Below are 144,179 nucleotides of genomic sequence, written 5' to 3'. Positions count from 1 at the left end.
ACACTAATTTCAATGGCTCTTTTGTCCCACATGATATATGATCAAATTTAGGAAGGTCTGTTTTCCCCCCTCAGGGTCATTTCTTTTTTTTTTTTTTTCCACAGAGCCAATCTGCATCACTTAAGTTCAAACTATTACATTAGCCAACCTTTTCACTAGACTAGAGAACTTCTTTTTAATTGTCCATATCATGGCCACCATGCATCAAAGGTAGGACCATTATTTTCCACTTATTTTCTCTTCTAGAGAACCAAATTCTTATAGGAAGAGTTTTTAGGGTTGGGAAGAGGAGAGTGTCTGAGACCGGGAGCAGATTCTATCATCAGCAGTCTGATCTGGGTCTGTAAATATGCCAAGCCAGGGACACTTCATACAGTTCTGTATTCGGGTTTCAGTTGGACTTGTTTTCCTTACAGACATAGGGTAGACTCACTGGGACTTGATCCAGAGACGGGCATCCGATGGAAGCTGCCTGAATAATTTTGCATCTTTATTATTAGAGCAGTATGATGCTAGTTTTCTGGGGCACTATGGTCTCGCTTAAAACATGTATAAACTGCTTTATTAGAGATTATAGCACTATTGGGAAAGAAAACAAAAGTGATCATTTATATGATAATGTAAGCTGAGAATTTAGGAATGATTCATTCTCATAAATGCTCCAACACTGCCATGTAAGTTTATTGCTTAGTACGTATGGTGGAACAGAAGTTCTATCCAGAAAGTAAAGCCTTTTATAAAATGATCTTTAATTGATTTTTTTCTCTAAATCGTAGAGTGATATATAAAACTTGGTATGATTTTAGGGTGTAAAGATTGCCACAGCTTCCCTTCCCCCAGTTTCTCTGCTCCATCTCCTCTGCCTCTTCAGACTGGGGCAGCTTCAGGGACCAAGAGGGGATACTGGGAGGGGAACCAAGTTTGGGATGGAGGATTATGACTAGATGAATTCTAAGGTTCCCTCCAACCCTGACTTTCGCCTGCCCTGAGAGAAATAATTTCCAGTTGCAAACACCAGTGGAGATCCCAGTTAAAAAGGAATTTTGTGATATTCCAGTGGACAGTCGGGGCGGGGGGCGGAAAGCAGGAATTGTGGTAACAGGTTAAACAGGGAGTCTGAGGAAGGACTATTTTAGTCAACATTTTATTTCAGCTTAAAATAAATCCTGGGTCTTTAGAAGTCAGTTTTTGAAGGCAGTCTCTTCTATTACAATCTTTCTCAGAAGATGAGAAAGGGGTAGGGGGTGGGAGTTTTTCTAGAAGCATGTGGAAAAAAAAAAAAGATGAAAAAATAATCTCTCCTAATAAAAGAAATAGGACTGATACAATTGTGTGATAAAATTGTGTAGTGATTAAAAACCCTATCATTTTTTTCAGATACATCAATAGCTAAATACAAATACATTCTCACTAAACATTTTTCTTTTCAATGTTTCTCTAGTAGCCCAAGTAATATATGACCACATGCCCTTTGCATTACTTACACAAAAAGTAACCACTACTAACATGTTTTTTAATATTTTTTCTACATTTACATATATTTTATGTCACGGTTTTTATTTTTTTACAGGAAATATACCAATCTTTTTCCTTATGGTTTCCAGGTTTGATGTCAAGATTAAAACAATATTCCTTTATACTTTTTCTAGGATAATAGAGTTTTTTGTGTTTAGAATATTAATCAACCTGGAATTTGTTTTGGATGATATCAGAGGAATATTCTTTTTTATTTTTCTCCAAATGGGCTTAACAGTCTCCTCTTCCTTTCCTGATTTACAATGCCACATTTATCACATAAGCATAGTAGATGGGTTGGAGGGCATGATTTGCACCCTACTCTGCTCCGTTGGTCTATTTATCTATTCCTCTACTAATACCATATGGGTGTTAACTTCTTCAGTTTTTGTACATTTTTCTACAAGGGAAAATCTGCACTTAAAGATTTTTGTTTTAAAGATTTTATGTATTCATTTGAGAGAGAGAAAGAGAGAGAGCACAAGCAGGGGGAGAGGCAGAGGGAGAAAGACTCCCCACTGAGCTGGGAGCCCCACATGGGGGCTCGATCCCAGGACCTGGAGATCATGACCTGAGCTGAAGGCAGACGCTTAACCATCTGAGCCACCCAGGCACCCCATTCATTTAACCATCTTTAATAAATAATTCCTAATAAATTTTCCAATAGAGATGGATTATCCCAGTCTGAGCTAAGGCCGGGGAAGTGCTGGGAAATCCAGGATGGAAGAAAGAAACCCTGGAATCCGAGGATCTTTCTTCCTCAACAAACAGAATTCTGTGGGTTCACTCCACTTTCCAGCGATCTTTCTGTCTGAGGGTCCAGGTGACTCTGCCACTAGGCCATGGCAAGTAACAGAACACCTGAAGAAGCCAAGGAACATAATCTTCACCAAAATCCGGCCCTGCCTTTCAGTCGGTCAGAGCCTAGCAGGAAAAAAAGGCACCCAGATAGAAGAGGGGCTCATTCTAACTTGGAGTTGAATGAGAGGTTCAAATCCCTGCCACTATCACCTGAAGGAAAAGCAGAAGTTTCCTGTGAGTGAATAATTCATTTCACTGATAGGAGAGAGAAAGGATTTTCAGGAAACTTTGAGCAAGGAGATGATAGAAGGTACCTAAACTGTCCCCTAGGAGTGTGTTAACAAACCAGATGAAAGCTTCTTTGTTCACTTCTCACGACATATCCTCTACAGAAGCAAACTGGTCTTTGTAGAAAGGAGACCTCTGTTAAAATAATGATATTTATTAAATGTTTATTATGTACCAGACACACATATGTATGCGTGTATAAATATAATTTTTAATATTTTAATTTATATATAATACAGTTTACATATAATTTATATTTTAATGTGTGTGTGTGTGTGTATCTTAATTTCTTCATGACAAGCACCCTCAAAGGTAGCTATTACGATTTTCATTTCACATTTGAAGACACGGAGGCTGAGCTTCCCCCCAACATCATGGCTGTCGTAGGTATTACTACGCCACTCTCAGCCTCGGGCTCCTCGTGGAGAAAACAGGAGGGTCCTGCAATGGACTACCATGAGTAATTTTTGAGCTAATGGCTATAAAACAGGCAGCGGAGGGCCCGGCTCCTAGAAAGTACTCAACAGCTAATAACCGTTCAGGTCATACAACTAAGTGGCCCAATAGGTCTCTGCATAAAGTGATTCCCCTCAGGCTCAAATCAAACACTAAATACCTATTAGGTTGTTTTGTTTTCAAACCATCTTCTACAGCCTTTAAAAAAGGCCCTTTATAAAAATAAAAGCAAGTTTATCTAAAAAGAAAATGATTTAAAATACAAGCTCATTACAAATAAATATAATAGGTTTTTACTCCAACATTCCAATCACTCAGCTCTCACCTTCCAAGCCTGCCAGTCAGGTCAACAGCAGGTTTCTAGACCCCAGGTTTCTTTTCTTTTTTTTTTTTAAGATTTTATTTATTCATTTGAGACACAGAGATACAGAGAGAGAGAGAGAGCATGAGCAGGGAGAGAGGCAGAGGGAGAAGGAGAAGCAGGCTCCCCACTGAGCCAGGAGCCTGATGCGAGGCTCAATCCCAAGACCCTGGGATCATGACCTGAGCCAAAGGCAGATGCTTAACCATCTGAGCCACCCGGGCACCCCTAGACCCCAGATTTCTGATAAAAGCACTAAAAAGCATTTGGTTTTGCCAGCACACGTGGCTCTGCCTGAGCCCACATTCAAACCCTGAGATTGTGCTGATTCGACTGGAGCCGCTTAAGGAGCCCACAGACAATCCCCTTCCATAATCCCCAGGCAGAAACAGCCTCCACATCACAGGTGGGGACTCAGACCACGGCCTTCATTCAGCGAGCCCAATCAGGGTCCACTCCCATCTGAAAAAGGACTGTGTGAGGCCCTCTGGAAAGGCAGAGACCCATTCAGATCAGTTTTATGACCACGGCCCAGAGTAGCCATTCCATAGATACCTCCTGGTTAATTGACCGAAATGGCAGGGCAAAGTGAAAGCCTGGTCACTGAACTCCCTTCTGCCATTCTCTAAAGCAAGAGGCCTGAAGAAAGTCCTAACATTTTAAATTGTTCATTATGAGCTAGAAACTTTTTAATGATCTTTTTATCTAAACTTATCAAAAGATGAGATCAAGTCAGATCCGCTTCCATATCCATACACTCAAAACAGCCCACAAGTGTGACAGAGAGGAGGGTTGGCCTGAGATTAAAATGCCATCCCCTTAGATTTAAACCTTGGGAACATTTAACCAGAAAAATTGCATGTCACCTTTCTCATTCTTCCTCTTATTCCCACTTCCCTCCCTTGTTTGGTGCCAAAAAGACAGAGACACAAACGGGCAGTTGAGAGGAAAGAAGGGAGAAGGGATATTTTCAAGAAGAGTGGGTGGGACAATTTTACCTGTCCATTCACCTTATTCCTTTTTTCTCCCCTTCATAAACACTATTACATTTAAAAATTAAACATCGGTTTGGTTGACACTGAATTTGGGAAAGGGAGGAGCTTTCAAATTTTTCAATTTTTCAAAAATGGGTGCTTTTTGTTTTATGTTTGTAACTTCAGTTTCTGTCATACCATAACATGTAATTGCATTAAATTATTTTTGGACAATTAAGGGAGAACATCACCCATTGTCCCACCACTCAGAACTAATAATAGCTGACCACTTAATTGAAAACTTTCTATGTGGCAGACACTTCACCAAGAGCTTTGTACATTACCTTGTTTAATCCTATAAACTATAGGATTGTAGTTTATAAAATAACAACACTATAAAATAAGTACTATTATTATCTTCTCTCTGTAGTTGAAATTAAGGCACAGAGTAGTTATTTGCCAGAGTCACACAGCTTATAATTGGTTAAAACAGTACTCAGAGTCTGATTCCAATGCTCATGCCCTCAACCATCCTCCTTTCATCTAATACTTTAATCACTTTTTAAAATAAAGTTGACCTCTAAACAAACCCCCTGTCCTCATGCAGTTGAACATCCACATATACTAATAGCCTACTACTGTTGATCAGAAGCCTTACCAATAACATAAACAATTAACACATATTTTGCATGTCATATGTACCTAAACTGTATTCTTACGATAAAGCTAAAGAAAAGAAACTGTTAAGAAAATCATAAGAGAAAATGCATTTACAGTAGTGTTCTGTATTTGTTGAAAAAAAAAATCTTTGTAGAATTGGACCCACGCAGTTCAAACCCATGTTGTTCAAAGGTTCACTGTAGAGTTAAATCATACCGCACTTATAGTTTTGGAACAGAACTAGTACACTCTTCTTCCCCCAAACAGGGAGATTTCCTGGTCTCTATTTGAAGGGGGAAAAAGGCAAGTCTAGTAACTTCATTTCACTGTGTTGAATGATGTTGCACAAACCACTAAAAAAACCTAAGATTAGTGACTGAAAGCAAATGGCTTCAGGATTTTGCAGAGGAAACTTATAAAACATGGTATGTTCTAGAATGGAGAGGAGGCTGATGTCTCTCAAATCCCCTTCTAAGGGGTCTCTATTTAAAGTGATTCCCCTCTTCTCTGTCAGTCCCACACACCTGAGAACTGCCAGAGGAAAATCTCAGACTTCCCACATACAATCAAGATGCAATGCTAAAATAATAAAAATTCGTTTGAGGTGTCAACATATATACAAGTCTGCCTAAAGGAAGGGCTGACTGTGATGTTTCATACCCCTTGTCTTCGAATTGCAAAGATCACCGGGTTTTCACTGCTTTTTCCTTTTCCAGAGCGCATTCTTGTTGTAGAACCGTAAACTCTACCGAGGGAGCTTCAAGGTATGCATAAACGAGGAGCTTGTGGCTTCTCAGCCTTAGACCTTCCTGGCGGGGAGGTAGCGCTCCTGTCTTCCTTGCTGTAGACCAATTTCCCAGAAGAAACCCAGGGAATTTAGCAGCACTTAGCCAGCCCTTCTTCCGAGTACAAAGAGACTGTCGGGATGAGTTGTTAAAATCTTGCTCCACCCCTTCCTGCTATGGGCAAATCCCTAACTTCTATGGTCAGTTACTGCTCTAAAAAAAGAAGGCATGGACTCAAACAGTGCTCTTCTGTTGAAGCCCTGGGGCTGTGATGTAGGATATCCAGTCCAACAGTCAGCAGCTTGAGAAGATCAGACCAGCCTCTCCCTGCACCCTGGCTTCATTCAGAGCATCTCTGCCTTTATCTTTTTATATTTGGGGGTTCTATATAAAACTTCATTTAAAAAAAAAAAGTCTGCAGTTACAATTTTTTTTTTTTGTAAAAATCACTGGATTGGATGATTCCTAAAGTCTGCTTCAGTTCTATGCAATCTTTTTATATATATATATATATAATAACCCAGTTCAAGCTTGTATATTTCATGTGAAGCCAAAAGAGTACATCCTCCTCACATCTGTAGTATACACTTTTTTCCACAAGCTTTTTTTTTTTTTTTTTTTTGGCGGTGGGGAGGGCTTATTGCTTTTACTGGCAATATTTATGGAAGGTCTGAATTATCTTAATCATACGGGTACCTGCAGATCATGTTCAAGCTACATAATGTGTGATCTTTCACTTAGTCTTCACACAGCATTTTCAAAGGCATAGTTTGACCACATTATTTCAGACTCTGGGAAACCAAGAGTCCTAGGTGGAACACAAAGGTATTACTGATCAGCTTCTGCCTCCCCCAAAGAAGGGATCATATCTAGTTTCCTAAGACACAGGTTCATCGAAGACACTGACATTATTTAATGTTTATCTCACACTCTTAAGGAATGACACATATGTGAAATGCATCAAGAGCTTGATACTCAAATTGTTGGAAAGGGACAGCTGGATTTGCAATTTCATGTTATGTTGGCATCAGCCACAAAGAGTGCTGTGAAGGCCTATATGTATTTTCCGTAAACAGAAGATGTTAGTAGAGAAGAATTTTTTTAGTGTAGTATTGATCAGTCTAGCATCTGGGTAATACTAGAATCCTAGAAGGTCTCTATGTTTTGGTAAATTCATTGTTTGTGCCTGCCTATTTTGTTTCATTTAAGCCACTTTCAAACCGTAGTACACAGGCCATCTGCATTCGCATCATGGCAGGGAAAAGTGAAAATTTCATTTTAGAAAAGTGAAAATTTCTACTGAATCAGAATCTTATAAGAAGGGCCTGTGTTGTTAGCATGTTTTCCAGGGCTTCTAGTGCACACCAGTTCCTTTTATTTTGTGTGTGTGACCGCTTTACCGTAATAGGGCCTTAGAAAACATCATTTGTGTGTTCCGAATCTTTGGCCTCCACAGTTATGAGGTTTGGCAAGTCTCCTTGCTACTGGATTTTTTTCTTTTTAAAGGAAGTAGGGACAGTGGAGTCTCTGGGGTGGGGATGTTGTAGATGATCTCTTAAGTTCCCTGCCAACTCAAACATGCTATTCCTGATGCTATTTGGGTTAACTTAAGCTTAAAGGCCAGAGCAGTTTATCACCTTAGGTACTCTTCAGTTAGAACTAATATCTATTAAATGGCATATATTCAACCTGGAAGAAACAGAAACTTTTAAAATATTTATGTACATATTTATGATGTGTGAAATGGAAAATGATACATCTGGGAACAAGAAATAGAAATGAAAAAAGTGTCCAATAAAATAAGCAAACCAGGAAGAAGTTATATATCACCTGACTCAGTTCCTCCTAGAGGGGCAACTGAATGAGCTTTGTCTTGAAATCCACAATTAAATATACTATAGAGTCTAGCCAGAGAACACGGTTTCAAAAAAAACATGACTTGGTCCTTTATGAGTCTGCTTTTCTGTTGAATTAAGTTAAGGTTCCTAAACTGATTTCTAAGTAGTTTTTTGAGTCGTTGATCTGATTTTTTTTTCCCATTGAGATCTACTCTGAAAACCAGCTGATGACAAACTTTTATTCTATTGGTTTTTGGACAAGGCTTACTTTTTTTGACCTTTGGCTATTTAATGTCTGTAGTTTGTCAAGTTTTACTTCCTGAAATACTGTTGATCATCTTCCATACTCTTGGACATCACATACCAGACCACTCGTTCCCTGGCTCTAAGCCCATATCTTTGTATAGACTCACCCCCCCCCAGAGGCACTGAAATTCCAATCATGCTAAGTTCTTTGAGGACCAAGACTTTGAGGATGCTGTTCTCTTCTTCTGGGATGCTTCCTCCCTCCCTCTTTATGTACCCAATATGTGTGATGTTTGATCCATAGCAGAGAGGCCACTGAGGCAAGAGCAAAGTGATCAGGGAGAAGAATATTAGGAGATATGTAGGAGGCAGAAAATAGGGCAGATCATATAGGACCTTATACTCGAGTTAGATGGAATATAATTGAAAGGATCATAGCAAAGGAGTGGCATGATGTGTTTTGTACCTAACATAGAGCTCACTCTGGCTGCTGTGGTGAGAATGGTCTGTGGGTGCAAGGAAGTGTGAGAAGAATAGAAGCAGAGAGATTAATTAGGAAGAAACTGTCTGAGCAAGAAATTAGTTTGGAAACAGTGGAGATGGTGGAAAGTAGCCAGAGCCTGAATATATTTTGAAACTAGAGTCAATAGGATTTGCTGATGAATTCATGTAGGGTATGACAGAAAGACGAAATCAAGGATGACCTCCAAGTAGGAGGTCAGAGCAACTGGAAAAATGGAGTAGCCATTTATTGAGATATAGCAGAAGAAACACATTTACAGGGGATGGTAGCAAATTAGAAGTTCAGTCTTAGGGATGTTGAATTTGAGATGGTTATTGGACACTAAAGTGGGGATGTACTGTAGGAGGTTGGATTTAGACTTTAAGGGAGAGATTACATCTAGAGAAATTCATTTGTAAGTTGTCAACTGTAGGCATTATTTATAAGTGAATATAAATATAAAAGAGGAATGTTAACATAAAAACACTTTAAAAAGTGAGATAAATGAATAATTGAATTAATTATGCTGATTGAGATACCAATTTGCAGAGTAAAGTAAATAATACAAAAGTCTCATAACAGTATCGTTTAAAAGAAATTTCATTCTTCACTTTATTCTCTTACGGAAAACTTGTTGGCAACTCTCATTTCCAAGAACATACAACTAATGAAGTTATTTATTAGACTATTCATTATAGATATGGTGAATACAATTATCAGCTTAAACATGGAATTACTGAGTCTTCTAATTCTACACCTCAGTGGTCATATATTTGCAAAAAGAAACAAAAATCAATATATCAATATGATGAGGCTGTTGAGTTTTAGATGGATATCACAGCCAAAAGAGGTCTTTGGGCACATTAAAAACTTCTCATATCATCACATGATGGTTTACAGTTTACAATCTTTATCAGTTTGCAGTTACAACAAATGCACGTGCCACTTCTATTTGTCACCTCCCTGAGGAGCCTGAAGTCTGCCCCGGCTTTAGCTGCAGAACAATAAAACTTTCACAGGATGAGAAGCATGAGTCCTTTTCCATTTCATAGTGAAGACTGAAAAAAATAAATGGTCCTTACTGGCTACCAACCAGCAGGTCAGCAGCACTATGTATGTTTTGGATCTGGGTTAAATCTCTAGAAACATCCTCAGGTATGGAAAGCTGGGCCTTCCGAAGCAGCACCATGGAAGAGAAAAATGTGCCTGAGAATGTGTCTGGACTCACCTTCCACTCAACCACCTCACCCTTTTGTCAAACCCTGCCACCTCTGTGCTTGGATTTGTACCTTCAGATGTCAAGGCATATATTTGCTCCCCACTCAGATTTGACATCTCTCCATCATTAGCCTCCCATCTTGGACACCTTCCCTTTATGAACTAAGTTTCTGAGTCCTACTCACAAACTCCCCTGTATCCAGATGCAGATGATCTATTTTAATAACCTCTCCTCAACAACAACAATGCAGAATAAGAACAAAGACCATTGATTTTTATACTTGCTACACACTTGGCCTTTGCCCATGTTATCTAAACTATATAATAATTCTAACCAGAAAGACATTTTCTATTTTACAAATGAGGAAACAAACTCAGAATGACATGACCCAATTCTTATGGTCACATAGCTGCTAGTAACTGGAAGAATTGAGATATGAACCCAAGTCTATATTAATCCAAAGTCCAAACTCTTTCCTTAATTCTGCACTACCACCTCCCCCCCCTCATGACCTTGTCCCACTTTCCATGGGACAACATCAACACAAGTTAAATTATTGTCTGTTCTTTCCCCCCGCTCTGGATGAGGTTAACTGCTTCTTGTTTCTCCCTTAAACGATCCCTCAGAATATTTCATGGTCTTCTCCCGTCCTCTATCCCTTTGCCCACCCCCTGCCCCACTGACGACCACCACCGTGGAGATTGTCAAAACAGTGTTATAACTACTGAACAACAGCCAGATTGAAAAGAACTTCCATGTGTCTAAAAGACAAAAGATCCAATTTTGTATCGGGCTCCAAATCTGTTTCCCAAACAGCTCCCATAAATCTGTACCAAAATCAAAGGATGCAATTTATAAGAGAACTTCTTCCAGTTAACACATCTACTCCATTGTTTGCTTCAAATCAAGGTTTCAATGTGGCTTATGGCTGGAGAGAAGAGAAGAGGGTCAGTGGGGTTTCCATCCTGAGGCTCAGGCTTCACAGGTGTGCCTGCTGTTCTTCTCTACACAGTGCCAGACATCCTGTGGACACTTAACACTCATAAAGGAACAGGGTTAGTCACACAGTCTCGAGCTACCTGCCCTAAACAGGCATCATGGGGAGGAGTTTAGGTCACAAGCTGACATTCTTATGCCTCTTGCCCATAATGGATTTTTATCACATCATAAAGGAGGCTCCTCAGCCAGTTGGAAATCATTGCCTTGCTGAATCAATTATGATTGCAGGGCACTTTGGAATGTTATGTTGATTGTGATGTTAATAGGTACAAAGATACACAATGTGAAGCTCAATAACCATTCCATTAATGTCTAGTTTAAAGTTTGTTTCCAATATCATCATTATGACAGAGAAAATGACCCATAAGGACACAGTACTGGAGAAAGTAAAGCTCACTTATAAGTATTCTAGCATCTAAAAGCCACTTGCCTCTCCCCAGCTTCATTCCTCATGAAATGCACACAACACTGAATTTGCACAGCCAGGCCCACAGAATAATCAAGGGGAAAATTTTGATTGTGATAAAATTGGCATGCAAAGCATGGAAGTGGGGACAAAGTCACATGTCATTTCCATTACTAATGTAGTGATACAACAAACACAGCATTCACCATGAATTGCATTAAGACTCCTGAAGCAGAAATCTTGGAGGTGCTGGAGTACCACCATGTCAGTAATTTCACATTAATGTATTTGAATAATGGGCCATTCACCCTTCATTTTCCAGACTGCCATGGGTACTGTTTTACATGGTTATGGACAAGGCATTTTGGCACTCATTTTCATCTTTCCATCTCTGACCAAGCTACACTAGTAAAAAACTGACCCCATTTATAATCTCCTTGGCTGCAATTCTCTCTTTTGTGTTGGCTCTGCAATATTTCAAATATTAAATTCTGGGAAGAGAAGAAATGGCATGGAAAGCAAATCATGAAGCCTTAATAAGAAATCAGATTCTTAAAATTTTGGAGGAGGTTAGTTTGATGACAAGGAATCTAGAAAAATACAGGACAACAGATGAGGTATACAGACCTTAAGTTTCTCATTAGAGTCTAACACCAGCTCAAAATCTCTACAGAGTACACAGTCATGAGCTCATATTACCCGACCTTTTAGCTATACTCTCTCCATTTGAACCCAGGGAATAGTTCGGTAGGAAAGAGCTTGGTAGGATGAGCTTGGGATTTATAGAGGACCCTGGGTTTGAGTCCAGTCAAGTGATAACTAAACAGGATCACTTTTCTGAGATGCAAATTATAGATAATAAAATTCTGTAAAGCACTACAGAATTTTAATTGGTACATAAAGGTACAGTGATCATACTTTCTGGGAATCTGTTAGATATTCTATTTATTCATTTGTTCATTCATTCATTCATTCATTCTGGTAAGGAAACTTATCCCAGTGATAAACATCAACAATAAGCCAGACAGTTAGTGAGGGAGAGATTAAAAGAAAAAGCTATAGTTGCAGTAGAGCTTGTTCATTGATCAGTTGAGGGAGGGAGAGAGGGAAGGGTAATGGAAGGGAGGAACCAACATGAAATTGGTGATACTTGAACTGTTTTCAAGGTGGAATGCCAATCTGTCAGGGGAAAGAATGGAAAAGGCTAGAGTCAGAGGGAGCAGCCCAAGCAGGAAGAAGGAATTCGAGTGTGCACATGCCCAGGAACCTCATGTGATCCAAGGTGTGCAGGCCCATGTTGACGTTAAGCATAATTGGGGAAAGATCAGATTATCAGGGTCTTGTGAGGCGTGTTAAGGAGTATATATACTTTCTTCTAAGTCAGTTGTTCTAAATTCTGGTTGCACATTACACTTGAGGAGCTTCTGAAATATACTCTGATCCATCCTAAGAGATTCAATTTATTTGGTTTGGGGAAGGTCCTGAAGTGGCAATTTTCAATGCTATCCAGGTACAGCTGGGGCTGAGCACCACACTACAGGGGTGAAGTTATACCAAGAATGTTTGAGCAGAGAAATGTCAAGGTCATTTCTGTGTTAGAAAGATAAGTCTAGCAGATGTGTGGAGAATTGGAGAGAGGTGGAAACCAGGTAAAAACTAACGGTCTATTGGAGCAATAGTGTTCAAACTGTGGTTCACCAAAACTCTAGGGTTTATGGAGTTTTTGCAAAGGTTATAAAACATTTGCCTTCAATTTGTTTTTAAAAACATTTGTTTAATTACTGTTAAAAGAATAATTGACAAAAATTCCAATGTGACATAAATCAAATTTTAGCACATCAACAATGGTTGAATTTATGTTTCAAATTTAATTCAATATTCTCCTGAGATCATTAATTGGTGAATAGCCTGGAATTCTAAGGCAAGTTGTTTTAAAGGGGGATATGGGAGAGTCACCAGTCCACAGGATTTTTTTTTTAATATCATACAAACAAAACAGAACATATGTTGAATATTAAGAAGGAATAGCCACCTAAGACACAAGATTTCAAATATCTGCATTTCTCAAATTCATTCTCATACATTGACTTTTTCTTGTGCATTTACTTTTTTAAAAATTGTGGCAAAATACACATACAATGAAAATTACTATCTTAACCATTTTTAACTGGGCAGTGCAGTAGTGTTGTCTATTCTTTTGTTGTGCAACCAATCTCAGAACTTTTTCATTTTGCAACTGAAACTCTATTTCCATTAAACAATAACTCCCCATTATCCTCTACCCCCAGCTCCTGGTAGCCACCATTCTTTGTTTCTATGAATTTGACTTCTATAGGTACCTCATGTAAGTAGTATCATATAGTATTTTTCTTCTTGTGACTAGCTTATTTCACTTAACCTAATGTCCTCAAGGTTTATCCATGTTGTAGCATGCGGCCTTTTTAAAGCTGAATGATATTCCATTGTATGTACATTCCATATTTTGTTTATCTATTCACCTATTGATGAACATTTGGGTTGCTTCCACCTCTTGGCTACCGTCAATAGTGCTACTGTCAACATGGGTGTGCAAATATCTCTTCAAGACCCTTTCAGTTCTTTGGGATACATGCTCTGAAGTAGGATTGCTGGATCATATGGTAATTCTGTTTTTAATTTTTTGAGGAATACATTGACTTTTAGTAAGTAAAATCTACACACCCTTATAAAAAGCAGCTTCGTTCGTCTAAAAACACAGAATTCTGCTTAAGAATTTAGAAAAGTTAATTGGGGAGGAATCTGCTGCTTTGGGGGGGGGTTGGTGGGCAGACCACAAGGCAGAGATGGTAGGAATAGAGAAGCAGGAGCAGGAAGAGATAAGAGGGGAAGAAGGTGATTGTGTCAAGGTCTCTGGGTGCCCCCCTACTCTTTAATGATTGTGGCCCTGTGGGGAGCCCTGGGTTGAACGAAAATAACACAAAACTCTTTGGATCGCATAAACTTGAGGTCAGCGAATGTCTTTCCACAGCTGACTCAGAAGGAAAGCCGGTATAAAGATTATAGAAGAGCAAAAAACTGCATTATTTTCCTAGCCTCTTCTCAGTAGGCCCTCTATTTAGGTCACAAGGTAAAGAAAATATACATAAAGGGTCCTCATTCTATTTCACCTGGAGGCCTTGTTTCCTCCTCTCATATTCCAAAACTGATAACACCAAGAGTAAATTCTGCACTGTGCTTTGAAAAAGCAAGTTACCTAAACTTTGCACATCAGTAGGAAAGGCTCCTATCAGAAGAAGTGGAGGACTAATAGTGGCGCTCTCAATTTGTTGGGGCCAGAAAAGAACAAAGGCAACAGAAGGAAAGCCATTATGCAAATATCTGGTCAGTAATTGCCTGCCCACCTTGAGTAGCCTTGGCAAAAAATGGAGGAGAGTAGCTGAATTGAAGGGTTTCTGCCAGACTGAATTATTAGATGTCTCTATAATTAATAACAGGGTTCTGCATAATTCTTCCTCAACAGGCTTACTGACGGTCTTCATATGGTTGGGAGGAGGGTTATGTAAGAAGGATAGATCCAGGATAATGCCCTGACCACCAGCTCAGATGCCTTGACTGATATGGCAGAGGCCCGGAATACAGGGTGAAGTGCAGGTTTGGGGAGTTTGAAAAGGTGGCCAATCTGGAATAGCTATAGGGCAGCATGAAGCCACAGAGATACCGGGCTCAAACCAAAATCATTTGTCCAAAAATCTTTTTTGTGGGTCACCTACTATGTGCCTGGAATAATTCTGGTTGCTGGGAGAGCTTCAGTGAATAGAACAAACATGGTCCAAATCCTCAGGGAGTTCCTAGAGGATGTGCCAGGAAAAATCAACAATTATGATAAATGGGGCCATGGAAAAATAGATGTTGCCACAGAGTGCTATGGGATGCTTAAGGCAAGCCCCCAATGGAGCTCTGGGGGAAGCTGCATCTAAGTAGGAACACTGAGACATGAGGAGGACTCAGCCAGGTGAAAAGGAGGAGTGAGTTTCAGGCAGAGGAAGCAGCACATACAAAGGCCCTGTGGCAGGAGAGAGGCTGACATGGTGATGGGTAAGGAGCTCAGTAGGATGATCATGAAGTCAATCAGGCAATGAGGTTGGTAGAGTTCTCACACTTTAGTGAGCACCACAGCCACCAGAAGGGCTAATTAAAGCACAGACAGCTGGGCCCACTCACAGAGTTTCTGATGTTTTAGCTCTAGAGAATTTGAAGTTCAGCTAAATCCCCAGGTGATGCTGATGGCCTCTGGTCTGGGGACCACATTTTGAGAACTAGTAATATAAAAAATATCGTGGAGTTGGCAATTGGAGGGGGCTGGAAGCAAATCTCCCTAGAAAGCGGCTGTGACAGTAAGAAATTAGTAGCAGCCTGGACCAGCGGTACAAGTGGTGATAAGCAGGTATGGAAACGGTAGAATTGACAGTTCTCAGTGACAAACTGTATATCAAGGTCAACAGGGAGTTCAGACTATAGAGTCGGAGGATCATGTTACTCCCTGAGACACGGGAAAAGGAAGAGCTGATATGGGGCAGAAAATGGCATTTGTGTCTTGAGAGTATTGCTTTTGAGTTACGTAAGTAGAAAGCAATAATCGAATGGATGTTGTATCAAAGGTTTGTAAAGTAGGTAGTCAAATGTACATTATTTGAGAGCTAAAAGAAATAGCAAAATAGGCTAGAGATATATGCTAAAGTCCTGGGAAGCTATAGCATAAGCACAGAGATAGAGATTGGAGCTGTAGGCATGGCCCAGAGAGAGCAGGTAGATAAAAAGAGAAGCCCTAGAACAAAATCCTGAAAAAAAGAAATAAAAATGGTGATTTCAGGAATGAGCAAGAGGAAAACAAAAAAGAAAACCAAAATGGTCAGAGAAGCAAACAGAACTGCCCAGGAAATGTACCAAATAGAGAGCATTTCCAGGAGGGAGCGATCGACAAATGCAGAGAGGGCAAACAAGAGAGTGTCACCACATCCACTGGCTTTAGAAACACCAAAGTGTGGTGACCTTGGGGAAAGCGCTTTAGTTGAATGATAAGAGAGGGAACTAGATGCAGCGCCAGCATGATGATAGCGTATTCTGTGCAGTGGAAATCCTCTTGTGGATTGGAAACTCTACTGCAGGTTCTCTTGCTTAAGCACATTAATTCTATGTACAGAGACATTTGAAAATGTCATGTCCATGGCAAAACAAACTCAGAGGCTGGCAAATGAAACTGACATTGCACATATATTGGTCTGAAAGGAAAAGAGTGCCTGCAACACAGCTCAAAGCCTGGGAACAAGAGTTCTCACACCGAGGAGACCCAGCACCATCCCACAGTGACCATGGCAGCCTTTTTCCAGAGTAACCCAGCAGGCTAAACCAACAGCTACAGTTCTGTTCAGTTCTCTCCCTCGTGGGCATCCTGCTTCTGTTTCTCTCATCACATCCTCAGCACGCCCTCCTCCCTGCCACCCCTGCCCAACAGTCTCCCCCTTCTGGGGCACCCAACGGGAGTGCTGTTCCTTAAGTGTAAGCGTCATCATCACTGCTGTGTGGGGACAAGAGCGAGAATTAACCACAGGATGGACAAACAGCTAGAACGGAGTGTGAGGTAGCATGGAGACAAGACAGACAGAATCAGATATGATCAAGAGAAATTATGAAATGCATTCCCAAATACAAAGACTATGCCACAAACAGTTAAATGAATAGCATCCAACCCAGTAGCATGCTGAGAGGCCAGTAAGCCTGGGGAAACACCATGTAAGCCAGAACCATGAATCTTTTGTAGCGTTCGGCCAGCGCTTTGGAGTCTCTGAAATCCCCATTACCTTCTCCTCACAATCTAAGTGTAGCATATTGTTTTAGTTCAAAAACTAGAGTATGATTTTGAATGTTTTATGGATTTTTTTAATGAATGAAGTGTAAATGTAATTCACAAGTTTGGGCTGACAAGATTTGATTTTCAAACTCAGAGTAATCCAGAAAATCTCATTTTAACCAATACCAGGTAGCATTCCCTTTACTAAATCATTCCTTTGATTTGTGAGTGACTAATGATATTTATTTTGAAGTTACTTGGCTTATGTAAAAAAGCCCAGAATCTACCCTGTTGTTGTTTAACTTACTGGACACAAACTAAATCTCTTCATCTATCAATTTCCTAGTAAGTAAAATTACTCAATTGGATTAGATGATTAGATGCTATCTAAGATACGGCTTGCCTAAGAATGCTGTCAACAGGACACGGGATCCTGATGACTCTAATAGAAGAGATTATGACCAGCAGAATCAGCTTGACAAAAGCTTAGACATTATCAAACTCAACCTACTCGTTTTACTTATCTATAAAAAGAGACCCTAAAAGATTTAATACCTTGCCTACTGTCAAGTAGCTTTCTAGGATCAGATCCAAAATCAGATTTAAGACCAGTACTATTCCCACTGCAGTATATGCCCCTCAGTTTATGTATTAAAGAGGGGAAGGACTTTAAGGATTAAACACAGAAACTCAGTGGTGAATCAGGTATAAGGAAAGGGACAGTACAATGTCAAATGGGATGTATCTCCTAGAATAAAGATCTTTGAGTTCTAAAGAACACAAAATGTGTCATCAGCTGAGGGGAAGTGGATAATAAATGGTGAAACCAAAAGACAGGAAGGATTGCAGATTGGGTATGTTGCTGCCTGCTTAAAACCAGTGTGTTTGTTTTTTAAATACCTTTGCATCTCTTCAAACCTCTGCTTACACCAGTCTACTACTTATTCTTCAAGTGTCCAAACTTTGGGACTAAAATTAGAGCTGTGTTTGTTTCTCATTCTCAGCAATGGAGGTATTTTATTATAGTTGAGAATTTATAGATAGGATCACCAGGGTAGAGAATAAAGTAAATGTCATTATTACTTCAGTTCACATTAGTCCTTCAGAGTTCATGCAGAAAATGTGTGTGTTCACATGTTTCAGCTTTGCTAATTGATCTATTAGCAAATACTGAAGACAAAGAAATCATTCATAATTTCCAAGGTCAAACTAGTGAATACCTAACACGAGAAATTTCCTTCTGTGCTCTGGTATCTTGTTAACACATTTTTTTAAAACCAGATTTTCTTTAAAAGCGTTAATGATAGGGTCAATCGATGTGCATGGGACCCATTTTTCTACTCAGCTTGCAGGAATGACATTTCTGTGGTAGCTCTAGGGTTCTCCTTTAAATAAAATTTTAATATGAATATGGTGGGAGACCCAGGGAACACAGAGGGGGTAGGAGAGCTTAAAAATATGGGTCCATATAATGAACCACTTGAAACAAACATGAAAATACACATTGCAGAGAAATAAAATTATAAATAGTCATGGGATATAGAGGATCAGAGAGAGGCAGGAGCAAAATAGAGATAAGAAAATGAAATTTAAACTTCTAAAGGAAAACAACAACATAAATGCTTTGGGAAAAAAACAGGACTTCCCAGAGATTTTTAACCCAAGAAGAAAAGTGAACAAGGATGTATAGGGATTTACAGTTTCACCCACAGGCTGATAAATGTCATTTGACCTGTCTGGACACTTCGTGCAAATTGAAATGCTCAAATTGCCAATTATTAAATTGTTAAAACAGTCCTAAAATATATGTAGGGTTGGTTTTATCACCCCCATTTCATAGATGGAAAAATCAAAGAGAGTACGCTTTCATGATATGCCTACAGATTCATACCAAACCATTTGTGAAAATGGAAAATGGGATCTAGATATCTCATCTTCCAACCCATTCCTTCCTCCCTAGACCAGGCTAGAATGGATGACCAAAGAAATAATTTTCTTCCCTAGAGGAATTTTAGTACTAGACAGACACCTATCCATCTCACTGGGGAAATGTGGCATGGGGCAGGGGAGGCAGACATGTTTTATTTTTTCTCTTTGCTTAGATATTGGCTCTCTTTAAGGTCATCTTTATTGTGTGTTGTTTCTACGTTCCTTTTAGAATGTAACAATTATCCAAATTCCTATGATGCAATTAGTTATTACTAGGATATTAAAATGTTTGCTTCCAATTGTGTTTGTTAGTTTGTATTTAAAAACCATTGTGTTATTCTAAAGAAATGTTATCACCATTTTTTTAAAAAGTTAAATAATTTCAAAAAATACAAGAGTGAAAATTTTAAAGTAACCTGAAAGAAAATAGGTTACTGAGAAGAAAGCATCCTTGACATTAAGAAAACATCATCCTAAGCACATTTCAATGTATACCAATAGAAAAAAAAATGATAGATTTTAATAAAATTACAATAGTTTTATAGGTGGTATTTTTAAAGGTAAATTTAGTTTTATTTCTTATAGTTAATATGTAATCAAAAATTAAAAAAAAAAAAACTTTAACCAGCGTCAAATTATGTTTCCACAAGTTCAAATTCTTACTTTCCTACATTTAAAAAGAAATCACCCCAGCAACACGTAGGTGGTTCAGTCGGTTAAGTGTCTGACTCTTGGTTTCGGCTCAGATCATGATTTCAGAGTCGTGAGATCGAGCCCTGCATCAGTCTGCCTGCTGTGCATGGAGGCTGCTTAAGATTCTCTCTCTCCCTCTCCTTCTGCCCCTCCTACCCCACCCACCCTAAAAAAATAAAAATAATAAAGTGGCAATAAGGTAAGAGATATACAAAATAAAAAGAAATCACCCTAAACTCAAGTTATAAATATTAAATACATATAACTTTTTACATGTCAAATATGTTTCAGTAAAATGGTTTAAGAAAATTAGCAAAACTAACACAATTATTTTTTTACCTGTCTTTGTGGGGCTTTCCTTCCAGCCATCATCATTATCATCAATCACCATCATAAAATTGCTATTGTTTAGGGCTCATCATGTTTCTGATACTGTGCTCAAGTTTTCTTTACATGAATTCTGTTATTTTATCCTCACAACCCATCTGACCATAGATGTGCACTGAACCATCCTCCCAAACGCTTCCCTAACCTTACCTGATTTCAAGAGAAGGACAGACCAAGTATGTCACTACCAGGACAGGCCTAGGGAGCCTCATTCTTGCATTCAGGGGACAAGCATGGAGAGTTTTGACACTTTCTGTACTCCCTTCATGCTTCCTTCTCACTTATGACTCACAAGGGAGAAATAGGAAGGTTAAGAGAAGCTAATCTTTCTGACTGACAAACAAGAACCTATTTTTATAAAATTAAAGTCACTAAAGTAAAAATTGGAAAAAGTGATTGGAAAAAAATCTCAGTGTCCTTGCCATTTTCCAACCTTCCCACTTCTTTTTACAGCCCTTCCCTCACATTTTGCTCTCTCCTAAATTTCATCTTGGAGAGAGGAGAGGTAAAAAGAATTTAAAATTTAAATTGGGATGTCTCCTAAAGGAAAGCGAGTTCTTTGTCTGTGAGTGTACTAAGTGGTGAGCCTGCTCACACATATTATCTCCTTTAGTCATATGGCAAGACAAGAACTATTTTCCCCACTGTTTAGATGAGAAGTTGGGGCAAGGGAAGATAAATGACCTGTCTGGGAACACACAGCCAGCGATGGGTGGAGCTGTCATTAAAACCTAGCTCTGTTAGATCTTAAAGCCTATGTCCTAGAAAGGTTTCTCTACTAAGAGGAGGAAACAACAGTCATCATTAATTCTCTTGGCTCAGACTCATTGTGCAGCTACCATGTATTAGATACAGTTTAGGTTCTGAGGATACAGGGGAGAGCATGACATGGCCTCTGGCTTCAGAGTTTACAGTCTGGTGAAAGAAGAAGAGCAAGGTTCAAGAGCCTCATATACTATCCTCCATCCACTACAGGGATTACTGGTCTACTTAAGATATGGAACTGCTTGTCTCTGCTAAGAATAAAAGGCAGAAATCATATGGATATTGAAATGCAGAAAACAGAAGTATCCTCAAGCAGCCTGCTCAGCTGTGGCTGAAAGAATAGAGACCTAAAGAAACACTCAAAGTACTGAATGTGTAACTTGGTAAAAGATGGCTGCCAGATAGAATTACCAAAGATTCACAGGCTCTAAACACCAGAGGGATGGGATCACTCTTGGACTTGCAATCAAGGGATAAAGTAAGACATTTTATTATGAAGATTTATTAGAGTATCAAACAACTAGGCCCGAAGGTATTTCTGCTTGTAACAATTAAGCTAGAAAAGTCTGAAGTCTAAAATCTACAATTATAGGGACGCCTGAGTGGCTCAGTCAGTTAAGCGTCTGCCTTCGGCTCAGGTCATGATCCCAGGGTCCTGGGATTGAGTCCCACATCGGCTCCTTGCTCAGCAAGGAGCCTGTTTCTCCCTCTGCCTGCCTCTGTCTCTCTCTCTCTGATAAATAAATAAAATCTTAAAAAGAAAAAAAAAGGGGCGCCTGGGTGGCTTAGTCGTTAAGCGTCTGCCTTCGGCTCAGGTCATGATCTCAGGGTCCTGGGATCGAGCCCCGCATCGGGCTCCCTGCTCGGCAGGAGACCTGCTTCTCCCTCTCCCACTCCCCTGCTTGTGTTCCCTCTCTCGCTGTGTCTCTCTCTGTCAAATAAATAAATAAAATCTTTAAAAAAAAAAAAAGATAAAAAAATAAAATCTACAATTATAGGCAGAAATAAGGGTCACAGAAAACATAAGCAAACTTAGTTAATGATACCATCTTCAAACCACATTTTTACTAAAACTTCCAACCTCCTTCCCTGACCCAACAAATTGCTAAAGATACAAACCCGTGCATTTCCTGGATAATTTTTACTGAGTCTAAGAGTGTTTTTCTTGTGAGGGAACTGGAAGCCTTTTGCTTCTCATAGGCAGAACTATGATTTCTTTCAGGGGCAGAGAGAAGTCCCCTCTATGGGAACACTCCCTCCCTCCCCAATATGTGTTCTTTCCCTCAGCTGAGAGCAGATGAATCATAGGGAGATTTTCTGGCAAAATAAAAGGAACAACAATCATTTATTAAGCATCCACCAAGTACTAGGCACTGTTGAGAGGACTTTAATACATGTCTCAATTAATCTTTACTGCAACCTAGGAAATAGGCCTTCTTTTTATGGATAAAGAAACTGAAGTTCCCATCAGGGAATGGTTATGTATATTATGGTATGTTCCTACACTGGAATATTATGCAGCCCTTTAAATAACATTTTGAAAGAATTTTTATGGATGTGATATTATAATGAAAACTATAGAAGAGTTAAGTTCTCAACCTCCACATGTGCAACTAAAAAAAAAAACATGGCAAAATGCCAACAATAGTTAGACTGGGTAATAGAATTATGGATGACTCTTTGTACTTTTCTACATGTAGGTTTTACATTTAAAAAAATGAATTTGTATTTCTGTGAACTTTTTAGAGGAAAAATTATAGCCAGGAAATACAACCAAAAAACTATGGCATCTCAAAGACAAGGGCATAACTTCTGACTGGCATGATGTAGGATGGTTTCATGGGAAAAATAACATTTTTTGCAGACCTGAAACTTCTACAAGTCAAGATGGGAAACAAAGGGGCAAGAGAGATGCATTCCAGGCAGGGAAGAGTAGGGCAAGATTGCTAAGAGTTTGAGGCATGCGAAAGGTAGCTGTGAGAGAGAAGACCCAAAACAGGTAGAAACTAGACTGGAGATGCCTCTGCATGCTTGGTGAAGGAGTCTGGAGTTGATCTGATAGGCAATGGCAAACCTCTGAAGGTTTCTTGGTAGGGCAGTGCCATGATCAAAGGAATGCTTTAGGACCTTCAGCTGCCTTGTATATGCACAATGAATGGAAGATGCAAGAGAATAGAGACAGGAAGAATAATTAGAAAGTCACAAAAATAATTTAGGCCTGAGATAATGGGGTTCACATTAGCCTGATGGCAGTGGGAATGACAAGAGAGGAACAGAGAAGTCCCCCCTCCCACCTCTCTAGCCTAACTTCCCACTCTTGCTTTCTCTTGGCTCCATCTCTTTCAGCCACACTGATCTCCACTGTTTTCCTGGAAGGAACTAACAGCCTTCTTTCCCAGGGTCCTTACACAGGATGCTCGCTCCAATGTTGTACTTCCAACACTTTTGTTCTTATTCCATCCTTTAGGTCTCAGCTTCAGCGTTTCTTCCAAGAGTACTGGCCTGCCCCTCTCAGCCAGTCAAAACTAGGTCTTCCTGTTTTACTTCCTGGAGCGCCCTGCACTTTTACTCCATTGCACTTATCATAATCAACAGCTAAAAACTAACATTTATTGTGCATTTGTGATGTCGGTTATTGTGTTGATTCCTTTACAAGTATTATCTTATCCTCAAAATAACCCCAGGAAGAAGATAGTAGTATTCTCCCCTATTTTCTGACAAAGGAACTAAAGATCACAGTAGTTATCAATGGAATTTGGAAGTGACTGCTCTCACCCACCAGATGTTCCAGATCACATACAGGGGATAGTTTGAAATAGTGATTAGTAGTATCAACATAGAATTTAGGGCCAGACTGAATAAGTTCTTTTCTTGTCTCTACCACTTACTATCTTCGAGACCCCTAAGAATGTTGTTTAATCTCTTGGCCTTGGTTTCCCCATCTGTAAAATGGGATCACATTATTGGCCTCTCTCATAAAGTTATTAGGAGGATTAAATAAGTTAAAGGCTTAGAACAAGACTGGTAATTTATCTCAAAACTATTAGTTGAGTAACAATTTGTTTAAAATATGCCTCCCCATCTATTCTGTAGGGAAGAATCTGTCCATAAGAAGTAGAGGTTGGGGCGCCTGGGTGGCTCAGTCGTTAAGCGTCTGCCTTCGGCTCAGGTCATGATCCCAGGGTCCTGGGATCGAGTCCCACATCGGGCTCCCTGCTCGGCGGGAAGCCTGCTTCTCCCTCTCCCACTCCCCCTGCTTGTGTTCCTGCTCTCGCTCTCTCTCTGTCAAATAAATAAATAAAATCTTTAAAAAAAAAAAAGAAGTAGAGGTTGTAGGTCATCTGGGTGGCTCAGTCAGTTAAGCATCTCTTGATTTCAGCTCAGGTCATGATTTCAGGGTTGTGGGATCGAGCCCTGCATCTGGCTCCACACTCAGCAGAGTCTGCTTCTCCCTTTCCCTCTGCTCCTACCCCTGCTATCTCTCTCTCTCTCTTTCTCTCAAATAAATATATTTTTTTTAAAAAGTAGAGTTTGTAGTTACTACTGTATTGTCTAGTGCCTAGCATAGCACCTAAACACAGTATGCATTTGGTAAATATTTGAATGAACAAATGAAAGGCTGACTTCAGAGAGCTTACTACCTAACACCACCATCCTGCACTGAGCAGTTTAAAACTTATGATGCATATTTCATTATTATTTTAATTCTAACTACAAATTCAAAAGCAGGGAAGGAACTATTACTCCCTACCTTTGAGAATGCTGTAGCTCAGAAAGTTGTTTGCTCATGGACATACAGCTAATAAATGGTAAAGCCAAAAGAAGAACCTAACCCCTGACTGCATGAGGCCGTGGAGTGTCTTAAAGACAACCCAGGTGAAAATTACCACACATGGGGTTAAACCAATCACCGTTGACGATGCTCTCCTGGGTTGTCGCAGGTCTGAGCCCCGTCCATGTCATGACTCCAAAAACCTCTTAACTGCTCCCTCAGCTTTGCTCTGTATCCTCTTCTGAGGCACCTGCTGGTCCCTCCTTGTGCAAGCACCCCTTATTGACCCCACTGCTCGTTTCAAATCTGAGCATAGCATCACAAAGCCTGACCCCAAGAGTGCTTTAATTGTTTCATAACAAGGTAGGACATTTTTTTCTTTCTTGGTTGGAGAGAAGAAATAAATTAATGAATCAACTAAAGAATTAACAGGTTATAAGTCTGGTTAACTGGAAGAATGGTGGCCATGTTAACATGGAGAGCCAATGTAAGAGGAACATAAAATCAGCTCAGCATTAGACATGTCAAGTTTGGAATGCCAGTAAGGACCCTATATGAACAATGGATAGCTAGCAACTGGAAGTGAGATTAGCATTTGGGAAAGATGTCAAGACAGAACTGTAGGAATCATCTATGCCAAAGGAATGCTTGAAGCCAAAGAACCCAAATCCTGCACAATATCATTTAGTGCAGGGCTTTTCAAACCATGTCCCATGGTGTGCTGATATTCCTTAGAGGGGCATCAGAGATCATCCTTCACCTGGGCTTGGGGCCTCAGGGCCTGCTTCAAACAGCACAGAACCACATTTATCTGACTTACATTGACTTTCAGTCTCAGTTTGGGAAGGAAGGGAGGGAGGGAGAAAATCTGTAGCTAAAAGAAAATGTTTGAAGCACTGGTTTAGTAGGTATTCCCTCTCCCCTTTCTACTACCAAGGCATCTCATAGCATCTAGGTCCCCACACAGATAGACACATGGCGGGGAAAAATTGTGAACTTGAATTTTAGTTCTGATAGGATAGTGAACAAGCCCTTGGCACCAGGGACTCTAACTGAATAATATTCAGTGACTCATGTGAAATTTAGATAATATTTTGATGTTCTAATCTGGTTCCAGTTTAATGAATCAGTTACAGGTTCAAACCAGTCCACTGGGGTTTAATAAAAAAAAAAAAGTTTTATCTCTTAGTTCAGTAGAAAATAAAAATAATAATGTTTGGATTTAAGATTCAGCAAGTGTATGTAATTTATTTCAGGTTTTCTCTCATAAGTTTGCCTCTGTGCCAACTCCTGTTTTGCAAAAAAAAAAGCCCTCTAGATGTCTACAAATCAATAATGGTGGACTATATTCAAGACCTCCATTTAAAATGTTATGTCAGAGCCATCCATGATGTCATGGGGGTCAACCCCAGCTAGCCCTTTCCTTGAGTGCTGGGTAAGACATAGGTCTAATCTCATAGGGACAACACCTGCCCAGAAGCTCTCCTGAGACAAGGTCTCACATCATAGGATACCCAAAGGACAATAGCACCACAGGGATGAGAAATTACATCAGACAGAGCTGCTCAATTTAGAGCTTCAAGTTTCATGTAGATTAGTACATACTTGTTATTTCTGTCTGGGCCCAATTCCCAGAGCTGTTAGCTCACCTCATCCATAGGAAACTTGAACCATGCTAGGGCAAATTTAAACTGCCACAAGCATTCAAGTAAAGGCAGATCCCAGCTTTCCTTTAATCAAGCCTCAGAGGAAAAAAAAAAAACAACTATTTCCAGTGTCCCTATTTCTTTTTATCCTTGATTGGTTGACACCCAACCCATGAACAGCTCAGTGTTTTTAAAAATGATTCTCATTATTGCCTTGGATTTTTAAAAACACATAAATTCATTTTCACAGCTGCAAAATGTCTGCACTAAAAGTCTGACTAAAGAAAATAGCTGAATTCCACTGTGGAAAATGTGTAATGTTGCCTAGGGTCAATTTCTCCATTTTAAACATACTCATTGAGACAATAGATCATTTATTCGGTATGATCCATTTGACCTCTATGTTAGTAACTTGCTCTCAGAAGAATCTGAGTAGTTTTCCATCTTCTAACCTATACTAATAGTTCTATCAGGAGAAAAAGAGAACAGAGGTTCCCCCAAAAGAGGTTGTGCATTAGGAGGCCTAGAGCAGTGTGCAAGAGGGGAGAGAAGTGGGGGAGCTAGAGTCAGACAGCCTTGGATTCAAATCCCAACTCTTTACCTACTTCGTGGTGAACTTGGGCAAGTCATTTAGTTTTTCTGAACCAGCTTCCTCTCTGCAAAATGGACTGTCATGAGGATCAAAGGAGATACTGTGCCTACAAACCTGGCACATAGTATATGCTCAATGCACATCTGTTCACTTTTCCACCTTTCTCAGATAAACCAGGGGTCATCTGTGCATATCCCTCAAAATGTATTAACTGACAAAGATAAAACCTTGACATGACGTACCCTACAAAGTGAGATTTGATTTTACCCTAGGATATCACTAAGGAAAGTGGGAAATAGTGGGAAATCCTGTAAACTTCTATTCCTGGCAATATTCACTCAATAAAAGATATTGCAAAAAAAACAACAAAGGAAACCTGGAATCAGAGAGACTTGAATATGAACACTAGTTCCACCACTGATTAAATGTCAGACCTGAACAAGTTATTTAACATTTCTGAGCATTCGTCCCTCATTTATAAGGTGAAAATTATAATAAAGTCTCCCACAAACAGCTGCAGAAAGGATTAAATAATGTGTCTGGCACATGGTAAGCATTCAACAAATGATCATTATTACTATCACTATGCTACCTTACACTGGCCAATGATAAAATCCAAGATTAGAAAAGCAATTTATAAATGCTTAGGTGTCCATTGTAAATTAAGTACTAGTAGTATCATCTTATCGATTGCCTCTCTGAGGTTTAGAGCTTGAGTTAGCTAGATTATTTACAAACTTTGAGATTTGTTTCATTCTCTATTAAAAGCCTAAACTTCTGAGGTGACCCTCAAGAAAAGTTGAAATTCTTTATGTTCATTATCACCCTATCTTTTGGTTATCAGGCAATGTTTTTCCTTAAATGTACAACTACAAAGAAAATACTATAATCAATTTATGCTATGTCATTTCATTAAGCTGGCCTTTGAAACTAGATTGAAGTCAGATTGTGTGACTTTGAATATCTGTTTAGGGAGTTATAATAGAAAATCCTAGGAGGCTATTATTATGTCTGGTCAGGAGCTTCATCACTAGAGAGATGCAGAAACCCAAAACCTTTAGTCCTTTTTAAGGGAACTTTCACATTTGTTCTAAGAGCATCAGAAAAATATCTCATTTTGACTTATTTCACTTTCATAATAACATTCTCCAGGAAACAACTTTCCCCCAAATGTTCAGATACCTCCTCAACTTTATCCCTGAAAACCTTTTGTTAATTTTCTTTCATCAGGTCACAGGTAGAAAAGAACAGACCCACAGCTGCTGATTATGCTGCGCTATCTCCACCTGTATTTCACAAGCCATTTCAACCCTGACTATGCTAACCTGATAACATTGTATTTGAATAGGTGGTTGTTTCTCAAAGACCACGAATGATATTATGGGGATAGTACCCCAGTGCAATCAAATATTCTGCTCATATTTCAGTCACTGATTTTCCAAAGAAAAGCCAGGAATATAAATTTTGACAGAGGAAGAAAAATGAAACTTGAACATCCAGAAAGTGCTAAAGATGCCAGCTATAATTGTGTGGAAGCAGCTAGTGTGAACCTCTGGCCAATGTCCCTGAGTGTAAACTAACCATTTAGCTGGTTTTAATTAAGAAGAAAGCTTAGCCCCAAATTAACTATATAAAATCTTCCTCCATATTTGTAATGTTTTCAAAAATATATTCGAACTCATACTTCTAGCGTGAGTGATTTTAGACCTAGGCTATTATGTGTCTTATATGGAACTCTCCCCTGGCGCTGCCCCCACCCCTCCTCAAGACCCTCCCTCCTTAATTCTCCTCTCTTGGATTCTGTGCCAATGCATAATGCTGAAAGGATTGAATATGGGAAGTAAAGAGCATTTGGCTTTCCTCTGTTAATACTAGACTCTATTCCCAGTTCATCTCGTAAACAAATATTTCTTGAAAAAGGAAACCTGTGAACAAAAAAATGATGATTCTGGTTTCGGTTGATTAAAGTGCATTGATCATTTAACTTTCTGTAACAGAACTCAAATCATAAAATAGATGTGGTCAAATGCTGGAGAAGGTACATTAGCCATCATTTCTAAGATTAGAGAATGAGGTTTGATGATTGTGATCTAGCAATATTCTCAGGGAATTACAATTTAAAACTATAGAGAAAACGAGGAGTCTTTTAAGTGCCCAGTTCAGGGTATGGTTCAAACGAACTGAAGCATCATTATTGGGAGATACAACTGCAATAGACCATGTAGGAGCATGTATAATAGACTCTACCAGGGGATGCTATTTTCTAACTTTTGTATCAAGGAACACCATACGGTCTCCTGGGATCTGGGAAAAAGGAAAAACCATACTAGAGAAAGGGAGATGCTCAAATGCTTAAGTCTTTTGAAGAATTTTAGTTGGGCTTCCCTGGACAGAATACTTCTAACTATGTGTATTTTTTATATTTATATTATATTTATATTTATATCTAAGAAAATACTCCCAGTTTTAAATTGCTCATGGCCCAAAAATAATTATTTCCACCGTAAGATCTTAGTCTACTTAAATACCTTCTCTTAATCCTTATCTCAACAATACAATGTTTACTTTATTAACTGAAGTAAATTTAATTAGTTGCTTTTAATGTATGTAAAGAATATTTTCACTCAGATCACTCTTTTTCTCTAATATTTTAAATGACTTCTAATTATCTACATCATAAGCCTAAATTCCTTACTCGGAGCCCCAGTTAACTCTCCAAACTTCTATTCTTTGGCTCTCTTCCTGTATTTTTGGTACCAGCCATATTGAGTTACTCACTGTTCTCTAGAGATAGTTCTAAATTTTCCTACATTTGTACATCTGTTCACACCACTTTCTCTCTCTGAATTTATCATAAATAGTAGGTTCTGTGGTATAGAGCAAGCAAAGGTGAACTGAAAGCAATTCTGTAGGAAAAATTACCATGGGCAAAATGGCTCATCTCTCTTGGGGAGGAAGATGGTGACAAATACTGTATCAAAATTCTGAGAAGCTGCATCAAATTCAAGAGCAATAAAAGTGTCAGGCCTATCTGTAAGGTTTGATTTAGTTGGGATGAGTATGGGAGTTCAGGAAGCATAAGAAACATTGAAATCACACTGGGACTCTCTGTCATAAATCAGAGAAGTCTAGAACCACATAAACAGGGTCCTGCTCTGAGAAATAAGGCTACCAATAATCTGAGTGCATAGTCATCTTTATACTTTGTTATATAACATTTATTGAGTAACTTCTACATGAACAGCTTTATGACAGACACTGATAGATATACAAAGATCAATAAGAAACTCCTTGACCTCAAAGCAATATGGAATGAACACAAATAATTCAAGAAGTTGGGCTTGTGGAATAGCCAACATGGAATTCCAAATTGAACCTCCTCATTAAGTATGGGTCCGTGTAGAGTAAGGCAAAATGCTCTACATACCTCTGTCCTCTACAAGGGCAGTTCTGAGAAATCTAGAATGAGGAGAGAACATTTAATATACACCCAATGTTACCAGGCATTACCAACAGATTCCCATCTATAGTTATGCCAAGTACAGTTCTGACTCTCCAATGCTGAGAGAAGATCTCACCCTATCCCAGTGTCCACCATATTGTTTCTCTCCTGCTCTTATTTCCATGTGTGATGACCACAATGTCTACTTCTCTGAAGTTGCTTTTAAGAGACTACCTGCTACCATTGAACCATTTGTGTTCATGTGAAGACCATGGCTTGGGTGGGCTTCAGTTACCCCCATCCCTGACAATTTCCAGCAAAATTCTCCTAGAATTCACTGCCAACTAAATCTACAATAAATTAAAATGTGTGTGAACAGGGGTGCCTGGGTGGCTCAGTCGTTAAGCGTCTGCCTTCAGCTCAGGTCATGATCCCAGAGTCCTGGGATCGAGCCTCACATCGGGCTCCCTGCTCGGCAGGAAGCCTGCTTCTCCCTCTCCCACTCTCCTTGCTTGTGTTCCCTCTCTCGCTGTCTCTCTCTCTGTCAAATGGATAAAATCTTTAAAAAAAAAAAATTAAAAAAAAAATGTGTGTGAACATAAAACTCAATTTCCAAAGAAGTGTCCTAGCACTCCAAACAAGATTACCACCCCTAATCTACCTTGTAAAGCCACTACTAATTCCAAGATCATGGACTATTATTAAGCTATATTGATTCCAATCACAGAAAGAACAACCCTTTCCAAACTCTTTGCTACACTTTGTCACCTGGACCCTAATCAAGCTTAGGTTGGGTCTAGAACATCACAAATTCTTTCTTAAAAACAGTTGTGTCCACTTTGGGGTCCTGATAACTAGACTATGAGCTCCAGATATACATTTACATGAAATCCAAGGAAATGGCAGGGTAACAGACACTATGTCATTTCTTCCATTCTTCTCCTTCCTATATCTACCTTCCCAGATACACGACAGAAGCTATTATATGTATCAGTAGATGCAAATTGATGTTGTAGATGGGGGCCTGAAATTCAGAATGCCAAGGAGTATGTTCCATAACATCAGTGGGCTCTGCCCCCTAAGGTCAGAAATGCTAGAATAGTTTTTAGAAAAATTTCCCTGAAAGCCTAACTAGATTTAGTGTTTTAAGAAACAAATTACGATTATCTGAAAAAATAAATTCTTCTTGTTTGGTAATTATTTACAAGCAAAGAAACAAACCAAAAAAAGAAAAAAAAAGAAAAACTTTATAAAACTACACAGCATCCCTAAGACAGAGGAAGTGTTTCCACTGTTTCCTGATAGAAGCTTAACTCTCAAAAGGCTTCAGATGACGAAACTTCAAGAAAGGCAGAGCCTCTGTCTACTCTTCTTATGATTCCTGGAGGTGAAAATTACTTCTCACTCACTACCCAACCCTCTTGGCCATCTTTCCACTTGAGCTTCACTCCTCTCTGGGACTGATAAACGTCTTAGTACCTTCTGAGATTTCTGGTACAGATGTCATTCACAGTGATGCTTCCTGTCTAGCCTGGTCCAAAAAGGGACTGATAATTTATTAGTGTTACCAATCACAGCTACACTGGGAGAAAGGGCTAAGGGACCCAAGCTTCTTAGCCAAAAGAGCCTGTTTGCATTTTATTCCACAACCCACAACAAGCCAACAAAATACCCAGCTTCTGCCTGTCCAGCTGGTGTTCCTTGATTCCCTTTTGTTGCCCATGTTTAGGAACAAATAACACATGGTGGATGCTAGATGGATGAATGGCCCCCTCTGACTGGAGTCAGGGTATTTAAAGAATGAGAAAGGGAAACTCAAATCTCCCATGTACTATCTGTTGCAATTCAAATTGAAGAGTTTGGTGAGAAAAGGTGGGACCAAAGCTATAGACTAAAATTCGACTTATGGATTTCAGCTTCTCTTGCCACTCCATTGGTGAACTAATTCGGATTTTACTAAGGCTTTCTTGTTTTAATGTAATTTTCAATCCATACAAGCATACCCAACATAATGGATCTAGATGTTAACTCTCCTATGGAGAAAAGAGCAATTCTCTCCACTGCTTCATGTCATGCATGGTTTCCAGCTTTGCCTGGAAACGGTTTTTCTTTAAAATAAAAATATGGCCTATTTAGTTTGCATGCACTACAACAGGTTGACAGTGCAACAGGTTTGGGAGCAGTTTAATTGAAATCATAAATTATTCTGCATCATCTGGGAGGCAAGACTCTGTCATTCTAATGCTTTTGTTTCCTTTGGAAACAAAGCAGCAGGATGCCTCAGGAAACGTACACACCTCAAAACAGAGGCTGAAAACACAGGGCCTGCTCTGACTACTGGATGTGTCCCTCTGCCTTTATCTCCATAATAAACAAGAACGTTGCAGTACAAAAAGAGCGTAGATTGAGGGGAAAGGCAGCACACAGAGTAACTCTTAAACCCTGGGTGCCGACTAAGACCCATAGTTCGGTCTAATGCTGTGAAACTCAATGCTAGACTCTTAAGAGGCAAAATGAACAGCTGCCATCTTTCTGATCTGAGGTCCGAGGGAGAAATGTTGAGGCAGGCAGAAGGAGGGGCAATTGAAATTAAATTTATGGAGTGCCTGGGGCTCTGCAAACCTCTATTTGTCTGATCCGTGAACTGCCTTTGAGGTGGCAGATCTTGGTCTCACCAAGCCTGTGCGAAATTAGAGAGATGGAGGCAGTGGAGGATGTGGTGGCACAGTGGAGAGGAAAAGCTTCCCTTCTCCTGCCCCCCATAAAACATATTGAAGCTTTTGGACTCGGGGATCAAAGGCAATGTGTCTCTGTTTTGGTGTGTGATTGTTCAGCTTTGGGACACAGCAGGAGACAGCAGTCTATACAGAGTCGTGCTCTTCTGCGGTGGAAAGCCTGGAGGAAGACCAGCAGGGCCCAGTGGACAAAGACTTGATTGAGCAAGTGCTCACCAGCCCGAGAGAGGGGCCAAAATACCTGGTTAGAGAGGGTACTTTGCCAGTGTGCTTGAACTGGGGAGAGCTAAGAGCCAGCACTATTTGGATACAAAATACTGATTTGTCTTCTCCCTACCAACAGGCTGGTGAAGACTGGGGACAAACAGGTTACTAAGACAAGTCTCCAACAGACCTGGGATTCTGGTTTTCAATCGTTAAAATCTCCCTTACACAGGTGCATACACAACAACATATACAACTTATACCTTATAATACTTCGACTAATATATATATATATATATATATATATATATATATTTTTTTTTTTTTTTTTTTTTTTTTTTTTTACTTTACTAAAATATTTTCAACTTACGATGGGTTTATCAGGACATAACGCCATCTTTAGTAGAAGGAGATTTATACACACACACACACACACCTTCCTCATCATGAGCTCAGTTTTGATACCAGGCAGAGGGAAAGGCAAAAGACAGCTTTAGATGTAGGTGCAGTGGAATAGGTCTGAGGAGTTCCATTTCACAGATTTCTGTAAATTAATAGAGGTATCATTTAGCAACCCACCCAGTCTTCTTTGTCAAATTCCTTCTTCACCCAGGCTGTGTGGTCAAGTCAGAGAGCTGGAAAAACTTGACATCCATATATACATTCTCTATTTCACACGCCAGTCATTCACCCAGAGTCCATATGGCCACATTTAAACATTTATATTTTGGCATAAATTGTTTTTCAGCTTATAATCATTGTAAAGATCACTGCATGGTAAATAAAGTATTGTAATTATAAAAATTCAATACTTCAATTATTGCTCATGACCTAATTCATAGTCTTTAGCACCACAAATAATTGTTACTGCTAGAGTTTTATAATTTTGCTAACATCATTGTTAATGAAGCACAAAAAGGATATTCTACCTGCATACCTTATAGAGTATGTTCATTTTTACCAAACTAAACTAATTTTGGACTTCGGGTTTAAAATTAGACATAATTAATTCATTGAGTATTTGATGTGATTGGAATCCATGACTCTGATATGATAATAAGTATCTTATTTCTTCCTAATTTTTCAACCCCAACCCAGGGATTTACAGCAAATTACTTGCAACACAAAACATCCCTTTGATTTCAATGAATTATGTTTTCCAGAAATACCATTAATAAATGCAGACAGAGGGACCCATGTCCTAAACAGTGAGATTACTTTTTGTTGGGGACTTTTAAAAATACATAATCAGAAAGAGAAAGTGCACTCCCTCAGCCTCTTGCTACCTTGAAACTTCCAGGGTTTTATTCATCTTAATGTGGAACAAATATGCACAACTAGCCTAGTAAGTTGAGCAAGCCACCTGGGGCCTCCTTTTCAAGAACGATCTTCCTCTCTCAGTGGAATCTCTTCTGAGCATTGCTTTTTCTTTTCCTGAAGTCAGGAGTTTCTTGTGACTCAGAGGTGGGCAGAAGTATCTTAGGATACAGGGCAGCTTTGGAGAGAGGTATCTCATGAAACAGCAGAACTCCACTGGCAGAGAAGTGAGCAGATCCATCATTAATACCAAATAACGTTCAGAGACTACTTAATTACATTGATCTTTTGTCTCATCATCCTTACAGTGAAATTATAGAACAAGAACATTTCTGAAGTCTCACACCATCTGATGTTAATATTATATGGGTTGGTGAATGTAAAGGATCTAGCATAAGTAAAATGAAGATCATGCTGGCAGAGACAGTTTATGGAAAAACCACTAACAAACTCACGGAGGGAAGCTGGGGATACTAGTCAGTCACAAGGATGGTAGAAGAAACCCAAAGATCATAATGACCCCTGCATATGGTGTTTATTTTCCATTTCTGATCAACGGGTTCCCCATCTCCGGTCTCCAACACCTTACTGGACGTTCCACCTGGAGGTGCAAGAGGTAAACTTCATCCTCATTATGTCCCCCAGTGTTTCTGTCAATTCCACTTCTCCCACTGTTTGTTTCTATCCAGGATTCCCAGCATTCTCTTAGCCACACAGCCTTGAAATTTATCAGATTCCTCTCAGTCCCTGGAAACTCATCCAAATATGGCTCAGGGCTGCCAGGTCTACTCCCACAATTTACTGCAGATATGTCCTTTCCACCATCAGCACCTTATTTCAGACCTCCTTGTGGATTTTCACAATACCTCATTCACCTCCTCACCTCTTCTCTCTCTCTTGCAGCCCAGCCTGTAATTGGCCACCAGAGTTACTTCCCAAAGGGCAGGTCAGAGCCTATTATTCTTAAACACATTCAATTGTACCCTTTAGCCTGTGCATAAGATTCAAATTCCCAAGACTGCTTTTGATTCCCACAACTCGATTTCAACCAAACTTTTGTTTGTTTCCTTCTAAGCTCTTCAACATACACTTCTCACTTACTGAACTCCATCGTCCTTCCTTTATATTATCCCTGCTTTTATTCCCCTTCACTATTATATCTACATGTCTGAATCTACTCTTGGGTCAAGGCACCAATCAAATGCTACCTTTTCTCTAAAGCTCTTCCACATCTTCCAGCCAGAAGCAATCTTTTCTACCCCTAGACGCCTACAGTATTTAATCTACACTTCTCTTACTGCATTTCTCACTTTTTATGTTAAAATATTTTTTTAAAAACACTCTTGACAAGATTGTAAACTCCTTGTATAACTAATGTAGTAGCTTGTATATATTATGGCTCCAATTCATATATAGATTTGAGGTATTGAATGCCTCATCAGAGGAGACAGAGATGAATAAATTACATTTCAGCCACAAGTATATTGGAAAGAACATATGGATTAGAGGAGCGGTTTAGATGGGCTGTTCTGGTTTAGACTAACAAATTATGGTGAAACTCCTTCCACATAAGCCTCCTAAAATAGCATCAGTCATTTATTTATGGCCCTTCTAAGATTCAAGTTGCTGGTCAGATATTTTTTGATATCTGTGAATCCAATAGCATCTTAAAATATGGTTTATGACAGAAGCAAGGGCATGTTGGAATAATTCTAGCTGACCTGTATCAATCCTTTGTTATGTACAATGTAATACATTAAAAAGTTGTTATTAGTTATCTTGATTCTCACAGCAATCTGATGGGGCATAGGATTTTCACTGTTTTTCAGATGGGGATATTGAGGCACAGAAATGTTGAATAAATTGTCCAAGATTAAATAGCTAATGGAAATTCCAGAAAATGAGCCAAAGTAACTTGACACTAGAATCTACCCACTTAACCATTACACTAACCACCCCTAAAAGAGAAGAAAGAATATTAGCCTTAGAGTTAAACAAGCATATAACTCCACCTCTGCTATTGCTATTAGTTGTGTGATCTTGAAAAAAATTACTTATCCTGTCAGACTCCCTTCATTATCTATAAAATAGTTAAAATAATACCTACATGGCAGAGTTCTTAATAGAAATAAGTAAAATAGGCATGCCTGGTGCCTGGTTAGGCAACTGACTCTTGATTTCTTTCAGATCATGATTTCAGGTTGTGGAATCAAGCCCAGCACCAGGCTCTATGTTGGGCATGGAGTCTGCTTAAGATTCTCTCTCTCCCTCTCCCTCTCCCTCTACTCCTCCTCTCTCCTTCTCAAAAAAAAATAAAATAGAATAGAATAAAGAAAATAATATCTCTAACTTGACCCCTGGCTCCTCACCCTCAGGAGTAACTTTCCCCTTTGGGAAAAAGAGGCTCTTCTCAACCTGATCCTAAGTTGTCCATTCTCCTGCTGCATTTCCTTCCTGTATTTCCACTTTCTGTGAGTCCATTAAGGCCTCCTGGAACATTAAAAAAAAAGGGGGGGGGGACCTACGATAGCACATTTACATCTATATCCACCACTTCATCCTATAGAACATCAGAAAGACCTTTGAAATTAAAAGTTTTCTCTATTTTTTGTCAAATTCTTGATATGTGTGTCCCACAGAACATTCTTCTATTACTTCTGTATGGAATGAGGGATGGAATCAGTGAGTAGCATGAGGATGTACGAACTCCACAGCTAAGAGTGGGAGAGATTTCCTCTTGCAGTTATGTATGTGTCTAGTACAGTGCCTGACACAGAATAGGTGCTCAATAAATACAAGTTGACTTCCCTTGCCTAAGAAAATAGTGCCATGTAATATTGAAATATTAAAAATAAAAAACCCTCACAATCTTATGAACTTTATATATCACCACTTACTACAGTCTAATAAAATGGGCACAAAATGTGACTTCTATTGGTAAGTCTCAAAATCTTGAAAAGTTTCCTCTTTTTGTCTATGCTCAAAAATTCAGTTGGATTAAAAATTTAATATTACAACAAAAAATTGATTTCCAACTCGTAGAGCCAAAGTTCTCACTTTTTAATAAAGACAAACATATTTTTTTTTCATGAATGTGCTTTGATTGTCATAGCTAAAAACTCATCACCAAACCCAAGGTCACCTAGGTTTTCTCCTATGTTTTCTTCTAGAAGTTTTATAGTTTTGTGCATGTAGGTCTATGCTCCATTTTCAGTTAATTTTTGTGAAAGATATAAAATCTGTGTCCAGGTTTGTTTGCATATTAATGTCCAATTGGTCCAACACTATTTGTTGTAAAGACTACTGTTTCTCCATTCTTTTCTCCTTTGTCAAAGATCAGTTGATTGTATTTGTTTAGGCCTATTTCTGGGCTCTCAGTTCTGTTCTATTGATCTATGTATCTATTATTTCACCAATGCCACACTGTCTTGATTAACTTTACAGTCAGTCTTAAAGCCAGGTAATATGAATCCTGTTTTTCTTCAGGAAGAACTTTGCCTTTTCAGATAAACTTCAAAATCAGTTGATCAATATCTACACAGTAGCTTTCTGGGATTTTAACTTAGATTGTGTTAAATCTGTAGATCAGGTTGGGAAGAATTTACATCTTAACAATATTGAGTCTTCTAATCCATGAACATGGAATATCTATTTTTTTTAAATTTCATCAGAGTTTTGTGGTTTTGTACATACAGATACTTTACATATTTTGTTAGATTTATACCTAAGTATTTCTTGGGGGGGGTACAATTTTAAATAGTACTTTTTTCTTTAATTTCAAATTCTATTTGTTCATTGCTGGTATATAAGAAAGCAATTGACTTTTGTATATTAATTTTGTATCTTGTGACCTTGCTATAATCACTTGTTACAGGAAATCTTTTGTCAATTCTTTGGAATTTACTTCATAGACAATCCTATTATCTGTAAACAAAAGACAGTTTTATTTCTTCTTTCCCAAACTGTATACCTTTTATTTTTCTTGTCTTATTACAGTAACTAGGACCTTCAGTATGATATTGATTAGAAGTGATGAAAATTCTTGCCTTGTTCCTGATCTTAGGGAGAAAGCATCCAGTTTCTAACCATTAAGTATGAGGTTAACTGTTGGTTTTCTGTACATGTTCTTTATCAAGTTGAGGAAGTTTCCCTCTATTCCTAGTTTATTGTATTTTTATCATGAATGAAAAGATTTTTAAAGACTCAAATTTTCCTTTTATTTTTCATCACTGTATGTTTCCAAATTGTGCTTGGTTATCCATTTTATTTGTATATGCTTAGTTTTTAAAATGGTATAATTAAGCCATCTGGAGATTTTTATAAGATTTACTAAATAGCTAGGATCTTGCTCCCAGGTAAAATAAATTACTGCAATCATCTGTAATAACATACAGTAGTCTATTCTAAATATCTCTAAGATTTGCTTGGGGAAAATCAAGATAGAGCTTCTGTTTTGGGGGGGGGTTTGTTTTTTTGTTTTTGTTTTTGTTTTTTTTACAAACATGACTTTCAGCAAGTGAATATTGTAGGAATACATACATGGGATATTTTGACATTGAGATTTTGAGAGACAAATGATGAAAATAGTCTCCAAGTAAAAAAGCAAAGATTTCTTGTTTTCTAAAAAGTGTTTGTTTATCCACGAGAAATAGCAGTCTGATAGGATGCATGTGGAATGACGATCCTGACACTTCTGTAGTTTTGTGGTCTCATTTGACAAGTGCAATGACAATAATACTCAGCCCCACCAGTGCTGTGTACTCACCATATACCTCACAATATTAATTCAGGAATAAACAAGATGATAGATGTAGAACTGCCTTTTATAATTTTCAAGCACAATAGAAATGGAAAACATTATTACTATTGGAAGTGTAAGTTAGGGGAAAAAAAGTTCTGACAATCAGATTTTTACACTTAAACTCCATCATCAATGCAATTTCATTCTCTGGGATTTCAAGTTTTAGTCGACCTTCACTGCCAGGGTAAAAATCACATGAGGTTATCAAGACATGAAAGGCTGAATTCAAACATACCACCAATTTCAAATCTGGCCGGAGCACACCACATGTAAATACAGTTGTTTTGTCAGTTTGTCTTATTTAATCCAGTTCTTCATCAGTCAAATGAAGAGATTGGTCATCTAGAGGGACTCATGGTGGTTAATTTGAATCAGCAGGTCATAAGATTTGGCTCTTCTAAATGGTGTAGAAATAACCAACTTCAGCTTCCCCCACTCATGCAAAATATTTGACACAGTAAGTTATCTGCAGAGTCAATTATCCTTTCACATAGCTCATGCTGAGCTACAACCACGTGCCAGGTGCCATGCGGGAAATAGAGAGATAAAAAATAAAGTTCCTATGGTACATACATATCATGGAATACAACTCAGTATTAAAAAGAAAAAAAAAAACTACTATAAACAGCCTAGATGAACCTCAAGGAAATTCTGCTAAGTGAAAAAAGTTGATCTCCAAAGGATATCTACTACCTTATTTTATGTAACATTCATGAAATAAAATAATTATGGAGATGGAAAATGGACTAGTGGTTGGCAGGGGTTAGAGAGAGGAATAGAGTGGACAGAAAGGACTATGAAGAGGTCATGTGAGAGTCTTGTGATGATGGATGTCTTGACTGGAGGAGTGATTACACAGGCTAAACATGTGATAAAGTTGTATAGTACTACATAAACACACACATGAGTGCATGAATCACTGATGACATCTGAATAAGTTCTAGTGATTATACCAATGTCAACTTCTTGGTTTTTTTATATTGTACTATAGTTGTATAAAATGTTAACATTAGGAGAGACTGGTGAAGGGTGCACAGTATTTCCCTGTACATTTCTTTGCAACTTCCTGTGAGTCTATAATTATTTCAGAATGTAAAGTTCAGAAAAGACAAGGACCCCATAGAATATACAACACCAAGAGTGAACCATAATGTAAACTATGGACTTTGAGTAATTACAGTGTGTTAATCTAAGTTCATCAACTGTAATAAAGGTACCACTCCGGTAGGGGATGTTGATAATGGGGATAGCTGTACACGTGTGGAAGTAGGAGGTGTATAAAAAAATCTCTGTATCTTTCCCTCAATTTTGTTGTGCATTGAGCAAGTTCATTTTATCAAGCATTCATTTACCCATCTATAAAAGGGGGATAAGAACATACCACACAGAACTCTAAGTGGAGAAATATATGGGAAAATGCCCTTCACAGATCTTCACCCCTAAAAGATATGCTCTTGGGTTTTGTCATTTTCTTTTTTCTAATGGTAGTACCCCTCTCTTGTTCAGGATCCAAGATTCTCATGTGCTCTCTCACTGCCATTCATATTTGGAATTCTCCTAAGGCAAAGCCTGAAACAATGATTCTAGTGCCAGTCGTTTCTTTGTGAGGAGAAAGAAACACCTACAGGAAGAAGTGAATTAAGACCAGAAATTAAGATCTCCAGCCAGTGAAGGGATGACATAAACCCAGCTACCTCTTCAGGCCACCAATAGGGAATCCCAGCAGGAAAGCCCTAGAAACCAGTGTAGAAGGACATTAGAGAAAGCAGGATTTTTTATTTTTTATCCAGTCTCTAGTTAGGAGTGTTCCCTGGTGGAACACAACCTCATCTCTTAATGGAACTCCTGTCTTGCTGCGCAGACCTGAGAAAACTTGCAGCCAAGATATATAGTTACTTCTGGCAGGCATTTGAGAGTAGCTCACAGAGATGGTGAGGGAGGGAATAAGGCGAAGCACCAAGAATGAAAGGGTCTGGAAACCCACGTGTGTCCACATAACCAATAAGCCTTAGTGTCTATATTTCCCTTTCAACAGAAGGAAAAGTATTAGATATTGAACAACTTTAATAGAATTTCCGGCACCACTTGAGTGGGGAGACAGGTGTTTTACAGGGGTCCTCCCAGAACCACATAAGGAGACACTTATTTATTCCAGGTAGAAGACAGGCTCTCCATTTCTGGCATCCATCTGCATGCACTTCATTGAATTCAAAGTTATTACTTCCAAAAGAGTTTTTGATATGAACACAAGAAAATGTGGTTTGTATCACAAAAGGTGACCATATCTAGAGAAGTTAAGTCTGAGAACATTTGTTTCCTAAAGGCATCCGTCTCCCTACCTAGCTCATAGTCCTAGGGAGACAGTTTCAAGATCACAGGGAAATCACACAGCTGTAGGGCAGAGCCCAAGGCACATTACCACCTGTGCTGGGCCGCAGACTCTATTAAGGCTCTGGAAACAGACAGGCAAGGATCTGGCAATGGCTCACTATCTGTGACACAGGTTGTAATTATAATCAGGCATGTTAATTTGTTTCCTCCCAATTATAAAGCTTGGTTTAACTCCTGGCTTCATTTTGGCCCAGACTTAGCATAATTTAGCTATGCAGGCCGGAAAAAAGTAGGCTAAATCTCTGAGGGGCAAATGGCATCTGTTCTTCTGACTTAAAGATAGATACAAAGGTAAGAGTTGTGAGGCAGTGGATGTCATCAATGCCGTCGCCCAGCAAAGACATGACATTGCCTGGAAAGACGTCAGGATCTACTATTGTGAGCACTGCTGAAGCCGTCCATTCCTTTAGGTCAGCAGATCTGAGAATTGCTCAGATAGGACTGCAGAAGAGAGTGTGGTAGAGGGCTCTCTGTAATCAATCTCCAAAACCACAATTCTGGATAGTAAGTTAATAGTGCGTCATGCTGTTAAGGAACTTGGTCTGGCCACGGTGACAAAGTTCATTATGGAACATTTATCCTCCACTCAAGAAGGAGAAAAATGACTTCAATTAAAACTATGCCAGCACCACAGATATGTTATCTTTATTAAAAAGGCATTTTCAGGAGTAAAAGTTATTACATATTCACATAATTAATCTGGATCCACCTCTTCATATATCTCATTGTTGGATAAATGCTAGTAAGCTCTAAGGAAAACAAATACGATCTTACAGTTATCCTGTAATTGAAAGTAGATATAATAAGGAACTATAACATATGTTTAGATTTTGATCCTGCTGGATTAATTCATAATCTCTCCAGACCAACATTAAGGCCTGGCCCGCCTTCTGGTGAATCATTCTGGGTTGCATGTATAATGATGCAGGTGGAAAAATAAGCCAAAGGGAGAATATTCCTCTTGGGCAGTTTAAGTTTGTTACTTGTGTGCTTTTCCCATGTTTCCCTTTTTATTCTAGAAATACACTCAAGGCAAAATTTGGAGACTAAAATGAATGGGAAAAAGAGCATAGCTATTTTCTATCAGGATCTGGCCATGTCCTGTAACTAAAAGACCTCTGGCATCAAACAACCTGAGTTAAAATCCTAGTGCCATCACTTACAAACAGAGAAAAGTTACCTAAACTCTCTGAACCGAAGTTTTGTCATCTACAAAGCACAAGCAAGAAAGCCTACATCTGAGTGCTCTGAAGATTAAGAATATGCCCTACTTACTATCACATATTAAGTGCTCAAAAACAGATAGCCTGCACTTCATGTTGTTTTTGATAAGCAACTCGGTTTCATTGATTTCTTTTAAAAATCTTTATTGAACACGTATCACGGACCAGTCATAACGTTTTAGGTCCTGGGGATAGAGAAATGAACAATATGGACATTATCTGACTGCCTTAAAATAGGGAAGATAGTCATTAAATAAACATTGATTAACAATTAATGAAGAATAAGGTTCTTGTTTTAAGCCAAATGATAAAAGACATAGTGATTTATTATTATTTTCAAACAGGAGGATCAGTAATGCCCCAATATAAATGTAAAAACCACTCATTCCATTTATAAAGTACATATTTTTCCCTTCCCACCCCCCTTTTTCATTGACTTCAGGTGCACAAAATTGAATTAATCCTATTTCTCAGCTCATGACAGACTCTCATCATGAATGCATGCAAGCCTGTTTTTTTGCCTCTCCTCTACCAATGCTCCCATTCCCCTCCTCATCATAGGCACTGACTCTAATACTGAATGGATGTCCATTCACCCTGCTTCCACACATCCACTTAGAGAGAAAGGTATTCTTGAAATATATATAGTATTGTTGTTCATATGTAATATACATAAAAATACTAGGTTAAAACTAAGTTGTTTCTTTGTCCTCGTAACACTGTTCTTAAGTGAAGTAGTCCTGTTTTCATGTAAACCTAACTTATGTCCAAGCGCTGCTTAGTATTCCATGGTATGCATAGATCACCTTTATCTGTTCTCCTAGCAATAGGCACCTAATTGCTTTACATCCTGCTGCTATAAGCAATTTGACAAATAAACATCATCGCACATGTATCCTTAGGAATCTGTTAAGCAGTTTTTTTTGGTATATATACATACGGAGGCATCAAGTTTTGCATACTTAATTTCATTGACATATTTCTGTACCATTTTTCAATTACCCATATCTCTGCCAAGGCATGACATTATTTGATGTGCTAATATTTGTCATCTGGTTGCTATAAAGTGGTATTTCATTGTTTAAATTTGCATTTCTCTAAATAAATGGTATTGTGATATTCCTCATATCCTGATACAATTATTAGGTTAATTATATCCACATATAGATATCTCATCTTCTAAATAATATTGTCCATTTTTCTATTAGGTTTCCTGCCATTTCTTATTGATTTGTAATTCTATGGTTTAGATGTTATATTCTTTGTTTTATGCTTTGCAAATAACCTCTCAGTTTGTAATTTCTGATAGTTTTACCTATGCTCGCCTTCACTGAATATAATCTATATTCTAATGTAATTAAATCTTTCACCTTTACGCTTTATGTTTTAAGCAATCTGGTCTTGTTCAAGAAATTCTTCCCTATCTAAAAATTACAGATATTCTCAAACATAGCCTTCTATTTTCTTTTTATTTGTACTATTCTCATTCAGAACTTATTTTGGTTACAGATATTTTACATATGATGTGAGGTAGGGATCAACTCCCCTCTCCCCCTCCCCCCCCACATATGAGTAATTCTCCCAATGTCTTCTATAAAATAATCTTTTCTCCACTGGTTTGTGAAGCTATTTATAACATACAACTGCAACCTTGTTAATATGTTTTAAATGTTTAAATTTAATGATGTTATATGTTTAATATTGGGTAGGAAAATTCCCCTTTTCTTTTTTAAAAATTAGCTTATTTCTCAACCTTTAGTTCTCCAGATAGTGTTTAGAGCTAACTTGTCAAGTTTTCTGGTATTTTAATTGAATATACATCAACAGATTAGAGATTAGGCACCTTTACAACAACACCCCATCTATAAACATAGTACTATCACTCCACTTACCCAGGTTTCTTTTATATTTTTAATAGGATTTTACACTTTATCCATAGTGGCTCTATGCATCCTTTTTTAGAGTAATTTCTACATTGGTGATTTATATTCACAGCCTTTGATAATACTACATTTTCTACACTTTTCTATTTGATTTTTGCTAACATAAAAAATACTAAGTTATCCTTATACCCAGTAAATTTGCTAAACATTATTAGTTTTCATAGTTTATGTGTGTATTCTTTTTCATTTTTGATATAAATGATGTCATTTTCAAATAATAAGAGTTCTGTCTAAAAGATTTTTAGGTATCATAAATTTTCACCATTCATTAACGTATTGAATTACATTTATAAATCGTTCATGTCAAATCATCTTTATGGTTCTAGAATTAAACCATGATTATGACTTTTTAATACACAACATTGGATTTGGCTAATATTTCATTTACAGTTTTTACATCAATAATAATCAGTGAAATTGGCCTGTAAGTTTTGTGTGCTGTATGTATCTGTCTTGGGTCTCAGTTTTCTAACTCATGAAATGAGTTAGACAATTTTCCCTTTTTCTGTTTTCTAAAAACTCATAAGATAAAAACTACCTATTTCTTGTAAGTTTGGTTCTCATCTGTGAGACGGGCTGAACTGGAGGTTTTAGGTTATAGAGCTAAACAATTCCCTTTCTTTTTAAGCCAATTTTAACATTTTATTCATTTCCAGAAATGTATCCATTTCATTTAATTCAAATTTGCTAGCATGCAATGATTTACTATATTTTTGTTTTATTGTGTCTATTTTTCTTATTTCATTCTAGACCTCAAGTATACTCATCTTTTATTTTAATTAGTCTTGCCATAGGTTGTTTTTTCCTGTTTGTCTCTTCAAAGAAGCAGCTTTTGGTTTTATTTATGCACACTTAAATACTTCAAACTGAGGGGCAGTAAAAGCATCTTATGTCAACATATGAGAGACATCACTAAAATAGTAGTTATAGGAAAACATATAATCTTGAATATATTTATCACAAAACAAGAAGAACCAAAAATTTCAACTGGGTATTCAACTCAAAGGAGCAATAGAGCAAACCCTCCAAAATAAGAGGAAATAATAAAATTAATGGCAAAAAAAATAGCCAAAATTGGCAATTTTTTAAAGTGCTTTTACATATAGGACTTTAAACTGTAGACCAAAAAACAGTTGTTTGCTTTCAGTGTTGCTTTTACAATGTTGAGACTTTGGTGAGGAAGATCACAGAGGCAACCTGTTTCAATCCACAAAAGGTAAAGTGGAACTTTATTACTGTACTTATTGAAAGATATTGTGGCGTCCTTGTTCCAAGAGTAGCTCTATATTCAATCTGACCTGTTCAGTGTTCGTTAGGCTTTGCCACTTCTTTGCTACATAATCTCACTCAGGCTCTCTAAACCTCCATTTTCTCATTTACAATGTGGGGAGCATAATGGTCTCTACCTCAGAGAGCAGTCATAAGAACGAAACAGGTAAAATAAAGTCTATCATGTGCTTAACATAATGTTCAGTAAATGTTAGCTCTTGGTGTGTGGGTCTTAGTAATCTGTATTATTTTTAAATACCCCCTTCCGTGGAAGAGAAAATCTTGGACAAACTAAGAATGCATGCTTGAGTATTAATTTTAATTCTCCCATAAATGTGATAGCACCATGTAAATAAGAAGATACCCAAACCCAGATTTAAAGTGGTATAAGGCAGCTTCAGACCACGGGTGAGAAATTCAGTGACAAAGATCTGATGCATAATGATCTCTGGGTTTCATCCACACGAAGTAGAAAGTGGAATGGGGAAGAATAATCACAGCCCTAGTCCAGATGGAGTGCTGAGAAATTGAAAGGGGAAAGCTTTTTAGATTAACTGTGAAAGAACCACACGCCTAACCAGGGCAGTAAAGCCCCAACCTTGTTGATTTCCCTGGAGATTTTTCAGCCTCTTCTATAGAGTATTCTCAGGAAAACACAAAACAAGACAGAGAAAATGCAGGGAATGAGACAGCTCCACAGAAGCAGTGATGTACTGCTGCTTACTGATCAAGGAGCGGGGTTTCCAGAGAGGCGGGGAGGGTCCTCCAGGGGTGCCAGCTAAGAATGCCCTGCCAGGCCCTTAGTCCTGGGAGCCACATTTCCAAAGTAGCTGCCTTGGTCCTCCGAGGCTTTCCCCAGAGCCCCACACTGCAAAGTTATTTTTGTAAAGCATGAGAGCTCCCCAGACTTCCTGAATTTCACAACCTGTCATCAGAATTCACTTTTCCCCCCCAGGGAAAACAGGAGGTCTGTATCCCAGCAGCTGTCAGGCCCCTTTAACAGGAGATGGAATGGTAATGAAACCAAGGGGGACTGGTACATTCTCCATAAAGGAGGTCCACAAAAGGCATGTAGTTACCTTTTTGAAAATGGCAGCAATGGTCTCATACCCAGACATGCAAACATGATAAAAGCAGGCTTCAAGTAAACATGACCTAGTTTGCCAACTAAGACCTCAATTATGTTACATTAATATAAATTGGGGATCTGTGTTTAATTTCTTCTGAGAGATCTTCACAGTCTACTAAATGCAAATGGAACTCTATTTCTGACAACTAAATTCCAGCAGGAATAAAAGCCAGGAGCTTCAAGAAATGATTCTCTAGGAACAGTCAAGTTCTTTTCTTTAGTAGGTTAATAAGCATTAATGCTATTGAATGCTGAATTGAAATGATATTCCTATAAAGTGGAAATTATCATCTGAGAATTCATCTTGAATAATGGCATTATAGCATATGTCAGGAATGTGTTAATCGGTCTAACAGGAAAGGTGACAGGGTGTTCTTGCAACCGTCTCAAGGAACGCTGAACTCGTCTCAGCCCATATTCTAAGTCTCATGTGTGAAGTTTAAATAGCATATATCAAAATGATTAAAACGTGCCTTCCTTGGAGTGAAGGAGACACGCAGCAGGCTCAGCCGAAGGAAAAAAAAAAAGGTACTTGGTGAAACCCAAATGTAAAGTGGGCCTCTGAGGTTTCGCACCTACAGTGTGCTGGCCCTCTGCCTGCTAACTGTCCTCCGTGTCTCGGTTGTCACTACATCCCTGCAAAATGCAAAAAATAAGGCTCACAGGGTGGAAGCAATTTGTCCAAGGCCCCAGAGCCAGGGTATGGCGGAGGCATTTACTGATTCCAGAGCCCATACACCTTCCCTCCTGCTAATGTTGCCCCCAAAGGGGCCTACACCACAGAGGACAGGCCTCTGACTTCATTTGTGCAGGCTCATGAAGTTCACACCTAATTGCTCTGCATCTTTTTAGGATGTAAGGGTTTGTCTTTAGTTGCAGGTTCTCAGTCACTCCAGCTTTGCTTCTAGTCTCTTGCTTTCAGCCTAGGGCTTAGACTTTGGAGACGGACTGACCTGGAAACAAATCCCACCCCTGCTGCTCCATGTGACTTTGATCAAGTTATGTCATCTCTCTAAGCCTTGGGTTTTTACCTGTGAAATGGGGTATAGTTACACCTACTTCACAGGAGTCCATTTTAAAATGAGGTAACACCTAGCAAGCTTCCCATCGATGACTGAAGCCTGCTGCCATGGCTGTGGCCTGTCATCAGCGAGATCTGTGGCTCCATAATTAATGTTTTGCTCCACACTCTCCCAAGTTCTTGACCTTGGCCCGGCCCCATTTTATCACTACTTCCATCTTGGAACTGGCACTTTAGAACCCCATCATGTATGGAAAGGGTCCAGGAAAGAGAAATAAGGAAAGCAAGAGAGGAAGAAAAACAAGGGGTTAGGAGGAGACAGCCACCATTGGCTCCAAAACTTAAAATCTTGCCAAAGGGATGCCATTTTCCCCAGCCCATTTCTCAAACTTCCCAAGTGTACACTTTAAGAAACAGGTTTTCCTCATACTGCCAAAAGGCTGGTCCAGTAAGCTGCTAGGCTGCTCATCACTGAGAAATTTAATCAAGACATCCATTCATGAGTGACAAATAGACCTACATCATTGAATCAGGGCAAAGTTACCTTTTTTATAGCCTTCTCCCCTTTCCTCTGGCACCCAACTGGAAAACCTACCTTACCAAATACTCCAAGAACACTTTTCTAGCCTCTGTGCTGATCCTTTTCTTCCATTTTTCTTTCGTCTGAACATCTGTGTCACATTCTCTAGCAGTAGTTTAAAAGCTGAACATCTTTACTGACTACTTGATGTGTGGTTGGTTGCCTCCCAGTCTGGATAGAATACATGCCAACCAATGGGAAAAAAGCCCAGAGGGCCCTTTCTTCTCCTTTTGTTACTTTACCCCCAGCCTCCTGTAGAGTGCCGCATAGTACACATAGTGAATTACTCAGTAATGATGCCCAAAACGATAAACTTAAAGGACCTCTCAGACAACTACACCAAAGCTTATGATATGTCCAGAATATTATCTTCCTGAATTAGGATACCTTCCCTAGGTCTGGTTGGCATGCACAGTACTGACTGAACAGGAATCACACGTCAGGCAGACAGCTCCCACCCCATCATACTACATGAACACCAAATCACTTCTTCAGGCAAATGCCTGAGCTTGGGCCTCAACAGAAATCCCATAGTGAAGTGAAGTGAAGGGGCACTCAAAAGACACACATTTCCTTCCAGCCCCTCCTGCTAAGGGAGCTTTGCAAAGCAATAGACTAAGGATGTTTTTAACATTTCAAATGGCAAAGTCAGTTCATGTGTGAAGCACTCACTCTGGAATTCTGTGCATGTTTCCAGAATGGAGGCCAGATCTGATGTGACAACTGCCAGGTGAAAATCACAGAAGCATAATATTATACAATTTGATTTCAAGGCAGAATGTTCTAAATCCTCAGTTGCCAGCCAGACAAAACATCTGCGAAGAACAAACCCACATTTAGACATGGTCCTTCACCTTTAAATATTTAAATGAATGTTATGAACTCTGGAAGTTAAAACTCTCAGCATGTTCCTAAAAACTCTAATTCTTAAAAGTTCAAATATCTACAAATAATATTAGTCAAGTTTATTGTAAATTTCATAGAACCTTAAAATGTTAGAGCTCAGATATCCACAAAATATTATTTGGTGAAATTCCCTCTGTTTATAGTAAAGAAATTGAGACTTAGAGGGATACATGATTTGTCCAAGCTTACCCCATTAGCTAGTATCAGAACCAAATGTGGCCCCAGAGTTGGTCAATCCCTATGCTCCATGACTCAGTTTATCTGTCCACTCAGATTCATAATGAAAATCACACAGGCTCTGTGAACAAGCTACTCAACTTCTCTTGAAATGAGTAATTCCTAATTCATAGCGAGTTACCTTGATTAAATTAGACATGTGTATGGAGCACATGGCCCATCATAGTACTTAATAAATGGAGCCATTGCTAGGATCATTATTATTACTGTTATTATTATCCAACCTGCTCTCTAAGCTCCACACAATTTCCCACCCTATTAGTCAGGCTGTCTGTGCTTTTAGGAGACCCCTTCTGAGCAGTGAATGAAGCCTAGAACTGATGTTCCCACAATTAACTAGAATTCCAACAGGTCTAAGGTGAGCCCCTGAACACTAATCTTTTACCACGCTGCAGCCTTCCCCTCTAGCTTACAGTATGGAAGCTTCATGGCCAAGTAGAAAGAGCTTTGATATTGAATCAGACAGTTCTGGGTCTTAATGCAGCTCTGCCACTTACTACGTGGTTGGCCTCGGATTAATTACTTAATTACTTCAGTTTTCTACTTTCTTAGGAGAATAGTATCTACATTGCAGAGTTTGTAGAGAAGATTAAATAATGTAGTGATGTCATCAAGATGGCAAAATAGGTCATTCCTGACTTCCCTCTCCCTCACAAGAATAACTAACAACTATTCAAGAACAAGACACCTCTGAGAGAATCCTAGAACATGAGGGTGAGGATGAAGCAAGCCCCACCTCACATATCACAAAGACCAAGAAAGACTGCATTAGAAGGGTAAGAGAAGCAGCTACACATTGACGACATGGCCCCTCCCCCAGGCCAGCACAGTACCAGGAAATGTCTCCCTTGAGCCTCCAGCTCTTCTAGTGAGAAAAAAAGAACCAGGGGAGACTAACAGTTCCCAAGCATTGGGATCTTTTTGTGGGAGCCTCTATTTTGATCTTGCACTACTGGAATTGCAGAGGAATCTGCAAGATGCAACCACTGGGAATCAGAGTGTGAGGGAAGTGGGAAGGGCTTGCAACAACCAGTTTAGGGATCTTGGCAGACCAAGCACAAACCAGCAGAGCCCAAGTAGTGATCCCAACCAGCAGCTCTGCTCATTTGAAGAACCAAGTTGGGGAACCTATCAGGGTACAGATCTACCTAATTTGTATCCTCAATGGGGAGTCTTGCTGGCCCTAGACCAGGTTTGCCCATGCCCAGGGAAGGAGCAGAGTCACAGCCTCACCTGCTGTGGAGAGTATTTTCCAGCCCCATCGGACAAGGAGAACTGGCAACAACTCCTGGAAGCTGTGTGGCCCAGCAACACTGGAGCCAAAAAGTAGGTGGGCAGAGCTGATCACCCCAGAGAAAGCCAGTTATGGGTATGGAGGGTTCCAGTGTTATGCATAAGCAGAGGGATTAATTCATAGCCAAGGCTGAGGGTATCTCCTGCCCCCCACCCCCACACAATTGGAGAGCCAGTTTGGGAAACAGAGTAGTCTGGAGTGGCCCCTCCCCTTCTTGCCCAGGCCTGGAGCTGAAGCCTAGCCTCAACTGCTATGGAAAGTGCCTTCTGGCCCCATCACCAGCCAAGAAGCTTTGCAACTCAGCAATGCTCAACCTTAGAAAAGGGCAGCAGAGCCAATAGTTGGCAGAGCAAAGCCAGTGGCCCTGTTTGGCCAGGGAACTTGGGGTACAGGAACTTGTGTTAAGACAACAAAGAGCTTTACTGGCTTTAGAGCTGCTTCTCCCACTGTGCCCACACAGAGAGTCTAATTCATAGACCTCCTCATTGCTGAATACAGCCTTTAAGGAACCTAACCAGAGCACATGAGAAACCACATAGCCCATCCAATAGCTTTGCTTACAGTGGCACTTGAACAGAGAGTACAGCCCATGGTTCCCCCCATCTACAGAGCAAAACCAATTGCCTCACCTGACTAGGAAATTTAGTACACACTCTGGCCTCAGTTGAGCTTCCAAACAACAAGCTGTGCAGGTCCTGGGTCTAAGCCTGCTACCCTGCCAGGGTAGGAAGCCAATTATAGCCCCATCTACTACTAAATATAGTACCCAGTCCCAACCATCTAGTAAGACTGACCAGCAAATCCAGGCAACTGTGGAACCTATAGCCTCACTTGGGTAGGGAACCAAGTGAGCAGTCCTATCCAACTGTTCCCCCACCCCAACCCCCATCCCTATCCTCAGAGCTCAAACAGTTCCCTTGCCCAAATAGCACATCCACCTCCCCAAAGACATTACCAGCAGACACACCCTGAATGGCATAAACCCTATTGTGGTAATTGTTTCACAATATGTGTCGATCAAACCATCATGCTGTAGGTCTTAAACTTACACAGAGACGTATGTCAATTATTTCTCAATAAAACTGGGGGTAAAAAAGAAAATAATGTGTGCAAAATATTTAGTACACCAACTGACAATGGGAAGTACTCAATAAAATCACCATTGTTTCCTTATCCCTGTAATAAGACTTTGGTCTTGGGTTCTAAACTATTACCACCAGGCCTGGAGTGCTGACATGAAACCCAGCCCAACCACCTGGGGACCAAGCTCTCACCAGGACCCTTTCTCAAAGAGGACTGTGTGGAACCCAGAAATAGCTACCCACTTGACTCTGAGCATCACAAAAGCTTTGAAATTCTGGCAGCCAGTCTCTCACAACCAACAAGACTCTCTCTTCCTGGCCAATGCCATAGGAACAGTGTGTCTTAGTCTCTTCATGCTGCTATAACAAAATAGCACAGACTGGGTAGCTTATCAACAATAGAAAGTTATTTCTCACAGCTCTGGAAACTGGAAGGCTGAGTTCAAGGTGACATAGCATGGTCAGATGAGGATACTTTTCCAGGATTCAGGCTTCTTTTTGTGTTCTCAACATGGTAGAAGGGGCTAAGGAGCACTCTGGAGCCTCATTTATAAGGGCACTAATTCCTAATCACCTCCCAAAGGCCCCACCTTCCTAATATTATCACTTAGGGGTTAGGTTTCAACATAAGAATTTAGGAGGACACATCGACCATAATACAGTTATTACCTACTCGAAAGCAGGTTAAATGTTAAATATCTTTTATATATGATCACTAATTCTCTAATAGAACCCATGAATTGGTTTGATGAATCTCATTCTACAGTTGAGCAAACCAAGGCAAAGAGAGGTTAAAATGACTTGCTCAAGGTCACAGAGGTAGTAACTGGCAGCACCAAGACTCCAGAGCCTGTTCATCTGTCATCCAGCCCTTTTGCATCTTATACACAGTGCCTGACACTCACAGATCAAGTCCCACCTATTCCCAGCATCTGAGGACCCCATGAGACCCATTATAATAACCTGATTCCCCAGACAGATCCTTCCATCTCCCTCAACAGCATTACATTGCCCCCTCAAGGTGTTAGGAACTTACAGTGCTCTATATTAAGGATTGACCATCTTTTTCTGTAAAGTGCCAGATACTGAATATTTTAGGCTTTGTGGGCCATACAGCCTCTGTTGCAACCACCCAACTTTGCCACTGTAGTGTACAAGCAGACATACGCAGTACATAGACAAATGAATATGGCTTGTTCCAGTAAAACTTCATTTATAAAAACAGGCAACTGCTGGATTGGGCCTATGAGCTATAATTTACCAACTCCAGCTTTCTATGCTTGCTACTCAAAGTAAGGTCATGGACCATAAGCACCAGCACCATCTGGGAGCTTACTGAAAAGCAGAATTTCAGATCTCACTCCAAATCTGCTGACTCAGAATCTGATTTTTCAGATGATCTGTAGGTGATTCATGTATGCATTAAAGTGTGAGAAGCTCTGCTCTATATGTCTTCAACTCATTGAACACATCCGATAATCTAAGCACTATTCCAGGCACAAAGCCCATCTATAATCTTTACAACATGGTAAGATGGCTACTATCATTCCATGTTGCAGATGAGGAAACTGAAGTTCAGATATATTAATCAAGAATATAACAGATGGCACTAGATTTAGCCATAAGTTTAAAAAAATCTATTGTTGATATTCATCTCAGAAATGGTATGACCAAAGCCACACAGAATGTTTCAGAGGCATTAACTCTGAATTTGAATAAATATTGTTTTCATCATTATAAGCATAGGTTTTTATTCTAAAGGACTGAAAGTACTGCATGGTCATAGAAATAAATTTCTTTTTTTTTTTAAAGATTATTTATTTATTTATTTGACAGAGAGAGACACAGCGAGAGAGGGAACACAAGCAGGGGGAGTGGGAGAGGGAGAAGCAGGCTTCCCACAGAGCAGGGAGCCCGATGCGGGGCTCGATCCCAGGACCCTGAGATCATGACCTGAGCCGAAGGCAGACGCTTAACGACTGAGCCACCCAGGCGCCCCATAGAAATAAATTTCTACTCTCCTAGATAGTCCTAAAAATAGAAAACCCTTTGCCAAACTGTTTTCTTTCACCTACTGCCCTTTACTCAACTTTATCTAACATTGTAAATTCTTCAAAGGACTACATCATTACTCAGATAGTATTTTTATATTCCTTTTTTAATTCTTCTTCAAAATTTTTTTAAAGATTTATTTATTTATTTTTGAGAGAGACAGAGAGAGAGAGAGTGCACGGGGGGAGAGACAAAGAGAGAGAGAAACTTAAGCAAACTCTGCACTGAGCACGGACACCAGGTAGGGCTCAATCCCACAATCCTGAGCAGAAACCAAGAGTTGGACATTCAACTGACTGCGTCACGCAGGTGTCCCCTCTTCAAAATTTTTAAAAAGAATTTGAGGTAACTTAGAAACACATAAAATACAAGATAAAAAATGAAATAAACACTGAAGTAGATTATTGAGGGCTATAAAATATGCCCAAGGATGAGGACCTTATACAAAATGTACATCATAAAGTCTTATACCTTTTCTGTGGCATTTTACTCAAAAAGTGAAACCAGAGATTTATCATCTGTTACATAATGAAGAGAGGCCAAACTTGGAAAACACTTGCTTGTCAAGTGTGTCATTTAATTTCTATTTGTTCACATATGAAAAGTAGGTGTATCTCAGAAATTGTATCAAATAAGAAATATGAAAACATTGTATTTCATTCCAAACTTTAGTGAAATAAAATTTTAATAGTTTAATTGCTATAATAGTTCTGAAATACAATATTGTCACAACTAATATTTATTAACCACTTATTATAAGTGATTATAAGCTAAGATCTCTGAATGGATTCTCTCATTTGATCTACACAACAACCCTAAGTTACTAAAATTAGCCCCATTTAGAAATGACAAAATGGGTCTAAGAGAATTTAGGTAACTTGGCTTTCCAGTGTATCAGTAGCTACTGCTCCGTACGCTACCCCAAAACATAATGATTTAAGAAAACAATCATTTATTTGTTCCCAATTTTTTTGGTCAGCAATTTGGGCCGTTTAGCTGGGATGATTCATCTCTGCTCCATGTGGTGCTGATTGAGCTCACTTGCATATCTAGAGGGGTTGGGACAGCAGGAATTCTCTGTGTGGTCTCTCATCTTCAAGGAGGCTAGCCCAGATGTCTTCACTTGGTGGCAAAAGGGTTCTTAGTGAGAAGCAACAAAGGGAAAGCCCCAGTGAAGATGTACTCTTCAAGGTTGTTTGTATCACATTGCTAATGTCCCAAACCTAGGGTGAATGTGGGAGAGAACTCCACAAGGATTTGCATATAAGAGGCAAGATTCCTTGAGAGTCATCAATGATAAGCTATCTTACCCAGCACATAAATGAGTGTTCCATGTGTAAACTAAGACGTCATGAATTCAGGTCCCATTCAGGCCTTAACTACTCCACCACACTTGCCTTCAAGAAAACTCCCCCTAATATTTTCTAGGTGGTGTCAGTTTCTCTTTTAATTTTTAAACTGCCACCTCCTAATACAGTGAGGACATTGCTAATCTCATCTCCAGATGATTCCTTTTTGACTTAGAGCTACCGTGGACCTCATTAGAAGGTTAACAAAATACAAATTAAAGACAGATTATTTTTCATTTCTAAAGTCACTCATATTACAAGACTGGACTTTACATAATTGCTCTCTAGGGACCTAGTTGATACCTAAAGTGTCTTCAATGCATAAAAAGATAACACTTATTACCTTACTTTGTAACACACTGGACTTTCCAAAGTGGAAGAGTATTTGGGCTCCCCCTACAGGCATCTGGGAATGCTAGTGATGGAGGAAGAGGGTCAACATTGGAAAGCCACTCTGGAGACAGGGTATGTAGAGCTTCATATACCATACTAAGGCGTTAGGGAATTTAGTGAGGCTAGAGAATGGATAACATGATCCAATTGGCATTTTAGGAAGATCTCTCAGGCCACAGAGGGAAGGTGGATTAGAGGAGCAGAGACAGGTAGGGAGACCAATTGAGAGGCTTTTGCAGCAGTCCGGGTGAAATGCTGTAAAAATCCAAGCCAAGTGACAGACGGGATGGTTCTAAGTCAAACAACCTGGCGATAGACTGACATTTCCTACAGGAGGTTTTTCCCTTTCATCAAGAATGGCTGAATAATAGAATCATGGCAGTGGGGGCAGGGAAGTAAGATATAAAGATTGGTCTATTTGCTCAACTATCAGGGATCCTTTGTACCCAGAGGATTGAGAAAGGGCTTGACATACCCTGAGATTTATTTCCTCTACTGTCCCTAATATAAATCTCCCACGATTAAAAAAAAAAAAAGAAATTGCATTGTCATGTAAACAATAGTGGCTTCCTTCTTGGAGAAAATAATGGAAGAAAATTAACGTAGCATTAGATTAAGCTCTATTAGTATAATTATACAATGGCTGTCCTAAAGAGATATGTCATGCAGACAATCTTCATTGTCACAAAGAACAGTCTATACAAAAGAACAAAGGACATGATTTTAATAAAACATTTTGCCCTGAGCAAGAAATGCGCTCATGTATCATATATGAGAAAGGATAGCTATTTGATATAAAATGGAACTGTGACCTTGCTATAACAGTGTTCATTACTTAATGCCACTGAAAGTAAATTAATGGACTCCTAAAAGGTATAAAATTCGTTCTGCTTTGTGGCATTTGTTTGCTTACAGAAAAGTTTAAGAGGGATCTTCTCATGTGATTATTTAAACAAATTGCTTCAAGGAATTCTCAGCCACCTTTCAGGTTTTGCCAAAGGACATTTCTCATAAAAAGGATTCATCTAAGAGGAAAAGCATACCTTGAAAGGAATTTATTAACAAGGGAAGTGAGGTTCATGTGTCACCCACAAATTCAACAATTTGTGCTTCAACTATAGCTATAGCTGTTTTACTTCGGATTTTTCTAATCAAATTCAACACTTTTTTTTTTTAAGCTGAGTTGTGAGTTGGCAACCCAGCAAATGAACAGATTCCTTTAAAGGTTTGATTTGTACTTCATCAAGTCTGAACTCCTTACGTGACAGTAAAGCTCTTTATTATATAGTGTCTCCTTATCTTGTTTCTTGTCATTCAAAACCACATGCCTTATAGCTGCTTATCTTTACAAGCCACTTTATAGTTTATAAATTGCCTTTACATCTCATTAAGATGTTCTCAATGACCTTGAGGTTAGGTAGAACAAGTATTTTTATTAGACATAGGAGCAATTTTAGCTTCGGAGTATCTAAGTGACTTGCTTAATATCCGAAATGTATCCAATTGCTAGCAGGAGAGCAGCAAACAAAACAGGCAAAGTTCTTACCCTCAGGGAGTCTGTCTCCTAGAGTGAGACTATACATCAAGGTATAAATAAATATGTAATCTAATGTCAAGAGAATAATGGTGAAACTGAGACCACACAAGTCATCTGTCTCAGATCTGAGCTTTTCTTAGCACTTTCCATCAGTACAAGTACTATAGAGTAGTTGTCCTAGGACAGTATTCCCCATTAAGCCTTTCAAGTATGACTCCAGCTAATCCTAATGTCCCATGGAGCAGCTGTGTAGATCTCTATACTTTAGCCCTACTTCCTCTATTCAAGGTAGATGTTCATGTGTCATTGGGGAGCTGCAGACCAGGGAAGTAGATGCCAGTGTTCCAGAAAGGTTACTTAAAAACATGGTTTGTGGACACGAGAGAATGGCAATTACTAGGCACCAGCATGGTTCACTGAGAACAAGTCACACAGATCAGATTGACGTTACTGGCAACTGCAACAAGGTCATAAAAGGGAGAAGTGAAGATGATGCTGGAGACATACTGTGTCTACATTTTAAGAGCCAACTCGAGTCTTTTTATTATTATTATTATTATTTTAGGAATCAGGTAGTGAAAACCCATCAATAAAAATTTCACAAAGACCCTTAGTGAAATAAACATATAAACAAAATATCTTTGTGGAGAAATGTGGCCTGCATGGCAAACTAGTTAGGTGGATTTTACATTAGCTAAATAAACCTACCTAAAAATCATGATCCACTGTTCAAGTCACAGGAAGGCTGCACAAGGGAAGGCCTCAATCTTTGATCATGGCTTTGTTTTTCCTTAAGATATTTATTTATTGGGGCGCCTGGGTGGCTCAGTCATTAAGCGTCTGCCTTTGGCTCAGGTCGTGATCTCAGGGTCCTGGGATCAAGCCCCACATCGGGCTCCCTGCTCCGCGGGAAGCCCGCCTCTCCCTCTCCCATTCCGCCTGCTTGTGTTCCCTCACTCACTGTGACTCTCTCTGTCAAATAAATAAATAAAATCTTTTAAAAAAAAAGATATTTATTTATTTATTTGACAGAGAGAGTGCACAAGCAGGGGGAGCAGCAGAGGAAGAGGAAGAAGCAGGCTCTCACTGAGCAGGGATCCCAAAGCAGAGCTCAATCCCAGGACCCTGGGATCCTGCCCTGAGCCAAAGGCAGACACTTAACCAACTAAGCCACCCAGGCGCCCTTTGATCACGGATCATGGTATTTTCAATGATGATTTAAATGGGAAGGTTAAAAAAAAAAAAATGAGGTCAACAAAATGCTAATAAAATTCATACACGAAAAAGAGGTTGAGGGCGCCTGGGTGGCTCAGATGGTTAAGCGTCTGCCTTCGGCTCAGGTCATGATCCCAGGGTCCTGGGATCGAGTCCCACATCGGGCTCCCTGCTCCTTGGGAGCCTGCTTCTCTCTCTCTCTCTCTCTGTCTCTCATGAATAAATAAATAAAATCTTAAAAAAAAAAAAGAAAAAGAGGTTGAGAGGAAAAGCTCACGTATGTATTGGAGAGACATAATCTGAATCTTATTGCACTTCCAAGTGGAAGCTCCAAAACCTGTACTGAATGCCCACCATGACAATGAAGGCACCGTGACGAATGCCAAGGCAGGGCATCATCCCTGCCTTCCAAGGGTTCCTCTGAAGAGCCACTGATGCCCCCATTACCATCCTCTCATGGGCTGAATTGGATCCCCCCAAAATTCATAGGCCCAAATTCTAACCTCCAGTACTTCAGAATGTGATGGCATTTGGAGACTAGATAATTAATGAGGTGATTAAGTTAAAATAGGTCATTAGAATGGGCCTTAATTCAAGTTGATGGGTGTCCTTATAATAAGAGGAAATTAACACACCTACACACACATAGGGAAAATCATAATGAAGACGCGGGGAGGAGACGGCCATTTACAAGCCAAGGAGAGAGGCCTCAGAAGGAACCAGCCCTGCTGGCATCTTGATTTCTGACTTCTGGCCTCAAAAACTGTGAGAAAATTTCTGTTGTTTAAGCCACTCAGTCTGTGGTACTTTGTTAGGGCAGCTCTAGCAAATTAATATAAACCTCCCTCAGAACCTCTACTATCCCAGGCCTTGGGCTCCCAAAGCCCCACTCCTGAGTATCAACCTTCCCGCCCAACCATCCCTTTCCTGCCCCCTAGGACTGCTGCTCCCCCAGGATGATACAGCAGGAGCCTCAGGGCAATAATTACTGTGAAAATTATTGAGAAAGAGAGTCCTCTTTTGCCACTGAGAGCTTTCAAGGAAGGAAAGGGTGTATATTTTCATATAAAGACAATATTATACATGAATCAGTCATGCTGAGTTAAACTGACTTCTAAATATCCAGAACATAACCCATTCATAAGATACAGATCTTCCTTTGAATTTGCCAACTCAGTTGTCTATTCATTCACTTAACATTTATTTACTGAGCCCTTGCTCTGACCCTGCCCTCTGCTAGTCCTTTTCACATTTATCACTTCATATAAGGAAGAATAGGGGCATGTCAAGAGGAGATGGGGGTGTAGGGACAAGCAGAGCCTTCCAGGAATTGGGAAGCTATTGTTGAGAGGGTCAAAGGCACAGAAGGGTCCACAGTGTCTTCAAAGAAAGGACAGCAGCTTGCCTTGGCTAGAATAAAATGTGTATTGAATACAGGAGTGGGAGAGGAGGTAATGAGATATACAGGAGTGGAGAAAAGACCCTTTCTGCCACACTAAGGAGTTCTGGACCCCATGCTGTACATAGTGGAGAACCGACAGATGTTTTTAAGGAAACAAGACATGTGATTATCTTTAAAATTATAACCCTGGCGGAAGCAAGGTTAGATGGGGGTAGTGAAGGAGAATTGTCAGGGGACTGAGTTCAGAAGTTCTTTAAAGGCCTGAAATAACGAATCTCATTACTCATAAGATCCTGAAGTTATAAATCTGTGCGATCAATAGCATTGCTCCAGTGTGTATATCTGAATCACCATTCCTACACACGTGTGTGTGAACACTGCGTATTTATGAGCTGACCCAAATTTAATTCGTCAGTGCTAAAAATAAAGCTACTATTACCATGTCTTCCAATCTTCAACAGCAAGTGATTAGAACATTAAATGGTTTATATATTACCGCGATAAAAAAGAAATGCTTAAGACTTTATAAAACACCATATTTCCATTACCAAATCACAGGAGCAGAGGTTCATTTTTCCTTTAGTAATGAAGTTCTCATCTTGAGGTCCAATTCATAAAAAGACATTTCCATAGCTTAGTGGGGTTTTTCTCTCTTGCTTCTGCTTTTTTATGAGAAGAGAGAAGGAACCTGGAAGAAATCCAAATCGAATGGAAAATTAAAGCCAAGGCAAAAATAAAGTTAAAATCCTCAATGATTGGAGTAGTGAGTAGGGTAGGTGGTGTGATAGGGAAAAAAGGAAATCCCAAGAGCTTGTAGAAAACACCTCTTTCAAACATAAATGAAGATGGATAGACACGTGACCCACAGGGGACTACAGACCACTTCCTGCTTTATAAATAGCAGCTGCCGCTTTGTGCTGCATTCCTAAAATAGCTTGCACATCGCTAAGGAAAGGAGGGAAGAAGGGGTAACTGTGGAGGTTGTGAAAGTACTAACTAGGAACATTAAAAGAGGAATCCTGTGCAGGCTGAGGGATGTCATGGGCACCTGCAGTGACCAGTGGGAGTGGAGCTTAGTCATGGGGTTGATACTATAATTCAACAACCTTTGGTTGAGCCCTTACTGTGTACAACATAGTGTGCTGAATTCTACACGATTCAGAGAAGAACTAGAAGCAATTCCTGCCTTTGAGGGACTTAACATTTAAGAGATGTGACTAGCAGGAACAGCAACACTTGTAATACCGGGCAGGATAGGAGATGGGTCATGAGAAGTAAATCACCGGGCTCTGGGAGTCAGAGGGACAAAAGAAAATACTTGGAGGATTTAGAAAACCATCATGGAAAAAAAATCACGTTTGAGTCCTTTCCTCCTTAAAGGATGAGTAGGATTTTAATAGGTGTGAAAGATGAGGGGATGTGCAGTAGAGGGACCATGTCCCAAGTGAAGGGTAAAGAGGCAACAAACCATAGAGATAGGGGCAAGAGAGCACAAGTGGATACTGCTGAGAGTTTTATTTGAGGGTGGACAGAGTAGGTTTTTGCTATTCTTCTAGACTTTTTGAGCTTCCCCCCCTAGAAAGTTAAGGACATAAAATGGGTATTACTCCTTCTCCACTCACAAAGAGCCAGAAGCATCACCACAGCCAATATATACACGTATTTGGCAAAGAAAAAGAAAATGCATCTCCAAGAGATTCTCAAAGCAGCCTTTAAACTCCTTCCTGCTCCAGCAACCCTCAAGGGCAGGGTAATTCTTTGTTGGTGGGGAAAAGATATGTCCTGTGCATTATAGGAAGTCTAGCAACATCTCTGGGCTCTACTCATTAGATAAAGGAAATGGGGACTAAAGAAGCAAGGGATGTTAAATAAAAGATAATTTTAAGGTGGAAGTCACCTTAGAGGTATAACAACAACTAACAACTTAATGCTACATGCCAGTGTCTAAGGGCTTTATAATACTGATGTTGGGTAGGTTTAAAATTAGCTGAATAAACCTACCTAAAGATCATGGCCCATTGATTGACTCATGGGAGGGCTGCACCACAGAAGACCTCAATCCTTATAAACTAAGTACAACTATTATCCCCATTTTACAGGTGATAAAATTAAGGACCAAAGTCACATAGTTCTTACGTTTTGAATACAAGATTTGAACCAGGTTATCTGACTCCTAGCCAGAAAGTATAACCACTCTGCTGTATTGCTTCTACTGTAAGGCAGCTAATTTGCTAATTCTGCTAAGAATGAAGTGAGGCTTGAGGAGGTGATGTAATTTTCCCAAAGTCACCCACTCATTGGGTAACTACTCTGTGGCTAAAATCTAGGTCTTCTGACTCACCCTTCAGATGTTTTTCTGCCTAGGGATGTGCGCAAAGGAATAGCTTCCTCCTCCGAGGAGAACTGTATGTAGAAGCAAGTAACAGGTGACAATGGAATCACCTCTGGAATAGAAATCTGTTTAAGATTCAATCTGATGCTTGCATTAAAAGAATAGACTCCTGGGCACCTGGGTGGCTCAGTTGGTTAAGCGACTGCCTTCAGCTCAGGTCATGATCCTGGAGTCCTGGGATCGAGTCCCACATCGGGCTCCCTGCTCGGCAGGGAGTCTGCTTCTCCCTCTGACCCTCCCCCCTCTCATGTGCTCTCTCTCATTCTCTCTCACGCAAATAAATAAATAAAATATTTAAAAAAAAAAAGAATAGACTCCTGAAAGTCACCTCCCTGCCACATCCCACTCTCTCTCACATACCATAGGCACATAGACTACAAAAAAAAAGGGGGGGGGGAACACTTAGTGGGTGTTGGCTTGAACCTGTAGAAATCTAAAGAGATCTAGAGAGTATGTAAAAACATCCATATTGTTTCCCCAAAACTTCTAGATCCACTGAATGAAAACTTTCTTAGAATTCAAGTTTCCAATTCAGGGTAATTCTACTCAAATTCTAACCTCAAAGACAAGAAGAGACACTTTTCAGTTGCTTGAGGATTGACATAAGATGTTTGGACTCTCCCTTAATTGTGCATCCTTGTGGCATTCAGAAAGAGAGAGGGTCCAAATACACCACCACTGCCCAACTTCTAGAGAGGCAGTCTGCGCACACATGACAGGTGCTCCCATCTGCTAGACAGAGAAAATGAGCAGTCTAGACTCATTATCTCAGCCCCCAGTGTCTCAGAGTAGCAAGATCTGAGCTTAGGGAGAAAGAACAGAATACAGACAGAAGGTGAAATTGATGATCCACAGCACAGTTTTCTGGTCAATCATAAGGATGGGAGGCTTAATGAGGAGCAGAAGAAAGGCTACCCTGGCATGAGAAAACATGCATTTTAGCCCATTCACCTTGCTCTGGGTCTGTCCTTGTTTCCCAGAAAACAAAGAGTACAGGAACGTTTCTTTGAGTGTGCCTTTGTGAAATAGTAGTTTCTTTGCTTAAATATGAGCATTCATCATATGTGTGTGCTCTATTTTAGTCAACATGTGATAAAATAATGTAACCACTGACAACACAGAAGCAGGACCACAACACCACTCAGTTCATTGAGTAGCTATGGAAACAGAGCCACTGCATTTCTTGGGTTGTATGTATGGAGAGGTGCACACCTTTGCCAAGAGATCATGAAGTCTGCTCTACTAATAATAAAAAAAAAATTATTCTTTCATCATTTCTCACTAGGCATGTTATCGGATCACTGGACACCAGTCAGCCAGCTTGCTCCCAATACCCTTTTTCTCTGAAGGACTGTAGCTCAGGCTGGCTGGTATGGTGGTGTGCCATTCTGGAAATAACCCAGTCAAACATAAAGTTTTATTGCCTTCATGCATCAGTAGTGAAAGTTCACGAAGCGTATTCTATGCACCAGTACTAGACTGAGCACTTTACACGTAAAGCCTCATCTGATCGACTCTTTACCGCATTCCCTATAAGAGGGTGTTACTGTTGCCCCCATTTTCAGATGAGGAAATGGGCTTAAGTGTCTCTTCCAGGGGTACGTGGCTAATAAGAGGCAACTGGGATTAGAACCCAGTCATGTCAGACTTCAGAATTCTTGTTCTTAACCACCCTATGCTACATAGAATAAATACCTATTGTACACCCCTTGAGCCACTATGCCAGCCTGAGTCTACTACGAGAACTAATATCATCCTTGTCCTTAAGGCGCTTATGGTTGGGCTAGGAAAACTGATATGTAAAAGAATGATTGCAATGTAACTGCTAGCCTAGAGCAACATAAAGATTGCTTAGGGAAATGCAGAGGAGAGCCACCTAACATTCACAAGGGTGTGTGCTAATGTTAGTTGATTTCATATCCCCATAGTGAAATGCCATAGTGAGCAACATAAGATTTGTGCATGCTAAGGAAGAGAATAGTGTGTCTTAAATGAATGTGTTCAGTATCTTTAACCTAGATTTGGGGAATTCTTTAAATTCTTAGCAACTTTAATATTCACATTGATGAGGCTTCCCTTTCAGTTTCTGAAACTCTTTCCCTCCCACAATATGATCCAGCTTCCTGTCTCAGTCACTGATTCCAAGGGTCACACCTACAGGCTTGTCCTTCCCCAAACCTCCAACATGCCTATCATCTAAATTTGAAGCATCCAACTCTCTGACCACCACCTCCCGTCTCCCCAGCTCATTTCCTCTTGTACATTGCCAAAAAACACTGATGACCCCGAGATCAACAAGGCACTGATCATTCTACCTTCTTGTTGTCTCTTGCCTCCTTCATGTCCTTATTTTACCTTCTCTCTTAACCCAGCTTCAAGTCCATAACCAATTATGTTTTTTCTTTTAATCATTCCTTCACATGCTTCCTCAATTCCATTGCCCATCTTCATCACACTTGACAAAACCTCAACCTCAGTTTAACCTTGGTTAAATTTAGCTTTCCTCTTACTCTGCACTTCTACCCATGCAGATGGAAATAGCTGAATACAAACATACAACAATAGAAGATAGTCTCACTTATTCATGACCATAAACCTCAAGTGGGTGTTACGGCAAGCATATTATGTCTCCCTAGTCAATAGTCAAGTGTGATCTTCTTCTATTCCATCTTATTTCTCAAATCTCCAGCCCCTATGGCTGCATCTTCACTCTCTGCTGATGATCTTAATTCCTACTCACTAAAAAAACAGAAGCAACCATAAGAGAACTTCTTCAAGCTCCCACCACTGTACTTACCCATCCCCAACATCTGTGCTCCTAAGTCCTGCCTTCCCTCCTCTTGCTACAGATGAGCTGTTTAGGCTTCTATGAGAGGCTAACCCCTACCCTTGGGCACTAGATTCCATGCCCACCCAGGACAGTGCTCCACCACTGTACCATCAAGTTTTCTTCTCCATGAATCTTTACCGTCAGCCTAAAAGCAGGCTACTCTTCTCCAATCCTTCAAGAACCTTTCTTAAATTGATTTTATTTAGACTTTGCCCACATAACTCCACCAATTGACCCTTGATCTATTTGTTTGATCAAAATATCAGTTCTCAGGCCTCACTTTACCTGTGTGTCAGAAGTATTTGACTGTTGATTTCATCTCTCCCTCCTCCTTTCTTTGCTTACTGAAGAATACCATTCTCTCCTTTTTTCCTCTTTGCCCCACTGGCCACTCTTTCCCCATCTCTTTGGTTTACTCCTCATCTCTCCTGTCTCTCCTTCACTCTTTCTCCACCCACTCCCTGGATGACTTAACCTAATATTGTGGCTTTACACATCTTTCATAAACTCACAGCTCCTTATATTTCTACCCTGGACTCCAGACTCCTAGATCATACTGCTGACTCAGCATCTCCACTTGGTATCTAATATGCATCTTAAACTTAACATTTTAAGATGAATGCCTGATCTTCTCCAAACCTATTTCACCCACACTCATTTCTTCTCAATAACTTGTCAGTTGCTCAAGCCAAAAGTCTAGGAGACATTCTTGACTCTTCTCTCAGTCCCTACATCAAATCCATCAGCAAGTCTGGTTGATCTTACCTAAAAGAAGAGCCAGAATTTGACACCACCATTTCTACCACACTAACCCAAACTGCCTGCATCTCTCACCTCTGTTATTGCAGGGCTCCCAGCTTCTGCCCCACTACAGTCTATTCCCAACAAGATAGTCAGAGTGACCCAGTTAAAAGGCAAGTCAGCTCATGACACTCCTCTTCTCAAAACCCACCTCTCCCAGACTAGAAGCCCAAGTCCCTACATGGTCTCCCAAGCCCTTCACAATCTGTCTGCCACAGCCTAACCTTATCTACTGCTCTCTCCTTACTCAGTCCAATATAGCCACCATGGCTTCCTTGCTATTCCTGGAATAAAGTGGGCATGCTCTGGCCTCAGGGCCTTTCTCACCTTCTGCTCTCCTTGTCAAGAGTGCTCTTCTCCCAGAATTCCACGTGGCTCACCTGTTCTTGGCGAGACCACCACAATTATGACTGCAGGTCCTGCACTTTCTATCCCCCTTTCCTACCTAATGTGTGCCTTGAACAATTATCTTCCAATAATATACATTTCTAATTGTACTGATTATTACAGTAGAAGAGAATCTCTACAAGGGCAGAGATTTTATTGTTTTGAATCCTCAGCACCATGGGTCTGGCATGTGGTAGGTATTCAGCAAGTATTTATTAAATGTTGAATGAAGGATAATATAATTTTAAAATGTGATTTTGTTAGATTTTTAATTCATTCATCATGTCCAATTATAAAATCTATTATTATTTAAAAGCCTAATGAGCCTTTTAATAAGCACTGGTGTATTTAATTTAAATTACTGAGTAGTAAACACCAACCACCATGTTTCTGAGGGCACTCCAAGGAGACCAAGGTGAAGTTAAGTTTAGAAGGATGAACTGCCAGTTTCCCACAGGGATTGATTTCTGTAGATGTCAGAACTTCTACCACACCTGCTCAGGGTAGACTCAGGACAAAACCTGAGTAAGGGCAAGCGTGGGTAAGTATAGACTGCAAGTTAGCATCTAAGCATTTTTTCCTTAGGTTTTTCTTTTTTAAAGTGTTTGCTTTGATAAATATAAGTAATCTTAGATTAGTGCTCACACATTTTCTTAGAAAAGTATATCTAAAAGTGGAACTGTCTGCTCTAGACCACTCCTGGAGACAAGAGAATGGACTCAGTTTCAGGCATACCATGAATAATAGAGGCCAGAGTATAAATTAGAGAGTCCACAGCACTATTACAAAATGAAGACTGATATTGAAAATTTCAGATCCAGTGGTTAGAGAGTCTCTGGCCTCCTGTCAGGCAGGTAGGAGCATGCTGGCTCTCAGAGGCTTCTCCATGTGGAATAACCATAATATTGACCATTTAGTGAACACATATTTTGTGTCAAGTCTATTAGGTTGTGAATTAGCTCACAAATGTTCAAAACACATATATTATCCCCATTCTACAGATAAGAATACTGAGGCTCAGAAAGGATATTCAGCTGCCTAAACTCACCCAGCTACTATGTGATAGGATTAGTATTCAAATTCAAATCTTTTAGGGGTGCCTGGGTGGCTCAGTCGGTTAAGCGGCTGCCTTTGGCTCAGGCCATGATTCCAGGGTCCTGGGATCAAGCCCCGCATCAGGCTCCCCACTCAGCAGAGAGCCTGCTTCTCCCTCTCCCTTTACTGCCCCCGTGCTTATGTTCTCTCTTTCTCTCTCTGCCTCTGTCAAATATATAAATAAAATATTTTAAAAAAAAACTCAAATCTTTTGACCCCAGACTCATGTTAATGCTCCTATACTAGGCTGAAGCAGAGGTTTAGGGAAAGTACTTAGGCCTGGAAAGGGAGCAGGGTAGGGTAAGCAGGCTGGCATCATGGCAGCACTCAGGCCGCAATAAAGAACTGGAAGCCATTCAGGGCATAAGGCCAGCCCAAGAGCCCAGACATACTCAGTGACATGAGTGACAAGACTAGCCCAGTGGGCACATAGGACAAGGACTTCACACCAGGCTTAGGGCTGCAGTCCAATTTTGGGCAGACAGAGAGGTGGACAGACCACGGAGACAGACACACACAGAGAGGGGTAAAGTTAGGGCTGAGACTGATAGCAGGACTACTTCATTGCTCTACTTTCTCCTGAACATCCAAATTCTGCCTTCACATCCTCCTCACCCTCCCATTTTTTTTCCTCTAACCCCCACCATTCTCTCCAAGCTCACCGTTTTGTCTCTTCAAAAGGAAAGTCCTGGCATATGGTTCTTGATTGCACCAACTCCCTCCTCCTAAGACCTCTTCCCCTGATCCCATCTTATATCCTACCCTAGGCCCCAAGTTTTTCATTGGCGCCCAGGTAACAATAACCTATAAAGAGAAAGAATATAACCCACTTGAGAGTAAAGTAACCTCTCACGGCAAATGCCCCTAAGGCAGTCCGTGAGGCCTGACACAGATGCTGGGTAGCAGAGTCAATATGCTTACACTCTAGTCACTATTCTCGTGGTCTGCCTGACACTCTTATTCCTGACCTTCCCATGCCAGGGAAAAATAATGCCTCCCATTTGTCTGGCATGTTACAAAACATTCCAGCGGCATTACCTCACTGAATTCTCCCAAGAGCGATGGAGGCATTTCCTCCCACATCAGATGAAGAAATGGAGGTTCAGAGAAGGTAAGTGGCCTGCCCTGGGCCACAGAGCTGGTCAGCATCAGGCAATGGCCAGAGTCAACTGCCCCCTTCACTACAGCCAAAAGAGAATAACTCAGCCTGTCAGAGGAGAGTAGGCTTCTTTAGCCTAATTTTCATTTCCTCATGATAGAACCTTTGCTCCCATTAATATAAGTAAAACCAAATTAAACAAAACCATTTATTTCCCACTCCCCGAGTTCTGGCAAACTCTCCATGCTGACATCAATCCACAGAGGGCCCCTTGGCTCAGAGATTTCTTTCCATCCTCCATTTATTTGTAGTTTTATGAATGATAGCACTTTTCTTATGAAAAACACTGGAAGACATTAAGAAGAACATTTACATAAAGGACAACTTTAGACTTTGAACAATGAAGGAAATCGGAAGAATGTGGACAATGGGATGGACAGGGGACAAGGAATGGGAAGGGGCTCCCACACAGAAACCCTGGCCCTGCAGGGAAGCTGGGCCATGACTTGGCCTGCTCTTTGTAGGCAGCCTCTTTGTTGGCCCAGATGAAGCACCACAGCCCCCAGTCTTCTCCCCAGCCCATGGCCCCATGTGTTTGGTCTTCCCACCAGCATCTCCGTGCTTCACTTCCCAGCCTCTTCCTGACAATCCTAGCCTATAATCTGTACACCATGTAGAGAGAACCAGAGTTTGTAAGAAATTAGCCAAAAAGGCAAAAGAAAGAGGAAGAAGGTAGGAGAGAGGAAAACCTGGCAATACTACTTAAGAAAACAAATAGACTTTGTTTTGTTTATCTTCATGGAATGTAGCAGCCTAATGGGAATGGCTGAGCAAAATAGGGTTGCCTTGGGAAATGAGGACTCAGAAGACTGCCCCACTGAAGATTCTTCTGATTGCCTGCATCAGAAGGAGAAAAGGAACAAATGCAAATGCTTTTTGTATTCTATGTGTCAGGCACTTGAGTGATTGAGGAAGAGGAAATGGACATGTCCTGGAAATAACGTGGGGACATGCAATGACCTGTTGCCACAGGATTCCCTTAATCACTGGCATGATTGTGACTTTCTCATCACCTTACAGGACTCAATTTAAATGGGACCTAGAGAACTTTCCTGACACCCCTCCATTTCTCTACCATTCTCTACCAATCACAGCACCGTTTATGCCCATCTTAACACTTAATAAGCTGTAATTATTTTGTTCACTCATCAATTTGTTTGTCTGATGGCTGCCTCCCCCAAAAGATACAAGATACATTAGCATGTCTACTTTCATTACTACTATGAGATATTATTGAGTAAGGGCTCAATTTTTACCAATGGAATGAATGAACAAGTATTAAAATCTCCAGCATAGCCCCTGATTTTCAGTAGATATTCCATAAACCCAACTTCTGTTCTCAGAGCCTACAGTCTATCTGGGTATAAGGACACATGAAAATATAATTTTCTACAAGAAGTCTGAGCAGCATGCTGATTTAGATACACCCCCCCCCCCCAAAAAAAGAAAAAGAGCTGGTGGTGAAGACTATGTTCAAGGAGCTCTCAGGGATTGGCAGGAGAGACCACAGCACATTTCAGGATCTCTGGAAATAAGGGAGTTATACCCAAGTTCATGCCCACCTAATCTGTCCCCTTGGATCTCTGGGGTTGACAGTTAAAATAAAGATGACCAAACAGTTTCTTTCCAACAAGGAACTGAGGCAGGCCTGCTTAAAATGTCCCCATTCACAAGATGATCTGTCCTTAGAAATGTCATCTAAAGACATTTAGAGGGAGCTGGAGATGGAAGAAGGGTTGTGCCTTTTCTTTTAATCTGACTCTGCCAGTGCCTGCCTAGTGAGGCCCCAGAGGTCTCTTTAAGGCCTGTCTGGCTGGAAGCACACTTATTCCAGGACTGCCCATGTCCTCCAGCTGTGTTGACAGCTTCTACACCTCCTAGCTGGGCTGTCTGGAGGCTAGCTGTCACTCACTTTGGCTGTTCTTTACCTAAATCTTTTTTTTTCCCTTTCTTTATTTTTGAGGAGTTTTTGTTTTGTTTTATCACTTGGGAAATCTAAAAGGCAGGAAAACAGAAACATAGCTAAAATACTTAATATTAAATTTAACTGAAAAAATATTCGAATCCAATTCAAAAATACCAGGAATTTCTAATTTCTCCTTTTGGCTCTTGAAACTACTGAGGTTATGTCTCTGACATCTCCCCCTAGGGCTCTCTACTCGCATTTATATGTACCCAGTCTAGGCATCCAGAAAAGACCCACACTCTCCTCATCTAACTACCTTGCCTTTAATTCTCACCCCTATTCTCCCAGCAAAAAGTGTCCCAGTAAAGAAAAAATACCAGACTTGGAGCCTGAAAACTTTGTTAGACTATCTATTAGGCCCCAGATACCTTCAACATATGACCCCAAAGAACACCTGAAGTGTCTAAAGGGCTTTCATTGAAAGATTTTCAGGCTACCTGTGTGTTCCTGCTGGATGGGATTAGGACAATCAGTAGAAGCTCCAGGAATCAGATTGAAACTGTTCTAACAGTCCAAGCTCCCAGCTGCTTCACAATACACTTGTCCCAAAGATCTTGCCAGAGCAGTGATTCCTAAGCCTCAATACCTATTGCAATCTCTAGAAGTTTTTCAAAATATGCATACCTGGGTCCTACTCCAAATAAAAAAAGGATCCAACTCTGGGAATTGGAGGCTAGGGCACAGAAACTTGTGTGAGAGAACCTAGATTTAAGGCCATCATGTCACACATACTAATAGAGTTGCTAAAACTCAAAGCTTTGGTTTTCCCATTAGTAAAATGAGGCTAACAAGACCAACTTTACAGAGTTGCTGTAGGAAGTAAAAATTAGTTATATTTGCTTAATAAATGTGACTTCTTAAAATAGCTGACAGCGTCCATGGAATTCACTACTACCAGGTGCTACTAGGAATGAGTCAGGCGTTACTGGGAATGAGTCAGAAGCCTGACAACATCTGTAGATTTAACAAGGATCCCCAAAACACAGTGGTCCTCTATCTGTCTAACCCATTACTAGCTAATGAATGGATTTTCAAGACAGTTCTAGCACTTTACAATTCATAAGGTGTATGCGTATGGATATTGGTTCTCACTCATTTGGATTTGGGTCCTCTTAACAGCCATGAAAAGATAATGTTATGCCAACTTTACAGATAAGAAAGCTGACCATTAGAAGGGTTAGGTAATTTACACAAGGCCACACTACTAGTTATCCAAAAATCTAGGGTGAGAACCAAGTTATACCTTCTACCTCGTAGGCAGGTGCCATTATTTGCACTACCTTGAGATTTGTTACCAGTTTCAGAGGCTTATTTCTTGCCCGCGCAAGTAGACAAGACTAGAGACTCTATTGTGTGGTTCCTTTTGCCTCTCATCCAGCTAGACAGTGTCTTACTACAGTGAGAGCCCGATTCATGTATGTTACTGCAATTAATTCATGTAATGGATTTTGCAGAGATCAGCACTTTTTCCATCATCATAAGCCCCAAGTTGGGACTTGGATCTTTATTTAACTTCACTCTACATTTCCAGGGCTCTTGATCCTAAGGTTTGTTTATATCTCCTTTTCCCCAGCCATTTACACTGGTCTCTTCTCAAGGCCTGCTAAGTTTTCTGTTGCTCTGTTTTCTTCATGTTCCCCATCTCCATAGTCATGACCCAGCAGCTCCAGCCATTCTTCTCCATCTGCCTGGTCAAGTGGAAGGACATGGAATGAGTCTGAGTTTGGATCCTCAGTCTTCTCTCATTAAGTTAGATAATTTGGGGCAAATTGCTTAGCAGTTCTACCCTTCAATTTTCTCATCTTAAAACAGAAATAATTACATACCAAGGTTGTTGTGAGGAATAAGAAAGATAATGGACCAGTGTGACTGGCACATAGTGCTTGCACAATGATGGTATCGGCCATCTCTTCCTCTCCTCTAAGGTCTTCTCCCTGCAAATTTTTCTATTCTGCAACAACTATAAGAATACAACCTTCAAGTATAATTTTCATTTTATCACTTACCTAGTCAGATCTTCCCTTCAACATCTCCTAAGCAATAGTCCCCTCAAATTCAAACTCGAAATCAACACTGTCCAGTAGAAATATAGTGCAGTCCCCAGAAGTGAGCCATATATATAATTTTAAGTTTCCTAATGGCCGCATTAAAGCAAAGTAAAAAGGATAGCTAAAATCAACTTTGATGACTTTAATATATCTAAAATATTATCATTTTAACATGTTACCATGTAAACGTTATTAATGTAATATATTACAATCTGTTCTATGCTAAGTATTAAAATTCAGGTGTGTATTTTACACTTACAGGGCATCTTAATTTGGACTAGCCATATTTCAAGTACTTGATGGTCATATGTGACTAGTGACGATCATGTGGAATAGCACAGCCTCGATCTCAGTTTAACCTTTACCCATCAACTACTTGTCTTTACTAAGGACCCCAATTTTATAGGCTTATCAAACACTGGTCAAAAACACTCATCTGCCATATTCTCCCTTTCTTACCTAAACAAATATCTAAGTCCTTCATCCATCTGGAAGTCTTGCTCCTTCCTCTTATATTTCTTCAGAACTTTGAATGCTGGACAGCTTCTCCAAGGACACCGCCTCTGCCTAATGCCACCTGAGTAGAGGTTACAGACAATTGAAGAGAGGTCTATGGAGTAAAAGGTAGAGCAATCTTGGTGAAGAGCAAAGATTGTGACGTGAGGCGGGTCTGGGTTTATATTCATGCCCAGGCTCTGCCACTAACCACCCTTGACAGATGGGAGTGTGGATGGGCCTAAGACCAGTAGCTGTCAGTATTTTAAAAGCTCATTAAACAGGCCACAATTAGCAATAATGATATTCTAGCCCAAGAAATCTACACTTGAGAATGCTTGTTTTAGGGGCTCTTTCAGACACCCCATGGAGTGACTATTGTCTTACGACATTGAGGCATAGGGTTAGCGCCACAATATTAGCCTGTCAGTGTTAGTACCAGCTAAAGGCAGTCAGAGATCAAAGCAGCGATTGCTCATCCTTGCCAAATCAGCTAGCCATATCAACATTGACTCTACTTTTAAATTAAGAAATTAATATTTAATACTTTAGCAACCTCATTTTTGCATAACATCATCACACTGCCTTGCAGAGCTATTGGCATGCAGGTGAGAAGATTTTTGTCATTGTTATTGACTCCAAACTAGGCAATTTTTATCTCCTTACTATGAAGTTCATCAATAATGTTCCCATAGTCTGCCAAGTGCTGCCTCCTTTAAACAGTATCAGTCTGAAGGAACAAGCAATGATAGGTAGAAACTGAAAGAAGAAAACTTAATTAAGCATTTAATAGTCCAGTCAATATTTTCTGAGTAAATTATCCTTTACCCTTTTAAATTAGAGATAAGTGCCACTCAAGTTACAAATTCTGGGTAAAGTGAAAACTTCCCCCAAGCTTCGTGAAAAAACACTGACTACCAGAACCACAGGTTCTTGTGAATTTATGATATATGGTTTAAAACACCATTTTTAAAATATATAACCCTAATTAGTGTTCTATAACCCACTCCCATTTCATTATGTTAGAGAAAGAGAGAAACCTTGCTACTCCCACACTTTCACAAATAGGAAAATATCACCTTTTAGTAATACCTTTTTATATATGTCCCTAGGTTCATATTTGTATATGCTATACAATTTTTAATTTGTTCATTTTTAATTGAAAGAACTTTCCCAAAACACAAAATGAAAAAGCTAGTTACCAAGGAGACTCCCTGATGAATCAGAGTGATAGCAAGACATAGTCTATCTGCTTAGTTCAGAAAACCTTTTATTTAAAAGAGGAGCAAATCACATCCCAAGCTATTCTGGATCATGAATATCTACTGGCAAGAAGTACAGACAGCTTTTATTATTTTTTTTAAACTCGGAAGCAAATTAGCAAGTGCCTCTTATAGGAAATCTGAACAGATTTAGATAGACGGGGAATATCTCTTGAGCATGCTTGACTTAGGAAAACAAATACCATCCAAGGACAAAATGGCCCAGTGGAGGAGACTAACAATAACACACAGAGCTCTGCATTTCCATCCAGGAATCTGCACGAAGATGTTCTTGGAAATAGGAACTAAGGAAACCTTTACATCTTTGCAGCAGTGACATTTTCCAAAACAATTGCAGTGCCACTAAAAAAGGGTTGACTCCTGATTTATCTCTCATGAAGAGAGTGAACTAGATGGATAATTTGGAAAGTCAGATCAGATTTTTTGGTTCATGGCTTGATAAAAGGAAGATTAATGTTCACATCCAAAAGTTTCTTCATTGATTCTCTTCATATTTTTGTAATAAGCCTCGGTTTGTGAGTCTGGAGTTTCTACGTGGCTGCACAATGGGAATCCAGTAGCTGTTGCTAAAGGAAGACTTCTACAAAGAGAACATGAAAGACAAGACACGTATCCAGTGGAATGCTCAATGCTGCCTGTGGAAATTAGAATAATGCCCAGGAATCATGTGAGTAAAACAATTACAGGAAATACAAATAGCACTGCAAGTCAGGGAGGAAGTTTCAAAAACTGTGAAAGTCACCACGGGTTTGTAACATAAAGTTTGATGCAGAACCACAACTTTTATTATTCAATTTATGTTATTTTTTATTTTTATGACTGCTATCTCTGTTCCTGTGCAACCAACAGAATTTTGGGACAATGCTACAATTTTGAAAATTTCAGTATTTACATTATTTGTCTTCTCTGAAAATCTAAATGAAGATAAAGGGAAAAATTCAAAAATCCTTGGAAACAGAAGATTTCTAATAAACTACCTATTTTTAAATAGGCTTTCTTCCTAAAGGTGAAACTACAAATGAATGTAATTGGAAGGAAAAATAACTGCCTGAAGCAATTGAAATCTTACTGAAAACTTCGGGTCTACTATTGCTAAGGTAACTATCAATTAAAGTCTGGGTAATATTCCTGAACCTATTAATGAAATAGGAGGGGAGAAAAGAGACTAGGTTTAAGGTGAGCAAAATTGGGAACCAAGAATGAGGTGGGCTATAACAACTCTCTCCTTTGTTTTTAACATTTCAGATAAGAATTCTCAAAGTTTAGCAGTTTTGAAATAAAAGAAACTAATGAGATTTTGAATGCTCAGGTGAAAGATATTTTATGGGACAATAGTTTGAGGTTTAGTTTTATGACATAAATTTTGCTCTTCATCTCCAGAATAAAGCTAGTGGCTAGCCACTAGAGCATGGATTTTTAAAATTCAAGCATATGATATTTTTTCTGACAACTTTATAAGATTTGTCATCAAATCTTATTGATACCTGTCACCTCAGGTTTCAAGTGAAAACACACTAATTATTTTAACAACACAAAAGATGATGAATTTGTAATGAGTACTCACAGAAATAGAACTCATGCAGCACAAAAACAACTCTGAGGCTGAAAACTCCCTAAGAATGCTTTTTCATTCAAAACTTGCTACATTATACCCAGAGAATGCCCATCTCAGAGGTAATGCAATTACCCTATCTGCCATTCCAGGGACAATAAAAGGAGAAGACAAAAAAAAAAAAATTACCTAAATGTGAAATTTGGAATGTTAATTTTTTTAACTACCAAGCTTCCAGCTCAAATTTCATGTCTTTGTAGATTTTGTTTTGTTTATACTTGTATATTCTTTCATTCTTGTGAAAGGAAAAAAAAGGAAGTTGGCGAAAATGAAAAAAAATAAACAGAGTAAGACTTCAATAAATATGGTGAACTCCCTTCATATTCCCATCAAAAAATGTGAATAGCAAGGTCTATCAGCTTTGCTATCAGTGCATATTCCTATTTGAACAAATGTTTCCATGTCTTTCATGTGTTAAAAAAACTACTCTAAGTATTAAAAATACAAGAAACAGAGAAATGAACTTTGAACTTATCAGTTTGGGCTTACACCAAACAAAAATCTTCAGAGCATTAGTATGTATCACAAAATTTTAAATGAAGTAACATTCAGAAAATCCTAATATAAAGAAAATACTAAGTGCCACATGGTATAGCATAAATTTGTTGTTACAGTGAATCTGTGACATTCTCTCCTCTATAAGGGTAGTAAAAAAATATAGATTGACTTGGTAACGCAAGCTTCTTGGTAATCAGATTTTTTAAGATTATTTTTCTCCCATTTTATTGTGCTTGGAGTAGTTTTCAAAGATGAGATGTTTTACCAGTAATAACATACTGCATTTATATAACACTTTAGAAGCTCTAGAACACAATCATCTAAATGATCTCAATGGACACCCAAATACTCTGAGAAATACTTCTTTCCCCCTTCCTTTGTCTAAAGAAAGAAATATAGACTGAATGGTTAGTTGTCTATCCAAGGTCTTAAAGTTAGTTGAGTCGTGGGACCAGGACTTGAACTTGAGTCTTCTCCAGTCATACACTTACCATCACTTCACAATATGTCCATTGAAAAGATGAAATATTACTAACTATTACTAGGGAAACCTCACCAAAGGGAAAGGGGATATATCAGGGACTCCAGCAGTGGTTAGGTGTAGCTGGACTTCATAAAGAAAACTCACATGTTGAAATAGGTTGGAAACATTCAAGGGTTTTCATTCTTTATTGCTTTCTTATAGGCTGTTGCACTTGCCATCTTTGAAGTATTAAACTTAGCTAAACTGAGTTTCCATGAATGGAAATGGAAATACGTAGCACTCACTGTTATGATTATATACTCCTTTTTAAATACTGTAACAGTGGCGCCTGGGTGGCTCAGTCATTAAGCGTCTGCCTTGGGCTCAGGTCATGATCCCAGGGTCCTGGGATCGAGCCCCACGTCCGGCTCCCTGCTCAGCGGGGAGCCTACTTCTCCCTCTCCCACTCCCCCTGCTTGTGTTCCCTCTCTCACTGTGTCTCTCTCTGTCAAATAAATAAATAAAATCTTTAAAAATAAATAAATACTGTAACAGTTTCTAATCATTAATCAAATCATGTTGCCAGTGCAAAAAACAAACTCCCAAAATAAATAACTTTGGAAGAAAGATTAGATAAGCTAAAGTACTTTAAAGAAGGCCAAACAAGTACCAAGAAACAATGAGCTGCTGATTTTGAAGATAAATCTCTATAAATAGTAGGTAATTCTGTATCTAGATCTATAAAGCATCTCTGGAGGACAGAGAGAAGAGAAAAAGGAGGAAAAGAGAAGAAAAAGAAGAAGAGGAAAAGGAAAATGGGGAGAACAAGAGAAGTAATAAGAGAGGAGGAGAAAGAAAGAGGAAATGAGGGAGGAATTGCCATAATGGCTGTAGATTTCCGTGTTCCAGAAATGCACTCTCTTTTACATTTACTGATTTGGGAAAATCAGCCTTCAGTTATTCAAATTATATACTATGCAAAGTTTTAAGAGCATACCATTGATATAAAATAGGTTTCCCATTAGAAAAAAAAATGTGGTATATTCAATACTGGGGATAGTTCGCCCACAGGAAGATCTTCATGTGGTAGACAAAGGGTTGGAATGAAGCTTAAAGGTCACTGCTTCAACCAACTTAAGGGCAGTATATGGAATTTCTGCAACATATGCCAAAAGCGAACAAGTGATCCAGAGATCTAAACATCTATTAAAGCCTTTGAGTTTGCAAAGTACTTTCATGTGCATAATCACATTCAATCTCCATAATAATTCTATGCAGACGCAATTACATTAATTTTACAGTGGGAAAACTAAAGCCCGAAGAGTTCATATTGATTGCTTATGGATGCCAAACTAGGTAAAAAAATCACTAGGTCTGCTGGTACACAATTCAGTACTTCTCTCCTATCAACTAAGGAATCCCACTTCAGGGACACCTGGGTGGTTCCAGTAGGTTAAGTGTCTGCCTTCGGCTCAGGTCATGATCCCAGGCACCTGGGATCCAGCCCCGCATCAGGCACCCTGCCCAGCGGGGAGCCTGCTTCTCCCTTTCCCGCTCCCTCTGCTTGTGCTCTCTCTCTCTCTGTCAAATAAATAAATAAAATCTTAAAAAAAAAAAAGGAATCCCACTTCACTGTCTAAAACATTTATCAAATTTCTTTAAAATTCTATTTTGTGCCTAACCCCTTAAGAAGTAGACAAATATTTTGGAAAGTATATGGCAAGCTCTCTTCCAGCTTACCATCCCTGAACCAGAGTGGTTCGTTAAATCACCTGAGCCCCGGAACTCCAATTCCTTAAAAGGAATTCAAACCATACAGTGCCAGCCCAATGCCCTTCTTTCTCAAAAGAGGAAACACGGATCAAAAGACGTGAAGAAATTTTCTGTGTCATTGCATGGCTATTTCCTTCAAGAACATAAGAATTCTCAATATTCTTCCAATTCTAATGTAGCAGATTTAAAAAGACACAGAGGAAATACTTCAGCCAACAGCACTAAGAGAAACAAGAGCTCATCTTTTTCCAATTCATCCTCAGTCACAAGACCCTCTTGAAGAGTAATTTTTAAAAAGGAACCCAAGAAATTGTTCATTTTAAAAATATTCTTAAAATAGAGTCCTAAAACTTAGAGAGTCTGCCTGGGTGAATGTGAAACTGAGCCCCACTGATGTAAAAGAGCCAAAGGTCCTCCCCTTCTAAGATTTTACTATAATAGCCAATCTAAACTCAAAGCTGCTTACATGCTAGGGGATTTTTTTTTGAAGCAAAAATAAATCAAGTCTGGTGATTTTCTTTAAAATTCTAATAGCATCCACTTCTATGTAACTACGAGTGCTGAAAACTGTTAATGAAAGGATAGGAACCAAGTCTGAGCCCATCACTGTCCAATCTCTGCTCACAGAAGCAAATGGAGTGAGGGTACACAGACCACACATTCCTTCCTTACTGCAGGTGTCTATCCCCGGTGTCTGATATAAAGTGGATACTTAATATACTTTTTCCTTTACTCTTAAGTATCTTCATCCTACGGTGTCATCAACTTTACCATCTTTTTAAAATATATAATATAGAAATATAGAGATGGGCTAGTTAGCAGGGAGGACTCTGAGCAGACTAAAGAAGGAAATTTAAACAAAGAAAGGGATGAAGATTACCTAATTATTCATATAGCCTTATTCTTTTAAAATTTTAAGATAGCTGAGAGGAATATGAAAAGGATGATTAACATTAACAGAAAAGAAATAAGGGGGAGGGGTGCCCGGGTGGCTCAGTCATTAAGCGTCTGCCTTTGGCTCAGGTCATGATCTCAGGGTCCTGGGATTGAGCCCCACATTGGGCTCCCTGCTCAGCGGGAAGGCTGCTTCTCCCTCTCCCACTTCCCCTGCTTATGTTCCCTCTCTCGCTGTCTCTCTCTCTGTCAAATAAATAAATAAAATCTTTTTAAAAAAAAAAGAAAGAAGGAAGAGGGGAAAAAAGGAGGAAAGCAAAAATGAACAGAGGATCAGAAAATAAAGAGAATAACCATGAAGTCTTACCAATAATATTGATAACCATTTATTAAGGGGCTCCCATTTGCTAGGTATTGAATCCTTGACATTTTCTTCTCTAACAGAAACTCATATTCCTGTTTTGTAGGAGAGGAAGCTGGAATTGAGCACAGGGCCACCGAGCTAGAATGTCTTTGACATTGGGATTTGCCTACATGCTTTCCACCATTCCACTATTCCTAAAGCTTTCAGGAAAACAAAGAGGATGTGGCTGGGGAGGAAGAAGAACAAAAAAACAAAAAAACAAAAAAAAGGGAGAAAAAGAACAGGGAGATATTTTAGTTCTCCATTTGTGCCCCTTTGGCTTCCAGCTGGTCATTTCGGTCAGATGGTCATGTAGAGACCCCAGTAAGTCCCTTTCAGATGCCCAGAAAAAAAAAAAAAAACAGTAGCTATTCAAGTCCATTATTCAGGTTGAAAATTATGAACACTACAAGTGTTTTAATCACGGGGCGGGGGGTGGGGGCGGGAAGGGGACGCTTATTCTTTAATTAATGGTATTCAGTTAACTTTGGGCCAAAAGTCATGGGAAAATATATACATAGCCTAAATGCATCATGAAAGCTTTGAGTCATGCGAATGGTATAAATGCTCTCCATAGGCCTTGTCCCTGTGAACATGTATCTGCTTACGTGAATGTGTAGATCTTGGCTCCTCCATGTGGACCACTACTGGCCATAGACCCAAGCTCTTTCTAAATACTGAATAATTCAAAAGGAGTTAATCTGAGCAATTTCAAGCATTTATTATAAGATGTTAAAGTGAGAAATAGCGTGGTTTGAAGGATGGCATAAATCAACACAATTCCCAGAGTTTTAAAAGCTCAAGGAATATTCAGGAGGAAAATTTAAGGTATATTTCTTAAGCAATAAAAGAAATGCTTTTCTTTATAGACCAATGAATGTCATGCCCTGGAGAAGAGGATCCTCTCAAATTATAATGCTGGAATTTGAGAAATACAGCTTTAGTAGCTGATGAAGTGCTTTTATGTTTAGATCATTTTATTTAAAATCTCCATCCTCCATGGAAAACAATTAAGTTTCAAGTACCATGGTAAAAAATGGCATGCCCTATGTTTAATTTTCTATATAAATTACACTCAAACAATTATCTCCGGTGGTTCCAAACAGGGGTGGCAGTCCCCAGGGAGAAAGGTCACATAATAAGAGATCATCTCTTCCCTGTTTTCTGCCATTTGCAAAATGTTTTAGGCATCAACCAAAGGTGAAGCTAAGTGAATTTAATTACATTTAAAATTCTGTAGCCTAGACTCACTAGCCATATCTCAGGTGCTCAATTTGAGCCTTTTGTGGCTAGTGGCTACATATCGATCACTGCAGGGTTATAGAACATCTCCATCATTTTAGAAAAAAAAAATTCTCCTGGACAGAGCTGCTCTAAACAAATATTCTCCTCTCACAAAGGTGAAAACTTTTATTTAAAAAACACCTTGTCAGATGGGAGAACAAGAGAGCAATCACTTTTCCTCTCCTGCAATTTAAGAACATGAGACTCAAAAGTGTAACTGACTTCTCAGTCGTAATACCAGTTAATGAGAGAATCAGGACTCAGCTCTGCCTCCTTTGCATGTGCTCAGTACCAGCCCACTCCCAGGGGCTTTTCAGTTAAGGCTAGGAATAAAGGGGACATTTGAGTGGCCGCAGTATTTTCCAACCATAATCAGTTCCTGACTTCTAGAAAATGCAACTTCCGCAAGTCTCCAGCCTCTTCCGCTTCTGTTCTCCCCTCTGAGGACCGACCACCACCACCCTTTCCCTTTCTTCAAATTCAAATCCAAGTTAGCACAAACTCTCCTTTGGCCACCTCTCCAAAGTCCTCTAAACCAAAACCCAAGTCCTTTCCCATAAATCCATGGTCCCAGTTCTCAGAGAACACCATGTTCCCAATCTCAGCCCTCAAGCTGGGATCCCAATCCAACCATTTCAGGGGAAATGGTCCACTGACTATATCCCTATGCCACCCCTCTAGCAACTTGATCTGACTGGAGCAGAGACCTACCCTGAGTCTCTGGCCCTATCCCCTCAGTGGTGTCCATGTAGGGATGTTTCCTTGGCCACAGTCCCAGGTGGTTACTTCTGAGTCACAGGCCTCTGACAACCATGCTGTCACTGTGTAGCAGCAGGTGGAGTGGGAGAGATTATTTAGGCATTGCAGAGACCTCTCAGTAATCAGGCCTGACTTGCCCCACAAGCCATCCCATAGGTGGGACTAGCCTAGAGGAGAACCCATTTGAGATACTATGAATTGTGGATTCATATTTCATTGACTACTTTCAAGTAATAGAAATGAGGTTTTATTTCCATAAAATTTATGATCACCGGAATGTTCAAATTAGAGTTTAATCACACAGAAAACGTCTGAAAATGAGTTCCGGATACACACACCCACATAACATACGTACACACCCCAGAAGGGTTGATGTTTGTATTTGGGGAAAGACCAAAAAAAAAAAGAATGCCTTTTATAGTTGTCTGTAATATTTTTTTCTAACTTTTTAAAATTACTCATTCCTAGGCCTTTTGAACTGTTATTTAGATATAGCATATCTGAAATAATTATTGTTAAAAGGAAACACCAATGGGCGCCTGGGTGGCTCAGTTGGTTAAGCGACTGCCTTCGGCTCAGGTCATGATCCTGGAGTCCCGGGATCTAGTCCCACATCGGGCTCCCTGCTCGGCAGGGAGTCTGCTTCTCCCTCTGGCCCTTCTCCCTCTCATGCTATCTCTCATTCTCTCTCTCTCAAATAAATAAATAAAATCTTTAAAAAAAAAAAAAAAAAAAAGGAAACACCAAACTTAGAGTCAAAGCCATCTCCTCCAGGAAATAGAATGCCAAGTATCCTAGAATCAATGTTAAGAGGAATAAAACCCCATCCCCTTCTTCAAAAAAGGGTTTGCATAGAAAAATAAACCCAGGAGCAGAAGGAAAAAAGTACCAACCTGGAACACACACTTTGGCCTTAGTCCTAGCAGGTCTCCATTTCCACCACCCCCATGTCAGGCCACAGGAGACACCTTTAAGCGTTCAGGGAGGTAGGGGAAAACCTTGGCCCATCAGATCTCATGACCAGTTGTTGAAAGTTCAATGTGCACATCCACTCTAAGACACACACTGGTTAACTCCATATTTCACGGCCCTCCACCTCCCTGTCTTTGGTGTCAGTAGCCACAGACAGGAGGCATTTGCCTAGCTCTCAAATCATCAGCTGTTTGATCTTCAGCAAAAAGCTTAGTATTAGAGATTCGATATTATTATCTGATATATATATATATATTCTATATGTATTATATGATAATTCTAAATTCGTAGGATTTTTAGTAATTAAATGAGATAATGTATGCAAAGTGTCCAGCACAGAGTAGACCTCCCCCAAACAACAGTTAGCGTTCTTTTTGTGATTATACACTGCCCTTTCTATGTGTAAGGCCACGTTAGCCACCCTCACTGACCTGTCCTCTTCAGTGTGTAGAACCACCACATTTAGGTCTACAGTATTTCCAAGTGGGTGAAGATGAAATTTGACTAGACACAGGTCTGGTCTTGTCTCCCCTGTCTTGCTAACCTCACAGCCTTCCACTCCCAATCCAGGCCAGTGCTACTGTAATCTCAGGAACTTCAAGAAAGGAGAAAGTTGTGTCCCCGCCCTCCCTGGCTTCTGGTCTCTATGCCAGGCCCAGATGTCTTCCGGAATAAACAAGAACAGAGCTTTCTGTGGCCGCACCCCCACCCAGCTCTAATGCCCAACTTATTCTCCCTACCTCCCCAACCCCCTGTCCTCTACAGGTCCACGCTGCAGTCCAAACCAAGGCCCTGTGCCCCCAGGGCAACCCCAGGCTCCTCCCCACCGGAGGCCTCACAGCTAGCGTATTTAACATTTCAACACAAAACACAGCCAATGGAATATCACAGAGCAAGCATGCTTCAATTTTCTTTTATTATTATTTGCAAGTGGAAATTCAAGGAGAAAGGCCCGGGAGAGCATGTTAGTGGACAGTGGTATTGATTTCCAGGGTCTGGTTTCAAGGTCTCTTATGGAGACCTCAGCCTGTGGCTGAGTTGGGGGGTGGAGGACAGAGACATCTGCCACTTACTAACCTTGAGACTCTGGGTGAACGAGTTAAATTTTTGATCATCAGTTTTCTCATCTGTGCAAAGGAGATAAAAGTCCCCTAAGTCTTAGGGTTGTTGGGATGATTACATGAGATACATGAGAAGTCCCTGGCACAGTGCCTGGCCCATAGGAAGTTCCAAATAAATGATAGCAGTTACTGTATTAGTTTTACTGCTAATACTACCACCTGGAAGATCAAAGAGATTGCTATTGCCATTATTCCACTTGCTGCCCCAAAATGCTTGAGGCAGAGCAGACGTAACAAGGGTAAGAAGCTCATGGCACCTCTCAGATACTTGTGCCAATTTTGCAGTAAATATGATGGGTATCAACACTAGGCTGTACGTTAAAATCATCCCAGAGTTGCAAAAACTCCTGAGGCCCAGGTTCTATGGCCCATACCAATTGCCACAATCTCTGGCAGGGGAACGCAGACATCAGTCATTTTTAAAGGTGATTCTAATGTGTAGCCAAGTGTGAGAACCAGTTCCAATAGCTGCCTTAGGAGCATAACACCCTTCCTGGGGCTTCTATAGCTTTCTGTTTATACCTTTATTATCAATGTCCCCTTCTAGGTAATTACTTTTAAGTGTGCTCCAGCAAATGCCTGGGCCCCCAGGAGACTACTCAACACCAAGGACCATGACTTATTCATCTTTGTAAGTCCACTGCCAAGGATATAGAAGGATGAAGATGGTAGCCAGCTTTCGTAGAGTGCTAACCCTATGTGCCTGGCATTGGGCTACACTCTTTACATGTAGTCTCGCATTCCATTCTCACAACATGTGAAGTGAAATGCTATTGTTAGCCTCCTTTTACACCTGGGAAAATCAAGGCATTTAGAGGTTAAGAAACTTGCTTGATCAGGCAGTCTGACTCAGAGGCTATACTCGCTTCCATTAAGTTACAGACACCTCTGTTTCACAGCGTAGACTTAGAGAACTTACCAACAAAAATAAAGTAGCAATAGTATCACCCATAATTTCTTGAGCACTCCCTCTCTACCATGACCTATGTTGATCCCTCTACCTACTTTATTTCACTATAGTCTCAAAAAAAAAAAAAAAAAAAACCTATAAGGCAGGTCCTATTATTCCCTTTTATGAAGAGGAACTTGAAATTTGGTAAGAGGTTAAATAATTTCAAATGAGGTAATTCAGAGTGAGGTAGGAATTTGAACTCAAATGTGTCTGATTTCTCGCTATTTACTAAACAATACTGCATTTATTTGTTAATTCACCATAGGATGAATGAAAGAACAAATAAATGAATCAGTGAACAATCTTTTCAAGTCTTTTCCTATTCTTGCCTTCTTTATCAATATTCTGGGTAAGCATCCCCAGTTTATAAGCAGCTTAACTCTTCTTACAGGTTAAAAGGGGGGAAAAAGGCAGTGTACTAGTTCTGTTTGGAGGAGGAGGAAGGGGAAATCAACATGAAAGAAGGGAGTCTCTACAAATTCCCCAAGATTTGGAGTTGAAGCCAATGTGTTAGTCTGCAAATGAAAGCGAGGTCCCTGCTTTTCACTATGGTGTTTCATGCCTTAAAAATTTAAACGGGAGGCTTGACATCTGCTTCGTGAATCGGAAAAACAGGAAGGCTGAGAACACTGAACAGGAGATGTACTGGATATTGTCAAATGTTTCTGGTTGCTAGGCAACATACTACCTGCTTTCCAGGCACCTTATAGCTAAGTCACCTGCACTTCAGCTATGAGGATGTCTTGAATTTAACTTCCAGCCATAGGCTGTGACACACAAAGTATTGAAACGGAACCATGGAAGAGGGCATTTGATTTTATACAGGTTTTCTGAGACTTGTCACTAGCAGCTATCACAGTGCTAGATCAATAGCAAAGGACAAGGTAACACAATGTGGGGCTTTTTTTTTTTTTTAGAAACTCATTTTTTTATACAGTCAGACTCTATGCCAATTAAACATCAGAAAGGGCACTTCTGTAGGAAAAAGTATAAATTATGGGTTATTTCTAAATAGAATTCTGTTCATTCAGTTAAGTTTAGTAATTTCAAATGAACTAACAGAATTGTCAAGTAGAAATTCTGTTTTAGGGGAAGTTGAGAATTTTTTTTAAAGATTTTATTTATTTATTCTAGAGAGAGCAAGAAAGAGATAGCGAGAAGGAGCAAGCGAGCATGGGCAGGGGGGAGAGGGAGAGCAGGCTCCCCACTGAGCAGGGAGCCTGATGTGGGCTCGATCCCAGGACCCTGGGATCATGACCTGAGCCAAAGGCAGACAGACGCTTAACCGACTGAGCCACCCAGGTGTCCCGAGAATTTTTTTTTAATTAATACATCAGTTTAATGAAGTTCTGCTACTTGTTTACCAGTCTTCCCAGGATTTTGTTTGTACTGTTCATCTAAGCAATTCTGTGTAGATCTTATTTCATCTCACTACAATTCTGGGAGAAAAATATTTCCACCATTTTTATAGATAATGTAACAGATTATATGGATAAGATGCTTGTTTGGAATTCATAGTTGGGTTTTAAAGACTTTCAGAGGACCCAGGGAAAAAAAAAAAAAACAGCCGATGCCCTAGCAATGCATCTTCACCCTTTCTGATCCCTGAAGCCCACCTACACCAGGCTGCCCAAACCAGCCACTGTGGCCCTGGTCTGTGCCTTGCACTCAGATCCCCTGTCCTGGCAGGTGCCCCCAGGTACCTGAAGTAATACAGTTAAAAATGCTACTGAATTTCATGGAGCCCTCAGGCCATAGGAATCAAGCAGGGCCCCAACTCTAGCTCCTTCACAGAGCAAGGGGTTCCCAGAGCCCTAGATTTCAAATTACAATCATTTCCAAACTTCTCATTTCTTCCTATCACAGTCTCTTAACTAAGCACATCCATTGGAGAAGGAGATGCACCACAATCAGGGACTCTGGAGAAAACCTTCTCAGGACACAATTCTTAGGTGTCTCATTCCAAACCTTAATAATCCTAGATTCTAGATTTGTGTGCCAGCTAGAAGAAACCAGATTTGTGTTTCCCCCTTGCTTGTAGAGGTTTATAACTGGACCCAAGTCCTACAGACAAGGTTGTTTTCAGAGGGTTCCTAATTAAGAGAGAGGGAGGGAGGGAGGGAAGGAGAGAGGGAGGGAAGAAGACCAAAGAGAAACCATTTTGCATACAAAAGGTATTCAAAACACTCAAATTCTTCTTGGTATTAAATGGGTAGGGAGCAAAGCTTGGAAAGATTTCAGTCTTCCCTGAGGATCTTGTTAATTTTATTTTAATATTAAACCATTTTATGAAAATAGAGCTCCCCTATGACCCAGCAATGGCACTACTGGGTATTTACCCCAAAGACACAGGTGTAGTGAAAAGAAGGGTCATATGCACCCCAATGTTCATAGCAGCAATGTCCACAATAGCCAAACTGTGGAAAGAGTCGAGATGCCCTTCAACAGATGAATGGATAAAGATGTGATCCATATATACAATGGAATATTACTCAGCCATCAGCAAGGATGAATACCCAACTTTTACATCAACATGGATGGGACTGGAGGAGATTATGCTAAGTGAAATAAGTCACGCAGAGAAAGTCAATTATCATATGGTTTCACTTATTTGTGGAACATAAGGAATAGCGTGGAGGACATTAGAAGAAGGAAGGGAAAAATGAAGGGGGCGAAATTGGAGGGGGAGACGAACCATGAGAGACTATGGACTCTGAGAAACAAACTGAGGGTTTTAGAGGGGTGGAGAGTAGGGGGATGGGTTAGCCCAGTGATGGGTATTAAGGAAGGCACGCACATACTGCATGGAGCACTGGGTGTTATACGCAAACGATGAATCCTGGAACACTACATCAAAAATTAATGATGTACTATATGGTGACTAACATAACAAAATAATAATAATATCCCAAAATGTTTCACCTTAAGCTTATTAAAAGCTCTTTACTTGATGACAAAAAAGAAAAAATAAAAAAAACAAACTCTTACTAAAAAAATAAATAAATAAACCATTTTATAGTATCAATATTATAATTCCCTAGGTTTCTGATGAGGCCCTGGCCTTCAAATGCCTCCTGTTACTTCCATTATGCACTCATTTATTCAACCCATATTTAATGTTTGTTGAATGCCTAGTATGCACAAAGAACTGGGGACACAGTGATGAACTGAGTGGGCTTCAGCCCTGCCCTTACGGAAACTGCTGGCAAGGGGGTGTTAATTGAGAACCTACTATATCCTGTGAATTATGCTAATCCCTTTACATCATTAGCTTATTTTCATTGCATTTCATTCTCACAACCACCACATGAAGTAGATATTATCATTAATTTTTTTTCACACAGGGAAAAGGGAGTCTCTGAGGGGTAAGGATATGGCACTTGCCAATATGGAGTCAAAATTAAACCCGGTCTTCCAGGACACACACACTTCACCACCATGCCATAATGCCTCAACTTTAATTGTGCACATTTGCATAGATTTTCACTGTGAAGGTTAAAAACCACAATACAAACAAAGTCCTTGACATCATTAGCCCTTAACCTGGCATCCAGCCTGCAATAGTTATTTTATTCTCATTTCACACAGAGAGAACCTACCTAATCCTAAATTCCCAAAACTTCTTTCATAGCCTGGTCCCCTTGGTAAGTGCCAGACAGTCTTCTCCTTGGCCCGGCCCCCTACCTCTTCCCTGAAAATGGATTCCCCACTATCTTCTCAGAACCAAGAGGCCATACTTTGTCATTCTTCATAGGAGCAGGAGGCCTGGTGCCTAGACACTGGAAGACCTTGTCCTCATCCTTAGAAGCCCAGAGGCCGTCCCCCACTCCCCAGCCTCTCTAGATTCAGTGTGTAAGGCTGGTCCCTGGGGTCCACCAGGTACAGTGTCCTCCAAAGTCCTAGAATTTGTTCATAAAACTTTAATATGCACCAGAATCACCTAGAGGTTTTTTAAATGCAGACCTCCAGACCTAACCCATTAAGATTCTATTTTAGTAAACTGGTGGTAGGGGCGGGACAGGATACTAGTTTTCCATCAGGCATCCCATGGGCTTCTTGTGCACGTTGTGGAAGACCACAGAATACAGCCCAGCTGCACCATTAGCTTCACTTGGTGCTTGCAAGAAATCTCTCAGCCAAGAAAGCCCCTTCTTCCAAGGAACCCAGTTTCACCCCCGAAAGCCAGAGAAGACTGAATCCTCAGAAAAGGTTCAAAGTTCCACTTAAAATTAAGAATGGGCCCAGCATCACATCCAATATCATCTCTGGCCAGGCAGAAGAAATAAAGTTACTATTTTTTTTTTTAATACTTGCCATTTATTGAAAATTTTCCATGTGCCAGGCTTGATTTAATAGAGAAAGCACTGGTTTGGGGATAAGAGGCCCTTCTTTCAAATCATGTTATGTTTCCTTAGGCAAATTATGTAACTTCCCTGAACCTCTAACAACCCATCTGGAAACATCTGGAAAGTGGGAAATGTAAAATGCAGTGCAGTTACGAGGACTGACGAAGATGCATTTCCTGGTCAAGGGCGACCTACAACAAATGTTGGCTCCTCACTTCCACCCTCTCCATCAGACAGAACGCTTGCTGAGGTCACTGTGACCAGGAAGTATTCAGATAGTCTGTGTTTCCCACCTTGATGTTGCAAGTGTAATTCTTCTATTGTGCCCCTAAGTTTGAAAGTGCTCCTACCTTAGCATCCGTATTCAAACCAGGAGATTAATAGTATACCCTAGCTCCAGGCCACTCTTCCCCAATAGGAAATAATAAGATTAGCATATTTATGAGGGGGCCTAACCACCCAGGTGCTATAATCTGTAGACCTTGTGTATAATGGATGGAACTTGGGACTGATGAAAAATTCACCTGTTATTTTGGAAACCTACCCCAAGAGGCTGTCTGAGTATTAATTAATAACGTGTACAGTCTTGGAGGAGGAGGCTGCAGTAATGTGAATGCCTGTGGGTGTTACATTGACTCAACAAATATTTATTAACAGTTTCTCAGGTGCCGGTCACTGGTCTGGGTGCGGAAGAGGCTATGTGGAAAAGGCAGACACTTTGCTCTCGTGGCACTTCGACCTAGAGAGAAAATCCTCTGATAGCAGACCTTTATACCATGCATGCTGTAGGGGAGGCGCTGCAAGGTTAAGCGTTTTACATACATGTCCTTTTCTTAGGGATCCATAAGCATGAGCTGCTCTTTCCATTTTACAGAAGGGGTATCTCAAGCACAGGGAGGTTAAGTAACTTACTCAAGGTCACATGCATGAAAAAGATCCGAGCCAGGATTCAGATTCACACGTGGTAACTATCAGAGGCAGAGATTGCTGCCTTAACCACTGCACAGACTGCCTCCTTAACCTGGAGTTTTAAATGGTATTTTATATTATTCAAGGAAATTTTGTTTCATTCTGTGAGCTTCAACACATCTAGGAATTGGGAATAGCAAGTGGTAAAAAAAATTTAAAAAAAAATCACCATGTTTGAAATTAAAACCAGAGGGAGAGGCAGCTATAGACTAGGAGGGGGTAGACACAAGAATTCATTTTTGTATATTTTTTTGTCTTTAGTATTCCTTTTACTATATATACATACATTCCGTTGGAAAAAGAGGGAAGAGGTTATTCAAATATGAATTGAGCCCATTGGTCTTAGACAATGCTTAGTCTCCTCACTGTAAAATCAGGGAAAATTGGAGCCTTCGGATGATCATTGTAAGGACAGATTCACATGGAGCAGATAGAGTGATCAGCATGTAACGATTACTCTGCAAATGTTAGAGCCTCTTCATCTTGCGGTCATAAGCTTTTATTATTATTCTTTCATGTTGGATATAGGCAAATACTCAAGAGAAACTGCATCTCATTCCTGGGAAGTTTCTGAAGTCAAGTCACTGTTAATTATAAAATTACAATACAAAATCAGCTCCTACTATAAAACGGGTCCACGTGAATGTTTAAAGAGCATCCAAAATAAGAAAAATAACATCGTAGCTAAAAATGAAGAAAAGGACTTAACTGCTCCTGAAGTCACCTTCTCTTGGAGCAAAAATGGTCCTTAGAGATCACTTTAGAGATCTGGTCCAACAAATCTAGAAACCAAACCGCAGACAGGAATTGCCTTGTACAAAGTTCCACATCCTGTTGGGGGCAAACTGCTCGGGACCAGACTCCTGCTGTGCCACCCTCCCACCCTCAGGCACATGATCTCTGCCGCATGGAATGACTTCCCTAGGGCTCTCAGCAGTGCCCTATAATGCCACCTGCAGAGCCATGCTGAGAGCACCCTCCTACAAACCTGTCTTTAGGTGGGCTCCCCAGGTACAACTTAAAGGAAGGAGGCTTTTCGTGTGTGTTGGTTTGCAAACTGGCCCCTGTATACAGAGGGCAAGAAGAGACAAAGAAAGCGGAAAGCCACTCCATATTGCTAGTGACAGATTTCACAGGCAAAGGGAACTTACAAGACTCATCCTGAGTGGCCACAAGACAAATAGCCCTCTACACCCACCCACAGCCCTCTTAAAAGCTTATATGGAGGCCTTAACTGAGTGCATTCACGAACACCATCCAGTTGGTCTCAATAACACATCAGTATCTCAGAGCAGCGTCCTTAAAATGGCTCCAGCTGTAGAAGTGGTGGGCAAGAACAAGGGCAGGTGAGGAGCTTCCAACTGCCCAGGTGGGCTTTGGGTCAACCAGAGGTCACGTCCTCTCCGTGACCTCCTCCAACAATGTGGTCTGAGATTGGCCACCATTAGAAAAATTTCAGCCCCATAGGCCAAACCTATATAGAAGTTCCCAAGTAAAAGAGCCCCCCCAATGCACAAACCTCTGATCGCTAACCTTGTAGAAGTATTTGTCTGTATTGTCTTAGTCTGCTTTTTTAAAGGAATATAGAAATTCCCTTTACATGTGAAAATCTTAAAATTATTTTGTTTAACTCTCAAGGTCTCCACACATTTTTCTATTATCCATGAGGAAATGGAACCCTTCAGAAGAGCTACTAGCCAGAAAAACTTGGTATTAATTTTCTAAGGAAGGGATTCCTGATTATGATTAAATTGCAGTGTCCCTTCCTTCAGTGACACACACACATGAAAATATCAGATATGACCTTCCTTCTTCTCTTTTCTAGACTTACCCCAAAACATTTCATTTCAATATTTATTCAACAAATATTCCTTCAGACTTGCTAGTATTTGGTCCTATGCTGGACATAAGTTACAGTCCCTGCCTGGAAGGATTCACTGCAGAGAAAGACCCTCAAACAGGTATATTACAAGTGTTCCTCTAGATTCTAGAGGATAGATGCGATGTACTGAGGTCAGGGAAAGGTGCAGCTTTCTCTTCCAGAGACAACCCGGGAAGGCATCACAGAGGAAGTAACTTTGAACTAGGTCTTGGCGGACTACTGGGAATTTGCCAAGTGGAGTCGGGGAGGGCACCTGGGACAGAGGGAAGAGCGTGCGTAAGCATGAAGACTGGTGAAAGCATGAGGTGCTTATGAATGACGAAGAGGAACGATGAGCAGGAGTGAGTGAGCTATGTTTAGAAAGGTAGCTGGCAATGATATCGAGAAGGCTCTTTCGGGTCCGCTGAAAGAGTTTGTGCCTGTTAATCTGCAGGTGGACAGTTTTGCTCCAGTCGAGGCTTTGAAGCAGCAGTGACCAGATGAGGTCCACTTGAGTCACACCTAATGTTTGTCAGCATGAGATGAAGCTTTTGCACTTGAGGCTGGGCCCCTCTCTCTTTGGAAGATTGAGGAGAGATTGACCATGGAAAGCACAGCTGAACCAGAGTCTTTTACCTAGAAATAACACATTTCCTGCTTTCTGAAGCTCTTCTTCCCTGATCCTGAAATTCTGTATGTCTGCCCTGGCATTTCTATAGACTGAAGAGAAAAAAAAAAATATGTGACCACTTTGTTTATTTTGGAGGTAATTACAGAGAGATTTTAAAGGTTCCAGCCTACGTTTTCAATTGGAGGATTTTAAAAAGAGAGTTTGGGGCTGATTTGAATAATGGCTTGTGTTCCCAAGAGCTTTGTGCTTTGGTAAGCAATGTTGGCTGATTATTGCCTCATGCTTTTCTGAAACTGCTGCCTATCTCCTTTTAGAGCTCTATTCTAGGGGGATTGCAAGAACCACAGAGAGAATTTAACTCCTGAATATTCAGTTCACTTGGGGAGAAGAGAGATGAAGAGCAATGGTGCAGTTTTGTGTGCTTGTTTGTTTCAGAAAGTTGGTGGTTATTTGAGGCAAATAGTGAAAGTTTCTTTCTATGGACTCAAATGGAAGTTTTGTGTGATCTGTTCCTCTGAAGTCTACTTTCCCAATATTTGATGTAGGGTCTGCCTGTGTCTTTGAGCTAATGTGGTTTTCAGCAAGGATGCAGTATTTATTTCAAGAAGGGACAAGTTAGGACCTGCATCACTGGACTGTCTTTCTGTTTTTGAAGGCCTACTATAAATCTAGTTTATTTGGAAACCATACCATGCTACTGTGGTTGGATTTATTGCCATACCCAATAAGGAATTGCCTTTGATTCACTTAGAGATTATGAAACACTCTGTGCACTTGGCATTTTTTAGATACTTGTGTATTTCATCAGTGGAGTTTGGTTTCCTACCCACCTCTAGTTTTAATCACATGATTTAACAAAGGGCCCTTGGCTTAGTGAACTTCCCTTTCATAGTAGGATGACAACTAAACAGAACTGACCAGGCTCCTGGGTGAACAGGGCTTGAATTTTCAGGAAGCAAGTCAGAGGTCTGCAGTGGTCCCTCAGCCCTGCTTGAGGTTTGGGTAGAGATGCTGAAATTACCTGAGATTTTCCCATGCTGTCTGACCATTCCCTGTCAGTGCCCTCTTCCTGTGAGGGGTGTCTGTCCTACTATCAATTGTTTCCAAGTGAATGCACACATTCCTCTTATCAAAGTCTACAATTCCTCCAACTCCCAATGGTTCTTTCAAATTAACCATGGACTGCTCATTCCCAAGGGACAGAGCAGACGTCTGTAGTTTGATCTCCTATATTCCAGCTGTGGTCTGGGCTTCTCTTCTACCTGTGGTATTTCTGACATTTCTGAATGCCTAGATAATGTACATAAAAACAATAATAGCAAATATTTATTGAGCACTCATGCTAACCATTCACATGCTATCTCATTTATCTTCCTCATGATAATCTTATGAGCTAAATACTAGTGTTCCCCCATTTTGTCAGAGAGAAAATTTACCCTCAGAAAGGTAATTCAGTAGAGGTCACAGAGCAGGTAAGACCTAGAACCAGAATTAGAACTTACACTGCTTAATACCATAGCCCTTAGGAACATCCCAGGGGCAGAGGTTTTCCAACACTGACTCGTTGGTTACTACCGGGGGCCCAGTACTCTGTGGACCAGGTCCTATTTGACCCCCAGCCAGAGACCAAAGAGCTTCTAGGCACATCCCCTGTCCCTTCAGGATTTGGCTCACTTAAAAAGAGGAGCTCGGGGCTGCCTGGGCGGCTCAGTCATGAAGCGTCTGCCTTCAGCTCAGGTCATGATCCCAGGGTCCTGGGATCGAAACCTGCATCGGGCTCCCCACTCTGCAGGAAGCCTGCTTCTCCCTCTCCCACTCCCCCTGCTTCTGTTCCTGCTCTCACTATCTCTCTCTCTCTGCCAAATAAATAAATAAAACCTTTAAAAAAAAAAAAAAAGAGGAGCTCGTACTCACAGTAATAGTAGCGTCAGTCTTTCTTTTTAGGCATTGCTTTTAAAAACATAAAACACTATTTTTTAGAGTAAGTTAAATGATCAGCTTGTCAGGCTCATGTTGGGGTTTTACATTTGGGCAAATTTCAGCAATTTAAGAAAGAAAAAAGATGAGCTATTCAAGTTCCAACATGTCTAACCTAAAATATATCTGTGTCAACATCAAGATGTATCCGGATATAAATAGAAAACTGAAGGGAAGAAAACTAGTGTTTCTATTATGTTTTTTATTCTTGTATCTAATATGACTTGGGTTTTTAGACTAGGCACCTGCTCCCAAAGCATGGCCTCCAGCACCACTGTGTTCAGGAACCATCCACCTGCATGCTGCCTTGCACGGCATGTTTCCACCTTTTTCTAAGCTCCTCAGAACCAGCCTGGGCCTTCTTACTCATACCTTGCATCCTTTGCCTGATTATGTCTCTCGCAAGCTGTCATTGGTTTTTTCCTTGGCTATGCCCGCAGGAAGTTTACTCCCAGGCCCTCCAAATATTGACAGAGACTAGTACAACCTTGATGTGGGAAACTTGCCCCAATTCCACACTACAGGGTCCACACTCCCCATGTGTTTGCTTCAACTAACTCCTCCAGAGAGAATTGGACAGTTGAAGTTAAAAACCCCCCTCTGCTCACATCAAACATGATAACCAACTTCTATACTTGGGAGATAATGTAGCTTCAGGGAGGCATCTCCTCAACAAATACAGTAATCTCTTATACTTATGTGGCTCTTTGAGGTGTACGAAGTTATCATTATCAACTTCTTCGGCAAGCATTTATTGAGTACCTGCTGTATGTCAGGCACCTTCCTAGACTATTCATGCAAAGATGAAAAAGACAGCCTTAGAAGACTGTGGAGAGTATGAGATCTGTCCCTTCTGGAGATAGCCAGGTGGTGGGGAGATGGGGTTCATCTCAGGCTATGGACCCCCAAAGGCAGGATGGGTCCCTGAACTATTAGCTCTCATAGCCTCCAGCCAAGCCTTGTGAATCTTCCCTGAGCATCCTATACCAGGCAGGGCCTAATCAGTTCTCTTCGCATTAGGGTTGCTTACGGAGCACAGTGTGTGACATTTTAGCCCAGTTTCTTGCATTTTCAGCACTTGCTTTATTCTTTCCCTTATAATTATGGAGTAGTCAACACTCTCCTTCCAGCAGACTGAATCCTGCATGGGGAGGCTGACATTGCTCCAAGCCGGCCAGAGTCCTGGGCTTTCCTCTTACTAGTGTCTTTTCACCACAAGGGAGTGGTAGGATCTTTGAACATTCCAGTGAGCTCTCTTTCAAGATCCTTCTCCTCAGGCTATGGTAATGCCTCATTGACCTTCGTCCCCCATGAACAGGTAGGGAGGGCCTTGCTTTATGACTCCTAGGTGACAGCCGGTGTGACTCTGCTCTGGGCCTCTGAGCCACTTCAGAAGCGATTAACCCTGCTCTCAGAGGGCAGCTGACAGCATTTGGCTTCATTGTATTCCTTCTCAAAGTTTGATTTATTTTTCTTTTTGATTTTTTTAGCTTCCCAAACTTGTTTTCTTCCAGTGGCTTGGGAATGTGTATGATTTTCAAGTGGAACAAGTTCACAGTTTTTATGTTTTCTCCTGTTCAACATCAAAAAAAAAAAAAACGATCATAAACTGGGACATGCAGCAGATTTGTCAGCTTCTACCATCTTATGTCCAAATATTTCTTTTTTTCTCATGTTTTAAAATTATCATACAGTGGATATGACTGTTTGGTATTTGGTTGTTTGAATTTTAACACATGTATAGATTCATGTAACCACCCACCACAATAAAAACAGAGTTCCCTCAACCTACTGTACCTTTGTACTCAAATCCTTGCCCCACTTCTGGCCCCTGGCAACCAGTTTCATAGCTTTGTCGTTTCCAGAATGACATATAAATGGAATCATGCAGTTTGTCGTCTTTTGAGTCTAGCTTATTTCAATTAGTACAATGCATTTGAGATTCATTCATGTTGTGATATGCATAGTCTGTTCCTTTTTATTGCTGAATAGTATTCAGTTGTCTGGACGTACAATAGTTGTTTATCCATTCATCACTTGAAGGATATTTGGGTAGTTTCCAATTTATGGGGATTATACACAATCTGCTATACACACTTGTGTATAGGTTTTTGTGTGAACATAAGTTTTCATTTTTCTGAGCTAAATGACCTAGAACATAATTACTAGGTTATATACTAAGTGCATATTTAACTTTATAAGGAACTGTCATGCTGTGGAAGAATGCCTGTACTATTTTTCATTCCCACCAACAATGTATGAAAATTCCAGTTTTTCCACATCCTGTTAAGCACTAAGTATGAATTGTCAGTGTGTTTCAATTTTAACCATTTTATAGATGTGTAATGCTCTCTTATCTTACTTTTAACTCAAATTCCACAAATGGCTAATGATGTTGAATATCTTTTCAACATATGTTAATTTTCCATCTTTAGATCTACTTTGGTTGTATACCAAGACTTTTGCTCATTTTAAAAATTAAGTTCTTGATTTTCTTACTGTTGAATTTTGAAAGTTCTGTTATATATTCTGGATACAAGTCCTTTGTCAGATATGTAATTTGCAAATACTTTTTCCTAGTCTATAGCTTGTATTTTCATTCTTGTAACAGAGTCTTTTGCAAAGCAAAAATAATGAATTTTGATGAATTTTGGTGTCATGTCCAAGATCTCTTTGCTTAATTCTAGGTAACAAAGATTTATTCCTGTGTTTTCCTAAAATTTTATTAGTTTAATGCTGAAAGTTCAGGCTTATCATTCATTTTATGTTAATTTTTGTATAAGGTAGTATGAGGTTCAAGTGAGGTTCTTTTTCTCATATATATGTCTAAATGTTTCAACACCTTGGTTGAAAAGACTGTCCTTTCTCCATTGAATTGTCTGTACTTTTGTAAAAAAAAAAAAAAAATACGTTGACTGTATTTGTGTGGATCAATTTCTGAACTCTATTTAGTTCCATTTATCTATGTGTCTATGCTTTCACTAATACCACAGTGGATTGACTACTATAGTTTTACAGTAAGTCTTAAAATCAGTAGTATAACTGACTTTGTTTTTCATTTTCATTAATGTTCTGGCTATTCTAATTCCTTTGCCTTTCCATATAACACTTAGAAGCAGATTGCGGGTATCTTTAAGATACTCTGCCAAGGGGCGCCTGGGTGGCTTAGTTGGTTAAGCGACTGCCTTCGGCTCAGGTCATGATCCTGGAGTCCCGGGATCGAGTCCCGCATCGGGCTCCCTGCTCGGCAGGGAGTCTGCTTCTCCCTCTGACCTTCCTCCCTCTCATGCTCTCTGTCTCTCATTCTCTCTCTCAAATAAATAAATAAAATCTTTAAAAAAAAAAAGATATTCTGCCAAGATTTTAACTGGAATTGCACTAAATCTCTGGATAAATCTGGGGATAACTGATATCTTTACTATATTGATCCTTCTAATTCATAAGCTCAGTATGTCTCTCTCCATTTATTTCTATCTTCTTTGATTTCTTTCATCAGTATTTTTGTTGTTTTTAACATACAGAATAGGTATGTGTTTAGAAGAGAAAATTTAGAGAATTTAAAAATTTAGAAATTAAAATTTCCAAGTATTTGGAGATTTTCCTGGTATTGTTCTGATATTAATTTCTAGTTTAATTTTATTATGGTCAGATAACATACTTTGTATTATTTCAATTTCTTCCATTTTGTTAAGGTTTGTTTTGGCCCAGAATATGATCTGTCTGGGTGAATTTCCCCTATGCACTTAAAAAAGAACATTTTGTGTGCTGCTGTTGGATGGAATGCTCTATAAACATCAGTTGGATTGAGCTGGTTGATAATATTGTTTAGATCTTTTATGTCCTTATTGATTTCAGGTCTACTCTTTCTGTGGATCACTGAGAGAGAAATTTTGAAATTTCTAACTATAATTGTGAATTTATCCATTTCTTCTTTTGGTTATGCAAGTTATTGCCTCATGTATTTTGAACTTTGTAGTTAAGTATGTAACTTTTAGAACTGTTATTTCTTCTTAGTGAATTGACTCTTTTATTATGATGTAATATGCTACCTTTTATGCCTGGTAATTTATTTTGCTCAAAGGTCTACATTTTCAGATATTAATATAGCCACCCCAGTTTTCTTTTGATTAATAATTGCATAGTATATCATTTCCTACTCTTTTACTTTTAACCTACCTATATCATTTGTCTACTATATCTACCATTTCTGTTGCTCTTTCCTCATTCCTGATGTTCCAAGTTTCCTTCTGGTATTTCTCTTTTCTCTGAACAATTTCCTTTTCTGATTCTTTTAGAACAGGCCATTCTTTTGGTTTTTCTTTGTCTGAAATTTTTTTTATTTCACCTTAATTCCTGAAGGATATTTTCACTGGCTATAGAATTCTGGGCTCACAGGTTTTTTTTCTTCAAATATTTCTTTAGATGTTTTCTAACATACACTGAATCTGAAGAACATTGAAATTATTTTAATGTATGAGAGTCTGTTCCATTTTGTCTTCTTATGAAATAGGCTTTCAAATATATTATTTGTTTGCACTTCTATAGTTGTCCTCAAGTAGAAAAGCTGTTATAGCAAACATAAAATGTACACTTAAGATAATATGAGATATTGAGCCAACATAGCACAAGATTATAGCCTGTCACTATTTTTAATAATTGGTCTTTCTCCCACAATTAACTGAAAAAGCATATTGTCTCTCATATTACAGTTCTAGTTCTCCTTTCATTTGATTTTCTCATCCTGTCGTGATTATCCCTTCATCATTGCCCTGACTAGGCACCACTGGTTTGCAAGTTAAAACCAATCTTCATTAATAATATCTAGCATCTGCCTCCCTCATTGGGCTGCTAATTAAATAAGAATTCGTAAGCTAATAATAGCAAAATCCTTGAATTTTTAGGTATTTATTGAAGTAATAGGAAATAGTCATATACCTTTTTGAAAGACCAAGGAAATATCAATTCTAGCTTTCATTATACCTTGAATCCATGTACTAGTGAGGACATATTTCCCCCACCTAAGGTGAGGTTCCCATCCAGCCTAGAATCCTTTCTTCATGTCTCCCTCCTTTTCCTCACGTCTCCTCTACTTTCCCTCACGTCTCCTCTCCTTTCCCTCCCTCTCCTTGCCACCCCCCTCTCCCTCATGTTCACCTTGAGAATTTCAGTTTGGCCTTTAGAACCCAAATCAAATGTCACCTCTTTTAGGAGGCTTTCCTTCACTTTCTCTCTTTTCACTGCGATAGCTCCCCAAAGGTGTCTATGTTCTAATCCCTGGAACCTGAACATATGTTACCCTATATAAGGTAAAAACAACTTTGCAGATGTGATTAAGTTAATTGCTATGGGGGAGATTATCCTGAATTATTCAAGTTGGCCCAATGCAATCACATGAATTTTTAAAAGTAGAGAACCTTTACTGGCTATGGTCAGAGGGAGATATGACTACGGAAGGAGGGTCGGAGAAATGCACCATTGCTGGCTTTGAAGATGGAGGAAGGGAGTCATGAGCCAAGAAATATGGACAACCTCATAGAAGCTGGAAAAGACAAACAGTTCTCCCCTAGAGCCTCCAGAAAGCCCTACTGACACACCTTAAACTTGGCTCAATGACACCTGTGTCAGACTTTGAACCTACCTATAAGATAATAAATTTGTGTTGTTTTAAGCCACTAAGTTAGTGGTGATATGTTATAGCAGCAAAGGGAACTAAGACAGCCCCCTCCAGTTTGTGTTAAATGTCCCTTCTATAAGCTCTTGTTACATTCCACACATAGTGCTAACAATATGTACATCACACTTCTGAAAAGCAGTGATACCATCTGCTTACTTGTCTGTTTCTTGCAATAGACTGTGAGTGCCTTGAAAGTTATGATTCTTTTGTGAGAATGTGGTTATTGGTGAATTCACTCATTCATCACACAAAACAATTATTGAGCCATCACTTCACACCTGGCTCTGGAACAGGCTTTGAAAATGACAATGCATATTAACATTGCTCTTTAATTCCAATAGGTCTCCTGCCTGTGATTTTTCATTAAAGAAATGGGACAAGAATCAGGCATAATAAAGATGGGTGACTTCACACATCCGCTAACGGCATTCATATCTTTAGATCCAGCAGTCAAAGGACATTAAAGACATATTTGTATCCACAAAATCTTTCCAGTGAATCAGTGAGGTTATTTTGGGATATATGATAGGCCAAGGAGAAGGGGAGAAACTGCAGAAAGGAAATGTAATTGCTTATTTTTCACATAAAGAGTGTCGGGAAGAAGGCATCAACCAATGTTACCCACGACACCATCAGATGAATGACTGTTTCTAAGCCAAGTTATGAATCATGTTAGCGCTGTCTGTTTAAGAAGCAAAAGAGATGAGATTGACTTGGGGATGAATTTGTGTGCTTGTCAGCTCTTTACAAGAGGCACCTACCAGTAGCCTCTGTCAGCATCAGGTCTGGGAAGGTTCGGCTTTCTCTCATCCGCGTTCTCCTTCTGTATCTACTGTACTTTTATAGCAGAAGGATGCCTGCCTCCACCCGCAGTTGCAATTATGCTCCTTGAAATGACATTTTCTATAGGGACACACTCTACCTTAAAAAAAAAAATGGTAAATGTGCTTCAGACTTGGTATCTCACCTTCTATTAAACTGAGAACTTCTCCACCTCTGGAAAGTTACCCAGGCATGCAATTCCTATTTCATCATTTGCACCTATCTCAATCTCCTGCAAGTTTACCCAACCTCCTGCCCTCAGGGCTGAGAATCAAGGGATCAAGTGTTAGTATGTAAATGCATATTTAAGCCTGGTTAACTCTTTAGAAGAGAGGCTTGTGTATTTCTCCAGCCTATCACATTATTTCCCAGAAATGAAATGTAGGAAAAACAAACAGGCAAAGAAGTTATTTAGTTGGTGCTAGATTAGCAAATCTTGAACAAACACTGCAAACAAAACAAACAAACAAACAACAACAACAAAAAACCCCACATTCTAGTCAGCTTTGTTAACCAAGGGGACACTAGGACATGAGGAAAAGAAAAACGAAAATTCCTTAGTACTGTATTTTTATCAAAGCTGACCAAAATGCAGCATGGAGTAAGTGAGTGAGTCAGGCCAAATATATCATGGTGTCTAGGTCTCATCAGCTTCTCCTAGACTGTGTTTCATGTACTGTACAATCAATTTGGCCCCAGCTCATAGTATTGATTAGGAAGATGGCTGAAATGATTGTTTCTTCCAGAGCCAGGTTCAGCAGTTGCAAGCAGACCAAAATCCAGTCAGGTATTTCATTAATTCTCCACCTCTTCTTCTACTGTATTTGTTTGTTTAATCTCCAGTACCACCCATGATCTTAAAATCCCGTATCTCTTTAAGTCATTTTCTTTTGGATTCCTGCTATCCTGACTTTTATATTTCATGTGGTAAGATTTTCAATTAACCCAGTGCTGGGCTGAACTCAGCCAGGTCAAAGGTTCTTTCAGAAAGTTCTTCTCCTGTTAAATAGACTGATAAAATGGTCACTCAGCAGAATATTACATTTTTTTAGATCCCATTTCCAGGCATATTTTATACTTTTCTTCATCCCAGCTTATAATACATATTTCAACAGGCTGTAGAGATTGTCTTTAAATAGTGGTCCTTCCCAGACACTTCCTGGAAGATGCTTTGATTTTTCTGTCTTTAAGACTTTTGCCTTTTATGCCATGTATTAGTCATAGAAGGCTAAATTATGCTGCAATTAAAAAAAACAAAATAAAATCTCAGTGGCTTAAAACAACAGAGGTTTATTCTTCACTCATGTTACCTATCCTTTGCCTGTTGGGGGGGGGTCTCATTATAGTCACTGGGAGGGGGGCACCCAGGCTGACAAAGTAGCCATGATCTTGCCATCCCAGTGGAAAAGAGTCCTCTAGACAGTCTTACACTGACACATATGTAAGTGCTCTAGCCCAGTGTGACACACACCACTTCTATTTACTACTTATTGGCCCAACCGACCACAAGGAAATGAGGAAGTACAATCCAACCATTTATAGTAAGTTAGAGATTGAAAATATTTGAAAACACTAATGACAATCATGTGCTGCTATAAAAATGTGTGTTCTGATGTGTCATTTGATCCATAAATTATCAAGTTGCATACCTTGCCCATTGTACAGTTGCTTATTATTATAACAGCCTACTAGACATTTTAGGTAATTGCATTTATTAAGTCAGTTTCAGTTTTTTTATATTTGAACTGCTTCTCTCTCTTTCCATTGTCACTACCACCCCCCCACCCCCACACTCCCCCCCCCGAGCACATACACATACACCTTCCCCCTCCCTGGCTCATCTAGTTCTCAAGGACTCCAACAGCTTCCTAACTGGTCTCCTTGTTTCCACTCTTTCCCTTCAAAGGCCATTTCTTCACATAGCACCGAGACTGTTTCTTTTCAAAAGGTAAATCAAATCAAGGCTTCTCCTACTTAAGACCTTCCAATTTCTTCTCATCAAACAACAAAATACAAACTCTTCACCATGGCCTATAAAAATCTTCACCCTGCCTACCTCTTCAACTTTGGCTGGCACCATTTCTCCTTATCCACTCTGTTCTAGCCATAATGGTATTCTTTTCGAACCTCAGATAAGTCAAGCTAATGCATGCATCAGAACCTTTGTGTTAAGCCTTGCCTCTGCCTGGAACACTCTTCTCAATTCTTCATATGGCTGGCATCTCTTGTCATTCAGATTTTATATTAACGCATCCTCTAGAGAGACTAACCCTGATCACACAATCTAAAATAGTACCCCCTCCTATCACTCAATGTTCTTTATTCATTTAACACATATTTAAGTGTCAACTATGTACCAGAGACTATTTTAAATATACTCACAAGCAAAAGAAATAAATATGCCTGCTCCAATAGGGGGATATATAATATATAATAAATATATTAAATAAGTAAGTTATATATTTTATTAAAAGGAGGGAGGGAAAGAAAACAGAAGGCAAGAAGGAAGGAAGAGAAAGAAAACAGAGCAAAACAGGTACTTATTTGAGTAAGCTCCTAATGGCCAAAAATGGGACAATATTGAGCACCACTGTGTTTAAATCCTACCACTTCTATATGATTTGTATCTCAGCATAAATGAAGTCCACGATTAAACTTTGAGGGCAAGTTTCTCTCTATAAAAGTATTTCAGCTAATCAACAAAGCAGAAATGATAGAGTATCACCATTTTCTAAAATTTTGGTCTGGATAATTCTTTGTTGTGGGGGACTGTCCTGTGCATTATGCAATATTTAGCAGCATCCCCAGCTCTACCCACCAGATGCTGGTAATTGTCTCTAGACATTGCCAAATATCCCTTGGGAGGAAAAATCACTTAAGAACCATTGCTTAAGCTGTGAATTGTGTAAGACATGAATCACAGACCTGTACCCCTGAAACAAATAATACATTATGTGTTAATAAAAAAAAAAAAAAAAGAACCACTGCTTAAGAACTACTGATCTAAGAAATGAGCACCAATGGCTATTTTCATGACAAAATGAGGGAGAGACATTATGTGCTCTCTGATGGAAGTACAAAACACAACACATAAAATAATCTCTCCAAAAAAGAAAAACAAACAAAACCTGAAACTGATTATGCCTATACATCTAACTACCAATATGTGGGAAGTACAGGGGACAAAGTACCATATTAAACAACACTAGAATGACAATCAGCAAAATCCAGACTATGGGAAACAATCTGTTCTTCAACAAAGGATTGCAAATAAAAAAAGAAAGAAAGAAAAAGGGAGAGAAGTAGAGAAGGAATCTATAGATTAAAAGAGACTTAGCAAAATTGGGGAAGTGAAACAAGGACTAGATATTTGGTGATTAAGCAATTGTTAAAATTTTGGTGAAATAATAATACCGTGATATGTGTTTTAAAAGAAGCTCTTTCTGTTAGGTAAATATTAAAACATAATCTTCATTATTTGCAAAATTCCATATTTGCAATTTCTCCTACTTGCTACAATTTATTTGGAACCCCCAAATCAATACTCAAAATGTTTTCACAATCACTCATGGACATGCACAAGCTTTTAACTGAAGTCAAACAAGGCAATGATCTGCTTTCTTATTTCAGCTTTCATAACTATAAACAAGTGTCCTTTTCATGATCTATTTAGTGCTACATTTTTCACATTTTTGTACCTTTTGTGAGTGATTTTACAGTTTAAAATGGCCCCCAAGCATAATGCTGAAGTCCTGTGTAGTGTTCCTAAACACAAGAAGGCTGTGATGTACCGTATGAAGAAAATACGTGTATCAGATAAGTTTCATTCAGGCACAAGTTATAGTGCTATGGGCCATGAGTTCAATGTTAATGAACCAAAAACATATATTAAATAAGTGTCTTTAAATAGAAACACAGATAAACAAATTTATGCATTGATTGCTTGACAAAAATGTGACCAAGTGCTCATAGAACCCTAACCCTGTATTTCCCTTAGAAGCAATGGTTCAGTATATGCTACTTCAGTGTTTGTAGCAACTTTATAGAACATAACTACCACAACTAATGAGAATTGACTGTATAACAAATGTAATGATATGATTTTTGGATTTCTATACTTCAGTAATTTTCTAGTAGACACTTTATGTTGTCCTTAAACACCCACCTAATCCATGTACATAAAATATGTCATATGTGCACTTATAAATATATATATAGTGCTTAAAAATAAAATTCTGAGTAATAAAAAATGACAATGGACTATATAACAAATATTATATATAACAAATGTATAACAAATTAATAAATGAAATTATAGGATTTTGGATTTGCTTTAAAATAATCTAGGGTAAGAAGTAGTGGGTGAGGGTAGATGAAACAAGATTGGTCATAGTTACTCATTATTGAAATTGGGTGATAATATTTGGGGCTTCATTGTACTCTATTCTTATATATGTTTGAAATTTTCTATAACAAAAAGTTATAAAAATAGAGCAAGAGTAAAATAGGGATTTGAGGAGGCATGCATCAGAAGTTTATAATTTCAGTTAAGATGGTCAGGATAGGTCTTGCTGAGAAGGTGACATTTTAGAAACAGATAACAAAGTTGGCCATATAAAGAGGTGGAACAAAAGCAACGTAGGCAGAAGAAACAGTCAGTGCAAAGGCCCTGAGACAAGGCATATCTTTTATATTCAAGGCACTTGAATGGAAACCAGTGTGGCTAGAGTACAGTAAACAAGAGGAGATGATGTCAGAGAGGTAATGAGAAGCCAAATCACACTGGACCTTATCAGTCCTTATAAGTGCTTTGACCTCTATTCTGGATTATATAGGTGGTCAATGGAGGGTTTTGAGAAGAGGAATGATATGATCCAACTTCAATTTTTAAGTGATCATCTAGCTTCTGTTGAGTGTAGACTTTAGTGTAAGGAATCTGGAATGAAAGCAAAGAGACCCAGAACACTGTGGTAATCCAAGTAAGAAATGATGGTAGTTGGGATCAGAGTGGTAGCAGCAGAGGCAGTAATAAGTGATCGATTCTAGATGTATTTTGAACATAGAGCTAGTAGGATGTCCTGAGCAATTGAGTGTGGGATATGAAAGAAGGGAAGGATCAAGATTGTGGACCTCAGCAACTACAAGGAAGAAGTTTCTAATAACTCATATGGGGAAGAAAATATTTGCAAAATACTGGTGTATCCACCATTAGAGATGATCCAGTTATGACTAATAAAATGTTTATATAAGTACAAATAAAATCTGCTACACATTTCACATACCCCTTTTAATATTCACAGTGTACCTCACTGAGGACGCAAGACTAGTGAATAACAGAGCTTGGCTGCAAACCCAATATCTCTCTGGACACCACACAATGCCTTTTCCAGAAGAGCAAGTAACTTGAACATCAGTATTTTAAGTATGGCAAAGAAGATAACTTTCAATTAATCAAGACGCTCGATTAAATAGAAATATCCATTTCATGCCACATAAGAAAACTCAATGTTACTTAAAAGATAACCTATCTAAAAGGACCCACCATTTAAAATGCCACAGGGCCACAGTGAATGTTTATAGTTTAAAAGGGGTTGCTTCTAAATTCTGCACTTGTTTTGCTAGGCGGAGACTCCCTTGTTCATGCCCACTTGGGCTTACTTGTCTTTCTCGTCAAAGAACAGCCTGTACTCTCCTTTCTGGACCTTGCTGTTCTGCGGCTAAAGATGAACGTCTAAGACCAAGCCCTGTGAGCGGTAAAAGCACCTGACCCAACCCCAGAGGCTCATTTACCTCTGCCCATTGGTAACGAGTTTGATAGATGGCTCTGGATGACATTCAAAATGTTCACTGGCTTTCAGAAGAAGGGCTTGTAAAGGAGCCTCTTGAATATACTGACTCTGCAAGTTCCCTGTGGACTTACATCAAGAATATTGTCAAGAATAAGTTGGAAAGTCAGGGAGAGGAATAATACTAACAAAGTATTTTTTAAAAAACAAACTAATCAAGAATGTTTAATCTTTTAAATTAATTGAGGTGCTGGTGCCAAACAATGATCTCTGATGCATGAATGACCCTACCCAGGTAATTTACAAGAAGTCTGTAGAATAATCACGGAAAAGCTGTCTACCAGCTTCACTAAAGAACAGTAGAAGCTGAGGTAAGACCAGATCTCAGTTTATTCCCCTCCCAAACTCTGTAACCAAACTTTGTTACAGTGGCATTATGGTAAACTACCTTCATCTCTTCCCCAAATCAGGCAGCTAAAGGTTCTGAGTATACATTTCATAATGCAAGGGACTAAAACACCTTTTCTTTGCACCTTAATCAACTACAGCTTGAAAGATTTCGGTTTAGGTCTCAAACTTCCTCCTCACTACTTCCTAGAAAGCGTTCCTACAGTCATTGCAGTACATTGTCAGTGGGGACAAAAATGAGACAAATGAATGACAAATTTAAAACTTGTCTATATGGGGCACCTGGGTGGCTCAGTCATTAAGCGTCTGCCTTCAGCTCAGGTCATGATCCCAAGGTCCTGGGATCGAGCCCCGCATCGGGCTCCCTGCTCAGCGGAAAGCCTGCTTCTCCCTCTCCCACTCTCCCTGCTGTGTTCCCTCTCTCGCTGTGTCTCTCTCTGTCAAATAAATAAATAAAATCTTCAAAAAAATAAAAAATAAAACTTGTCTTATGATATAAAATATTCACTCAACAATCATTTGCTGCATAAATCCCACCTGCCAGGCATATCCTGGACACCTAGAAAACAAATGTGAATACAGCATGGTCCCTGCCCTCAAGAAGTCTTCAAAGTAGTGATAGGAAAAAAAAAAAAAAAACAATTACAGTTTAATATGAAAAAAAACTAGATTTCTGCATAATGGTTTAAGGGAGCTGCACATAAAATGTGAGTTGAGGGTAATATCAGGAAAGACAGCTCAGACATGACAAAATTACTCAGATTAAAATTCTTTTAAGTGGATCCCCAATGCCATGATTTTTGTCAGTGAAACCCAAGATACTCACTTTGAAGAGAGCTGTGTAATATGAAATAACCACATTTGCTGACAATACTGATATTTAGTAAAAACTCAAGTAGGTGCCAGTACCTGTTTATCTATTAAATGGACACAAATTGGCAACAATACATTCCCATCAAGAGATCAGAAGACATTGGTGTCTGTTGGTGAGGAAAAGTCAGCATGTTTTCCCATTGACAAACCATTGGTAGCAACTCTTTAGTGTTACTCTCACCTTCACCACAACTGCTCCCCTCTACACCCCTTATCTCAATGAATGACACCACTACCACTCAAGACAGAAACATAGGAGTAATCCTGACACTCTGTCTCTAATCCCACACTAAGTCTGCTCTCCATCTTCACTCCCCCTTTAATCTCCGCCACCAGCCCCTCCAGCATTATAACACGTGTACATCCACCATTGGCCCTGCTCCATCAATCTATTCTACTTTAAAACATCAGCAACACTGATGTTTTCAAAATTCAAATCTGATCCTGCTACTCCCTTGCTTAACTATTACTAATTCTCCATTGCCTTCAAGTACTGTCCAGAATCCTCAACATGGCCCCAAAGTCCCATGTGATCTGGCAGCTTCAGGTTGTAACACCCTCCCCTTCATTGTTTGAGCTCTAACCCACTAGTATTCTCCAACTTCTCCCAGAAGACAAACTTCCTCCTGTCTCAGGGCCTTTTCACATCCTCTTTCCTTTGCTTAGAACTCTCCTACACAACCCCCAGACCCACTTTAGACCTCAAGTCAAATTTCACTTGCTAAGGAAAGCTTTCTCTCACTCTCCATAGTAGATCTACCCTACTACCCCCTCCACTGTGCCCTCTTACCACTCCCAGTCCTTTTCCTTCACTGGAATGCAAAATCCTCTAAGGGCAGAGACTGTCCATATTTCCACCAGTTACAACTTCTAATTACATATTTTGTGATTATTTGACTAATGTCGGTTTCCCCTTCTCACCAGACTGTGTCATGAATCAGGGACCATATCTAGCCCATGGTATGCCTACAATACATATTTACTTGAATCACTCTAGCTCTCAACAAGCAGAGGACAATGAAAGTCCATGGCAAGGTCATATATTTTTATAAAAGTATACAATTTCCAGTGATCAATTGATATGTAATCAGGAAAAAGTTATAAGATAAATGATGTGTGTATGAGGGGCCTCTAGATTAATGTCCTTAGATAACAGAAAAAGAATGTGTACATGCATGCATTTTGTGGCAGGGGGGATGCAGAAGTACAGGATTTGTTAGAACTTAAGACCCGACCCACTTCTGTAACCTATGGACTATGTGACTTTAGGCTATGTTGCTTAAACTCTTAGCTTCTTTATCTATAAACTAGAAATAAAAACACTTTTCTTCCCATCTCAAGTGACATGTTGAAGGAGAGACTTCTATGTCAAAGGAAAGGAGCTCTATAAAAGTAACAGGCCATGGGGCGCCTGGGTGGCTCAGTTAGTTAAGCATCTGCCTTTGGCTCAGGTCATGATCCTGGGGTCCCAGGATTGAGCCCTATGTCAGGCTCCCGCTCGGTGGGGAGTCTGTTCTCCCTTTCCCTCTGCCCTTCCCCCCTGCTCGTTCTCTCTCTCTCTCTCTCTCTCTCTCTCTCAAATAAATAAATAAAATCTTTTTTTAAAAAAGTAATAGGCCATTATTGGATAGCCATGGAAATAATATCTTATTTCCACTGTTTAAATGTTTCAATGAATTTGCCTCTGAGGGACAACTCCAGATATTTTTTTCCTTGCAGAGCTAAATGAATTGTCTAGTTGGACAGTCTAGGTCTGACCAAATTTTCCAGTGAACTACCAAGGCTGGTGGAAGCTCTCCGTAGGCCAGGTGCCACTTCACAGGACATTACGTTTTCCTTGCATTCAAAAGTGATTGGTGAATATAGTTTCTAAAGGTAGAGAAGCTAAATCTTCCTGACCTCCAAACGGATGCATCCTTTGGAAAGCAGTGTGCTATTGAAACAAAGTAAAGAGGAATAAGATGCCCTTAAAAAAGGTCACAAATTCAAATGCCTACAGGGGCAGGCAGATAACATAAAGGTGATAATAGGCAGTCGAGGTGAGTGGTCAATATTGCACACTAGAGATGAGGGGAACACCTAAAATATTGTCCAAACCAAAAAGAAAAGGCATGCTACCATTAATTATCCTAAGGAAATAGGCACAAACCAGGCTATCCCAGGCAAACCAGGACATGTGGTCACTGCTTGGCTCCAGTTAATGTGGGAATACCAATCTACACTTGACAGGTCTTCCCACTTTTCAAGAGAATCAAAAAATTGTGATTTTTATACGAAGTTTTCTCATTTTAAATATGGGCAACTACTTTTTTTAACATTGAGTGTACCACACAAAACACCTATTTAGGCAGGTAGCCTGTGACCTCTGTCTTTAAGGATTTTCTTCATCATTATTCACCATCATTACCATCAGCAGGACTATTGTTCTCCAGAAATGTGTCTGTATCACCTTCCATTACACAGAAAGACTCTTTTGTGAACACATTAATGAGCATGCATATGCTAAGCACCTACCATCTGCCCAACATATGTTCTCAGCTGTATTACCTCATTTAAACTACCCACCATCATGAGGTAGGGATTCTTACTATTCTCCACTTTATAGGAGAAAAATCAGAGGCTCAATGCAACAAAATGATTTAACTTCCCAAACAGTAGACCGGGGATGCAAAATCATCAATCCTTCACAAGTAACAAGTTTAGAGGACCTTAAAAGGGTATGAAGCAAAAGGCAAGGAAAGAGAGTAGCATGAAAGCCAAAAAGAAAATGAGAGAGAAATAATCTTGACTGTGTGACATATCTTAGGGTCTCAATATTTGCTGAAAGAATGAATGAACAGGCTTGTGAATTTGCAATCAAGGCATTGAGAGCTGTTGCGTGGAAGAGAATGTATTTGGAGTTAGACACAGCTGTATTTGAACGTCATCTTCACTGTATACTAGAATGTGAATTTGGGCAGCTATTTAACCTTTCTAGCCTCAAGCCCTTCCCTAAAAAATGGACATAACATCTACTTAGAGGGCTGTGTTAAGAAATCATTGGAACAGCATATATGCAACAACTAGCACAGTGTATGGCACCTAGTAAAAACTCAACGGCTGCTTCCTTCCTCTCCCAGCCCTCTTGGGAGGAAGAGGAGACAATTCTTATTTTTTTTTACCATTGATTGTATTAGTTTTCTATAAAGACCTCTTACCCCTCATCAATCCATTCTTCCTGTTTTCCTTTCCCTCCTTAATTGAGCCTGGTTTGCCCCTAAAAACAGGGCTTTCTTTCCTGTTTCTCCCATGAAGGTTCTTCTCACTACAGTGCCTTGCTTCTGGGCTGGGGTTGAAAAGGGAAGGTGTTTATATTCTCTGGGCTTGCCGTTTCTGATTTCAGAGAATGCAAGACCTTTAAAAGCCAACCTGTATCCTCCTCTTGTTGGCAAGACCTCCAGTCTAGCTTGGGTTGGGCTGATAGCAGACCATCAGTACATGCCTGCTGAATGAATGAACTTGCCTTACAAGTGATTTAAATCTCTCTCTTGTAAATCCCAACTCCACATCTAACCAAGTCTCATAGGCTAGATTTAGAGTTGTCCAGTGACTGTAGAGAATTCAACATTACTGGGTAATTAATAAGCACTAAAGATTATTATGTGAAAGAATAAACCTAAGTTTTAACAAATTCATCTTTCTTAAATACTGCAGATGCACTGATTTATGGATATAATGGGCTGGTAAGGAGAGTCTAACCAACTGTTAATATCCATCATAAAAATACATTTCACTAAGGAATCATAGCATTGAAAGTCATAGACTACCTTATAATGGCAATTTCACTGTCAGTATATATTTCATAGGGTTCAACCATTAAAATTACTCTGCAGTAAATGATTAGGAAAATTAAGTACATTCATTTAGGAAGATTCAAATGCTACTCACATTCATAAAACTTCCAGTGGAATAGCACACTCTTCCAACAAGGCAGGGGCCTTTGTCAGATGGGTTCTGCACCTGCACACCCAGGTCTCAGCTATAGTAAAATCTCTCTGATCGGATGCTCATTCTATGCTTGTGGAATCATGACCGTGGCAAAGCAAATAACTCTAATGACATTGGATGCTCCTCAAAATTTACTCCCGTCTGGCCCCAATGCATCATTACTCAACTCATAGGAATAATGATTTTTCTTTGGTCAAGGTGAAAACAAAAGCAAAATTGTAAATGTCTGCTTTGTTTAAAATTTCTGAGATTGGGGCAAAGATGCCAATAAAGCCCCATTAAGGCAAGTCTGTCACCAACATAATTAACATCTTCTTGGTTGAAACCTGAGGCTCTTCTCTCTGCCTCCCTGAACAGCAACAAGGCATTCATGGAAAATCCTTGTGGAGGGAACAAATCAGGGTATAATGGAGGAACTGTCAAAAAATGCCCTAAGTGATACAGGAAGACAAACGTACCTGTAGTACCAAGCATATGGCTGGGGATGGGGAAATCCCTAAAAAGGTTTTGAGATGATGGCCTCATACGCTTTGCAATATTGTTTCAATATGGCTGTGAGGCACCACCATCTCCCATCACTGTGCTCTGGCATATGTTGGCCGAAAAGTAGTTCGCCCCCTGCCCTGCTGGACGGGGACTGGGTGATTGAGGCAAAGATACCTAGCCTTGTCCAGGCATGTCTCCCGGGCCTGTGTGGGGTTCAGGGCAGAGGAAACCACATGATTTTTGGAGTGGGATCTTGAGGAAATACTAGGACAAAGCCTAGTCTGTAAGTGAGATTGCTCAGGGAAAAGGTAAAGAGAAGAAAAGCCTGAAGATAGGACCACTGTGTGCTACATAGCAGTAAAGCAGAGTGGGCAGAGAGGGGCCCGGGGGGGGCTGTGGCCATAACTGGACACAATGTTCTCCATTCTCAGCATGAGCCCTCTCCCCAAAGTTTCAGCCCCTACTAAGAAGTTATACTTATATGTGTCTAAATATGTTAGAATTGGGGCGCCAGGGTGGCTCAGTCAGTTAAGCATCTGCCTTCAGCTCAGGTCATGATCCCAGAGTCCCCAGATCAAGCCCCACATTGGGCTCCCTGCTCAGCCAGAAGTCTGCTTCTCCCTCTACCCCTCACCCCACTCATGCTCTCTCTCTCTCTCTCTCACTCTCTCTCCCTCAAATAAATAAATAAAATCTAAAAAAAACCACATTGATAAAAATGTTAGAATAATAAATCAACTCTAGACATGAAAAACATATATTTAATTTCTAAGTTTTTATCAAGACAAAAACAAAAAATAAATTATGGTGGTAACCTGTCTCAGCCATATCGGATAGCAGATTATATTCGCCCCCCACTTCCACCCCAAAGCCCCCTCCCCACCTCCTCTTTATAGCTCCATCCTCCAAGGCTACGGAGGCTCAGAAATTCTCAGAACAGCTGAGCTTTCTTAACTTCTGAATTTTCCCCAAGAAAAACAAACATAGACTCCCAAGTGCTACTACAAATGACTCGAACCCCCAGGCCCCTTCTGTGTTGACAAAATTCTGCAGGCGCAAATGGACTTGGTTGGAAAGAGCCCTGCTTACTGTAATTCTTTAATAGTGACATTTTCCAATCTCTGCATTGTGTCAGCCACAAAGTTCTGATGGGAGAGTGTTCTGACAGCAAACTGTTTCAGCAGCCGTGGGAGGAAGGGGGGAACACAAACACAAAAGCTTGCACAGGGATACAGCCCAAAAGGTTGGCTTTTCATTTACTTCTCTCTGGAGCTCATGGTGCTCTAAGCTGCAGCATTAAATTTTAAGCATTTAATGCAGGGGGATCAAGGGGAAGCTGGAGAAGTGTTCAGATTCATCGACCACTAGTCATGCTATGAATTTTCGGCCAGATAAAGAAGGGCATTGCTTGAAGAGAATGCAACATTAGTCAGAATGGAAAACATCTATTTCTGGGGATTGGTGACATGATATCATTAACAGATTCTAATTTAGAGTGTACAGACATGTGACCCTCAAGAAGGTCAATATTCACTAGCATATGATGTGCTGTGGTGATAGAAGTTAAATCTTATTTTAACTACTACCATAGATGGGAAGAGACGGTGATCTCTGAAATTACTATGGTTAGGATGAAATACACTTAATATAGCAAGTTAATAACACAGTATTTCACATTAAATGAAGCTATAATGGGCCTTTTATAGTTAGGCATGCCTGATAAATTGTTGACATGATAAATATGGAATAATAACTTGAAATGCCTTTTTGCTCTCTTAGTCCTTCAAGTAAAAGAAATCTGAACCACTTAGTTTTATGACTATAATACAAATTCTCAGTTTTCTAACAGAAGGTCCTTTTCTGTAACTATATAGCCTGGTACATGAGGAATTAGTCTTTGAAAGAAAGAGAATAGTGACATCAATCATCAGAAGGAAGTAATGATACTCTACATTTGTTTAATGCATCATAGGTTTTTACTCTTTCATTCAGTGAGTATTTCAGGAACCCCTACTATGTGCTACGCTAAATGTCAAGTAGATGGTGAAGACCAAAACAAAGCAACCCCTGTTTCATTAGAACAAAAAACCTTTCATCCATCCTAGAGAACAAGGCAGAGCAAGGGTTGGTACCCACTGGCTCAGCTCATCAATCCCTCTTTGTTGCTGCTGTGATGCTCAGAGCAGAGGCTAATGGGAACCCTTTCATGAAAAGGGATACCTTCTGGAAGGATATACGAGGATCTTGTGGGACTCCAAGACCAGGAACAAGCATGATCAGGCTTCCTTGGATTGTAATTGAACCCAGGGCAGCCGTAAGTCTCCTTGGGCTTATTTTACTCTTCTTAAAACCAGTTGTCAGCCATCTCTAGTATTTGGCCACTCTCTGCTCTGCTCTGCTCTGCTCTCCTCTTACATCAGTTACAGAGAGACAGCAGAAAGTAATGGTCAACAAGCAGGCTCTGGAGCCAAAGAACCCACGTTTAAATGACAGCTCTGCTACTTAGTAGTTGTGTGACCATGAAGATGTTAATTAATCTCTCAGTGCCTTATTTCCCACATCTTTAACATGGAGCTATTAATAGAGCCTACCTCACAAAGTTGTTGAAGGATTCACTGACATAAATCTATACACAGCACATGGCATGGTGCTTCTCAGGCAATAACAGTTATCACAACACTGACAAAGGATTTATTGAAGTGCCAAGTAGTGTTCTAAGGGTTTTCAGTGTATTAATTCATGCAATCCTCACAACAATCCTATGATGAAAGTACTATTATTTTCTTCATTTTACTGAAAGGAAACCAGAGTCTTAGAGAAGTTAAATAAATTGCTGATAATTATACAGCTGTTAAGAGTCCACAAACTCCAAAACCTATGGTCTTAATGACTGTGCTACCATAATAACTGACTTAGTCTTGTCCTTGAATCTGTAAATCTTTTCTCGATCTCAATGTTGCTTGATTGAAGTACTCCTAACTTCTACTCACCATTATCTCTCTTGGCCCCACTTCTATTTCAAATCCCAGCTCACCTTTTCATGACAAATCCCCTCAAAGTTTGCTGGCCCGCCTTCTGTCAGCATCCACCAGGGTCAGTTTGCTGGGGCTGTAGGCAGGGAGTTTACTTGTTTCAAGTAGGGCCAGATAAAAGGGGCTATAGGCATGGCAGGAAATATGACTGACATTTCTAATGTACTCGTTCTACATGTACAATGATTGAGGTTTTAAAAAGTCTGGTGACTGGGCGCCTGGGTGGCTCAGTTGGTTAAGCGACTGCCTTCGGCTCTGGTCATGATCCTGGAGTCCCTGGATCGAGTCCCGCATCGGGCTCCCTGCTCGGCAGGGAGTCTGCTTCTCCCTCTGACCCTCCTCCCTCTCATGCTCTCTGTCTCTCATTCTCTCTCTCTCAAATAAATAAATAAAATCTTAAAAAAACAAAAAAACAAAAAAAAAAGTCTGGTGACTAACCAAAGCTCATTCTGTTAATTGTTGCCAGAGGTAGGACTCCCGTCTGGATTTTTGACTTGGAGATCAATGAACCTTTCTTATTTCCTCTGGGATATTTCTGTGTATATGGAGGCCAAAGTCTGTCCAGCTTAGGGCCATCACTTTACTCAAAAGTAACTACTGCCAAAACTATATTCAACAATAGCAAGTAAAAAGCAAAGAATGAAAAACATTTCAGCTATGTCCATACCATGGAGCTTAGTCTACTATAAAAGTACTTTGCTCACCTGATACAATAAATCGTCTCTAGTAAACATTTGTTTTTTTTCCCTTTTGATTCCTATATCAAGATTTCCTGCTTATGTACTAAGGAGTGACAAACCTTTCACAGTTCTGTCAACACACAGTTCTTACCAGTTCAAATGTTGCCAGATGCCATTTTGGGGAGCGAAGCGGAGCTCGGGGGAAACTAAGACTCCCAGAATAATCTGCAGAAATTCAATGTTTAGAAAAAAAAATGATGATGTATGAGTGGGGGTAGAAAATTAGGCAGCATGCAATAAAATCCTTTTTTCCTAGTGCTCAGTAGAAAGTTTATTTATACTAATTGGTTCTCCATTAAGAGTTTGGGCTTTTGTCTATATCCTTTCTCCCAGGCCCACAGGAAATACTGTGAGCTTTACGCTTTTAACAGTTTTGGATTAATGTCTACAAATGGAAACTAGCTATTGAAAACTGAGATTGGAGCATTACATTTGAAGTTACCTTGGAACACAAAACTATTCCTTAGCTATCCTGAGGCCTTGTGTCTTGGTGACACCATGTCCATTATGTTGAAATAGTCACGGAGACTTGTCCTCTACTAGGAGAGGCAGGACAAGTACTTATATTTAAGAAACTGAAGAAACCTATCTCTTACTGACAAGTGGTAGTGATTGCAACAAACCAGGATCTCAATTTAACAAACAAATGGTTCCCAGTGATCTCAGGGGGAGCAAGAAAAACTTTTGTAATGACTTTCCTACTGGTTGAATGGTGTTTATCAAATTACCCACAGAAACAGTGTGGTCTAATGGAGAAATTAGGGCCCCCAGAGTCTGACAAACCTGAGTTCAAATCCTTCAACTATCTTTAATTTAGTTTATTTTTCTGAGCTTTAGTTTCTTTATCTATAACAATGGGGATATTAATACCTATCACACAGTTATCATGAGGAATGCATATGATGTATTAGAATGCCTACAGAGAAGAAGAAAATAAAGATTATTTCTTTCCTTTCTTCCCTCCTGAGAAACTCCTTATAAAACAAATTTCCACCAAAACAGGACACTTTGGCATCCATGATCATTACCTGACCTCAAATTTTAACACCTAGCACCGGGCAATAAGCAACTTATCCTAAGAAAATGTATACAGTAACAATTCTAATCCATTTTACTCAAAAGCAGATTACAACTTCCCTTTGAAACTTCCCACTTTTTCAATAAAGTGAGGGTGTTTCTAAAAACAACTATCTGCTAGTTGATAGTGAAAATTTCATCTAGATACTGTTCTGTGCCATCTGGTCATTTTGAACTCAGCACACCTACCTCTTGCTCCTCAGAACAGTCTTTGAAGATTGGGTGCTGGCACTCGCTAAGAATTTTCATCATTTGCATCTAGGAAATGCTTAAAGCCATAAACTTGGGTAATTAACTCACTTGGCATTGCTCAAAGTTCTGAGTGCAGAGAATTAATTAAAGGCAGCATTTCAAGGGTTTGCAATGGGTAAATTGGGGTGAAATTGTGACAGCCGAATTGAACAGATTGGAATATAGATGTGTCAGGGCATAGGTGTCTGAGAAATGTTTCTAACCTCTGGGAGAGCTGATTAAATTTATCATCTCAGCATTTTGTTCTGCCTTTAATCTGGTGATGGCATTCAGAGTAACTATGTAAGACTGTAGACACGGGCTCTATCCCAAGGGCATGGATGTGAAAATCACAGAAGAACTATATCAGAGATTCCTCTGAATATGACATGTGTCTTGAGGGCCAATGGATCTTGGATAGTCCCAGGACATGTGTTTTAAGAAGTGTCCAAATAAATATTAGCTGTTAAACTCTCAAATGTTAGTCAGTCAACAAATGTTGATGCAGGGACACAAAGAACAGATTAGAAATTTTCTTATGAAAAAATAAGTAGGAAGACACAATCTGCACTAAACTGGTAGTGAGAGAATATATCCATTAACCACTTTTAGAGTGCAGAGATGGGAACACACTCATTGCTGAGGAAATCACCTAGAAAAGAGGTCAAGTGAAAATTAAAATAATCTGTTCTGCCATTAAGATCTCATGGTCTTATTAGTCAATGACCTTGACCAGAAAAGTGGTTTGGAAAAATAGGACATGAGGACTTAGGGATATTGAGAAGGAGGGGGAAAGGAGATAGAGTTTGGTGCTGTTTTTTCTTTAAAAAAAAAAGAATATAAGGTAGCTAATGTTATAAAAAGGTAGCTAATGTTATAATCTGATGGTATTATTCCAATCTGTGGCAGCCATCTACAAAAGACCCACTTCTCAGTCAACTCAGCTTCTAAACATTCTCCACTGATGAGGGCAATAGAATGGCCAGTCAGCCATCCCAATCTGAAGGGAAAACTGAACAGCACCTTATCCCAGGGTCTGATAGATGAAGGTGTGGCCTCATAAACTTTGTCCCCCACCCCACCCTCATCTAATCCCATTTGGGTTTTAGGAATCACTGTGGAGCTTTGCCTTGTCATTCAGCACACACTGCCCAGAAGGACTCAGACAGATTTCCACACCCACAGACCTTAGAGTGAGGTTTTCCTGTAAGAACCCTGATTCCACACTGTTCTTCAGACTGCAGAGAGTTTATGGGTTTTCTGCTTGACAGAGCCTCATTAGATAATGAGAGAGGGAGAGATCCTACAAAGATTAATAGTCATTGATTTCCCACTGTAACTTCCTCATCGACTCCAGCAGACAAATTAATTTTCTGCCTCATGTAATGTTCATGTTCTTTTCAATTCTGCCTGCATCCACCATGGCACTGTTCTTTCAATGGATCTACTTGTTATTTGAGGGAGGAGTAGATCCATTTGCCCCAAGGTAGAAAACCATTCCCAGCTGCCTAAAAGCCTGAGTGAGTTTTGCATGACTGATTTAGACAACTCATGTAAATAAATAGTTTGTCCTTTTTGCCTAAGGAGCATGGAGGTCATTCACTTATTCTCCATTCATTGAGTCAACAAATATTTGTTGCCTACTATGTTTCAGGCATGGTAATCTGCAAAAGTGGGGCTTTCTTCTATATTGCACAAAGACCAAAACAAGGGGACACAAAGAAATAGTTTAGAAACAAACAAATAAAATAAAAATAATAACAATAATGATAATAAAGCTCTTCGAAATTAAAAGCATTTACGAGATAGTATTAAATAGATTATTTGTTCTAGAGCAACTGGCTTCATGGTAAAAGTGCCTAAAGTTACAATGGGGAAGAAGGGAAGAGAAATGTTCTTTTGGAGAGTATTCTAGAATTAAACTGCACATGTGTTTTATTACGGGCGACTATCAGTCCTGAGATTGGATGGCTCACATCATTCACATTAAATGACATGCCAAGGAGTTCAACCATAAAGCTAACCAATCATTACCTCTACTGACCTTCTATTATGCATCCAATGCTTTGCAGGTGTTACTTCTCTTAGCAGCAATCACTGGAAGTAGGAACAGAATTAATAGCTTCCTTTTGATCCCCTACACATGCATGTTAACTGCTAAAAGCTAATGTAAAGTCAACAAAAGCCCCAAATACAGAAGCCATCTCATATTGTTAATGGTCACTGCCTGCCAAAAGCCTACATTCTATACGGGGAGTAGAACTCTACACATTCAGAAAGCTAAAATTACAGGACTAGGTGTACAGGCCTAGCTAAAATTACATTCTAGGTAGTATGTAACTACAAAGATGACTTAATTTTTTCTAAATTCAAGGATCTTCCAATCTATTATGGAAAAGGCATATTAACCACCCTATAACAAAAAGAATGTCTGAAGATAACTATAAACACAGAGTTGTTAGAAATAACAATGAATTCTATCTTGAGGTAATCAGGAAGTGACACTTGAGCTTGCCTTGAAGAAGATCAAATATTCTAACAGGTGGAGAAGGAAAGGAATTTTTTAAGAAGGTAGGGTATATGTCCTGGAGACATGGGAGCATATGATCCATTTCAAGAACAGTAAATAGTCCAATGTAGCTACAGTGTATTGGATTAATAAGGAAGTATGATGGGAGGTGCCTAGCTGGCTCAGTTGGAGGGGCATGCAACTCTTGATCTCAGGGTCAGGAGTTCAAGCCCCATGTTGGGTGTAGAGATTACTTAAATAAATAAAATCTTTAAAAACATAAGGAAGTGCAATGGGAGATGATATCCAAAAAGCAGGTTGGGACCCAATTGAGGAATGCCTTGACCACAATGCTAAGAAGCTTATGGTCTCTCTTAGAGGCAATTAGGTGTCATTAATGACTTTTAACAGAGAGGGATATTATCAGATGTGACTTTGATCAACATAAATTAGAGAATGTTAAGCCAGAGTAAATACTGGAGAAAATACAGATCAGAGCCTGGGATGCTACTTAGGAACATTTTACAGTGGTATAATCTGAGATACTGAAATTAACGGCAGTCAGAGTAGAAGGGAGAGGGAGATCTTTGAGAAAGACTTAATGGGCAAGATATAACCACAAAGTAAAAGAGAAGGCAAACTGAAGATGGGGCTACATTATCTAGCTCAGGTACTAAAGAGTGTATATTGGGGGTAAAAATAATGTCAGCAAAGAATCAGTTTGGGGTACAAAAGACAAACTCATGCAGAGTCTTTTGGGGAAGAGATCATTGTGGGCTAAGCCTATAATCAGAAGTCACCCAGCCTAAATGTCATGGCCCCAAGGTAAGGTTAAGAAATTAGGGACATTTTTTTTTCTAGTTCTCCTACAGCTGAATTTATCTTTTATACTAAGTTTGCTCCACTGTGGTCAGGTGCTCTCTATCTGTACTTGAGCTCCAACATCAAAAGTAGAATGCTGAGATTTCTTTCCCCCAAAATGCTATACAATGTCAAGTAAAATCCTATAGTAATAGTTACATATAGAGCAAAAGCAGCAGTAATGACTTAAACTTAACAAGTGCTTTACACTCTTTAGAACAGTCACATTCCTCACTCATTCACATACTACCATGAAAAGTAACCATGGTAATTAAGAGTGTGTACTAGGGAGTCAGGGCTGCCTGTGTCAGGCTCTGCCACATACCCGCTGTGCGACCTTAGACCGGTTACTTAACTGCTCTATGCCATTTTCTGATCTCATCTGCAAAATGTGTATGATAATAGTTTTGTGGTGATGACTGAATGAGTTAATTCATGTAAAGCATTTGGAAAAACATTTGGTATTAGTAAGTGTCCAATATGTGGTCATTACTTTCCACAGGGTATGTTGCTGGATACTTTGAGGTAGTCAAGGTTTTTTTATAGGCAAGAGGCTCCATCATCACAGTTTAGAAGTTGTTGGGAAAGAATCATAAGGAATATAGTTAATTTGCATCATTTTTAAAGTAAATCCTCAAGAACTCAGTTACTTATCTTTGTACTTGATTCCACTACTCCCCCTTCTATCCCATCACCCATAACCACTGAATTATTTAGAGTAACACTTGGAATAAAGTGGGCACATCTAATAAATGTTTGCTAATATATTTATTATGTGTCTAAAGACAGATGCTAATAAAATGCCCGTAGAAATCAAAAAGAATGATTATCCTTTTGATGAGTACAAAGGCGGCAGCATTTGTGCTGTGCTCAGATGAATAAATGAGATTTGATGTTATGTCCTCACAACAGGCAGGGAACATAGGTAGAGTACATTCTATAATCTGCAGTTTACAGATGACACATTGTTATGACAAAGCATGAAGGTGAAGGGACTTGCCCAAGGTCATATCACTACATAGCAACATCACTGGGTTAGAAACAATGCGTGTTCAGACCTCCAAGAGACTGCACAGACCTCCAAGCTTCAGAGACAGCCTGTTTAGTATGTTTGGCCCTCTTTCTGAGTTATGGGCTATAAACAGCCTAACTGAAGTTCCTCTACCATGGCCTCTGAGTAAATGGCCATTGAGTACCCCGTATTCAGGCATCTGCTTTGCAGCCATCACTGGTGATGAAATTAAAGCCCAGCACAGAGCAGATGGACCATTTCCCCATTCTGGCTGGCACACATTAGGCTCCCCCTGCATCCCAGAGATGCTAATGCCAGCAGGAGAGGAAGGGAAGCATGACCAACAGCTCAGAGAACACCATTGCTGTGGCAGGCAATGTCAGCAACTCTTCCATCTGGGGTGGCAATGACAGGAGACATGCCTAGGCACCTGCAAAGCAGGGGTGCCCAATAAATGCTCCATAAAGAACCTGATATTTAAAAAATAAAAATCTTTCATAACAGTCATTATGACAAATGTCATTTTGTGAACTTTCTCATACTTATTTTGCAGTTTAGCATTATTTTTCTTCTCCATTACATATTAGGGGTGGGAAGTACCATCATCTCTTCAGGTTTGGAAACTCTAAAAGTTATAATTTTGAATTTTTGTTTAAAGCTTAGTGTGGAATGGAAAAATGCATATTAGTATCTTAGAAATATTCTATCTTTTGGTTGAGGTCATTTTAATAACAAAAAAAAGTCAAAAATCTTAACCCCAGTTGGATTACCACCACATTTTTGTATCAAGCAGGTAAAGCAAAATGTCAATGTTATTGCTGTGCTGTTTTTGGATTTGCCCAAACTATTTCAAAAATTAATTTACATCTACGACACAACCTTCTTCCAAATTTTCACCCAACACTGTTGTCAAAACCAGCCTCAAAATTAGCCTCATGCCTATAGTATCATATTTCAAAATTTAACTACAGTTGATTCTAGCTGGTAATTTTCCCTTCTTCCTTTGCTTTTCTTTGTACCTATCAGCATTGTCTTCTATAAGAATGAAATAAACTTAAGGGAAAAAGAGAAACAAAGGCAGAAAAGTGTAGAGGAGCTAAGCAAGGGTGGCTATAGGGAGGCAAGGCTTTGAAATGGGATATTGTGCTACGCTGATTTAAATAACAAATATGACCTCTAAATAGAAATGTTTATAAACCAAACAATTCCTCAGAGATATGTATCAAGTGGAAAAAGATGCAGATATGGGCGATGAAATGAAAGGGTGGTTATAAAAAAGGTATTTAAGGTTTACTTTTTTACTTATACCATTTTTAGATCAACATATCTAATAATTTGACTTGCCATTAAGGATGTGTACAGGTTGTAATTCTGAGTTTTAGAGCCTTGACATCAAGATATTGGATGATTTCTTTGATCTCTTGAATTCAATGAAAATGGAAAGGTGTGAGACCTTCAAAGTAGCATACCTGTAATTATGAAGATACTTAACTTGAGATATGGGCAGTTTCTCTAGGTCTGCATTAACTCTCAGTCTGAATAAGCTTTAACTTACTTTTAAAAATCCTTCAAGCTTGGACAAAGAAGCTAGGAATGAATCATGGTGAGGATACTCTTGGATTCCCATCTCTTACCTCTATAATATCAGTGTTTTAAGACTATTTCCTATGGTGTCTGAGTACTACTGCGTATTCTTCTCAAACCTTCATATAGAATAAGCAATAGAAGCTCAATGTTGTTTTTTCAAAGTATAGAAGAAATAAAATTATATTCATCCTATGCAATCCCATTTCCCCATAAACTTTTCTTAATAGATATTATTTACCTAAGTCAACATTTCCTTACAGTCTATCCATAGACTGTCTATCCATTGGTCTAGTTTTGATTCTACAAAACAAAAGATAGCTTTTCATATGGGAAAGAGAGCTGTTGTGTGGCAAATATAGCCAATATGCCCTATGATTTTTACCTTTTAGTGCCCAATACAGACCACTTGTGTTACTGATCTGCTAAAGCAATCCAGCTCATCTGTGAAAAATAGAATGTGTTACACCAGTATAGCACAATGAACAAGCAGTTTCACATCCCTTATGCACATGCATTCATTCAACAAATACTTTTGGTGAGAGCCTACCAGGTGATAGGAAACATACCAAGCACTGGAGAAAATTTGAAAAACTATAAACAAGATTCCTAATGTCATGTATTCACCCTCTGGTTGAGAGAGACACATAGTAAACAAATAAACAAATACACAAACTAATTTCAGTTGTGAGAATGATTATAAAGAAAAACTTTGAATGGTAGAAAGTAATTGGGGGAAAAAAAAGAAAAGAAAGTGGGACTCTTAGAAAGAGTGGTGATTCAAAGCCTCCCTGGACACATCATCTTGAGCTGAACACAAAAAGATCAGAAGGATCTAGCCAAGCCAAGAGCTGGGAGCAAAGCATTCTAGGAAGAGAGAACAGTATGTGCAAAGGCCCTGAGGAGAATTATCATGTCCAGTGTGGATGGATGGAGAAGAATAGGACATAATAATGTCAGTGAGAGCACACAGGGCCCACCAAGAGTCCAAATATCAAAAGCAATGGAAATCCATTAGCAGATTTAGAGCAAGGAGAAGTCCAGGCTAGTTTCCTCCTTTAAAATACCTCTCTAACTGCTGTAAGGTATCGACAATAAGGGGAAAATCAAAGAAGCAGAGACATCAGAAATGAGACTATTACTGAGGTGCAGATAGGAGAAATGTTGGTAGCTTAAACCAGGGTTGTAGTAGTAGTAGCAAAGAAAAGAAAACTGGTTTGAGAGGTATATTGGAGATATAAACAACAAAGCATGGAGATTATCTGGATGTGGGAAAGCACGGTGAAGTAGAGAAAGCAATCAAAAGTTATTCTTAAGTTTATGACTTGAGAAATTGGAGTCTGGAGTGCAAGAGGTAAGTCTGGAGATACAAATTTGGGAGATACTTAGCCATAGATGGTATTTAAAGTGATGGAACTGGGTGAGGGCATCTAGGAAGCACAGACAAAGAAGAGAAGTCACTTCAACATTTGGAGAACAGGTAGAAACTGAGAAACCACTCAAGGAGACCAAGAAGAAACAATTAGAGAGATGGAAGGAAAAAGCAAGACAGCGTGGTTTATGAAATCCAAAAGACGAGGTTGCTCAGGAAATAGTCGACTATATTGAATGCAATAAGAGTTCAGGTAAATTTAGAATAAAGATCTGTCCATTGGTTCTGGCACCTTAGAAATCATTATTGACCTTGAAAAGAGGTTTCAGTGAGAGATGGGGATTAACATCCTATTGGAATGTATGAGGACTGAATGGAGAATGAGGAAGAGAAGACAGTAGGTATCCCCAACTCATTCGAAAAGTTTTGCTGTGAAGATGAGCAGAAAAACAAGGAGGCAATGAATGGGAAATGTAAGATCACTGAAAATTTTTTGTTTTTTTAATATGGAATATTCTAGAATCCTGCTAATTGGATGATCATAATCACTAAATCAATAAAGAGGAAGAGAGGTGGAGAACCCATGGTCCACCACAGTCCAAAGGCAGATGATCCTCCTCCTGACATTGTCAGGAAGTCAATAGTAGCTTAAACCTATGTCCATTGGGCCTATGTCATTCACCTCACTTCATCTAATCATAGGCATTTTATCATCTCACATCATCACAAGAGTGAGTGTAGTATAAGAAGATATTTTAAGGGGCACCTGGGTAGCTCAGATGGCTAAGCATCTTCCTTCAGCTCAGGTCATGATCCCAGGGTCCTGGGATCGAGCCCCACATCAGGCTCCCTGCTCAGTGGGGAGCCTGCTTCTCCCTCTCTTCTTGCTCCCCCTGCTTGTGCTCTCTCGCTCTCTCGGTCAAATAAGTAAATAAAATCTTTAAAAAAAAAAAAAAGAAGATATTTTGAGAGAGAGAGCATAGTCACATAACTTTTATTACAGTATTTTGTTATAATTATTATAATTATTCTATTTTATTAGTTTTTGTTGTTAATCTCTTACTGTGACTAATTTATAAGTTAAACTTTACATAGGCATGTATGTACAGGTATACCCCATTTTACTGGACTTCACAATACTGCTTTTTTACAAATGGAAGGTTCATGGCAACCCTGCATTGAGCAAGTCTATTGGCACCATTTTTCCAAGAGCATTTGCTCACTTTGTGTCTCTGAATCACATTTTGGTAATTCTTACAATATTTCAAATTTTTTCATTATTATTATACTTCTTATGGTGTTCTGTGATCAGGGATTATGACTCACTGAAAGCTCAGATGATAGTTAAGCATTTTTCAGCAATAAAGTATTTTTAAATTAAGGTATTTACTTTTTTAACATAATGCTATTGCATACTTAATAGACTATAGTATAGTGTAAACATAACTTTTATGTGCACTGGGAAATCAGAAAATTCATTTGACTCGCTTTATTATGATATTCATTTTATGGTGGTGGTCTAGAAGCAGACCCGCAATATCTCTAAAGTATGCCTATATAGGAAAAAACCTAGTATATATGGGGTTCAGTACTACCCATGGTTTCAGGCATCCACTGGGGGTCCTGTGACGTATCCCCCACAGAATAAGGGGGACTATCATATAGATCTGTGGTGGTAACGGCAAGGTCATTAGTTAGGGAATTGGAAACTGTGGGACGTTTGGCAGGAAAGGTGAAGAGATGAATTAATTGTTTCAAAGAGAGAGAGAGAGAACTCACTAGAGAACTGTAGGTGATGGCTGAATGCCATGTGAAATTTTTTTTTTAAGATTTTTATTTATTTATTGAGAGAGATAGTGATAGAGAGCATGAGAGGGGGAGAGTTAGAGGGAGAAGCAGACTCCCCGCTGAGCAGGGAGCCCGATGCGGGACTCGATCCGGGGACTCCAGGATCATGACCTGAGCCGAAGGCAGTCGCTTAAACAACTGAGCCACCCAGGCGCCCCGCCATGTGAAATTTACAGCCGTTATTTAATGTAAAACCAGTAAGTCAGGCTTTGTGATTTTCTTCAGTAAAGTTTGGCTGCCACTGTATCGGAACAGCGAAGATGGATAGTTGTTTTTACCCAAGGTTGGGGTTTAGTCCAACAAAAACAATGACAGAAAAGTGAGGCAAAGGAGTTAAGGGTATCTGCAAGGGAGGGATAAAGTGAAAGACCATGAAATCAATTTAGGTAAAGACAGAAGTAAAAAGAGGAGGTGACAAGTTGATGGATAATGAGAAGAAGCAGTGACATTGGGTTGGGGGACTCAGTAAGATCAAAAAATTGGAGCAGAGAGAATCTTAGAACAAACAAACTTTGAAACAGTGCTTGTTGATCAGGGAATAGGATCCTGAGATGATACAGTTACTGATAATGATAAAAATTTAGGGTGAGACCATGGGAGTCAATGGCTGAGGTGGAGAGGAAGATTAGATGGTATCTTTTGATCCTCAGCAATTTCTTGTAAAGGAATCAAGCCAAAAACACCACCGTGGAGTGGTGGGACAAATCTTCAACTCAGAAGTAGAAAACAGAGGGTCATGTCCTACTTCCACCATTTTCTAGTGGCATGACTTCGAAAATACCTTAGTGCCTCAGTTTCATCATCTGAAGAATGGGACTGAAAATAACTAAGTCAACACTTACAAAGTTATTGTCATTTTTAAATAGAGTGACATTTTGAACCAGGAAACCACTTTAGAATCAAGTCATGATTTGGATTATTTTATAGGAAAGGAAACCAAGGCTCAGGGAAATTAAATGATCAAGGTTAGACAGTAAATGAAGGAGCCAGAATTAAACTCCAAATTAAAATCAAACTATGATTTGATTCATAGTTCAGTGTTCTTTCTGTCACCCATTTGCCATTTTGCCAATCAAACACAAAATCTAACTCCCATTTGTTGAAAACAAATGCTATTGTATATTTTGATCTTTGTGCGAATAAATTCATTATAACAAGAAACATGGTAGTATACTGAATTATAAACTGATTTTTCATAAACTGTCACCCAAAAAACAGACATCCTTAGTACCCTACCATTACAACATATTACCTCCTGGGGTCAAGGAGTAAGAATCAGAACAATTGATTATTTTGAGCATTGATGCCCTATGCAGACTATCATAAAACTGATGTGAATGCAGAGAGTTTGTCTGGGTTTGTATTACCCAGAATGATACGCAACAACTGAACCAGTATAAGTAAAACGTAATACTTCGTGTGACACTATGAAAACCAATCACTGAGAACAATGAAGTAGATTTAGAACAGTAAGAAAAAGAAATAGTATATTGTTCTTCTTTCGTGTCTGCAGTGAATAATGTAGTACAGCAATCCTGACTGTGTGAGCACATCCAACTAAAATTGTACCCTCCTGCTCACAAATATGGTGGTTGTGCCCTCTTGTAAAGTAGGCACCAAAGAAATAATCATCCCAGAGTGTGAGACTGGACATGGACTCCTAGAGTCCATTCTTTCTTTCCTAAAGGGCACTGTTGTGGCTTCTACACCCCACACATGCTAGAGAAAGAAGCCTGCCACCTGCCAACTACTCTAGCCCTCTCCTTAAGAGAGGAGAGAGGAGACTTGTCACAGCCTTGCTCATTTTCTGTTTTATAAAATAAAACCACCTCCCATTTCTTGCTGATGTTTCATTGTACCTTTTTTTTATTTTTCTAAAGGGAGCATGAGAGGAGATAAGAAAAGGACATTTTCTTTAGTAAACATGCTTTAGTTTGCCCCCTGCACAACCTGTCACCAATTCTCTTCTTACAACACCCACCTACTTCCTCTTCAGGACATGCCAGTCAGGCTTCTAGATCAGCTCTGCTAGAATCTGTTTGGCTATGTGTTTATATGTGTATATATGTGTGAGTATGTGTGTGTATTTGGGGTGGGGGGCTCTATCCTTTCTGGTTTTGTACAAGGCAATGCTTTTATTAGCCACTTGTCTGTTCCCCAGTCTCCAGAACCCCTCAAAAATTGATATTCTAGACCTTCTCCTTATTTATCATACCCTCAAGCTTATCTCTGCTTCCCTCACATTTAATTAAATGCCTTTTCTCCTACTTCTACTAAGAAGATGGCAATTGTAAGACACAAACTATCCCATCTTTCCTACTCCATATATTCTATTCTATTCTCAACCTTCCTCTGTCCCCTTCTCCCTCCTTTATTCTTGATCTAAGACTTTCTTTGTTCTCCAACACACCATCCCTGTAATACACCTAATGCTTTTCTTCCTCTCCACATCTACTTCTGTACCTTTCCATTCCTCTCTGCCTCTCCAAATTTCATTGAAACATAAAAATTCATCTCCAATCCCACCTCATATGTAAAATCTTCCCTCACCTCCCCAGAAAGATATCTCCTTCTTCCAGACTCCTATGAAAAATATCATTTATATAAGTGATCTGGTAATTAATTTCACCACCTTGTGACAACTACACTATTATTTTGAATTGCTTTATTTTCATATTTTCTTATTTTTCTTATTTTATTTTCATATTTTGTTATTTTATTTCTGCCATGTCTCTTCATGTGTTGCAAACAGAAACACAAACCAAACTCTTAAAAAGTAATTATTTGTGTAAACTTCTTGAATAAATGCCAAAGGTAGAAACTTATTATTGTACAAGGAGCCAGTACTTCAAAACATCCTCTTCACCCATCTACAACCCCTGTGAGTAGAACTAGGGATTAGCTTTTATTTTCAGATTTAGGATGAGGTGCCACAGTTATGACCACTGTTCCCCTATTCACACTCTCTCTCTCCTCACCCACAAAATCTCAGCCAAGACCCACCTGACATCTACAGCCCAATGCCTGAAGTTGTGTGTGCCTCCTTAGCCCTGAGATGGAGTGCTCCTTATCCACACACACACACTCTACATTGGGTCAATCCATTGGACAGGACTTTTGTCCAGACACTTTCTCCTTTGATCTAATCATTTGCATTACCAGGGACTGCGGTGTCCGTGTTCAATTTGACTGGCTCTTGAAAAGTCTCTTCCCATAGAAGATCTTCCTCCATTATCCACTCCATGCAGATAGGAATTTAAGTATAGATTCCCCCAGAACAATTTATTCAAAGATTCTTTCAGCAACACTTTATTAAGAACCTGCTCTCCCCTGGACCTCAAACCTTGATGCCTGGACCATCTGCCTCCCCAGTAGTGCAACAGTCTCTCTCCTAAAGCCAGTTTCCCCCAATCGTTGTGCTGCCTTGGTTGAGATTTTCTGCCTAACCCTATCTCTAGGACCTTATTTCCGTGTGTGAGTGTGTGTGTGTGTGTGTGTTGGGGAGGGTATGGAATGACTCCCACACTCCCACACAATATCAATCATTTCTCAGACACCAGCAGGATATCCTACAACTCAACTCAATTCTGACACTATCTACCTGGAGACAGCATCAGATTCCAGAGGTTAAGGGTTCAGTCCTACAAGATTGCCCTCTGCCACCACTATGTCAATCACAAGCTCCAGGCTGTTACTTGTGCTTTTTACTGACTGGCTATAAATCAGAGGTTCCTGAAACCCACCCCCCTTGGATTCAATTAATTTGCTAGAGTAGCTAGAACACAGAACTCAGGGAAACATTTTACTTACTAGATCACCCATTTATTGTAAAAAGATGTAACTCAGGAACAGCCAGATGGAAGAGATGCATAGGCAAGGTGTGGGGAAAGGGGTCAGAGCTTCCGCGCTCCCCAGGCACACCACCCTCCCCAAATCTCTGTGTGTTCACCAACCCAAAAGCTCTCCTAACCCTGTCCTTGTGGGGTTTTGGGGAGGCTGCATTACATAAGCAGGCTTGATTAAATCATTGGCCATTGGTCATTGATGGAAGCTGCAGCCCCTTCCTCCTCCCCAGAGCCTAGGGGTACAAAAGTTCCAACCCTCTAACCCACAAGGTCTATTCTCCTGGCAACCAGCCCCCAACCAAAGGTGCTTTCCCAGAGTCGCCTCATTAACATAACAAAAGACACCTTTGCTGCTTTCCTTAGGAAATTCCAAGGGTTTTAGGAGCTCTGTGCCAGAAACAGGAAGAAGACCAAATATGTATTTCATATTATAAATCACAATATCACACAAGACTAGTCAGAAAACAGAATGAAAAACACTGTGGGAGGCATGAATTTTAAAAGGTCAAGAAGCATTGCTCTCAGGATCCCTGCTTTGCCATTTCACTTCTCTGGAGGAGCCCTCCATTTACTGGAAACAGTCAATGAACATTTACTTTTCAGGCTGCAGATCTGCATTTTCTCCTCATTTATCCCACTGACCTGCGTCGTAATTCCCTTCACATAAACAAAGAGAATAATAAAAGAGCCCCATCTCTAGCTTACAGAGCAAATAAAAAACTAAGCCAGACTCATCAGTTCAGTGTTTCTAATTTTCACACATTTATTTTTGCACAAGTGAAGCCTGAAAGAGAAGTACGCCCAAGTGATGTACTAACATTGAACAGCAACGTGACAGCAATTTCCAACTTACCCAGAGGGGACTGTCTAATGTTCAAAGTAAAACAAACCCTAAAACACCACTCGCTCCCTCCCCCAAGGAAGAAACCATTATATTTACAGATCTGGGAACATTAAACAGCACAGCAGGATGATGTTGGAAGGTAGCCTGCCACTTGCAATGCAAAGACTCCTTCAGTTTTCAAAATGTGCCTTCCTTAATTGACCTCATCAATTTAGTTTTTCACCCCTGATATGTACAGTCTCTAATATACCTTGAATTCCCTGGAACCATTTAATTTTTTTAACCATTATATTCCCATTACAGTGTGCACCATGTAAATGCATTTTCAAGTTCTCTAAGAGTACAGAATGCTTGTACTGCTTAATGAAAGTACATTTATCATGTCTTATGGTTTGCCCTTGCATGACCAGTTCTCACACCAGTCAGGGTGAAATGAGAAACAGTGCCTTCCTGCTGGGGTGGGATAGACATAAGGTCTGACACAGTAGAAGACCCTGAAAAATGGTACTGTCTGTGTAAGGCATTAGACCCACTGTGTAGCATAAAAAATAACTGTGGAGACAGGCAACAAATCCAACCACTGGGCTATCCCAAAAGGTGAATAGAGCATAAGAATTGCAAATCCAGGGGCGCCCGGGTGGCTCAGTCGTTAAGTGTCTGCCTTCAGCTCAGGTCATGATCCCAGGGTCCTGGGATCGAGCCCCGCATCGGGCTCCCTGCTCAGCAGGAAGCCTGCTTCTCCCTCTCCCACTCCCCCTGCTTGTCTTCCCTCTCTCACTATGTCTTTCTCTGTCAAATAAATAAATAAAATCTTTAAAAAAAAAAAATTGCAAACCCACAGTCAGCAATGATATTCAGAAGTCCAAGCACAAAGGCAGGAAATACAGAAACAATTTGGTGAAAAATGTAGATTCTCTCCAAATTCACCCCAAAATTCAGAGTAATTCCAATCCAAATCCTAAGATTTTTAAAACAAAACTTGACAGACTACATCTAAAATTCATCTGGAAGAATAAATGCTAAAGAATAGCCAAGAAATTTTTGGCAGGAAAAAAAAAATGATGGACTAGTTCTCTCCTGTATTAAAATGTACCATGAAGTTATAGTATTCAAAATTTCATTGATGCCAGAATAAGAAGATTATATAAATGAACCAGAGTACAATTTAGAAAGAGATCCATGTATTACATAGGAATTCAGTCTCTGATAAAGTTACCATTTAACAGAAAAAGATCTGCTCCCAGTAGGTTTCTATAACTCAGTTGGTGGGTTATACAGTTTATTGTCCAAATCAAGACAATTCAAGGTAAAAAAAATACCAATGGGATGCTGAAACAACGGGCAAAAACTGGACTGTCTTATGCAAATCCAAACCTACGGTTATATAGTTATAAATAGGATTGTCCTTGCATAATTATTAATAGCTCTATGTTTCACTCTCCAAAGTGTTCCAGTTTTGGCATTAAATTCTGTGGTTACCCTGATAATAGGGTTGTGGTCACCAGGCAGGTATTTAAGAACCAAGCTCCAGGGGCGCCTGGGTGGCTCAGTTGGTTAAGCGACGGCCTTCGGCTCAGGTCATGATCCTGGAGTCCCGGGATCGAGTCCCACATCGGGCTCCCTGCTCGGCGGGGAGTCTGCTTCTTCCTCTGACCTTCCCCCCTCTCATGCTCCCTCTCTCAAATAAATAAATAAATAAATAAATAAATAAATAAATAAATAAATCTTAAAAAAAAAAAAAAGAACCAAGCTCCAGGTTCTGAGAGAGGCTGCAGCAAGAAGTCAGTTCCCCCATTCTCAGACAGGATCAAAGGATACTATTTAGGTTACATCTATAGGAATTTAGGGATAGCAATCAAGGCAGAAATCTAGTTTTAATGACTGAGAAATGCAAGAGACAGGAGCGTCAGGGTTACCTTGACATTGAGTGTCCGAGTCTGATCAAGAGGGGCTGCCTCAAGTCAGTATAGCCAGAAGGTGGAGACCAAGTGTGACATTGGGCAGGGGCCAGGCAGGGCCTAGCACAGTTTTCACTTAATTACTTTTATTAATTTACAAGTGTCACAAAATTTCAGTGAAGTTTTTGAGATAGAATGACTATTATTTTTACCAACATAAAAACAAAACAAACCATCATAAAAAAAAATGATTCTCAGTATAAAAGCTCCTAGAGGTTAAAATAAGATAAAACATGCAAAAGTGTTGCAGAGGGCTGCCAAGCACTCCAATAGTGTCCGTACACATTTTATTATCACCAACCTTATATAAAATAGCCTTGCTGTTTTTTAGAGCCATGCATTATCTTTTACATGTATTACATGCATTATCTCATTTAACCACAACCACCACTCCAAGTAGGTTTTACTCACCTCATCTAACAGAGGTGTCTGAGGCTTCCAGGAAAGATACCTCATACCTTTGCTAAGTGGCAGAGTCAGAAGCCAGTTCTGTTTGGCTCTTAGCCTTTATGTCTTGTTGGTACCAGGATCACTCCTCCAGTGAATGAATAGAAATGCCTATAAACACAGGGTAAATCCAACAGACACTTACTCTTGGGAAAAACAATTGCACAAAATCTTGTTAGAGCTTTTAAGTGCATACGTGCTCATTAAATTTTAATTATCTGTTTGTGTGATAATTTATCTGTGTATACCTGACAATAGCAAAATCGCGTATTAAACTCAGAATCATCCTCACCTCCTCTTTTTCTCACACATCCTACCATCAACTCTCAGCAAATCCGGTCAGGCTTTACCTTCACAATATATTCAGGACCTCCACTGCTACCACAGCACTCCACAAGCTCATTCTCTTGTGCCTTGACTAGTTCTACAACCTCTAAAAATGATTCCTTCCATGCTTCAACCCTCGCCCTCAACGCACCAGACACAGTGATTACAGGGAAATCTGTAATACATTGATCATGCCCTTCCAATGCTCAAAGTCCTACAATGACTGCTCATGTCACCCTGGGCAAAAGACAGTCCTGATCTAGCCTCCAGCCCCTGGGAGACTTGGCTGCCTGCTCCTAAGTCTCTAACTCACCTCCAGCCATCGCCACCCAACAGCTTGGCTAGCGCCACACTGGCCTCCTTGCTGTTCCTCAGGAACAAGAGGCACACGGCCATCTCAACGTCTTTACACTTGCTATTGTCCTGCCTCGCATGAGAAATCTCTTACCTCCATACCACTGGCTTTACTTCTTTACCAAAATGTGAGTTTATCAGTGAGGCTTCCCTGAGTGCTGTATATAAATGATCAGCCCCTCCTACAGAAGCATCACCCTCCTTACCCTGGGTAACATTCCCCAAAGCACCTGTCACCAACTGACATGAAAAATGTACAGTCTCGCTTATTTTTCATCTCTTTATCCCCACTTGAATGTGTTAGGTGAAACCATATAGAATTGCCATTTGCATGGGTCAAAAACGGCCAAATATCCACAACTTTATATGGTTTAATTTAGTAGCTTTATGAGGATCGGTTTTATCCTCTGTTAACTTTTCCTATGCAGGTAACAATGCCTTGCGTGTAACAGTGCTCAATAAATACATGTTGAAAAAGTGACTCGTTTGAGGCAAGTTTTAAAGAACTAGAGCCTGTGGGGGGTCTTATGTAACTGGTAGCAATCGCTCTCTGACTTAGCTCAGCTTGGTCACCCGTTACCATCTCCTGAACACTTTCAGATATTTAGCCTGACCCGAACGCCCCTGGTGGTTTCTTTAGATCTCAAAGCCAGTGGCACCATAGCACTTGCCTCCATCACTTCAAAGACTTCAAAGCTCTGAGCTCTGCTGACAGTTTCAGAAGAAGAAGGTATCCATTACTTTTTGCTGCTGATATCCCTTACAACTTCCTTACTTGCCAAGGGAAACCTGGCATAGTCCAGGGCATCTTATGGCCCCAGGCAGGCTTCCAGATCATCCAGTCATATATTTGCATAGGGATTACTTCTTTATAGCAGTAAATGCTTAATAATCTCAGGCCAGCTTGTTCCCCTTCTTGAATCTGAGTCCAGAATAATCAAATAGGCTTTACCCTTTTGTTCAGACAAATGTGTTTTTAACACAACAGGACACTCTTATACTCAGAACATTATCTTTACTGGAATATAGTGAGGAGAATGCACACATCTTAGAAATGACCACATACGCATGTTCATCACCCCCTCCTCCTCACCCTCCTCACTAACCCACACTCCAGATCAATGTCCCTGTTTGGGACTCCAGAAATTTACGAGGCATATTCCTCTGAAAGTTTATGACACCTCATCTTCTCTTACCGAAACGATTGCCAAACTGCATGAGGTAAGGAGTTCTCCATTTGCCGGTTCTCATTTATAAACAAAAAGCCATTATATTTTCATTTCGACCACAGAGCTGAAAATATTCGGTGTACCCCTATTCAAACATATTAAGTCAGGGTTCTATAGGACAAGGTTTTCTGCTTCAATTACAATCCTAGCCTTCAGTGCTACCCCTTTCTTCAGACTGGAACTTGGAAAGATAGAGGGTAAAAGAAATAAGGATGAGCAAGATAAGAAAGAGATCTACAGAGCATTTACTACATCTGTCTTAGTCCATGCAGCCCACTAGCTATAACAGAAATACCACAGATTGGGTGGCTTATAAACAACAGAAATGTATTTCTCACAGTTCTGGAGCCTGAGAAGACCAAGATCAAGGCGCCAGCAGGTTCCATGTCTGGTGAAGATTCACTTCCTTATTCATAGATGGGCCATCTTATCACTGTGTCCTCACATGGCAGAGGGTCGAGGGCGCTCCCTGGGGTCCCTTTTATATGGGCAGTAATCCCATTCACGAGGGCTCCACCTTATGAACTAATCCGCTCCTGAAGACCTCACCTCCTAATATCATCACCTTGGGGGTTAGGAATTACCAACATTCAGTCCATTACAGTGTCCTAGGGCCCTCTGTTCCTTAGACCCCCTTGCTTCCATCTCAGTCTTGAGGAAGTGGTTAGATCTGAAGGGGTTGAGCAAGAAAACACTTGGAGTTCAGGGAGTCATCTGCTCTCATTCCTATACCAGGACAGGTGCGGGCACGTGGGGCCAGACCTGTGTCACAGACACTGGGGAAAGCACACACTGGGAGGACCCAGCTCTGGACTGGAAAGGACACACATGTAATAGGCTTCCCAAGAACTACTTCTAGAAGTACGGGAACTTCCTCTTCTCCACTCAAACTGAGAACAATTTTACCATCTTTCTCTTCCCTACTCTCAGAGCAGATGGTAGGGACAACCGCTTAAAACTATACCAACATTTTAGATGTCATTTGAAAACCTAGGGCAGTTTTAAAGGTCAGGTGTGTGTTCCCTCTAACACCTCAGTATTTTCCTTTTCTCTTTGACCTTAATTTTGACTTGAAGCTCTTCTGTAAGGTAGCAAAAGATTTCAACTTCCAGAGGCTAACAGTCCTCCCAGAACCATCCTCATACAAATGCAGGTTACAGAACTGCTTTCTGAACCAGGATCACTTTTCTCTATTTCATGTAATATTTGCAGCCTGATTCCAGAAAATGCATCAAAGTTCAGAGACATACGGTTTCATCTTTGATACTCTGGAGCAGGAATTAATATTTGATTCAGACAAGAATAAACAGGCTATTAAAAATGGTCAGCAGTTCACAAATTAATATTTGTTGCCAATTCACCATGTTCACTGTTATGCTTAAACATTTGATTTCTTTTAAGAATTCCCATATCTCTGATAATGGCTGAAAACAGGGAATTGATCCCTCACATCCTGTATGGTATCTGACCTAGTACATTTCTAACAAATATTGCATAAATGAATGCATCAGTAAATGAGAAGCTCACAAAAATTGTTTAAAAGATTTAAAATTTAAAAAGGAGAATACTTTTTTTAGAGAGGAAATTGAAGAAGAATGACTTAACATTTGTATTCTAGACAAAGTAGACTCTTAATTCTTATTTTCTTGGGACCTCAATTTCCTGTATTTTCACACTAAAAATATTAGATTCTTACAATAGGAATTCATTTTCTTGAGAGAGAACCACTTACAGTCATCAGACATGCCATTTATACCAAATGGTCACCCTGCTAGAGTATTCGGGGAACATTTTGAAGTGATGAATATGGCTCTTGTCAAACATCATTCTTTATGTAAAAGTAAATTCATTTACAACTGACAAGGCAATAAAGACGGGCTTTTGCTTGAGTTTTGACACAGGAAGACATCAAGGGCAGCTCAGAGACTTCATCCTCTGGGGCTCCCAAGAACAAAAGCCAAACTGTAGCACCCTGATTACAGCTGGGCCTCCCGTCTGGTTTCCTGCACACGTCCACTGCCCGCAGCCCTCTCTCCTGGATGTTTTGCCAGGCATTTTCTTTATCCTACCTGATCACCCCCTGCCCTCCCCCAAACTCCATCCACCCTGCCCCAAAACACCGCTCCTTTTACTACATTGCCTGATGTGATAAGTGATGCCACCACCATCTACACAGTCCTCAAGGGAAACCTGAAAATCCTTTTTAATCTTCTTCCCATCACCTTGCCTACCTTTAATCTGCTCAGTCACCGAGTTCTGACCTCAAAACCTTCCAAACATTGCCTGGATCTCTTCATCCTTTACCATCTCCACTTCCTCTGGATCTTGCCTGGATTATTGCCCTCACCATCATCTAATTCCCTGCTTATCAGTTCATCCTACTCTAATTGATCCTCAATACTAGCTTCAGAGTAATTTTCAAATATGTAGATATGATCGTGTGGTTTGCCCCTTTGTTCAAAAATATGTGACAGATATCAAAAAATACAAAATGGGACGCCACCATCTTAAATGCAAAGTAGGGCTCCATCATCTTCAAGATAAGGACCTCTGCATAGCCTTTGCAAGGCAGGTATGGAATTTCAGGATCTGACTCTTGACTTAATCCCCTGTATGTATCATGGTCAATCATACCAGCCAAAAGTATGAATGTGGTCTCTCAGGACACATACATAGAAGGAGGTGATAGTTTTGTCATTCTCAACACTAATCAGATGACACTAGAAGTACTATATTCAGAAAAATACAATTGTGCTGTGTTTAAGAGTGTAGATTTTTAATGTAGGCAGCTAGAATTCATTTTCTAGCTCTCTACTTATCAGCTCCGTGACTTTGGGCAGGTTATTTAAAGTCTCTATGCTTCTGTTTCCTCATCAGTAAGATAGGAATAATAAGAGTACCTATCTTATAGAAGTTCTGTGGCAACTAAATTAATTTAAAATACATAGCACTGTTAAATAATAAATTTTAGTATTGTTCTGCTCATGATACTTGGGAAAGACATTAACCGATGGAGTATGGCCTGAGGAGGGGACTAAAATAAGAAAAGTAACTGAGATCATGTTATGTGAAAAACAGTTGGATAACATTCAGTTTATAGTGAAGAAGTATTGGCAGGATATTACAGCTGAATGAAACATCTGGAAAGCAATCCAGACTGTGGAACCAGGAGCAGTAGTGAAACTCTAGGAAGGCAGATTCCAGCTCAAATTATAGAAACACTTTCCAACAAATATAAATGTCCAACAATGGGTTGGGAGGGAAGGGGGACATTGTCTCCAGAGAAAGTAGATTCCGCTCCACTGGAGTCTTTTAATCAATAGCCAGATAACTCCTCATTTAGAACATTCCAAAGGGTTAAAGCATCAGATACAAAGGGAAGAATGACCTCTAAGGATCTTACGAGTCTCAGATGACAAAGGGCTTACCATGTCAGATAGCAGTGAATAGGTGTTTATAGTAATTGATTCTTTTTGGTAAATTCCATAAAACATAAATATTTATATCACTAACACTAGTTTAGGTTGGTTTGTCATCTAGTTTCCCTCAATAACCCTGCTTATCCAGTGCTGTGTAAACTCTAGATCTATGTATGCCACAGCAACTGAAACAATCTCCCTGGCCCAACAATTCATGATGGACTATTCTAGCCAAATGTACTCAAGTGGCAGCTATCCTTGGCTACTGCAGCTGCATTTCTTTTTGTTTCTTACAGAATTCTGTTCCTTGAAAGAAACAATGACCATCTTTTTCCTCTACAATTTGTTTGAAGTGTTTTGAAAGCAATGTGGAAAACATGAGTTTGAGAAGAGCTTTATTTTGATTTTATATATCAGTTTATATAAGGTGAGAATGTTCCAGAAAAAGAAATGGGTCATCTTTTGACCTTGACATAACTGAAGCTTTGAGATAAATCCATTAAAAAGAACTACCTGATTGATTTCCTTCCATTTGCCAATAATAATTCCATTTTAAAAATAAGGAAACAAGCTAAGGTATGCTTAATTGTCAACTCAAAGCCACACAGTCAATAAGGGGGAAAGCAGAGAGTCACACACGAATAAAGATGGAAAGCACTTGCCTCCAAGTCTGCCTCACTTGTGCCAGGATCCTTTCCCTGACTTGTTCCAGGCTGACTCCCTGCATCCTGGAGCCAAGCTTGTCTCAAATCCTGAGAGGACAGGAAGCCAGTGTGTCATTCCCCATGGTCCTTAACCACCTTTTTCTCTTGGGAACACACTATGGCCAATCTTTAAATCTGAATATAATCCTGGTGTTTGTATTTGCACTTCATTCTTTGACCTGGATTTGTCTGCTGGCTCTATTAGCCAGTTAGAAGAACATCCCTCCCTGTAGCTCCAGCACTCTTGACCCCAGCTCCTGCTACCAGCTGTTGGACTCTACCTTACCACCACCACCACCACAAGAGGGGTTTTCAGCTGGGGTAACAAGACACACTGCACTGTGATTGCTTATGAAGACCACCGCATTAAAGCTGGTGCATAACTGGGGACCTATGCTGCAGCCTGACCTTCAGAACTTGGTAATGCTCATGGAGTAAAGTGATGTGAATGCGTGTCACAAAGGGGAAAAGATTAAGAATCATTGCTTTCAAGAAGAGCTTCATCTTATATTGATACTTAGGGAGCAAAAAGAAAGTACAATGATGAATCCCAATGCAACAAGTATCAACTCCTCCTCCCAGACTTGGTTTTCATAGCTCTTCACTCTCCAGGTACATAACATCGACCCCACACTTCAAGAAGTTCCATCCTCCCACCCAATCTCCACTTACTATGCTCACATCAATGAGCTTATTCGATTGTCCTTCCCAGAAACTCTGCCTAATACTCTTCCCCTTCTTATCCTATCAATTCCCCTTCTTCTAGGAAACTTTCCTTAAAATTCACACATAACATCTTCCTTAAAGTAGAGCACATAGAGCCTGTGAAATCTTCCTTGGGTTTACCTACAGATAATAGAAAGCCATTGATGGATGTTAAGCAAGGAAGTAACCTGACTAAAAGTATGCTTAGAAAAAATACTTCAAGAGGCGAGGGGGGGCGGAGCAAGATGGCGGAGGAGTAGGAGACCTGGATTTCGTCTGGTCTCAGGAATTCAGCTGGATAGGGATCAAACCATTCTGAACACCTACAAACTCAACAGGAGATCGAAGAAAAGAAGAGCAACAACTCTCTCATCAGAAAAGCGACCACTTTCTGGAAGGTAGGACGTGCGGAGAAGTGAATCCGAGGCGATATTCGGGAGGCTAGATGGCGGGGGAGGGGCCTCCGTCGGCCGCTTCTGGCAAGTGATAGAGCCGCGGAGCACAAAATCGGAACTTTTAAAAGTCTGCTCCACTGAGGGACGTCACTCTGGTGGCTAAGCGGGGGGTGGAACCCTCCGGGACAGTGTGGTCTCAGGACCCTCGGGGTCACAGAAAGACCGGGGGTGCCTGAGTGTGGCAGAGCTCCCAGGTATCAGAGCAGGGAAGCCGGCTGCAGAGGCGGAGCCCAGGCGCGGGCTCTCAGCTCGGGGTTGCCATAAACCGTGATCCGCGGCACAGTCGGGCCACTGCTCCTGCAGCAGGGACCCAACAAGCGGCAGATCCAGGGAGACTCACCTTCCTCCCCGGGGAGGAGCCGCGCGGGAGCGCACCACAGGGATCTGCTGGGTTTGGAGACTCCACCCGGGGTCGGGTGCCCGAGATAGAAACGCGCGGTCACAGGCAGGGTGAGCACAGAGTGAGGTGGGAGACCGGGGAGACGGGAGTGACTGACTGCTTTTCTCTGGGGGCTCACTGAGGAGCAGGGCCCCGAGTTCTCAGCTCCTCCAGGGCAGAGATTGGGAGGCCACCATTTTCACTCTCAGCCTCCAAAGCTGTACGGAAAGCTCGCAGGGAACAAAAGCTCCGGAGAGCAAACCCGAGCAGATTACTTAGCAGGGAGGGGGCAAGGGCGGGGCAATTCTGCCTCCGGCAGAGACATTTGGAAACCACGGCAACAGGCCCCTCCCCAGAAGATCAGCAAGAACAGCCAGCCAAGACCAAGTTTACCGATCAATGAGAACGGCGGAACTCCAGCACTAGGGGAATACTGCACATAGAATTCATGGCTTTTTTACCATGATTCTTTAGTCTTTCAAAGTTATTTTTTTTAACTGTCTTTTTTTTTTTTTTCTTTTTGAATTTTTCTTTTTCCCTTTTTCAACCAACATCTTATCAATCCCCTTTTTAAAAAAAAAAACATTTTTATTTTTCATTTTTAGAGTCATATTCTATCCCTTCATAGTAGTTACCCGTATTTTTGGCTTATATATATAAGTTGTTCTCTCTTTAAAATTTTGAGATAGTTTCTTCTAACAGATTAAAATATACCCTAAATCTCTAGTATATGGTGTTTTCTACTCCCCTGCCTGATCACATCCTCTCCCTTTTTTTTTTCTTTTTTCTTTTTTTAAATCCTCTTCTTTCTTTTTTCAAACAACTTCTTATCAATTCCTTTTATAAAATTTTTTATAATTTCCATCTTTACAGTCATATTCCATCCCTTCATCATATCAACCCTTATTTTTGTACATATATAAGTTTTTCTTTCTTTAAAATTTTGGGAGGCACTTTCTTCTAAAAGACCAAAATACACCCCAAATCTAGTGTGTGGCACTGATCATATTTGATCACATTCTGGTTTTTTTGTTGTTGTTTTGTTTTGTTTGTTTTTGTTTTTATCTTTATCTTTTTCTTTTTTTTTCTTTTTCTTTTTTCTCTCTTTCCCTTTCTTTTCCCACTGCTTCAGGTTTTTTCTGATTTGTTTAGAGTATATTTTCTGGGGACGTTGTTACTCTGCTAGCATTTTGTGCTCTCATTAATCTATTCTCCTCTGCACAAAATGACAAGACGGAAAAAATCACCTCAACAAAAAGAACAAGAGGTAGTACCGACTGCCAGGGACCTACTCAATACGGACATTAGTACAATGTCAGCTCTAGAGTTCAGAATCATCACTTTAAAGATACTAGCTGGGCTTGAAAAAAATATGGAAGTTATTAGAGAAACCCTTTCTGGAGAAGTAAAAGAACTAAAATCCAACCAAGTAGAAATCAAAAAGGCTATTAATGAGGTGCAATCAAAAATGGGGGCGCTAACTGCTAGAATAAATGAGGCAGAAGAGAGAATCAGTAATATAGAAGATGAAATGATGGAAAATAAAGAAGCTGAGAAAAAGAGAGATAAACAACTACTGGATCACGAGGGCAGAATTCGAGAGATAAGCGATACCATAAGACGAAACAACATTAGAATAATTGGGATCCCAGAAGAGGAAGAAAGAGAGAGAGGGGCAGAAGGTATAATGGAGCAAATTATAGCAGAGAACTTCCCTAATTTGGGGAAGGAAACAGGCATCAAAATCCAGGAAGCACAGAGAACCCCTCTCAAAATCAATAAAAATAGGTCAACACCCCGACATCTAATAGTAAAACTTACGAGTCTCATAGACAAAGAGAAAATCCTGAAAGCAGCTCGGGAGAAGAGATATGTAACCTACAAGGGTAGAAACATTAGATTGGCAACAGACCTATCCACAGAGACCTGGCAGGCCAGAAAGGACTGGCAGGATATATTCAGAGCACTAAACGAGAAAAATATGCAGCCAAGAATACTATATCCAGCTAGGCTGTCATTGAAAATTGAAGGAGAGATAAAAAGCTTCCAGGACAAAC

The sequence above is a fragment of the Neomonachus schauinslandi genome, chromosome 1 (assembly GCF_002201575.2).
Source record: "Neomonachus schauinslandi chromosome 1, ASM220157v2, whole genome shotgun sequence".
In the NCBI taxonomy this organism is placed as follows: domain Eukaryota; kingdom Metazoa; phylum Chordata; class Mammalia; order Carnivora; family Phocidae; genus Neomonachus; species Neomonachus schauinslandi.
Note: the sequence above shows the minus strand (reverse complement) of the source record.